This window comes from Hyperolius riggenbachi, chromosome 2, assembly GCF_040937935.1.
Source record: "Hyperolius riggenbachi isolate aHypRig1 chromosome 2, aHypRig1.pri, whole genome shotgun sequence".
In the NCBI taxonomy this organism is placed as follows: Eukaryota; Metazoa; Chordata; class Amphibia; order Anura; family Hyperoliidae; genus Hyperolius; species Hyperolius riggenbachi.
The window spans coordinates 184,597,203-184,741,381 of NC_090647.1; the positions used below are offsets into that span (position 1 = coordinate 184,597,203).

General features: G+C 42.6%; 1 protein-coding gene across 2 annotated transcripts; it reads right to left on the reverse strand.

The window, feature by feature from the left end:
* Window positions 1-37,153: 37,153 nt before the first annotated feature.
* EDNRB (endothelin receptor type B) lies at window positions 37,154-83,600 on the reverse strand. 2 transcript variants are annotated; one of them, XM_068267901.1, is made up of 9 exons: window positions 83,455-83,600; window positions 82,410-82,947; window positions 67,084-67,196; window positions 61,174-61,375; window positions 55,475-55,624; window positions 50,585-50,718; window positions 47,840-47,948; window positions 47,683-47,736; window positions 39,994-40,081 (listed from the first exon to the last, which is right to left on the reverse strand). In XM_068267901.1, the coding sequence occupies exons 2-8, from the start codon at window positions 82,863-82,865 to the stop codon at window positions 47,725-47,727; spliced, it is 1,176 nt and encodes a 391-aa protein (XP_068124002.1). In that variant the 5' UTR covers window positions 82,866-82,947; window positions 83,455-83,600; the 3' UTR covers window positions 39,994-40,081; window positions 47,683-47,724. The 2 variants fall into 2 exon arrangements, with proteins under 2 accessions (XP_068124001.1, XP_068124002.1); XM_068267900.1 differs by lacking the exon at window positions 47,683-47,736 and having other exon boundaries at window positions 37,154-40,081.
* Between the last annotated feature and the right edge of the window lie 60,579 nt (window positions 83,601-144,179).

Sequence of the window (144,179 nt, forward strand, 5' to 3'; positions counted from 1 at the left end):
CTTTCTGCTGAGAGCCTGCAATGGCCCCGATCGAGTGATTACAAGGCTCGACTAACGGGGGAGGAGCTCACCATGATGAAGTGAGGGAGGAGGCACATCGGAACTCCCGGCCCAGCATCAGCACGCTGCTTACCCTGAGGTTTAGCGGGTAAAGCGGGTCCCCCCTGGAGGCTCCTAGAAGCGGCCTGGAGGAGAGCCTTGCGGGTTCCTGGACACACGAGCGGTGGTGGCCGATAGCGGAGGGAGGCGCTGCTGCCTGAAGGCGGAAAGTGCAGCGGAGAGATCCGCCGGACCGGAAGTGTGGAGCCGAGCATCCCCAGAGACCATACAGCGGTGAAGCCAGGAAACGAGGGCGCTCGGAGGACCGAGACGCTGCCCCGGGATCAAGCTGCAGACTGGGTTCTCTGGTAGAAGAAGCCGGAGTGGAGGGCGAGAGCCGCTGTGAGGAGTCCGGTAGGGGGAAGCAGGGAAGACGGATGGAGGTGTGAGAGGAAAGGCGAGAGCCGGCACCTAGCAAGTCTGACCCATACATAGTGAACACCCAGTGGAAAGGGTGAAAAGTGCAGCAAAGGATCCAGCAACACTCTGATTATGCGAAGGCCCAAAGAAGCAGCAGGGGTATTGTATATAAGAGAGGCTGAGGAAAAAAGTGAAAAAGAGCACCCAGACTGGTAAGCAATTTTCAACTATCTTTCTTGAACTGTAATGCCTGAATATCAGAGAAGATAAAGATTTATTCCCGAACTGATATTAGATTGGTGTGGTAACCAGAGACAATAAGTATGGTTAGAGATAAGGATAAGGAAAAGAAAGGAAAGAACTTTATTGCAAAAGATAAAGAGTCAGCTCAGAGGTCAGTTAATAAACTCTTTGCCCGGCCGGAAAAAATTAACACTAATAGGCTCTCAATAGAGAGTGAGGGGCTAATTGATAGCTCACTTCCAATATCTAACCCAAGCTCACCGGGTGCTGAATCTAGTCAAAGTAGCAGTATGGAAGAAATATAGAGGTGTTTGCGGAGTTTGCCAACTAGACAAGATTTAGAAGCACAAACAGAGCACATAGTGACATCTGTAAAGAAGGAAATTGCTGAGATTAAGGAAGAAGTAATTGAGTTGCAGGGAAAGACCAAAGAAATGGGAGAAGCAGTAACGAAATTACAGATGGAAGTGGAGGCCCTTAAAAAGGACAGAGAGAAACAGAGAGACTTAAACATTAATCTGAAGTATGAGATTGAGGATTTACAGAATCGAGAGAGACGGAATAACCTGAGGATAAAAGGGGTTGCGGAGTCAGTTCAGGCTGAAAATATTGCTGCTTATTTACAGTCTCTGTTTAAAGAACTATTGGGCGTCCAGGAGGAACGTGAAATAAAATTGGACAGAGTGCACAGAACATTAAGGGCACCACCAAGAGAGGGGGAACCCCCTAGAGACATAATATGTAAATTCCACAACTTTAAGGAAAAAGAGGCCGTAACAAACGCCGCGAGACAGAGGGGCCAGATCTCATGGAAGGGAGATCCGATAAATATTTTTCAGGACCTGGCTCCCTCAACTTTAATGCAAAGAAGGGCAATGAAACCATTGCTCACGGTTTTACAACAAAAGGAAATATCGTATAAATGGGGGTATCCCTTTGCATTATTAGTGAAAAAAGGACAACGTTTGCTCTCTCTGAGATATCCGGGAGAGATATCTATGTTCTACAAGGACTTGTCTATCCCAGAAATGGAACTGCCCGATTGGAAACCAGAGACTATGGGGAGCTTTCAGGGGAGATTTAGGAAAAATAAAGAATAGATAATGGATGTAATTCAGGGGAGCTAAAAAATAAGAAAAATAAAGGTTAAGTTGTGGGGGGGAGGGAAGACAGAGAGAGGTAGGGTGGGGGGATACTTTTTTTTTTTTCTCCCTTGTTATGAGACACGAAAATAAAAATGTATGTATATCACAACATGGTAACCAGATCTGCTATTGATCACGAGTATAAAAAGGGGGGAGAGGGATGAATTACGGGGGGAAGGGGCTGGGGGAGGGGCACTTGGGGGATGGAACCTGATGCATACGTGGGGGACAATTGGCGGCTGCCCATGTGTGGATCAGGACCCTAAATTTAGGATATGGAGGCTAATAGGATAAAGGGATCACTGTGTATTTTATAAGCACAAAATAGCAAATCTGGTTTACACACAAAAAAAGGTATGAATTTATATTGGGAATATGAGCAAGAATGGGGGAAGGATTTGATTTTGGTATGAGACACGGAAATGAAAATGCATGTATATTGGAACACAATAAATCAGATCTGTAGTTGAGCATGAGCACAATAAGGGGAGAAGGGGATGAATTAGAGCAGGAGGAGGTGTGGGGGGGGGGGGGGCACTTGAGGGATGGAACCTGATGCATACGTGGGTGACAAATGGCGGTCGCCCATGGGTGGATCGGGACCCTAAATTTAGGATAGGATAGTAGGATCACTGAGGATAATTACACAAGCACAATATAGCAAATTGGGTTTAAACACAGGATAAGATATGAACTTATATATCGGTAACGCGAGGAAGAGGGGGGAAAGTATAGGGTAAGGAAGGGTTTGAGAGGCAGACGGGAGATGGGGAGTGGGGATTGACACTTCCCTCCGCCTCAGAAATATAGAAGGAGGGGAGGAATGGAGGGGAGGGCCCCCCGATAGGTTTTCGGGTCGGTCAGGGGTTTCCCCCCCCCCCATTAAATTTTTTTCCCCTCTCTGTCAGCCTCCCATAACTCCCGCTTAAAGAAGCGTTGAGGCTGGGAGGGCCGAGGGGTGTTCTTCACTCCAAAGGGATGGTAGTTTAATACCCAATAAGGTGTTGCAATGCACCAGAGGGACTAAAATGGAGTCCCTAATGGATAAAATCCTTTTTAAAAAAGTCGGAGGAAGGGCCGGGGGGAGGGTTAAGGGGAGGGCCTGGATTCCGAGAAAAGGGAGTTGCAGGGGAAATAGGAAAAAATGGGTGAGTGTAGGGGGAGAGAAGGTGAGAAAGAAGAATGAATGGAAGGTCAATCTGGATAATATAAAGACAATCGCAAAAAAGAGATTATGAACCTTAAGGTACTGTCGCTGAATGTCAGGGGGCTCAATGTCCCGGAAAAAAGATCGGCTATCTTGAGACTCTGCCATAGGGAGGGAGCAGGCATTGTATGCCTGCAGGAGACTCACTTTAAGGCCCCTAAGGTGCCAAGAATGTACGATCGATATTATAATACAATGTATGTGAGTGGCCTGCAGGCAACCAAGAAAAGGGGTACAGCGATCTTAGTGGCTAAAAATGTCCCATTTATAATAAGCGAGGAGTATGCCGATACACAGGGGCAGTTTAACCTAATAAAAGGCCACCTGTACAATAGAGCAATAACGGTGGGGTCATATTACGCTCCAAACACGGGCCAAGTAAAAGCACTCCAGAGATTTCTGAAAAGGTTAGAAACTTTTGCAGAAGGCGGGATCATTATTGGATCAGATATGAATATAGCGATAGACCCACAGATATATACATCGATGGGTAAGTCAGCAACATCGAGTGGGGTACAGAAGAAGATTAAAAAAACTGTTATATAATATGCAACTGGTAGATGTTTGGCGTGTGAATAACCCCACCTCCCAGAAATACACGTATTACTCTCAGGTACATAGGAGATACTCCCGAATAGATTATGTCCTGGTGTCCCACGACTTGCTCTCCATAGTGGGATCAACAAATATAGGATTGATGACATTATTCGACCATGCTCAGATTGTGGCGAATTTGAGATGGGGAGAAGGAGGGAAGGGACCAATGGTGTGGCGATTGAATGACGCCTTACTGAAAAACGATGAGGTGGCTCTGAGAATAAAGGGGGAACTTGAAAACTATTTCCAGTCCAATGATGATGGTGAGACTTCGAATATAACAGTCTGGGAAGCACATAAATGCTATATTAGAGGGATCCTAATACAGGAGGGATCTAGAAGGAAGAAGGAAAGAGATAGGGAAATAAAAATAGCCTTGGAGAATATAGCTAAATTAGAACAACAACATAAACAGGATGCTGAGGAAAGTATTAGAGCAAAACTAATAGAGGAGAGGGACCGACTGAGAAATATCCTCTTTAATAAGGTTAAATATATGGCCCTGAGATGCAGACGCACATTCTACGAGTATGGGAATAGGTGTGGATCAATGCTGGCAAGGGCAATTAGAAAGCAACAAAAAGGTAATTATATCTCCAACATTAGAAATGTAAAGGGGGAGGTCTGTCATAAGTTAGAGGAAATAGCTAAAGAATTTAGAGAGTACTATGATAGGCTATATAACTTAAAACCTGATGCCTTGGGAATAGGAATGTAGGAAAGAAGGAGGGAGATAGATATATCTAGAACAGAGTAGACTCCCCAGATTAGCAGAGGAAGAGGCCGCAGCTCTGGAGTCTCCCATCTCATTGGAGGAAGTAAAATTGGCAATTAAACAGATGCCAGGGGGGGAAGGTGCCCGGACCCGATGGGTTTACTAGTGAGTATTATAAAAAATTTGGAGAACAGGTCGTGGCACATCTGGTGAAGGCTTTCAATGGTGTGGTGAAGGAGGGAGCAAAGGAGGGGTTTTCCCCCCGTATGTTGGAGTCCTATATATCAGTTCTGCATAAGGAGGGTAAGGACCCCAGTCAATGTCAAAGCTATAGACCAATTGCATTACTGAACGTGGATATCAAGCTTTTTGCCAAAGTGTTGGCAAATAGATTATCCCCATTATTAAATAAAATTATCCATATAGACCAGGTCGGGTTTATTAGGGGTAGGGAAGCCCGGGATAACACTATAAGGACCATTAATCTGGCTAGGTGGGTAGTAGTTAGATCAGAAGCAGCTCTGTTTCTATCCACAGACGCTGAAAAAGCGTTTGATAGGGTAGATTGGTCTTTTATTGAGGAAGTATTAAAAGTTATAGGTATAAAGGAAAAAATGGGGAATATGATGATGACATTGTATTCTACACCAAATGGAAGGGTAAGAGTTAATGGGGTTCTTTCAGAACCCTTTATGATAAGAAACGGAACTAGGCAAGTTTGCCCTCTGTCCCCATTGATCTTTGCTTTATCGGTGGAGCCCTTCTTGTGTAGGGTGAGGCAGGACTCCAACATGCGGGGTATAAAGGTGAAGGGATCGGAACACAAGGTGGCGGCATACGCAGATGACTTTCTATTCTACCTGGAGAGGCCACTCATCTCTCTCCCAAACCTGATGAAGGAATTCCAGATTTTTAATAGGATGTCAAATTTGAAGATTAATTTTGATAAAAGTGAAGCAATAAGTTGGGGCATGAATAAAGAACAAAAGGAGTTGCTTAAAGAGAATTTCTCCTTTAGATGGCCAGGGGGAACGTTGAGGTACCTGGGGGTAAAAATAATGTTTAGCCTGAAGGAGATGGTGATACATAATTATGCCCCGATCCTGGAACGGGTGAAACAGGATTTGGGAGCTTGGAATCAGCCAAGTTTTTCATGGTTTGGGCGAATTGCCATAATAAAAATGAATATCCTTCCCCGGCTATTGTACTTATTCCAGGCCCTGCCCATACCGGTCCCATCGGCATTTTTTAGGGATCTTACAAGCTCCATAAATAAATTTGTGGGAAAGGGCCAGAAGATGAGAATAAGGGGTAAATTGCAGACAGCAGAAAGAGAAAAGGGTGGGTTAGCGGTCCCAAATATGAAATATTATTATTAAGCAGCTAATTTAACTAGAATAATAGACTGGCAAAGGCACAGAGTGGAGAAGAGATGGGTGGCCCTGGAGGAGGATATAATAGGATACCCCTTAAGGAATTTACCCTGGTCAGCACAAAAAAGTAGGAAGATTATATCCAGTAAGGGAGCAGAAATGATAGAATCGACGATAAAGATTTTTGACAAAAATAGGGAAAAAGCAGAAATGTCCCCGTGGCCAACACCTCTCATCCCAATCCTAGGAAACATAAATTTCCCTATGGGGAGGAACCCAGTAAGTCATTTAGGTTGGAGGAGAAGGGGGAAAGAGTTAAGGGCGCTTGATCTGGTGAAGGATGGGAGGTGGGTACCCATACCAGAGATAAGTACAGAGGAGGGGGGAGGGGAAATAGATGAATGGAGCCATGTACAATTTAAATTCTTCTTACAGAGTTATGGTACTAAGGAAATGCTGAGTAGGAATCTTACCCCATTTGAGAAGCTGTGTATGGGAAGGGGGCAGCATAGAGGGACACTTTCAAAAATATATACATTACTAAATGAAATAGGGGACCCTACAGTAGAGATTCGGAGTAAGTGGGAAAGGGACTTGGGAAAAACATTTTCAGAAGACCAGTGGAGGGACATAATAAAATAGGCAAGTAGATCATCTATATCCACTAGGGGACAGGAAGCGGGGTATAAGATCTTTGCTAGATGGTACTACACCCCGGACAGGATCAGTAGGATGTACCCAGGTGCCTCGGCGCTCTGCTGGAGATGTGGGAGTGAGAGAGGGGACTTATTACATGTATTTTGGGGGTGTAAAGAAATACAGAAATTCTGGGTAGAAATAAGGAAACAAATTAGATTAATCACGGGGTCGGAACCCCCAGATGAAGCTGCCTTTTTCTTGCTTCACAGCAATGATTGGTCCACCAAGAAGTATGAGAGATCATTGATGAGATTCCTGGTGAATGCAGCCAGGATTCTCATACCTAAACACTGGAAGACAACTCAAAGGCCTACAGTATGGGAATGGTTTGTGGAAGTAGATGGGGTTTGGAGAATGGAAGATTTAACCAGTTATATACATGGAAACAGGGGAAGACATGAGGAAAGATGGAAACAGTGGCAGGAATATAAATTGACATCGGAATATGAGAAGGTAAGAAAAGGAACCAGGACGAGAGGGGCCAGCTGACTAAGCGATATAATGAATCTAGCATAAGAGGAGGGAACAGAAAACCAGATTGACCCGAGAAATGAATGAGACAGAGAGAGAGTGAAGAATGAATGTATTGTGATAGGATTTATTGGATGGAAAGTAAGGATGGTATAATTTTGAAGAGAAAAGGGGAATTGACTAAAATATGATGGAGAAGAAATTAAAATGTTTATGTTTCTTTCCCTAAGAGGGTAAATGTACATGATTTTTAAAGTCCATCCAGTGGGTATTGTTTAGAAGTGCTGTTGTCTTTTTTGTAATATGATATATTTAAAAAGGAAAATAAAGATAATGTAAAAAAAAAAAAAAAAAAAGAGATTCAAGTAAGAAGTCGATTTCCGCCGCCATCGTCTCTAAAAGAACTGGAGGGTGTTTTAACTGAAGAATGGGCTAAAATTCCTTTGGGAACAATTCACAATTTGTATGAATCAATACCTCGGAGAATTGAGCCTGTAATTGCCGCAAAAGAGGTGGACCTACACCATATTAAAATATATTTTGTTTATTTTCAAGGTGGTTCCATTATTTTGTCCAACCCCTATATATATATATATATATATATATATATATATATATATATATATGTATATATATATATATATATATATATATATATATATATATATGTGTATATATATATATATATATATATATATGTGTATATATATATATATATATATATATATATATATATATGTGTATATATATATATATATATATATATATATATGTGTATATATATATATATATATATATATATATATATATATATATATATATATATATTAGAATCCTTAACCCCTAAACTCTCCTGGTGGTTCTAGGTCATCACGCTCTATCTGGGTATTTCGTAGTACGTGTCCAAGCCCTATCCCATAGAGCCATATCAATCCATGCCATGCACTGATGAGGACCAAAAAGTTTGACACAACTGAATGCATGATGGATTGGTGTGGCTCTGTAAAATTTATAAGCTATAAGGTAACTATACACCAGCGGTTCTGGATATGTACCTGGCTTTTACAGGCGCAAAGAGATGATTTACATATTCAACAGTGATGCATTATGGAAAACTTTACTTTCTTACTTAACCACTTCAGCCTACAGGTCATTTTACCCTTATCACCAAAAGCCATTTTCACCTGTCTGCACTCCTCCCGTTCATTTGGCCATAACTTTCTCACTGCTTCTCACATGTGAATGATCTATATCAGTTTATTTTGCCCCAAATTAAGCTTTTTGTGGGCGATACTTGTTTTCAGTAATTTCTATGCATTTTACAGGCAAAAACAAGAAAAAAAAAAGAAAAAATACACTATTTCTCCAATTCCATCCCCTATAGTTTTCAAATAAGCAGTGGTACTATAAATAAAACCCATACATTTTATTTTCCCATTAGTAACAGTAACTATTAAATTCTGCTCCTAGTACAATGTATGGCGGCAATATAATATTTTGAAGTAAAGGTGCATTTTGTCTGTTGTTTTTTTTTTTGTGTCCGGTCAATTTCAAGCCCTTATGTACTGAAATAACAGTAATTTACACTCATGACATACGTATTAAAAAAAGCTATGCGCCTAAGGCAACTATTTATGGATTTTTTTAACCTTTATTTTCTTTTACATGTGATTGTTTGGTAATTGGGGTGGGGGCTTTGGAGGGATTCATTGTATTATTTATTTTATTAAATTTGTGTGGTGTTTAATTTAGTAGAAACACTACCCCTGTTTACCAGGACGTGTTTAATTTTTTTTTACTTTACTTTTGTTACGTAATTATGAATGGACATAATTTCTTTGGGGTCATGTCCATTCACTCCAGGCACTGAAATTGGTTTGGGGAACCCTTGGTTCCCTTCCCTAATTGCGCTATGGAAAAGCCATTGGGTACAAGTGGCGGCCGCGCACGCCTGCGTGCACACCATCCGCTATAACTCTGGATGTGTATACATCGCTCAAGTTACACTTGAGCGATGTCTAGCTGGACAACTATAGTTGTCCAGATAGACGGAAGTGGTTAAAGCTGAATTATAGCAGATACCTTCTGTTTTAAAGGGAACCGAGGTGGTCATCGAGTTAAAAAATACACACTTACTAAAGAAGAGGGAAGCCTCTAGATGCTGTTGAGCAGTACAGATCTGCTCACGGATGAGCAGCTCCAGCCTACTGCACAAGGGCAGCCATACTCCTGCAGTGCAGTATGGCTAGGCTGATGCTTGAAGAGCAGTGCAGCTCGATCTTCATTTTGACAAGCCCTTGTCGGAATTCTTCAGAGGGTCAGCACTCGATGACAGGCATCATGGGAAGCCCCTATAGGATACAGAGGCTTCCATCTTCTTAAGTAAGTATGCTTTGTTAACCTGAGGTTCATCTCGGGTACACTAAGAGGGGTGAATTAATGATCCACCATATTGGATGCAGAGCCTAAAATATCTTCTGGCAAGGTCCACTTCCCTGGTTGAGAAATAGATGCAACAAAATGACTTACACAAGCACTGAACCCAAAGTTAAGATGAAACATGACTTTTTGTTCTTGCTGTTAATCTTGTAATAAACAGCTACATATGCACATACCATGTCGTTAAAATAAGGTGAGGTAAGGAAGAGTACTTGTCTTGCCATGGTTAACAAGTCAATCTAAAATAATAGTGAAACTTATCTCACTGTAAAACATTCAACAGGAACCACTTTAGTCATAAACTTAAAGAGCGCAAGTGGAAGAAATTGTGTGCAGGTGATACCAGGTGGTGGGCAGTGTAGATCTAATGAAATCCCTGCCATCAGCTGGAATCTATTGCTATTCTCAAAGGAAATATTCCTCCCATTAAAGTGATTAATAGTTAGAAAATAGAGGCAAAGAGAAAGCTGTAGACTGCTAGAGGCCCCTGTAATAGGCACTCTGTCCTTTCCAAAGACAGGTAAACACAAGCACTGACGCTACTAAGGGTTTGTCTCAATTGCGTTAATGACAGATACACAGTAGGATACTGTCTTCAGATACCCACTTGGCTGATTTATTCTCATTCAACTAAACACAAGATATAGTTTTTTCTAAAGCGATCTATTTGATGCAAGTTTTCATTTTCTAGTAGACTCGGACAAATCAGTGGTCAAATCTGATTGTTTTGCTAACAGCTGCATACACTTTTCTCCTGTGAAACATGTTTTTTTTGAGTGAGTAAAATAAATGCAGATACCCATACAACCACAAATACAAAATAGTAACACCCATACTGGACTGCATACTACATACTATAGACTGGATATCTATCATCCAATCTTTAGTTTCAGACCATTAGTATTAAATATAGTGAATAATTTATTTAGGGTTTTAAAATTGACTAACAGACCATATGACCACTCCAGAAACGTCATAATTGTTCTCCTGTTTTTTTCCCACAGTGCTGTAATAAACACGTTACCACAGTCCATTGCTCATATTGTATTATTATACATGGTTTACTGTGTGGTACGTTGTGGTGAGTTGTGACCTGTTTTCTCTAATTATTTCCTGCCCATTGCGCAACTAGATGTTAATACCTACCATAGTTTTTTAATTATGGCCGTATGTCTATAGCCAACACAATAAACTCCTAAAGCACAAAGAAATGTGTATCATCATAAAAATACCAGAAAACACAAGTATTATGCTAAATATTTTAGATATTCTAGATATCACAGCTCATATATTCTATACTGCAGCAATATAAATCCTCCCTGAAAAAATACAGAAGCTGCAAGATTATCTCACATCACATAGGAATAATTTATTTCCACATCTCTTTCATTAGCTTGAAAGCATATGGCATACATTAGACCGATATATTTTTGGATAGAATAAAATGATTGACTATAAAGCCTTTTACATATAACTATTGCATTTACTGTTTTATGACATACCAAACAACAATTATATGTTACATAGAAAAGCATGTAATTAGGATGACAAAGCCCACTAACGCAGTTGTGTCCGCTTCTGTCCGCTTGTTAGCATCTGCAACATTGATGTGTAACTGAAAAATGGACACAGCTGTGTTAGTGGGCTCAGGCCCTTACTGGTATTTCACTGTATTGAAGAAAAGTTTTTGCTCTGTCCAGGCACAAGGCTGAGAACTCTTTCTCCATCAGTGGAGTAGGTAGAGATCATGGGGCCCCATAGCAAAACTTTCAAGGGGCCCTCACATGTAGGCACTCTTAATCACTGCCATCTACCCCTACCCTATGGATATGAGTTAATTGGTCAATTTACATTCTCATCCAATCAACACTGCAAATAGTTCATTTCGCACTGAGACAAAGTCAGAGGGTGGAGGAACACAAGAAAGTTAAGAGTAAATACATTAAAGGACCACTATCGTGAAACTTGAAAAATGTAACATAAATGTAACCACATACAAATAAGTGCATTTCTCCCAAAGTAAAATTAGCCTTAAATTATTTTTCTCCTTTGTTGCTGTCACGTACAGTAGAAATCTGACAGAACTGACAGGTTTTGGACTAGCCCATCTGCTCATAGAGGATTCTCAGGGTATTGTTTAGTTTCAAAAGCGCTTAGTGAATGGCAGTTGCTCTGTCCAACTGCCAAAAAAGTGTACGGTGAGTAGGGAGTCTGGCCGGCATTATTGTATAAATCCTTTTCAGGGTATGTCTTTATAAAGAATAAAGGCCTTGCTGCGAATCCCCCATGAAGAGATGGACTAGTTCAACACCTGTCGGTTCTGTCAGATTTCTACTGCCTACTGCAAGTGACAGCAACATAGGAGAAAAGTAATTTATAGCTCATTTTACTCTGGAAGAAACATACTTTTTATCTGTATTTGTTTACATGTATTTAACATTTTTCAAATTTCACGATAGTGGTCCTTGAAGTACCATCTAGGGTTCCCTATAATCCATGGCCATATAGCAGCTGCTATGGAAGCTATGGCTATTGCTACGCCCCTGGTCTCCATACAGTTTATGTGGGCTTGCTGATATCTCCCTAAATGCTAGATTAAAATAAAAAATAGTTAAAATGTCCTATTTCTTGGGCATCACAGTATCATTATCTGCATTGTTTTGGTCAGTAAAATGAAAAGGGCATGGACATTATATACAGTAATAGAAATCCTCAGAGCAAACAGAAGAACCTTGGAGCATTCTTCCTAAAAGTAAGACAGACACCTAGTAAATGCAGAAGTCTCTTGAAGTGGTTGTACTAGCAAAAGGCTTAGGCTAGGTTCACAGTGAGACGTTGCCTTCCCTTTGACAGCACCCGCTGCACTGTGAACATTGCATAGGTGGTGCATTGTATTGAGGTAAGCCGCATTGCGAAGCGGCCGTCACACCGCGCTGCAGCTTCCTACTGTGAGCCTAGCCTAAGTGTAAGGCTAGCAAAAGCTGTACAACCATGCCTATGTAGTAAGAGCTGCTCATCCACAAGTGGCTCCTTGCCACTGTATAGGCAAGGCTGTACTCGTGCCGGTGCAGCACAGCTACGATCATGCATGAAGAAGAGCACTGTCACTATTTACAAAAGGATCCTGGGAGAAGAGGGCGGTCCAGAGGCTTTCCTTTTCTTAGGTAAATATGTTTGTTTTTTCCCTCGGGTTTGCTTTAACCTCCTTGCCGGTTATCCCGAGCTCAGCTCGGGGTAACCTGCGCAGGAGGATTTCTCAGGCCCTGCTGGGCCGATTTCTATGAAATAAAAAGGAGCACACGCAGCCGGCACTTTGCCAGCCGCGTGTGCTACCTGATCGCCGCCGCAGCGCGGCGATCCGCCGCATGCAGTGGCGAAAGAGGGTCCCCCCAGCCGCCCGACCCAGCGCAGCCGGAACAAACAGTTCTGGCCAGCGCTAAGGGCTGGATCGGAGGCGGCAGACGTCAGGACGTCCGCTGACGTCCATGACGTCACTCCGCTCGTCGCCATGGCGAAACTTTCAGTTGGCTGCATGAAATAGTTTTTTTTTTATTTAAAAAAAACCCTCCCGCAGCCTCCCTGGCGATTTTAATAGAATGCCAGGGAGGTTAATTCCACTTGACTGCATTTTATTATTGCTTTCCTCCCTAGACACAAGTATCACAGCATTACAGGATGTTTTCATTCTAGACCTTAGTGCTGTAGGACATGGCACACACCACAACTGGCGATAAGCAAGGAATTTTATGTCCAGAAGTAAAGATAAAAGAAAATATTTACAAAAATATTTTTATTGGCTTTACATGAAACATTACCAGAAATTTGTAATCTTTGTATTTTTATGATTAAAACACATACACAAGAATCTTTAATCTGTGGAATGTTCTGTGAACTCTCCTGATTTTGTGTACAGCTCCACTACTATCATTTCATAGGAAATATTTAAATATTTCCATTATCGGTATGGCTGTTGCTCAAAACAGATATCACCTTATCGACTTTCATATAGTTTTACCCCAATAAAAAAGCTATTTTTAAATAACACTATTTGATGACAGGAGATTGAAATGTATTAGTATTTTTTTAATTGCATTATTTTCAGCCACTAAACTAGAGATGGCCAATGCAAATAATTCCAGTACCTGTATCAACCTCCCTTCAGTTACTGTACATTTTGGTATTTCATTTAGAACCTGATCAATACAGAAAATTGTGCAAAATGAGGTAAACAAACTGTCATGTAATGGGAGTTTAAATGCATATTTCACAAATAGTGTTTTAATCAAACTTTCAGTTCACAAACTCGAATCTATTTCTAATGTTCTCGAACAGGCGAACCGCCATAGACTTTAATGGGCAGGAGAACTTCAAAACTTTCAGGACATCTCTGCAGTCTGCAGCCTCAATTTCTTTAAAACACATGAAAACAGTGTAGCAAAGCCAGGACAGTGGCATGGCAGAGGAGTATCAACCTTGAAATAGTTACCAAAAAATACGTATTTTGCGCAACCGCTTTTTTAATGGTTATTTTTTACCTTTATTGACCTCTGACTTTAGTGGTTAATAGTAAAGCCCCCTGTATGTGCTAGAAACACCAAACAGGGTATGTTAAGGAGGACAATGGGAACAAGAGGATTTTTTTTTCAAAAAGACCTTATAGTTTTTGAAAAAAATCCATGTTAAAGTTAGAGGAAAAAAGGCTATTTTTAAATGTGGTAAAATGACAGATATCAATATGTATATAAATGTATTTATTTATTTTTATTTTTTAATATGTTCCGAGTGTGTAAAATAGAAAAAAAAATGACATGCCCCCCCCCCTCCCGAGCCTTTTTAACCCCTTGTCCCCATGCAGGCTGGGATAGCCAGAATGCGGAGCAACGGCCACGTGGGCTTCACACCCTCAGTTATACAAGCCCGCATGGTCCATGGTATGGGGGGTCTCTGGAGGAGAGGGATGAGCTAGAGCTGCGACGAGGAGCGGCATGTGTGGCGGCAGTGCGTGGAGATCTTCAATCTAGGTCACAAGTTTAGAGGATATTGGCGGGGGGGGGGGGGGGTTATTTCTGAGGATATTGGCGTGGGAACTTTTTTTCTAAGGTAAAGATGGTAAGTTAAGAACATCGAAGGACTTTTTTGTGGTTGTGTTGTTATTTCAAATTAACCCTTTGTGGTAGTGGTACTCATTTTTCCTGGGGAGGGTACTGGCATCTGGGGGTCCCCTTTTGATGGGGATTCCCAGATGCCACAATAAACCCCCTCAGGGAATCGTTGGCTCTGGAGGTGGGAAAGAGCCCCTTGTCTATGGATTGGACAAGGTCTCTGGAGGAGAGTGGTGGCTCCCCTACCATGGACCATGCGGGCTGGTATAGCTCAGGGTGCGAAGCCCCACGTGGGCAGGTCCACATTCTGGCTATCCCAGCCTGCATGAGGGGCAAGGGATTAAAGAGGCTCGGGAGTGGGGACCCAACATCATTTTTTTAATATTTCCCACACTCTGAACAAAAAAGAAAAGGTCCAAAAAATAGATAAAGTTGCCAGGGATCTTTATATAGTCATATTGCGGCTGTATAGCGATCCCTGGCCAAACTGCGTACGGACCCCCTGGAAACCCTGTCATGAAATTCATTGCTCTTTCTTTTGATAAATGTTAATTTATTTCAACATATACTTTTCCCCTATCGTAACTTTAACCACTTAACATCTCAGTCGTTTTCAGCTTATGCATCCGAGCAATGTTCACCTCCTATTCATTAGCCTATAACTTTATCACTACTTATCACAATGAACTGATCTATATCTTGTTTTTTCCGCCACCAATTAGGCTTTCTTTGGGGGGTACATTTTGCTAAGAGCCACTTTACTGTAAATGCATTTTAACAGGAAGAATAAGAAAAAAAATGAAAAAATTCATTATTTGTCAGTTTTCGGCCATTATAGTTTTAAAATAATACATGCCTCCATAATTAAAACCCACGTATTGTTATTGCCCATTTGTCACGGTTATTTCACCATTTAAATTATGTCCCTATCACAATTTATCGCAAAAATATTTTATTTGGAAATAAAAGAGTATTTTTTCCGTTTTGCATACATCACTATTTACAAGCTTATAAAAAAAAATAGAGAGAAATATTTCATCTTTACATAGATATTTAAAAAAGTTTAGACCCTTAGGTAAATATTTATGTGTTTTTTTTTATAGTAATGTTTTTTTTGTTTTTTTTTATTAAACATTTTATGTGGGCATTTTTGGGAGGGTGGGTTTTAAAAGTGTTTTATTTGGGGAAATATTGGTGTATTGTAATGTTTTTGGGCATTTACTTGTAGTTTTACTTTTTGGCCACAAGATGGCAATCTCGATTTTTTTTTACATGACGTCACTCTAAGCGTACAATGTACGCTTAGAGGGACACAGCTTCAGAAAGAGCGAAGCTTCCAAGAGAAGCTGTCGCTTTTTCAGCGGGGGAGAGGAATCAATGATCGGGCTCCCTAGCCCGATACATTGATTCCGTGGCTACCGACTCCACGTCCGGGAGTGCGCATGCACGCGCGCGATCGGGCGTGCCTGTCCTCCTTGACGTTTTTATACGTCAAGGAGGACAAAGTGGTTAAAATCGATTTTCTCCAAAACTATAAGGTCTTCTTGAATTTTTTTTCTTGTTGTTCCCACTGTCCTTTTTAACATACCCTGAAAATTTGGTGATTCTAGATGTACGGGGGCTTTTCTATTAACCGCTAACGTCGGCGCCCCTTGGCTTTAATGTAAAAAGTGCAAACACATTTTTTTTTAAATTCACATTAAATTTAAATGTTGAACAGCCCAAGTTTGCCGGGAACGGTCCGCTGGTGAACTGCTCCGGCCATCTATTTCACAAAGGCACGATTATATAACATCAAACATTCCTTTTAAAAGCCTTTCTCAGTTTGTGCATCCAGAATTGCTGGTTTAGCAAAGTAACACCATGGACAGCTGTTTCTGGCTCATTTGGTCTTCTTCAGAGTAAGGTATAGATTAATATGGAGCGTGAAGTAAGTGGTAGAGATGCTATAGAGTTCCCTGTTGTGTTATGGGGTTCCAGAATAATGAGGATTCTGTAAAAAGCCAAAAGAAGTCAAAAAGGCCCACTACTGATAAAGCAATTATGTAAAATGTTGCCTTCCTAAAATAGAAGATATTTAAGATTATAAGTTTGACATGAGCACCACATTACTTCCATAATGCAACACTTCAGCACAGTAATTGAATCATTCTTTTGAGTCCTTCAAAACTCTACTTTATAAAGCATAGTCTTATATTTAAAATACTGACTCTTTCATTTGAATTATGGGGTGATGCTCGGTTGCATAGCAACTGCCTCAGGCAAAATGTAGCTGGACAAAAGTATTTTCAAGAATAAAGACAACTATAAATAGCTAAACATGATCAAAGAGTGTGAAAGCAAAACTCATTTCACGTAATGTATATCATATGCTGGAAAGATTCTTTTTGCAGTGTGTAGGCTCTGCTTAGCTTGATCTGTAATTTTGCTGCAGTTACCTGAAGAATCTAGAAACAGGAAAGGTCAAGAAAACATACATCTTCTGACATGTATTGTAAACTTAGACATATGCCTTACTGGGTAGGAAAAAAAATCAAACGTGTAACTTAGTTCTGTAGTTAAAGAGTGTTATGCTTTGGTACTGACTCTCCCACTATTGTTTGCCGAAGTATTCTCCAAGGCATGGAGTCCAAGCGGCCACCCAGTCTTCACCACAGTGTTCCACAAGGGATGATAAACTGCCACCCCTAGTTGCCAATGGATTTTTTTTGCTGCTTGTGACCACTGGCCCACAGTACTGAGGTTGGTAGGGTGAATAGGTGGCACCACAATTTAGAGGTCGTTTGCAAATGAGAAGTGTAGTCTAAGTACTGGGTAGAGGTAGGCAGGTGTCAGAATCACGACACAAGCAAAGGTACAGTAGATACAGGCAGTGGGCAGATAAGGTTCTTGAGCAAGGGCACAACAATAAGTTAGGTTAGGCAGCGAGCAGGCAAGTTGAGGTATCAGGCCATGGTCGGTCAAGCCAAAGGAGAAGATCAGTAGTAGTCAAACAAGCCAGGTTTGAAGCCAAACCTTTTTTTTCAGAATGCAGAGCATAAACTGATAGGAATAACAGAAAGGATAAGAGTGATTCTACTTTTGCAGTCAATATTTGTGCTTCACACATACACAAATGGGTTAGCAAACCACTATTCATACACACAAAGAGTCAGAGGCTGCACCTCTTATTCATACAAATGCCCCAAATGAAGGGATTAACCTATAGCCAGTGATGGGCATGTGCATTTCAACATAGGAGCAGCCAAGCAGCCATGTAGGCTTTTGGAAAGGTGAGTATTACAAAGGGAAATCTTCTTGTAAGTAAAGATTCATTATTTCATTTGGAACCAAACTGTTAGACCTGTACAATAATATGGTATAAAACATAACTTATTATAATACCTTTCTCGGTCAATATTTGATAAATATTTTACCAAAGTCAGTCAGGAAAGACCAGGTTTAAAATAAAAGCACAGCTTGGCTGTGTGTAATCAGTTTAGACCAGCTTGCTTTAAGAACTACCACATCAGCATGGGTGCCCCCCTCAAGTTTATTTACCAGCATTGCTGTGCCTGTCAGCAATGAGGTACCTTGCAGATCCTCCTCACTACATAAAGCATGTATAAGTAGAGACATGTATACTAACAACCTTGGGCCTGGAGGTTGCTCAGTAATGCCAGTAAATGTAGTTCTGATTATGTGCCCCAGTAACAGATCAAGAAACCCCACCCTACCTAATGTGTGCAGGGGTCTTTTTAAGACCTCTTCCTAATTTTTCAGTAGTATAAAAGTAATAGTATTTTTTTTCCTCTGTAAGTAGATAGATATTTTTGAGGTTCTTTTGCATGATTCTCATCAGAGAGGAGACAGTGGAGGGGAAAGAAGAGGGAGAGTGTGATAGGAGAAGAAAGTGAAAAGAGAGGATAGAGAAAGAGAAGGAAAAATCGAGAGAGGAAGAGGAGAAGGAAAGAAGACATTTACCCCACCAGGACTGCAGTCTTTTGTAGCTGTTCTGTTTGGCATGTGAATGAAGGCACAGACACCCTGTATTGGGGAGGGGGAGACAGTTTATTGAGGGAGAGGGGACAACAATGGAGATACAGAGAATAAGGCAATCAAGCAGGCAGGCTGAGACGGAGGCATTCAGCAGTCTCCATCCCTGCAACCTCCATATCTGGGAAGTGACCTTATCTTAATTGCAGTCTTCTGCTATCTGACAGCAGTAATCATCATCATTTAGTTCCAGGTCCCTTTAGTTTATGTGTCAGAGACATTGCATGAATGTGGCATTTTTTCCTCTATGTCTTTGACTAGAGGTGCATACACACATTCAATTTTGATTGACTAATGATTGTCTGATTTTATAACTTCCATGCAGTGTAAGGGCCAGATTTTAAACACTGTGGCTTCAATTTACTAAGGGCTGTTCAGGAAAAAAAGGAGCAGCGGGAACAGAGGGAGTAGAGGAGGATGCAGAGCGATTGACTTACCCTCCTGACTGAGAAAAGGCACAAGCAATACTTCCGTCTTCATCTTCGGCACCCTGGTCTCCAGGATGCCAGTTATCACGTAACCCCTATGTGATGACTGGTGTCCTGCAGCTATGGAGACCAGGGTGCCGAAGATGAATACGGAAGTATCACTTGTGCCTCTGCCAGGCCAGGAGGGTGAGTTAATCGCTCTACTGCAGACTGCACTCTGCATTGGGAGCTCTGGCTGCCTATAATGTGTGGGGGGTGGGGAGGCGGGGGAGGACCTATACCTGGCTAGCTATACTGGGGGCACTTATACCTTCTTACCTATACTGGGAACACCTATACCTGGCTACTTATACTTATAATGGGGGCACCTACACCTGGCTACCTATACTGGAGGCACCTTTACCTGGCTTATACTAACGGGACACCTGCCTACCTATACTTGGGGGCTAAATACTGCATCGCAAATAGCGTTTGAGCCAATGGTGGCAGAGCAATTTTTACACCCTTGCCTTGGGAGAAATTTAGCCTAGAAACTGCCCTGTGAGTGAGCAATGAATCAGACAAATAAAATGGTAGTCAGGGCTGGAGTTGTACTTTTCATCACCCAAGGCCCACTGTCACCAACTGCTCCCTGTCAACCACCCCTAGTTTGTATTTTTATGGTGAGCTTCTGTATCTGCCAGTGTTAAGGACTAAAGGTTAGTTGGTGAAAAATAGGCTTCTCACACCATGACCTGGTGGCCCACATGTGCCGGGATCATCGTGTGAGAGGGTGCCAGCGAGGATACAAGTCAGGAAGGGACACAAGTGGATGACTCAAAGTGTGCCATCTGGAGAGGTGAGACTTCTGCACTCTGCACTTGCCGCTGGGATTGTGTGTGTGTGGAGGGGAGGGGGGAGGAGGGGAGGGCACCTAACCGCACGTTCAAATGATTATAAGCAGAGGCTCCCTACCCCACACTTTTGGGAGAGAAATAGTGTACGATGGTCCATAAAATATGGTAACTCCTGTATGGCTTTTGTGTAGAATTGTAGGAAAATGTATTAGGATTATTTACTTTGGGAAGCTTTAATTTTAGCATGTGTCTCAAGCAGCACAAATGCACAAATCCCATGATTTGATATTTTTTGCTGTAGACTCTGTTGATAGGCAGGAATTGCTTGAGAAAGACAACATATTCACAGTTAAATATGATTTGCGTGCTTTCTGTGCATTTGGTGTAATTGTTTCTGAATTGTAGTTATGTGCATGGTGCCAGCTATAAAGTGCTTTGGCCGGATGACAGGACTATAGCTATGAAGAGGAGGACTGATGATAGATATGCAGTTTCTCGTGATGATGGACATTTTTTGTGTACATAGCTCCTGTGAATGTATGACAGGCAAATTACAGCGCAAACTAATTTTACTCCATGTGACATCAAAAGGTTATGCTTTTCCTAATGTTTGTATGAATAGCTAAAGTCAAGACCTGTTAACAGAATTTTCCTACATTATTTTTTTACAAGTCAAGATGATTGAATGGATTTGCCTGGACCGGGGTTCAACTCAGGTTGGGCAGAACGGCTGGAAACCAATGAACTAAAAACACTGCTCTAGTAAGAGTGATAGTAGCATTTTTTCCTCTGTTTGCAGCCTATAACTGTGCCAATATTACAGATGGCTGGGGTTGGCTAGTCCTATTCTTCCTAACTGTGAGGTTAAAGAGCACCTGTAATAGCTCATAGCAGAGCATAAAATATGATTATACCCATTTTTAAATTAATTATTCTGGTTTCAGCATCATACATTCTTTATAACCCCACCCTCCCAGTGATGTTTAGCCTAGGCAATGATATCATGCAGCCTTCTGACCCTGAGCACTCTGGGAGATTAACTGACGTCCCTGCTTCCTACACAGTGGGAAAAAAAAATCTCACTGATATTTCTTGCCAGCAGTAAAGATGCCACCATCTCCGATACATTTAAGAATGCACATTAGAGCGAAGTCATATTTTACAATATGCTTATTATGCTTACTGATCAAACATTTTATAAATGAATATTGTAAGAAATATGCAATTAATTAAATTATACACAGTCATGTTCCATTTTGGGCGAAAGCTGAGCACTGTGTCTGTAGAGCAGTTATTCAAAAAATGATCTGATTTTTTTTTGAGCTTCAACGTGCCAGTTAATTAAAGCCACAGTTTGTATAGCAGGTGTCCCCGATGCATGCTATTTTATTGGAGACCCTCAACTCAAATAACCTGCAATAGCCACTAACAGTGTTACTTGAAAATGTATGCAGCGAAAATGCCATTTTCGATTTCGAGATTTTTTTCCCCGAAAAATAAGCTTGTATTTTCACTTTTTTAAAGCAAAAAAAAAAAAAATCAATATTTTTACCACAAAAAAATATGAAAAGCGCAACAACACAGAAAAACAATATTTTTACCATTTTACTTTTTATTGCAAAAATGCGAAAAATCGATATTTTACAGCAAAAAATAACAATACAAATTTACGATGGAATTTTTGCTCGAAAACCGAATTTAACATTGTTTTTGCAAAAATGAATGTAAAAAATTGGCATTTTCGCTCATAACTGGCTAGTAATCATGGCGATTAATAAAGGAAAAAGGGTTAGGAATCAACACAGGGGTCCTTACCGTAAAGCAGGTACTTACGTATTATACAGTCTGAAGAGTTTTGCAGTTCCTTGCAGTTCCTTAAGTTCTGTTTGCTCCACTACCAAGATTTAACCCTTTTCGAAAAGCTGAAAGTCCTGACTTTCCATTACACCAGGTCCCGTGTCAGTGTAATGCTCTGTTGCCAAGTTAAGGGATTTTGAAGAAGGGGTGTCCCCTGCATCTTGAGAGGTAAAGAGGGTGTATAGTTGGGCTGCTCCTGTGTCTTAATAGAGTCTGCAGCCTCGGCCAGTAACAAACAGAGAGAGGTCAGGAGGGTGTATAGCTTGTCTGCTCATTCATCTTCTGTAATGAGACCACTATGTCAGAAGACGACCTCTCGAGGGTGCTGCTGATCATTAATGTCGGGATTGTCCAGTACTTCTGCAATCACGCTCAGGGCTGGTCCACCCATAAGGCGGGGTGAGGGGTGGGGGGGGGGACCACCGAGCTGGAGGAGGTAGCGGGCAGGAAGGGAGTATTGGACACAGTGGTGGGGAGGGGGTCGGACCATAACCTGAGCTTCCAAATCTGTGCTCCTCCTCTGGCTATTAAGTGCAGCAGCGTATATTGTCAGGCAGCGGGCGGGGATGACTCACCTCTTCCGCATTCCAGCGTGCGCTCCACTCTTGTCACTTCCTGCAATGCCGCCCACTCTACTGTAATTGGATGGCATTGCAGGAAGTGATGAAAGTGGAACGCGGAAAAGGTGAGTCATCCCCATCTGCTGCCTGATATTACTAGCTGCTGTGCTTAATAGCTGGAGGTGGAGCACAGATCAAGGAACCCAGTTGAGGGAGGGGAGTCCGACCCCCCCCCCCCGGCACTGTGCCCAATACCCCCTTCCTGCCAGCTACCCCCTCCAGGGTACCTATTCTGGGTGGAGGGGTTTTTATATGGGGGGGGGGGCAGCGTTTTCTCACAAGTTTGCCTCAGGCGGCAAAAAGTCTAGAACCGGCCCTGATCACGCTTTGTGCAGACAAGATGCAGGGGACACCCGTCCTTCAAAACTTGACAACGGAGCATTACACTGACACGGGACCTGGTATAATGGAAAGCCAGAAGTTTCAGCTTTTCAAAAAGGATTAAATCTTGGTAATGGAGAAACAGAACTGAAACAAGGAATTGCCAAACTCTTCAGACCATATAATACGTAAGTACCGTTAGGCATTACTCACTGATTCATAGCAGAATATCAGGAATGCACCAATATTCTACTTACAGATTTCTCTTGTGCCCAGATACCTGGTGCATCCATTTTAAATGGCGCCCCCAGTGCAGCTTACATGCAGACTCTGTATCAGTGAATCGCAACTGATTTTGTCATATTCCACGTACCACACACTGGTAGAAATTTGGGAGGATAAAAAAAATGCTAAAAGGGCAGTGAATAGGTTAGGTGCAGACTGTGTCCTGTTTTACCCTGGGCCCCATGTTTTATTCCTGTGACTGCTGTTATGACCTTGATTTCTATGCAGTTTTGCTCTTGCATGAACTTATGATGCTCTACCTCTGGCAAATGACGCAGAAGGTGAGCTCAAATATTCAGAAAATTCTATATATGACTTGTTATCTTCACATTCATAAATTAGAAGATTTTAAAGCATCCAAATAGTAGGTTTCCTGGCTCTGTAATACAGATGGAGATAGTTTTGACGGTGAATATCATGAGTCATTTCTATTTATTGGCATGAAAAAGCTGATGTTCTATACTGCTGACATGCTCACATCTCTGATCTCCTTCTTTGTTTTCTGTTACTGATTGTAAATTTATTTTAATAGGCTAGTCTACATGCCGGGTCATTCCTAGGCTAGAGGAATAGAATAGATTTAGTAGCAAATAAAAGTACATCAAGCTGTGGTAAGTCATACTTCTCTGTATACTTTAACAGCACACTCATGTTAAATACAAATGTACCCAGTTCTTTGTTATGTAACTGTAAACTCACAGCATCAGGCTTGGTTCACACTGTGTTTGCCACCCTGCATTTTACAACAGTGGACCACAGTGGACAAACAAATGGAGAAGAAACTGTTTTTTATGGGCTAGTTCACATGTATCCATTTTTTGTGTCTGCTTTTGACCATAGTGGCCAGCTGTCTAATATTCTGATTGAGAAAAAAGATGGAGACTGGCACCAGCAATAAGTATTTAAGCTCTTTTTATTGATATCTTGCTAATGCAATAAAAAGAGCATACATACTTATTGGTGGTGCCAGCCTCCATCTTTTTTCTGGATCATGGACCCTGGAGTACAAGTGTCTTTTGGGCTTAAGCACACCATTCCCCACTTTTTGTGAGTGCCACTCCACTCTACTGTACCATTTGTCCTGATAGTGGATTCATTTGACACACCTTGGTGAATGGCATGTATGTGCTGGTACAGTGGCTCAATCTGTCATGCTGCCCCTACACTTTGGAGAACCCTGCCACACCCAATCAGGACAGCTCCATCCCTGGAAGCATTTAAGTCCAAACTGAAAAGCCACCTCTTTAGTCTGGCATTTATGAACACATGACTATTTCTTCTGTAACACAGTCCAGCCTACAACCCTGTATTGATCTGAGACATACATATGCACTTTGAGTCCTATGGGAGAAAAGTACTTTACAAAAGTTAGAGTATTAATGCTATTGTACAATACAGATGTGATGCTACTCCAGCATAGTATTAACTGAGCCTCAGACAATGCCTGCTTGACTGTCACCTTCAGACACCTCCACACAAAGCTTAAAAGGGACCTGGGGATCCTCAAAACCAGAGACTTTCATTTTTTTTAATTTTGGAAATGTTTTTCCTTTATTGCAGCAAAAACGTAAGTTAAAAAAAACAAAAAAACATATTGTTTGTGCAAAATATTTTATATCAATAAATATGCTAACAAACTTCTGTACTAGGTACCATATTTTTCACACCATAACATGCTTCTTACCATAAGTCACACCTAGGTTTAGAGGACAAAAACCAGGGGAAAAATATTATTCTAAACCTGGTGTGTCCATGGTGCAGGGGAGACTTGTGGAGTTTCTCCTCCCAACTCCCCAAGTTGTCTCTATCTTCTAAGCTACACTGCTCCCCAGGGCCCTAGCACAGAGCTGCAGCCGATGTGATAACACTGGTGCAAGATGTTACCTCTTTCTGGCAACCCCCAGCAAATGGAGATCCCTGACGACCCCCCCCCCCCCCCCCACCGCTAAAGTAACCCATACTGCCCTCGCCAGCTAAAGCACTCCCCACTGCCCCTCCAGGTACACTAATCCCCGTGCCCCCCCCCCAGTTAAGGTAACCCAGATGCCCCTCCAGCTACAGTGATCCCATGGCCACCCCAGCTAAAGTAACCCCTGATGCACTTCGAGCTACAGGGATCCCTTCTTTCCCTCCAGACAAAGTAATCCCTTCATCCTCCCCAGCTAAAGTAAACCCTGTGCCCCCCCAGCTAAAGTAAACCCTATGCCCCCTCCAGCTAAAGCAACTTCTGCTGCCCCTCTAGCAACAGTGATCCCAGCGGCCATCCCAGCTAAAGTAACCCCAATACGCCTCTACATTGATCCCCATTGCTCCTCCAGCTACAGTGATTTCTGCAGCCATGGTGTGAGATGCCTATTTTTCGCCACCTAACCTTTGGGCCCTAACATTGGCAGATGCAGAAGCTCACTAATAAGTCAGGGTGTGGTTGATTGGGGGGGGGGGGGGGGCACTTGGTGGCATTCGGCCTTGGGTGGTGCCAAGTACAAATCTGGCCCTGGCTCTAATTTTATTTGTCTGATTTGTTGCTTGCTCATCTGCTGTTGCAAAACCAGCTTTTAGAAACTGTACTGTACAGTTAGAAACTGTACTTTTCGAAGACACTTTCAATCCACAAAGTATTTTCATCTTTTTATCTCATCTGTACTTTTTTTTTTTTGAAATGTAAACAATGAGAAATGTAAGCAATGAAGACATATGAAACAAATTATCACTTTATAAGGATACCCATTGCAAACTTAATTTTAGCTAGATTACTCTTTGCGTTTGTGTAAAAGTTTCCCATAATTTTACGGATTAATCCAGGTATTTAAAATTTGTAAGAAAGGCTTCTGCTCTATACAGTCAATTACTCTTGCATTAAGGTGGGATTTTCTGTATGGTCTTAAAGCACACAAGACCTGAGGCAAAGCTACCTGAGGTAAGAACAGATGTGTGTTCATGCTGGATCCACATACCTTTATGCTTTGTCTGTTCTTCTCCTTGTTCCTCCAGGTTCCTGTAATCACTCTTTGAAAATCTTGAGTTTTGGGTAAAGTCAAATTTTCAAACAGGAAGAGGTAGGCTTGCTTGCAGTGATGCTCCCTCCTATCATCCTCCCATTCCCTCCTCTTCCCAGCCCCATCCACTCCACTTAAGAGGAAGGAATGGGGGGGGGGGGTGATAGGATGAAACATCACAGCAAGCCTGCCTCTTCCTGATGATAAAAGTCACACACAGGGATTGCGGGAAATGAGTAGAGGAATGGACAATGCTGGAAGCTATGTAGCTCTTGCATCAACATACCTCTGTGCTTTCCCTAGGTAACTTGGCTGCACATCAGGTATCCTTCACGGCAAGGGTATGCCAAACAGAGCACACAGAGTTCCCTTGGCATGGTTAACTGCCTACAGACTGAAATGTGAAAATCATATTTTCATAAACTGCAAAAACACTTGTGCAGCACCCATTTTTTGTTTCTAGACATTTCACAGTCAAAGTGGAATCTCCTTTCACAATCTATTACTACTTAAATGGTTATTAAACTAATTTGTCAAAATCAAGAAAAACAGTTGTATTGAGTGATGGCACATCAGCAAGGCACACATTTATACCCCACAATGGCCTCAATTCACTAAGCTTTATCAAACACTTAATCGAACGTTTGATAATTTACCTCATGGGTAAAATCTAATTTTGAATTCACTAAGGTGTTATAGATTTATTGAACGTTTTATCTATAAAACATTCGATATATATACAACACCTTAGTGAAATAAAAATTAGATTTTACCCATGAGGTAAATTATCAAATGTTCAATAAAGTGTTTGATAAAGCTTAGTGAATTGAGGCCAATCTTTTCCAGATGAGATGACATATTGTAATTTTTTCACTCCAGCAAGCCAAAACATGAACTCCTCATGACATGTAATAGCCGATAGCAAAATAATAGCAAAGCACATATGATCTCCACACATTCTCATATGGACCCTTTTACTTGCAGATGTCCAGCAGGGGTGCAAGGTGCAAGGTGATGCATGCAGAGGATTAGGGAGGATTGTTCACTGACTAATGTTCTTGGGATAGAAAATGGTGAAAGACTGAAAAAGGAATTAAGCCAATTGCAGCTTTATTTTCTGATGTACTATTTGCCCACAAATTCATTAGAAAGTTTAGTTTAATAGACTCTGGTTGCCAGAATTGTAATGCCTGTATTTATCTTTAGGCCTTTCTAGAGATGTAAGCTCTGCTAACAATTCTCATATGTGCTTACAGCATTCATCACCAGTAATGAAAATTACTTGTCGCACACATTAACAGATAAAAGAAGAAACTGGAAGAAACTGAGCCTATATGGAAGTTATTACACTACAATAATGGCTGGGTTAGCTTACCATGCCAGACATTAAAACGAGTCCAACAGAGTATCATTTGGTTTTCCCTATGTTTAGGAAAATGCCTGAAAATATGTATAATCCTGAGGATAAACTACCCTTTCTAATCTATTTATTGGATTCAAACTGGGCATTCTGTCTTCTGTAAGGGCAAATGAAAAATTCTAAATTATGCAACAGAAAAGACATAATACATTCCCAGCAATTCTAAATTGTGCTGCAGAGACAGAGAGGATGATTGAGAATGACAGCTTTAACAAGGGCTGTAGAGAGGTATCAGCTGGGGAAACAACAAGAGATCATAGTTAATAAGTGAGTTTTACTTGCTGAATTTTCAGTGAAAACTTACTGAGCCATCCCACCAAAGAGAAGCATGGAGAGAGATTCAATATTGTTTAGAAAGGTTTCAGTAACTTAAAGAGACTCTGTAACAAAATGTTCAGCCTTATTTCTTCTATCCTATAAGTTCCTATACATGTTCTAATGTGGTGTGTCTTACTGCAGCCTTTCCTAGTTGCACAGTGGCTGTATTATCTCTGTTATATAATCTAATCTTCTTTCCGCTGACGGCTTTGTCGGGCTCAGGCACTCAGGCAGGAATGTTCTGTTCTGCTTGTGATAGGATAGAAGCTATACACACTCTCTCCACACCAACTGCAAGCTCTGTATGAGTCACAGACTGAGCTTCTCTCAGCCTATCACATGCTGGTTAAAAGCCATGTCTTTTGTTTGTAAACACTGCCTAAAACTGGCAATTACAAGCCAGGATTGCAGCAGGGAGTGGCAGAAACAGCACAGAGGGGCCCAGGAGAACATAATGAATAGAATGGTATGCTTTTTTTATTGTAAGAATAGAATTTTAGAGTACAGATTCTCTTTAAAGCAAACCTGAACTGAAAATAAAAAGTCAAAATAAACATACACAGGTCATACTGTAGTCTACTCATCAATCTCCTTCTCCTCTTCTGTGTCCTGTTTGTCCACTGTGATCAGTGGAATTCTCCTTCCTCCATTTTGAAAATGACCATTACCTTATAACAGTTTCCTGGTCAGCACACTGTGAAACTGTAATATCACCCACTTCAGCCATAGTGAAACATGGACATTGCCTTGCACATTCAGTTGTACTTTCAGCTATAACCGACAGCACCTGATATATTTCATTCTGACAAAATCTTGTCAGAAATGGAAGGAATCATTGTTAGAAGAAAATGGTTAGCTTCTGAAAGGACTTGACGACGAGGTAAGTATGAAATATTCATTTGCAGGTGTATCGTGTGTTTACTTTAAATTATTTTACTCAGTTCAGATTCACTTTAAAGGGAAACTGAAGTGAACAGTAAATGGAGGCTGCCATGTTTATTTCCTTTTAAACAATGCAAGTTGCCTTGCTGTCCCCTTGATACTGTGTCTCTATTATTTTTGGCCATAGACCCATAACAAGCATGCAGATCAGGTGCTCTCTGACTCAAGTCTGACTGCATCAGCCACATGTTTGTTTCATGGTTTTGACTAAAACACCACTGATACCAGAAGATCGAAAAGACTGCCAGGCAACCGGTATTGTTTAAAAGGAAATACATATGGCAGCTCCCATATCTCTCTCACCTATTATTATTATTATTATTATTTATTGTATTTATAAAGCGCCAACATATTACGCAGCGCTGCACAATAGATAAATGGGTTAACATACAGGTAGAACATACGGAAACTCACAACAAAACAAGATCATGCAAATGATTTGATAACAATACAGTGTCATAGGTCAAGATAGAGACTGTTCGAGTCTACAAGAAGGGTGGTTGTGAGTAAGATTGCATAATCAAGATGGATACATTAGGGAGGAGGGCCCTGCCAGAGGCTTACAATCTAAAGGGTGGGGTGGAGACAATAGGTGCGTCTTTTGAGAGGGGGTCTAACAGAACATATTATGATACTGGTGTAGGGGGGTATGCGAGCGTGAAGAGGTGAGTCTTGAGAGCTTGTTTGAAGGTATTAAAGGTGGGGGCGAGTCTGACGGCTGGTGGGAGAGAGTTCCAGAGAGTAGGGGCAGCCCTGGTGAAGTCCTGCAATCGTGCGTGTGACTGAGTTATGCGTGGTGCGACTAGGCGCAGGTCATTGGAGGATCGGAGGGGGCGGGCTGGTATGTGCCTGTGGACCAGATCAGAGATGTAGGTCGGGCAGGTCTTGTGCACTGATTTGTAGGCCAAGCACAGGATTTTGAAATTGATCCTAAAGCTGATGGGGAGCCAGTGTAGTGCTTTACAGAGCGGAGTTGTAGAGGCACTGCGGTGAGAAGAATGTATCAGTCTGGCTGCCGCATTCATTACCAATTTAAGTGGGTCAGTACGGTTAGAGGGGAGGCCAGATAAAAGAGAATTGCAGTAGTCTAGGCGGGAGATGACAAGGGCATGGATAAGGAGTTTAGTGGTGTCAAGTGACAGGTAGGAGCGGATCTTGGAGATGTTGCGGAGGTGGAAGTTGCAGGATCTGACAATACCTTGGATGTGGGCTGTAAAGGAAAGTTCAGAGTCCAGAGTAACGCCTAGACAGCGGGCTTGGGAGCTAGGCTATAGTTCACTTTCACCTGTGCCTATAATTACTGCATGCTGCTGCACTTTATTGGAGGTCTCATATTTGTATTACTAACATGAGACTTCTGTCACATGTAAGCCAGTTGTAGCAGTAAAGTATTGTTCTGGTTTAGCCATCAGTAAAAACAAATGCAAAACCTCATGTGCGCCAGTGTAATAACATTAACGTCTAATGTGGACGTCTCAGCATATTATTTTCATGGCTCGTTTTGGGGCAATTTTGATGCACATTTTGATATCTTACTCTGGATAAAGGTCTGGTTCAGTAATGCATCAATCACTGAACAAATGGAAGTTAATTGAGTAGTACTGCTAGCTGTACTGTTAGAATGTGCAACAATTTTCATACTTAAACTGTGTGAGCGCTTAAAGGTCACACGGTGGCACTGTAACTTCTATGTATATGCTTGTTCAGTAGTATGGCTGTTATGCCATAGTACTGTATAGCATATAGAAGTCATTCACTTGAATTGTTCATTGGTTGTTTTGAACTTGTTTTTTTACTCCCTGTATGAAATGTAACTACTTGCCGACCGGCAAGCCACAGGACCGGCCTTCAATGGGGCTAGCAGGAGATCACGCGCGCCGATGCGTGTGCATCTCCGCTTGGGCTTCAGTCTCCCAGCGCGATCGCTGCTCGGAGACTGTTAGACGGTGAAACAGCTGTCTATAAACATAGTACAGCGCTGCGATCTAAGGCATGTGACATCATGTGACACGGCTGTCCCCTCTGTAGTGCAGGAAGTGATCGGCTGTCATAGCTGAAGCCTATGGCAGCCGATCAAGCTATAAAATAAATTAGAAAATAGTCAAATTTAATAGAAAAATAAACAAATATTTACAAAAAAAATAAACATTGGGGGAGCAATCAGACCCCACCAACAGAAAGCTCTGTTGGTGGTGAGAAAAATGGGGGGGGTGGTTGGTTGGGGAGGGAGGCGGGGATCACTTGTGTGCTGAGTTGTGCAGCGAGCTCTTAAAGCTGCAGTGGCCCAGTTTAAGAAAAATGGCCTGGTCTTTAGGGGGGTTTAACACAGCGGTCCTCAAGTAGATAGGCTGGTTTTTTGGCTTTGAATTCAGGTTTGTTTTAAAATCCACTTGAAATCGGTGGCTTCACTGCAAGTAAAATGCATTTCTAAAATGCCCTCATGAAATGCTTACACTCCTTTTACTTGCACAGAAGCAGTTCTGTTCATGAGAAATGCCACTCTTTCACTTTCCAGTGTTTTGGAAGTCTGTGTGTACGACCATGCTGCACCCTTCACCAAGACAAACTTATAGCAGACAAGCACACAGAGTTAGAGATAACCCTTCAGAGTTTAAAGCCGCTTTCAGATAGAAGATAAAGATCAATAAAACTTAATTTCCAGAAACTATAAAAAAGTAAGATGGCAGCATTCCTTAACCAGTTAAGGACCGCAGTGATTGAGATCTATGCCCTGTATTGGTGGGCTCCTGGCTGGCAGGACGTAGATCTCAATCACTGTCCGCAGCGCGCATCCGCCGTTTCCGCCGCTACCCGCTGATCGCGCCCGACGATTCTCGCCGCATCTCACAGGCTCTGCCTGTCTGTATGACGGCAGAGTCATGTGAGCCGGTCAGGAGGCGATTTCAATGGCTCCTGGCCCTGTCTTTCAATGTAAGCCATTGCCATTGGCTTACATTGAAAAACAGGGTCAGGAGCCATTGAAATCGCCTCCTGACCGGCTCACATGACTCTGCCGTCATACAGACGGTAGAGTCTATATCCTGAGGGTCTCGGCGAGCGGCGATGACGGCGGTTGCGGCGGGTATATGTGGCGATTCGTCGGGATTCCGTCGGGATTCCGTCAGGATTGGACCAGCGGTCTCTGGTCTTTAAGTGCCCAGAGACCGCTGGTCCTTAAATGGTTAAAGGGAACCTGAAGCAAGAGGTATATGGAGGCTGCCATATTTATATTCTTTTAGGCAATACCAGATGCCTGGCAGTCCTGCTAAGGGCTGTTCCACTAATGTGAATCTGCATGCATTTTGCATGACAATACAAGTCAATGGGCCTGTTTCTACTGCAAACAAAATCTGTGCGCAGGTCTATGCAAAGAAATTCTGCACAGCAGAGGCATCACAATTCGCACACTGCACACATAGTGTGTGATTCACATGTAATGTCATTAATAGGAAAATCGCCTGCGTTTTTACCATGTGAATTTTCCATGCAAACTTGCGTACGTTTTCACATACATTTTATTAAAAATAAGAAGTTATTAAAAATCACACAGGCACTGACGTGGTTAAAAAATGCATATTCAGAAAAATCTGCTAAACCGTGTGCATTTACATGTTAAAATACGCATACACACGCACTAGTGGAAACATAGCCTAATCCTCTGCCTTTAATACTTTCATCCATAGACCCTGAACAAGCATGACATGTAGATCAGGTGTTTCTGACATTATTGTCAGATCTGACAAGATTAGCTGCATGCTTGTTTCTGATGTGATTCACTCATTACTGCAGCCAAATAGATCAGCAGGGCTGCCAGGCAACTGGTATTGTTTAAAAGGAAATAAATATGGCAGCCTTCATATACTTCTTGCTTCAGGTTCCCTTTAAATATAGTGAGACAATCGTAAAGCTCAGGCCAGAAAGGTGAGTTGAAGCCCTGCAATAGTAGGACAGTGAGAGATTAGGAAGTATAGAAAGTCTAGGTCAGGTTTGGCTCAAAGTTGCAACACACGCCTTCTATCCAGTTAATTGTGGTTACTTTCGTGCTTGCTGTGAGTACTTTGGCAAGTTGAGTGCACCTTGTGTTTCATTTCCAGTTTCTTCTTGCTTTTAAGTTTGCGTAGATTTTTTCTTTGATCACTGTGCCTATTTGGACGACTTTTGCTATGGAAATAAACATTTTGCTTCCTTGCTTGAACCAATTAGTAGTGTTGAAAATTGCACCACAATAGCATTAGGATGTACAAATCGGTAATGTAATTTGTTTAATGTAGTGTCAATGATGAAACCTCAGCAGGCGAGAAATATAAACAGTCTAACATTCTCACCCTTCCTTGAGTGTTTGATGGGTGTGGAACTTATAAGCACAGATTGGTGAACTGCTCTGGGAATTGGGTAAACCTGCCAACGCTTTTCTAGTGCCAAATGTTCTGATTCACCTGAGCGTGCATGCAAATAAGTCACCCAGAAAACCCATTTTTCACATATTCACATGAAAATAAAAAATACATAACTTGCTGGAAACTATCATATTTCCTTAAGCTGCAGGCAATTTACTAATATGTATCTACACTATGCTATGTAAATACTGCAGTTAATTTGAATGTGTAGTTAATTTGAATGTGTTACATGTGAATGAGGTTTTTTCAAATGTTTCCTAAGGTTTTTTCACACGTGCTTGCTGTGCACTTCAGACTTAAAGGGGCACTACAGTGAAAAACTGTATATGTTTGCACATATTTTAAATTTTACAAATAAGAAGTACATTTTTTCCAGAGTAAAATGAGATATAAATTACTATTCTCCTATAATGCTGTCACTTACATTAGGCAGTAGAAATCTGACAGAAGTGACAGGTTTTGGACTAGTCCATCTCTTCATAGGGGATTCTCAGTAAGGCTTTTATTGTTTATAAAGATATTCCCTAAAAAGGATTTTTTAGCAGTTGGACAGAGCAACTGCCATTCACTTAAGTGCTTTTGAAAATAAATATATCCCTGAGAATCCCCTATAAAGAAATGGACTAGTCCAAAACCTGTCACTTCTGTCATATTTCTACTACCTACTGTAAGTGACAGCAACATAGGAGAAAAGTAATTTATGGCTCATTTTACTCTGGAAAAAAATGTATTTCTTATTTGTATATGTTTGCACATATTTTAAATTTTTAGTTTTTCGCTGTAGTGCCCCTTTAAGCCTGCCGGCCAGCGATCCCCTTCTGGGTGCAATTTAATGTGACTGAATGAATGGCAGCGTTTGTAACCAGAGGCGTAACTAGGGGGAAGATGCCGGTGCAACTGCAGGGAGGCCCAGAGGTGTGTGTGTGCGTGCGTGTGTGTGCGCGTGTGTGCGCGTGTGTGCGCGTGTGCGTGTGTGTGCGTGTGTGTGTGGGGGGGGGGGGCAACTAATAACCTTCCCTTCCTCTGATACTCCAGATCAGGTGTTTTTGTGGCTAAACATGGTATTGGTGTGAAGATCCTGATGGCCACACTTGTTTCATCACCCTTGCAAGATGGACGCCCAGGCTGTGAGGGTCACCAAGAAGAGGCAAAGGAAAGGCTGTGATCATTAACAGGCCCTATCAAAGTTTTTCCTGGGAAGCCCCATGATTTGTAGTTACACCCCTGTTTGTAACCCTCGGCATGTCAGCAGGAAACCGTCTCATGTGATGTCTGAATGTGGCTTCTGCCATGCTCACCCGTGCCTCCATGGGACGGCGGCGCATGCAAGTACCTGGAAAATGCAGCAAAGCAGTTGACAGATGGTGGTTGGTGGATGCATTGCCTGCAGCTGCTCGTGTGAAATACGCCTAAGAAAGTTAATAAAAACACATGTTTTATGTGTTTTCTTCTCTTCCAAAGAGGTGCAGGCAGGAGAGCTACCAAAGTGAAGAACTCTCATCAGTATTTATATATGAGTTCCTTCAACTGAACATTTGTTTTCTATTCTAGAAGGCATTGATTTGAGCCCTTTAATAATTCAAAGTGTGATTGGACATGTTGGAAAATCATCCTGCTAGCAGCCAAGGGAAGACTGGTGATGGATTGATGGTCTGATAGCAATGTACAGCATCAAGTAGAACACCGCTTGAGATCTGACCAATGCTTGATAGATTTCCACTGTAATCTTTTAGGATTAGGTGTACAATGTGGTGTAAGAATCAATCACTATCCAGTCAATTTCTGGATTCATCAACTAGACATATCTGGTTGTAATCATCCCATGTACTGTATTTTCTGTGACTGTTTTCGTTCACTGTGTACACCTTTCAGGTCATACACGCCTGAGGGATGGCCCCATCTGACATATGTAGTCACCGACCAGAGACACAGAGCTTGACTGAGCTTTTAAAACGTACTCTAGATGTACAATTGGGAGGGTCAAGGTTTTTTTTTCTTATTTATTTAGTTTCTACTAAGTTTAATTTCTATTGATGTTTTGTTCAAATTAACAATACATTTTTTAAGCAAATCATGATTTGTAGTTAACTTTCTTTCATAAACTGGCTCATAATGACAAAAACAAGAGAATAACAAAATGTAACTAAAATAGCTTTATTGCCATTTATTTTGCATACAGAGCATTACAAAAGTACTACAGAAGGACAAATACATGATTTACTTCTCTAAATGGATCATCTCTCATATAATAAAATATAAAATCAACATTGCTGGTTATGTTATGAATAATAACGTCACTTAAATAGTTTTGCTTTTACCCGTTTTACTATTGGATTCACCTGTACAGATTCAAATCCATCAAATATGTGTGGCCAATATGTTCACACTAAACAACTCAAATCAAGTCTGACACTTTGGTTGCAGAATGCTGAAAGCACCAAGTGTCAACTGATGAAATGCAGAACATTTTCATAGCTAGGTTTAAACAGGAAATATTTCAATAAACCTCATGTGTCAAACTTAGTTAAACCACAAAGTAACTGAACTGTGATTTATATGTAAATTGTCTCCTTCAGGCTAAAATAGTTTACAACTGTTCCATTCATTATAACACTATTAGCTCCGACCGTAGACCAGCCTTTATGTAGAACACACTAGATTTATGTGGCAGATCAGCTCACCCTAATAGAGCATTTATTTTATGGATATGTATCTGTACTTCTGAAATAACATAGAAAATAAACAGAAGCTACAAAATCAATGTGCTTAAAGGACATCTGAGTTGAAGGGAGAAAGATAAGATTTACTTACTTGGGCCTTCTTCCAGGCCCTAGAAGTCTATCTAGTCCCTTGCTGTAGGTCCCCTGCCCTCCAGGGTGCTGATTACCCCTCGGAAAGATCACCCACCATAACTGCGCATGTACCTCTCTTTAGCGCTTTTAAGTCTTTGTGAACTACACAAGCACAGCACACTCCCGGCCATGGGAATGCAATCATGAGAGGTATGTGGACACGCTTGCGTGGTAACCCACAAACGCAGCTGTTGTCAGTGATCTTTCAGAGGGGCTAGCAGCACACTGGAGTGGAACTACACTGAGGGACCAGACATACTGCTAGGGGCTGGAAGAAGCCCCAGGTAAGTCTAATCTTTATTCTTTCAGCTTGGATGTCCTTTAAATGGCCACTCTATCTCGAAAAATGGTAAAATTGAAAGTACCTGTAAACACATACAAATAAGAAGTACATTTCTTCCAGAGTAAAATAAGCTATACATTACTTTTCTCCTATGTTCCTGTTATTTACAGTATGTGGTAACATTCTGACAAATCTGACAAGTTTTGGACTAGCTCTTCTTATGGGGATTTTTCAGGATTTTCTTTATTTTCAAAAGCACTTACTGAATACCATTTGCTCCGTCCAACTGACAAAACAGTGTGCAAGCGAGCAGGGAGGCTGACATCTTTATATAGATCCTTTCCAGGGAGGGCTTTTGTACAGAATAAAAGTCATACTGAAAATTCCCCCATGAGGAGATGGATTAATCCAAAACCTGTCAGATCTCTCATATTTCTACTACCCACTGTAAATGACAGCAACATAGGAGAAAGATAATATATAGCTCATTTACTCTGGAAGAAACATATGGTACTTCTTATTTGTATGTGTTTAAATGTATTTAAAATTGTACAACTTTTCACAATAGTGGTCCTTTAAAAAGCATGAGCATGATGTTCCTTCTTGATGGAGACATTGTATGGTGCTAAACCAAGTATGGAAGTAACACAAATATAGTGACTGGTGATGAGCTAGTGGTTCACTCTGATTTGTTTTTATTGAAGAAAAATGACAGTAAAAATGGGTGTTTTGATTGAAACCATGTGTAAACTATGTCTGATAGTTTTGCTCCAAGGCAGTCAGAGCTTATGGTGTGTATACATTCCAATTTAGCAGTTTGGCCCCTTACTTAAAAATGAAGACCTTTTTCTAAACTATTATTTTAAATAGTTTGGTTAGTATGCATGCTTTTGGCATTAGGCCTATTAGAGGGCTCTTGATAGGTACATATATGGATTCAGTGGAACCTGTGCCAACCCCAACCCTGCCACTGTCATCTCCCTTATGCTGGATACACACGCTGCGTTTTCCCATGCGATTCGCGGGATCGATTTAATCGATTCGATTATTTCCAACATGCTGGATTGTGTTTCTATGAATACAGCCGTCGATTTTGCATATTAAGTATGCAAAATCGACGGCTGTATCCATCGAAACACGATAGAACATGTTGGAAATAATCGAATCAACGGAATCGATCCCGCAAATCGCACGGGAAAACGCAACGTGTGTATCCAGCATTAAAGGTGGCCACACACCATACAATTTTCATGCAATATGGCTGTACAATCAATCACCAAGTGCTGTTATACTACATGGATGTTGGTAAGATTGTATAAAAATTGTACAGTCGGGCTGCATGAAAATTGTATGGTGTGTGGCCACCTTTACAGTCTAAATTTGTTACATTGGCTTTAAAAAATACTTTATAGGTAGTATTCTCTTGGCAGAAGATTGGTTTGTCTCCATTTTAGGTTTATTAGTAGGTTTAGAGTGGAGAGTGAGATCTGTTAACAATGCTGCCGCCATTACTGACAATTAAAGATGTCATCAATTTTAGTCATATACTTGTTTATACAGTAAAATACATATTTTATAAATACTAGGCACTTACAAACTTGTGCCATTAAATAATATTTTATATTTAATGAGCCTGATATTATCCAGGCCACTCCCTCCTTGTCCTAGATTTCTCTGTGGAACAGGCCACCACCCCCGCTATGTCACTCAGCTTATTATGTAATCTCTTCAGCAGGACTAGCAGCAGCTACCCTTCCTTCACATCTGTGAAAAATGTTAAAACCTCTTATTTTATGTTAGGTTCAAAGCAAATCAAATTTTCCTTTGATATTATCTTTCACTTAATGCTTTACATGGGCACCTTGTCAATAGAGAAGTACATTTACATGACTAATTTCACCTTATTTATTAGATACCAGTGAAGCTGAACAAGGTAGACCAGCACTGTCTCTTTAGTTGCTCTTTAACATTATTTTGGCATCGGTCACAGTAACTGTGACCGATGCCAAAATAAAGTTAAAGAGCAACTAAAGAGACGGTTGTTCAACTTATGCTGCAAATCTGGGGTGCTTCTAGACGATCCTAGACTTGTCCACTCTCCACAGTGGTGAGCTCCTCCACAACCTGACAAGTAATAGATACCAGTGCAGCAGAAGTTCTGCGTTTACAAGGCCACCATTTAACCAAGTCCCTGTAAACCTGCTGCTGCCTACGCAGAGTACTGTGTGAGCAGGATGTCGTCTACTTTTCAGATCCGTATTTGAAAACCTAAACTGCCCAAAAAGTTTTTAAATATAGTACTTGCGTATGTAAATTCTTGGGGCTAGAGGATGTTCTCAATGTCACATCAATATACCAGCACACATACATCTTCATAGCTCTAGTTGTCCATGGTGTATGATTTCCTGTGCTGGTACTTCCTTGTGGAGAAGGTCAGCAATCTTTGTTGCAGGATGTCCAGCAAAGGAGTCCTTTACTTGGGATTGAAAAAGATTTAGGCAACATACCTGTGCTAGAAGGATCAGGAATGGTTAGCATTAGTATATGGGGATGGGCTGACCTGATTCCAAGCTTGTCATGTCTATGCAGTGTTGCTATCTTTTTATCCGCTGAGACTCAACATTAGTCATTTTAACTTCATGATTGACCAGGGCATAATTTATGAAACATAATGTAAAAGCAAATGTATCTCAAATAGGAAGGAGGTTAGACTAATACCCATATGCAATTCACTTTTTCTCCTATTTTTCATCTTCTCTTTTGAAAAACTTTTCAACATTTTGCAATTAAAAAAGTAGCTTAAAAAAATACTATGAAAATTATGTTTAGTATTTTCTTGCTTGCTGGTGGCATTTTATTCACAAGTGTGAAAATATCAACTAGAAGAAAACGTTTATTGCATATGGGCCTTAAAGGGAACCTAAACTGGGAAGGATATAGATTTTTCATTTTAAAATAATACCAGCTACCTGACTCTCCTGCTGATCCTGTGTCTCTAAGGCCCCGTTCAGACTGCAGAACGCAGACCGCAACGCATGCGGACCGCAACGCGTACGAACGCACGCCATCCGCGTTCGTATGCGTTGCGTGGCTGATCCCATCACTGAAAAGTGAATGGGACAGCCATGCGTTTTTACAAAAAATGCGTGCAGCATGCGTTTCCGGACCGCACAGGTCCGGAACGCATGCAGTGTGAACATCAGACATTGCACTCTATGCAATGTCTGATGTCGTGCGTGTCGGCCACCTGCACGCGTTTCCAAAACGCGGCTGGAAACGCGTGCAGTGTGAACGGGGCCTAATGCTTTCAGCCATAGCCCCTCAACAAGCATGCAGATCAGGTACTCTGACTGAAGTCAGACTGGATTAGCAGCATGCTTGTTTCAGGTCTGTGATTCAGCCACTACTGCAGCCAAATAGATCAATAGGACTGACAAGCAACTGGTATTGTTTAAAAGGAAACATCTATGTCCCTCTCAGTTTTGGTTCCCTTTAACATTATATGGACACCCGTATCAAATATTTCTGTGATGCAAACCACTATTCTGAGCTATTTTATTCACTAAAAGCAGGCCATCATACTAATACCCAGTAGGCCATTATTAGAATATCTATTATGCAGTTCAAAATGCTGTTATGTTTATTTTTTACTTTAACGCAGCACATTGTTGGCAATTTCTTTCATACTTAATATCTCTTCTGTATTTGATAGTAAGGCACCATTGTAACTGTTTTTTCCAAACCTGAAGGTAACTTGAAATAATTTAAGTGCTTGCACAATACCTATGGAGTGTTTTCTGCCTGTTCCCATGCAGCCAGACTTCTCAGTTCTTATTATATTTTCTGTTGATCAGTTTAGTCTTTTAGACTTTGTTTTAGGAGAAATAATTAAATTGACACGTTTTCTGTTTCAGTAGGAATAGCCTTAGCAGTTGGAGGAAAAGTCTCATATGCGTGGTCATGACCTTTGTATTTTATAAAAGACTGCGTATCTTCCATGTTGGTTAGATTTCTAGGCTGACACCAGCAGAATAAGCAAGACTGAAAAGAAAAACAGCGGTTTTAAGATATTATCTATATTTTAGTCATTGAAACCACAATTTCAAATGTAAAGAAATATGCTTTTGCTTACTTTAATCGAGCATGATGTGCATTAACATACAGGGAGGGGTGGGGAAACCCTTTTGTAGTTCAGAAATTAAATAAAATAATAGCTAAATACACTGGGTCCACCAAGGCAGACACACATGCAGAAAATTCTTAAAGGCTACCTGAAGTGAGAATAATATGGAGGCTGACATATTTAATTTTAAACAATACCAGTTTCCTGGCAGTCCTGCTTATCTACTGCCTCTACTACTTCTAGCAATAGACCCTGAACAAGCATGTAGATCAGATGTTCCTGACAAAAGTCTCAAAACATTAGTTGCATGCTTGTTTCAGATCTGTGATTCAGATACTACTGATGCCAGGATGATCAGCAGGACTGCCGGGCAACTTGTGTTGTTTAAATAAATATGGCAACTTCCATATACCTCTCACTTCAGGTTCCCTTTAAAAGCCACCTGAACTGAGAGGGCTATGCCATATATACATATATTAAAGAGAACCTGAGGTGGGGTTCTAAGAATGATATCCGCACACAGAGGCTGGGTCTGCCTATACAGCCCAGCCTCTGTTGCTATGTATGTGTCCCCCCAGGCCCCCTCTGCGTTCTGCCCCCATAAATCACAGCCGCGCTGTCGACACGCAGCGGGCTGTGTTTACCTATGTAGTGTCACTCTTGCCGCTCCCCCCACCTCCTGCATAGCCATGTCCCTTCCCTCCCCGCTGATTCACTGAGAGGATGTTCAATCCAAAGGCTACCAGAAGCAAACACTTTTAAGAGGAAACAAAAAACTTCATAGGGTAATACTGTAGGTTTCAAATGATCCGGTCACCACGTTCACCTGTGAGATCAATAACCTTCTCCCACAGAATAAAACACCTCATGAGTGACATGGCACCCCCCCCCCCCCCCCACTTAGCCCGCACTCACCCAGGAGACCTCTAGGATAAGAGGTATATGAATCGCTTTTGGGGGTTATATATTCACTGGCAGTACAAGTTTCCCAGCCTTTTCTGAGCAGCATGTATGTCTGAGAGTCCCTCTCAGACCTCCGATCAGCCACACACTAAAACTCAAAAGGGGGCGACCATAGTGTAATACTATTTATTAAAAAAAGATTAAAAACAAATATTGCAGAGGTTACAAGCGTGTAGCATATGGTGTTCCCGGGACACCGCTCCCACTGCATCAGCCTCTGTAAACATAGAAGATGCCAATCCGCGCCACCATTCAACCCAACGTCCCTTGCACCGCCGTAGGCTCCCCCCTACACGTTTTGTCTCAAAAGACTTAGCAGGGGCTTCTGATTGTCTTGAAACCCTCCCGCTCCTTCCCTATTGGTTAAAAATCAAAGGCTGCATTACCAGCTCCCGCCTGTCTGCGCCACCCTCAACTAAATCTTATACAAATAGCCTGCAGTACTCAGAAGAGAACTGTCTGCGCCCCCAGTCCTCATAAACCAATTGAAAGGCCTGCAGTACCAAAACCTAACTGTCTGCGCCACCCTTAGTTCAAACCTTATACGAGTATCCTGCAATACTCAAAAGAAACTGTCTGCGCCCCCCTTTCCATAGAACAAAACACAGACTTGCAGTACCAGAAACTGATTGTCTGTGCCCCTCCAACCACCTATTAGCATTGCTTCTTATAGCTTCTCTGCTCCATCAGTCAAAAACCCGCACACCGGCTGAGTACAGAATGACCAGAATAGCCAGATTCTCATACATCTGCTGCCACCACTGCTCCAATGTCCACGTATCCCCCCAATGGGAGACGGTTGGGCCCTACAGCCAGGCGCACATATAAATCATGGAACCGGCTATCCGGCTATCCTGAAACCTAAAAAATCTGAAAAGGTGTGTGTGTGTGTGGGGGGGTGGCAGTACGTAAAAACAGAAAAATTAAAAAAGGAAACATTTTAAAATATCCTTGAGGTAGATTAAAATGGGAGCAGTTTCCCTTACAATTTTATATGTTTTAATCATTACTAATGAAACAATTTACATCGATGTCAACATTCACACATTGGTAAATAACAGGGATCTTGGGTACAGAGGGTACCAAGAATTCAAATTCATTCTTGGTCAAAAGTCCTCTGGCCCAACCCCTGTCCAAGATTTGAACCAACTTCTTTCGATATCCCAATGTCGGATCCCCACACAGTTTTTCATAAGTTGTAACATTACCCACAAGTTTATCCAATTCCCCAAAATATTGATCCCTATTCATCACCACCACTCCCCCTCCCTTGTCCGCAGGGCGAACGACAAGTTCCTTCTCTTTAAGGATGCTTTCTATTGATTCTTCCTTTCTGCTTTTACTTAAAACATTCAGTTTATTCAGATCTTCAATCACCTTCATTTTAAAAATATCAACAGTATTAAGATTAGAACCATCCTTAGGATTAAAAGTCGAAGCATTTTGTAAACTCGTGTGACTATAAGTATCTCCCGAATTAGCTCTCATGGAGGCATGGAGGTACCTTTTACAGACAAATAAGGGGATGTGCAATGGGGGCGTCGTTTGCCCCAAGTCTGGCCAATATATACATGTCGGACTGGGAGGAGGAGGCGATCAGCAGGTTCCCTGAGCACATCCTCTTAGGGAAAAGGTACATAGATGACCTTTTAATTTTTTGGAAGGGGACGGGCCCAGAGGTTGATGTCTTTATAGAAGAAATTAACAGTATCCAACCCAATATTACCCTGACAGCTGAATGGGATTTAGACAGTATCCACTTTTAGGACTTAGAGATTATGAAAAAGGAGGAGGGGATTAAGACTAGGTGTTTCTTTAAACCAACTGATAGAAATGGGTATATTAATGTCAAAAGCTGTCACCATTCCAATTGGTTTAAAGGGGTCCCTAGGAGTCAATATGTAAGGGTCAGAACGAATTGCTCTGATGTGGGGGATTATAACATGCAGGCTGAAGTGCTTATGAGGAGGTTTGTGGAGAAAGGATACGATGCAGAATGGTTGAAACAGGTTCAAAATGATGAAGCCAATATAGACAGAGAGAAGCTGCTGGAGAATCGGGAAGTAAGGAAAAATGAGAACAAACTTTTGCTTTCTTAAGTGATTTCTCCAGACGATATAAATCTGTAGAAAATATTTTTAGAAAGAATTGGCCAATACTTAAAGTGACCATGTGCTTAAAACTATTTTACCCCCGAAACCGTCTTTTATATATAGAAAAGCCCCTAATTTAAGGAATGCCCTGGTTCCGAGCTGCGTGGCACCTCCTGTAACAACTGGATTTAGTGGTTGGCAGAGACCAGGCTTTTATCCCTGCCAGGGATGTGGGGGATGTGAAAGGGGATTGGGTGTCAGAACTTAAAAAATATAACCTCCTTTGTTAATGGAAGGAGTTTTAAATTAAGGCCATTCATGACATGTAACACGAGTCATGTGGTATACATGATATGGTGTGAATGCGGCCTACAATATGTGGGTCGCACTACAAGAGTCTTAAAGAAATGCATAGGTGAACATATACACAACATAACACAGGGATATGAGAAACATAGCCTATCCCTACATTTTAAACGTATGATTGTAATCCGGCAGGTATGAGGTTCTGTTCTATAGATAAGTTAAAACCCTCATGGAGGGATGCAATAGGGTCAGGGAATTATCTAAGATGGAAACAAAATGGATCTTTGATTTAGGATGCTTGACCCCGGGGGGGGGGGGGGGGGGGATGAATGTCGATATTGATGTAAATTGTTTCATTAGTAATGATTAAAACATATAAAATTGTAAGGGAAATCGCTCCCATTTGAATCTACCTCATGGATGTTTTTAAATTTTAATTTTAATTTTTCCTTTTTTTTATTTTCTATGATTTTACGTACCCCCCCCCCCCCCTTTTTTTAAGGTTTCAGGATAGCCGGTTCTATGATTTATATGTGCGCCTGGCTGTAGGGCCCAATGGTCTCCCATTGTGGGTGATATGTGGGCATTGGAGCAGTGGTGGCAGCAGATGTATGAGACTCTGGCTATTCTGGTCCTTCTGTACCCAGCCGGTGTGCAGGTTTCTGACTGATGGAACAGAGTAGCTATAAGAAGCAATGCTAATAGGTGGTTGGAGGGGCACAGACAATCAGTTTCTGGTACTGCAAGTCTGTGTTTTGTTCTATGTAAAGGGCCCCGCAGACAGTTTCTTTTGAGTATTGCAGGATACTCGTATAGTGTTTGAACTAAGGGTGGCGCAGACAGTTAGGTTTTGGTACTGCAGGCCTTTCAATTGGTTTATGAGGACTGGGGGCGCAGACAGTTCTCTTCTGAGTACTGCAGGCTATTTGTATAAGATTTAGTTGAGGGTGGCGCAGACAGGCGGGAGCTGGTAATGCAGCCTTTGATTTTTAACCAATGGGGAAGGAGTGGAAGGGTTTTAAGACAATTTTCTTGCAGCCAATCGGAAGCCCCTGATGAGTCTTTTGAGACGAAACGCGTAGGGCGGAACCTACAGCGGTGCAAGGAATGTTGGGTTTAATGGTGGCGCGTATTGGCATCTTCTATGTTTACAGAGGCTGATGCAGTGGGAGCGGTGTCCCGGGAACACCATATATTGCTCTGAATAAAGAGCTGGTGTGCTGCAAACCCTTGTGTTTATTGCTGAAACTCTATGGAGGTGGGGACCTCCGCTGTTTGCCTGAACCCATATATTGAGGACCTGTGTGCTGCTGACCCTTGATTACATTCTGAAACATTGTGAGTGCAATATTTGTTTTCAATCATTTTTTTAAAATAGTATCACACTATGGTCGCCCCCTTTTGAGTTTTAGTGTGTGGCTGATCGGAGGTCTGAGAGAGACTATGCTGACATACATGCTGCTCAAGAAAGGCTGGGAAAGTTGTACTGCCATTGAATATATAACCCCCCCCCCCCCCAAAAGCGATTCATGTGTACTGCCAGTGAATATATAACCCCCCAAAAGCGATTCATATACCTCTTATCCTAGAGGTCTCCTGGGTGAGTGCGGGCTAAGTGGGGGGGGTGCCTGTCACTCATGAGGTGTTGTATTCTGTGGGAGAAGGTTATTGATCTCACAGGTGAACGTGGTGACGGGATCATTTGAAACCTACAGTATTACCCTATGAAGTTTTTTGTTTCCTCTTTAAAGTGTTTGCTTCTGGTGGCCTTTGGATTGAACATCCTCTCAGTGAACTGTGTTGCATCCATTTGGGACTATGAGCCTGCAGCGCGATAACCTTATGCATATAATACTACAACAGTAGTATAGTAGGAATACATATAGTAAACATCTTGGTTAAGGGATGTGTAGAGTACGTTTAAAAAAAAAAAAGTAAAGCATATGTGCTGGCACTTTCAGGTTTTGCTGTGAGGTTAGAAACTTGACTCTACAGCCCTTAGTCACAGGGGCAGGTGGCCCATGACGCCAAGTGAAGCAGCTTCCTCAGGCGGCATGGGCCCTGGATCGGCATATTGCCCACTCCCTCTCTCCAGCTCGCCTCACCTCCTGAGCTGGTGGCCGCTTCCTTTGGGAGTGTCCCGGACTCCTTCACCTCTGTCCCTGATAGACTTCCATTTAGTGCGGCTGCTGATGATGCAAGTACAGCAGAGGACAGCGGCTCCCTGTAGTGGCGAATCAGGAAGTACTTACTTCCTGTATATCGTCGTTACCAGGGAAACCGCTCTTCTGTGTTGCATCAGCCACATACGGGCTAAACAGAAGTCTTTCAGGGACCGAGGTGAGGGGCATGGGGACACTCCTAAAGGAAGTGGCTGCCAGCTCAGGAGGTGAGACGAGCGGGTGGCCATGGGGAGGGAGGGGGGAGCAGGCTGGCTACCTACCTGGCTAATCTATATACTGGGGGCAACTATACTATACTACCTATTCTGGGGCAAATATGCTACCTATTCTGGGGCAACTATGCTACCTATACTGGGGCAACTATACTGCCTATTCTGGGGCAAATATACTACCTATACTGGGGCAACTATATTACCTATACCGGGGGCAACTATACTACCTATTCTGGAGCAACTATACTACCAACACTGTGTCAAATATACTACTTATACTGAGGCAACTATACTATATTGGGGCAACTAAACTACCTATACTGGGGCAACTTATACTACCTATCCTTGGGAAACTATACTACCTATGCTAGGGCAACATTACTAGCTACCTAAACTGAGGAAATTATACTACCTATACTGGGGCAACTATACTAGCTGCCTATACTGGGGCAACTATACTGGCTACCTATACAGGGGGCAACAATATTGGCTACATATACTGGGGGCAACTATACTAGCCACATATACTGGGGCAACTATACTGGTTACCTATACTGGGGGCAACTATACCCGGCTACCCTATACAGGGGGCAGCTATACCTGGCTTCCTACCTACCTATACTGAGGGTGAAATTTTGCAGGCGCCATGTGATCATTCGAAATCGGGGGAGGAGGGTGCATGCTCACAAGCTTGCCTCAGGCAGCAAAAACTCTACAACAGGCCCTGCTTATTCAATTCACTTTTATTCTCCTACGTTTTCTCCAAGGAGATAATATTTTCTCTGTCGAAATTATTCAGAGTATTTTCTTGCTTGCTGGTGGCTGAAAAGGCATTTTATTGATAACCGATAGAGGCCCATACACAATTAATGTTTTCCCCCGAGTTTTCTTCTAGGTGATATTTTACCCATTGTAAATAAAATGCTTCTTAAACCACCAGCAAGTGAGAAAATACTCAAAATAATTTTGATAGTACATTGTAATTTACTTTTATGCATGTTTTATATTGCAAAAAGCGAAAAGTTTTTTTTAAAAAAGAAGTTGAAAAACTATTTCCTAGAAGAAAACTCAGGAGAAAAAGGCCCTTGCAATTCAGTACTTTTTCAAATACTTTTTTGTACTTTTTCAATTACAAAGGGCATGATTCACAAAGCTTTTTCACCTGTTTTCCTCTGTTTTCAACTTCGGTTATTTTTTATCAATTAGGTGATAAATAAGACATTTATGAGAAGTTTTGTGAATAGAGCCCAAAGTGCTGAAAAGTTATTTTACATAGAAGATGAAAAATTATCTCCTAGGAGAATACCCAGGAGAAATTGAATTGAATAAGGATTAAGGGCCCATATACAATTTACTTTTTCACCTGAGTTTTCTCCTAAGAAAGTACTAATTCATCTTCGATTTAAAATAACTTTTTAGTGCTTTGTAATGGAAAAAGTACCAAAACGTAGGTGAAAAAGTACTGTCAAAATGTTTTTGAATATGTGTTTGCTTGCTGGTGAAAATATCACCTAGGCAGAAATTGAGGGGGAAAAGTTAATTGCACATGGACACTTTTTCTCCTGTGTTTTTTCCCAGGAGATCATTTTTCATTTTCTCTTTAAAATACGTTTTCAGCACTTTGCAATTCAAAAACCACCCAAAACAAGGTGAAAAGGTACTACTAAAATTATTGTATATTTTTGCTTGCTGATGATTTAAAGAGGAGCTGTAAGCCATACTATCTCAGAAATAAAACACATATATATAAGTAGATACATACTTGCTTACATAGCATATGTATTGTACTGTCCACATTTTGATTTTAGCGATTTATCTATAGTAAAAAAAGAGAAAATCCTTCTTAGTTTTTTTTAATATAACTTGCAGTTGGGAAAATAAAACATAGTACGGTAAATAATGATTTGGGTAGGGCTTACCTTAAAGCCATTGTTAAACTTCTTGCTCACTAAGTAAAGTACAATGGGATTTGTGCAGGAATTTAGGTTAGCCATATTAATACCAATGTAGTCCAACAAGAGCAAAGAGCTGCAATTAAACAAAAAGTGTGCAATTTATTTATAATATACAAGTTTTGGAAACAGATGTAGATCAGATAAATCACTGTAAATGCATTTATGAAATATGTGAGAAGGAAAATAAAATATGCTGTAATGTAAACGTTGTTGTATATTTCTAGAGACACTGGGCCATATGCAATACACTTTTCCTCCTGAGTTTTCTCCTAGGAGATTTAGAATAACTTTTTAGCACTTGGCAATGGAAAAAAGTACCAAAAATTGGGTGAAAAAGTACTATCAAAATTATGTTGAGTATTTTTTTGCCTTCCGGTGGATTAAAAATGCATTTTGTTGACAAGTTTGTGAAAAACACCTAGGAAAAAACACAGGAGAAAAAGTTAGTTACATATGGGCCACTGTTGGTAAGTGGTGCTGACTTGCAATCAGTGGCATAGCTTAGGAGCTGTGGGCCTCGATGCAAGTTTTACAATGGGGCCCCCCAAGCACTCAATACATAACAATTGACATGGCGCACCAAAACCTGCCAAGGACAACCACAGTGTCAGAGGTGCAAGAAGGGGATGGGGAACAGTATATTAATGATCACTACTATTCAAAGCATTTATAGAAGTGATTTATTACAAGCACAGGACCAATAGAGTACTAATACTGTAGTTGAGGGAGGGCCCTCCTGGGTCCCTCTGGCCCAAGGGCCCCGATGCGGTCGCTACCTCTGCACCCCCTATTGCTACGCCCCTGTTTGCAATGTGTTTTCAATAGGTCTATACATTTACTTAAATATCTTTAATACAAATGTAGGACAGAATGCAAGGAACATCTCTTAATTTATTTTCAATGCAGTATTACTTTCCATTTGACATTTGTTTTATCGGCTGACAGAATTGCAAAGCTCTGATTTGCTGTGATCACAACCTGCCCATGATCATGACTGGCAAATCAGAGACTTACATAACTATCACCTGACCAAACTGATCACATGCTTCTCTATGAGTTCTCCTAGACATGACCATCACTATAGTGTAATGCAATTAATTGCTTGTTCATTTTGCTGCTGGCACTGCCAGCCTGGGTGCAAACTTTATGTAAATCACTTTCCTTCCTGAAAATGTTTACTTTGTAGTTGATTGTAAACAGTAATTACCATTTTTTGTACTATAAGATGCAACTGATCATTAAACGCACTTATGTTTAGAGGACGAAAAACTGAAAAAATATATTCTGATCCACATCATATCTTACGTGGTGGCCTAGTCCCCCTTCCTTTCCCATGTAGCTTCCATGGGGGTCTAGTGGTCCCCCCTCCTCCATATAGCTTCCCTGGTGGTCTAGTGGTCGCCCTCCCCCATACAACGCCCCTGGTGTCTAGTGGCCCCCACCTTCCCCAATAAAGCTTCCCTGGTGTCTAGTGCTCCCCCTCCCCTTAATAGCATTTCCTGGTGGTCTAGTGGCCTCACTCCCTCCCCAAATCCCTACCAGTAGATTAATGGCAGCAGAGCGGCTTCAAAAACACTCCCACTTTATCCAGGGATTGATGACACTGCATTGGGTTCCCAGGACTCCTATTTGATCCATCCTCTAGCAGCAGCAAATCACTCTTATTGTGCTTTAATCTGCTGCACATCATGTGTATGTGATGTGCAGGAGAACAAGGGAGTAGAGATTGAGTTGTGGCCACTAGAAGACAGATTTGATTGAAGACCTGGAGACTTGGTGCAGTGTCTTTAAGCCCTGGTTCAGGTGAGAGTGTCCTTGAAGCTCCCCTGCTGCCACTACTCTGCTATTTAGGGATGCAGGAAGGGAGGGGAGTTCTAGGGGAGGAAGGGAAGGAGGAAGGAGTCGGGGCTCCCCTTCCTGTATCCCCTGTATCCACTCCATAAGATGCACAGATATTTCCTCCCACTTTTGGGTGAACAAAGCTGTGTTTAATCGAGCAAAAAATATGGTACATCATTATTTAAGAGAACAAAACACTAGAACTTTTAACCCTTTATCACCCTTTGTTTGGAGGCTTGCAGGTGCTCCAGGCCAATTCATTTTAGCACATTTTCTATTTCTTCTTTCTTATATTTCCTTCCTTCTAATCAATACAGCTGTGATGTGTATTTATGGCCACTTGTCACTAGGGGGCAGCATTAGACAATAACAGAGGGATTCTGCTTTCATTTTCTATATTTTCAAGATTAAAGCATTCCAAGAATTTACAGCACAAAGAGTTCTGTCGACTGAGGTCAAAAGCAGTGATTGAATGTTGAAGCACTTCCAGATCAAAGAATGAATATAACCAAAGCTCTCACAATACCTTAGATTTCCCTTTGTGGTTCTATAAAAGCAGATTATATAATGGCAGGTGCATTTCCTTGCAATTATTTGCCTTTCATTGATCATCCCTAATAATTAATATTTGCAGCTGGGATACTATTATAAAGGTAATACATTTTAGGTAAGAGTTGCACTATCTTGTAGTTTTTAACTACAGGAGGTACCATAACTTTTTATGACCTGGCAACTGGATATGTTCCTTGAAAACAGATGGGTTAATAATTCTCATCTTGTTCAGTAGTGGCACCCACTGAAGTACTGTATATTGTCATGTCTCTGTTAATAGATCTGCAGAAGCAGCAAGGATATGAGACTGTACTGTACCTGAGGAGATCACATCTCTTCTTATGTTGAATGTCGTAAAATATAAACTTGACCATACGGCTGAGGTGCAGGGGTAGCCAGCAAATAGCAAATACAAGAACTAGGCAAAATACTGTTTTAGCCACATTTCGTTTCTAAAAATGAATGAAAAGTGCAAAAAGTTTATTGGACTGGTTACTGATTTCTGCTTTGTAATCATTTTAATAAAAAATGCAGCATTTAAAGTCAATGGGAACCAATATTAAAAACACATTAAACCAGATACTTACCTATGGAGAGGGAAGGCTTTGGGTCCTATAGAGCCTTACCACTCCTCTCTCGATCCCCGTTCCAGCACTGGCTCCCCGGTAACGGTACTAGACCAGTTTGGCCAAATACTGCTCTCTCTACAATGAAGGAGGCTTCGGAAGTCTTCAGGAGTCCGAGTGCTCCTGAAGACGGCCCGCTCCATACCCCACAAGCACCCTTTCTCGCGCACTTGCACATGGGCAGTGTGGAGCCGCCTCTCTTTAGAAAGATTCGCCTGCCAAAGACTTCCAAAGTCCCCCGTGGTGGAGGATTTAAACGGGAAAGCCAGCACTTAACGGAGGGGAACAGGAAAGGAACGGGAAGGTTTTATAGGACCTAGAGCCTTCCCTCTCCTTAGGTAAGTACTGTATCTGCCTTTTTTATTGATTCCCATTGACTTCAAGAAATACATTCTCACAAAATGCAAAGATCAGAATCAGAATCAGAATCAGAATCATTTTTATTCGCCAGGCACGACAGGGTCGTGCTCGGAATTGGATTTGGCACGTACAATTTCACGGATAAAGGATAGGACTATAGATAGCAGAGGGCATACAGTAAACAGAGAGTCATAGATAAAACAAAAGAAGAGCACATAAGTCAAAAACGGCTAAAGCAGAAGTCCAGATTCATAATTAGTTCATGAACAGAGTGCAGTTCTGGAACACAATGTTGCTCCAGTGCTGGGCTCAGAGCGAGTTAATGAGTTCAGGAGGGTGACAGCTGAGGGGAAGAAAGAGTTCCTGTGCCTAGAGGTTTTGGTGGCGATGGCCCGAAACCTACGGCCTAACGGAAGTCTGCTGAAGAACCGCTGGCCAGGGTGAGAGGGGTCGCCAGCAATCCTCCGTGCTCTTGAGCGTAGCCTGGAGTTGTGGAGTAGATCAAGCGAAGGTAGAGGTCTGCCGATGATTCTCTCCGCCGATCTAATGACCCTCTGAAGTTTGTATCTGTCTCTGGTGGAGGAGCCAGCGTACCAGACTAGGATGGAGGAGCAGAGGACGGACTCGATGGTGGCGGTGTAAAAGCACGTCAGTAGCTCTTGAGCCATGCCGAACTTCTTCAGTTGGCGAAGGAAGAAAAGCCTCTGCTGTGCTTTCTTCTGGGTCAAGGCTGTGTTTTCCTTCCAGCTCAGGTCTTTGGAGATGGTGGAGCCCAGAAGGCGAACGCTGGCTACTCTCTCGACCTCAGTGCCATCGATAGAGATTGGTGTGGGGGGGGAGGGGCATACTTCCTGAAATCCACAATCAGCTCCACAGTTTTGGATGCGTTGAGGACCAGCCTGTTCTCCCTGCACCACTGGCAAACTCTGTCAACCTCCTGGCGGTAGGCCTGCTCATCATTGTTTGTCACTAGCCCAACGATGGTGGTGTCATCTGCAAATTTGATAACCTTGACAGAGTTTTCCTTGGATCTGCAGTTGCTCGTGTAGAGAGAGAACAGGATCGGTGACAGGACGCAGCCTTGTGGGGCCCCCGTGTTCGTTGTCCGTGGCTGAGAGGTGACCTCCCCAAGCTTAATGACTTGAGTTCTGTTAGTCAGGAAGTCTGTGATCCACCCACGGAGTATGGGAGGGACATTTAGCTCTGAAAGATTGTCCTGCAGTATGCGGGGGCAGATGGTGTTGAAGGCAGAGCTGAAGTCCAGTAGTAGAATCCTGGCGTATGTGTTAGGTTTGTCCAGGTGGTCGTATGTGAGCTCAAGGCAGATGTTGACAGCATCATCAGTGGATCTGTTCGCCCTGTATGCAAACTGGTACGGATCCATTTGGGGGGAGGTGATAAGCTTGATGTGTGACAAAACGACTCTCTCAAGGGCTTTCATGATGTTGGATGTCAGGGCCACTGGTCTGTAGTTATTGAGGTCGGAGTTACCATGCTTTTTGGGGACAGGGATAATGGTAGACTTTTTGAAGCATGCAGGGACTTTGCCGACCTGGAGGGATTTGGAGAATATGGAAGTGAGGATGGGTGCCAGCTGGTGTGAGCAGGTTTTCAGACAGGCTGGTGACACGTCGTCTGGGCCAGAGGCTTTCCTGGGGTTTAGCGAGGACAGGTGGAAGAGGACATCGGCCTCGCTCACGGCTGGAGGTGGGAGGCTTGAGACTGAGAGATAATCTGCGCTAGGAGAGGGGTGAGCCGGTGCTGTTACTGGCTCCCCCAGTGCCTCCAGGTCCTCAAACCTGCAGTAAAAGTTGCTGAGGTCCTTGGCTAGCTCAGTACTGGGTGTTGCGTGTTGTGGGGGAGGCTTATAGTTTGTGGTGGCTTTAAGCCCCTTCCAGACAGCTCGTATATAATTTGATCGCAGGTTGCATCTTATCCTTTCTGCGTACTCCCTCTTTGCGGCTCCCAGTTCTCGCTTCAAGTTGTTCCTTGCTGTCTTTCCAAGGCAGTGTGAGCAATCCAGCCTGAGACTTGGCACTGGGCAATTGTCAGGTTACATACACCCCAGGTGGTACTGTTGTCCCTGCATTACATTGTGTGGAACAGTCTTTCATACAATCTGACACAGTTCAGAGTCACAAACTAGGAACTATCAACACTTTTTAAAATGTAATCCCTACTCTCAGAAGCTGTTCTGTGCCAAGAAAGAGTTTTATGACTGTAATTAGTTACGTCTTATGCCATAGTCCAACTAAATCCCATTTAGAGAGAAACTGTCTCTTGCAAACCTGAATGTTTGATTTTTTCAGGGAAAAAAAGAAAAAAAAAGAACACAACATAGTTACATGCAGATATCACAGTGTATCTACGCATGTTCATCTCATCATGTCACATGTCAGTTCTGATACCCTTTAAAGAAGATGCATTATTGTGCAATATATATTTCACCAGAGAGTTCTCGATATCCCTTAGTGGTGTATAATGCTGCTGAAATTGTGATTGCTGTGATCACAAAAATCGGCTACTGTCCCCTCCTTCAGCTGCCTTGTTTAGCAGTGGCCATATTTGAGGAGAGTTTGTGGTTTTGTCAACTCTAATACAACTCTAATACTAGAGGCAGGCCTTCAAAGTAAAAAGAGCCACTGATTGGACAGGGCATCATGGCCACTCCTTGGCTTTTCTGGCAATCAGGCAACCATTTGAAGGCTTAAGGTGGCCATTAATGTTCCAATCTTTTGCATCCAATCCTACCAAATCTATGTAGTAGAAGGGTAAATTGAATGACTATATTGAATAGATAATTCAGGCAGTCCATTATATTATGCAGGGAATACACCATGAGATTTTTTTGGCAGATAGATGGTTCGATAGATAATTTCCGACAAGTCCGATCTGATTTTTGTTAGTTTTTCTGACGATTTCTCATAGAAGTGAATGGAAATCGATTAGAAAACTGTTTGGAAAAATGGAAATTGCCAGGAAAATCGCATTGTATATTCCCAGGATTACATACAAATGGTAGGACTGAATGAAAAAGATTGGATCATTAGTGGATTTCCTCTGAACGACCACTGATATATTATACAAAACACCCCCTATTGCCAAAATGGTATGACTGAACATTGCGGCCAGGCAGGGGAAGTTGATTTACTTCTAAAAAATGCACCTGAATACCATCATAGTATAATAGCCACTACAATAATGGCTGGATAGTGTACTGGTTAAGGGCTCTGCCTTTGACATGGGACACCAGGTTCAAATCCTGACTAGGGTCAGTACCTATTCAGTAAGAAGTCCTTGGGCAATATTTCCTAACACTGCAAGGTGGCCCCTTGAGCATGCACTTAGTGGCTGCAGCTCTTGAGTGCTTTGAGTCCAACAGGATTATTATTTCGGATTATCATCACTGATGTCAAAGATGTTCAAGTTTCCGGACTTTCTGAACACTATTTGGCTCAGTTTGGCTGAAATGCCTCTGGATCAAACAAAGAGCTATGCAAGCAGCACTACTAGCAATTATAAATAGTTTAACCACTTGCCGACCGCACGCTTATACCGTGCGTCGGCAAAGTGGCAGCTGCAGGACCAGCGACGCAGTACTGCGTCGCCAGCTGCAGGCTGATTAATCAGGAAGCAGCCGATGGCGGCTCGCAGGCTAAATGTAAACACAAGCGGAAATAATCCGCTTTGTTTACATTGTACGGCGCTGCTGCGCAGCAGCGCCGTAATGCAGATCGGCGATCCCCGGCCAATCAGCGGCCGGGGATCGCCGCCATGTGACAGGGGACGTCCTGTCACTGGCTGCACAGGACGGATAGCGTCCTGTGCAGCCCGGATCACCGGGGAGGGGACAGGTAGGAGAGGGTGGGGGGAATTTCGCCGCGGAGGGGGGCTTTGAGGTGCCCCCCCCGCTAAATGCCTGCAGGCAGGAGCGATCAGACCCCCCCTGCACATCATCCCCATAGGGGGGAAAAAAGGGGGGCGATCTGATCGCTCTGCGTGCCCTCTGATCTGTGCTGGGGGCTGCAGAGCCCACCCAGCACAGATCCCATTAAACAGCGCTGGTCCTTAAGGGGGGGTAAAGGGGGGGTCCTCAAGTGGTTAAAGTATGCAATTCTGTAAAATAATTGATATAATATTACATTGTGTATCTGTTTAATTTAGATTACAACTAATAAATCACCGAAAAATTAAACAGTTCATGATTTGTTTTAAATCTTACCTGTTTTAGGTGGTTATTCAGAGAAATGTCTATTCCACTTTTGTTTCGTAATAAAAAGCAAGTCATCAGAGTATAAAAGATGGCCGTAACAATTAAAGGCAGGCAAAAATAGAAGCTAAATAGCCATAAGTCCTTGTAAGTGGTGTAGAACTAAAAAAAGAAAAGATGAAACAGTAACTATAAACTGAGATGTAAAATATATGTAAACGTGGGTAAGCGTATCTAAATCTGTAAGCATAGCACATAAACATTTATATATTGAGTTAACACTGGTGGAGGTTTATTGAACTATTTAAAGAAAGGGGAAAAAAACATATACCGTAGTTTTCAGAATATAAGACACACTTTTTACAGGGCCGCACGACCTCGAACAGACCTGCCGGGTGGCCTGTCTCTGGGTCTACCTCTGGCTTTGCCTCTGCCTGTTGTTTTGTCCATATGGGGGGGGGGGGGTGAAAGGTATGCACTGACTTGACTAATACAATGTGCAGTCATGCAGGTGCAGTGAAAGATATGCAGTGACTGGTATTACAATATAATGCGCAGCTGCCACACAGGTGCAGTTAACAGGTATGCACGGACTGGTATATTACACAGCGTGTGGTCACACAGGTGCTGTGAACAATTATGCAATGACTAGTATTACAAATGTGCAGCTGTCTCACACACACAGGTACCGTGAACAGGTGCAGTGACTGGTATATAATATAACACTGCTTGCGGTCACGTAGGTAGGTGCACTACTGAACAGATATGCAGTGATTAGTATTACAAATGCGCAGCTGTCACACACACACACAGGTACCATGAACAGGTGCAGTGACTGGTATATAATATAACACTGCGTGTGCTCACGTAGGTAGGTTGGTGCACTGAACAGGTAGTTATGCAGTGATTGGTAATACAAATGTGCAGCTGTCTCAGAATCAGTTGTACCCGGAATTGTTTTTGGCTCATACAGGGTCGGTGATGGTACAAACACATACATGCGAACTACAACACATACAATCATATACAGTATAGTTCAAAGTAAACGTATACCTATGTGTACATACGGCACATAACTATAGTGAAGGACACGTGGGGAAGTCTGGAGTGCTATGTGAGGGGAGCAGCCTGCCGACTACCGACGGCGCTCGCACAGCTCTGCAGCAGTTCCAGATGCCCCGCAGTGTGTCCTGGAAAAGAGTGGATAGAGAAAGAGAGAGCAAGAAGGGATAGCTAAGAGAGAATGAGGAAAGAAAGAGAGAACCAAAGCAAGAGGTGAGAGACAGAGGCAGAGAGTCCCTTAGGGCTGCCGATCGAGATCACGCCTGGGTACAGTTCAACAAACAGTCCCAATCAGTCCGATGATGGTTGCAGGCAGAGGGGACCCAGTGCTTCAGGGAGCAAAAAAGAGCCCGTGGCCGCAGAGGCCGATGGAGCTGGTGGCTGAGCTGGTGAAGGAGGGACTGGCAGCCGAGTGGCCTGGCCACTAGGAGCCCAGAAGTGGATGGCTAATCCCTCCAGGAGACAGAGATGGGGGCACAGCGAGGATATCAGGCTCCCCTGGGTAGGGCAGTGGTGATGTGCCACCAGGGATTGATGAGATATCCCCAGCGGCCTGGACAGATGTGGAGGCTTCCTGCATGTGCCTGAGTGGCTTCCTGGCAGCTGCAGTGGTGGATCCGGGGCAGGGCGAAGTAGAGCAGTGCTTGGGCCTATGGTCCCTCCACGTGGGTGGCGGCGGCCGCTCAGCTCCTGGTGCAATCACGCCTTGCAAGTCAGGCATGTGCACGATCCCCAGTGCTTTCCTTCCCCACCACTGACCGCCTCATCTCAAAAACAGTCCATCAGAGGGGCACCAATCCCCTCTGGGCCGCGGCGGTGGAGCGGTCCGCATGTCCCTGCGATGGTGCCTGGCAGCGTCAGTGTAGCGTCCTCTCGATAAGGAGCTCCAAGTCCTCAGATGGTGGCAGGTTAGCCGCATGTCTCCGGCGGCGTCTGGTTGCTCCGGAGCCGTAGTGTGGGTCAGGCAGCCTACGAGTCCCTCGATCATGGCAGAGCATCCGCATGTCTCTGGCTGGCTGGCTGGCTTGCTGCTCCAGCAGCAGAGTTGTGGCTGCACCTCTGTGGGTCTCCGTTCCTCCCAGACAGAGCGGCAGCGTGAGGAGCAGCCAGCTGATGGGAGAGCACAAGGGCCTGAACAGCTGATCGCATGATCAGCTGGAGGCTCGCAGCTCAGACCCAGGAGCTCTGTGCCTGGATCAGCATGTCTCCGATTGTCTCCCACGGCTTCCCCGCATCCCCCGGATTAGGGAGTAAACATCTTAGTAAAGTGATAGTAAAGAGAAGAAGAGGCCGGAGCCCTGTGGCCGTGGCTGCCTATGCAGCGCCATCTTGTACACACACACACAGGTACCGTAAACAGGTGCAGCGACTGACTGGTATATAACACTGCGTGCGCTCACGTAGGTAGGTAGGTGTACTGAACAGGTAGGTATGCAGTGATTGGTATTACAAATGTGCAGCTGTCACACACACAGGTAACACTGCGTGTGCTCACGTACGTAGGTGCACTACTGAACAGGTATGCAGGGATTGGTATTACAAATGTGCAGCTGTCACACACACAGGTAATCAGTAAATATGCTGGGCCTGGCAGGGGCACAGTAGGAATTACCAAGGGGCCAAGGTCCAGCGGCTGCGACTGACTGACAGGGCTGTATATGCAACACAAGTGTCTGTGGGACACACACACACACACACACAAATAAATAGATCACAAGAACAACATTAGCTCTCAAAAGAGCTGTTGAGGAGGAGGAGTGCTTTTTAACAGTAAGTATCAGCAAGGAGCAAACTAACAAGCCTAACACAAGAGCCTAACTAAGCTTTCCCTATGTCAGCAGGTTCGCTCCCTTCTCCAATTACTGCAGCCACACGAGTGAGTGAAAAGGCTGACGCTGCCTGTGTTTTATAAAGGGGGTCTCCAGGAGGGAGTATAGCTTGATTGGCTACCCTGTGTCTGCTGACTGTGATGTAGAGGGTCAAAGTTGACCCTAATGATGTAGTATAGGTGGCGGGTCAAACTCGCAAATAGTTCGCGATTTACCGCGAACGCGAACCACCGAAGTTCGCGCGAAAACGTTCACATGCAAACCGTTCGGGCCATTTCTGTCTCATATATATATATATATATATATATATATATATATATATATATATATATATATATATATACATATATATATATACATATATATATATATATACATGCATATATGCATACATATATATATATATATATATATATATATATATATATATATATATATATATATATATATATATATATACAAATATATACATATGTACAGTGTGTGTGTACCAGTTGCCTGGGAGTCCTGCTGTTTTCTTCAGCTGCAGTAGTATCTGAATCACACACCTGAAACAAGCATGCGGCTAATCTTGTAATCTTGTCAGATTTTTGTCAGAAACAGCTGATCTGCATGCTTGTTCAGGGTGTATGGCTAAAAGTATTAGAGACAGGGGATTATCAGGACTGCCAGGCAATTTGCATTGTTTAAAAGAAACTAAATATGACCACCTCCATATAACTCTCACTTCAGGTTTCCTTTTAATAAAACTTGGGATGACACACAAAGCGGAGATAGAGTAGGTGGCTACTAATGATCCAATTCACTGAACAATCATTTGTTTCAGATCATTCAATATGGACCACTAATGGACAAAAATCTCCAACCAATCTGATCAGAATGATGGGATCAATCCCATCAGTTTATGTTCAGTTCCCATTCATTGAGTCCCTGTGTGAATGATCGCCGGCATCAATGATATGCCTCATCATTCACAAAAGCTGATACTTACACTAATAGTACACACAGGAAAGTTATGCGCAAAGACATCTTGAGGTCAAATAGTAAAATTACTCCTACACACTTTTTTTTTAATAAACAGACCTACATTTACATTTAAAATGTAACCCTTTACCTCCCACACTCCCCAATAGTTACCCAAATAACATTTTTGTAAAATAAATAAATAAAAAAAATATACAATTGAAAAAAATACATAAACCGTTATCTTAGTGACTGAACTTTTTTGAGTGTGTATGACAAGAGGGTATATTACTGTTACTTTTTAAATTATGGGCTTGTAATTAGTGATGGACGCAAAAATGCCCCTTTATTTCCAAATAAAATATTGGCGCCATACATTGTACTAGGGAAATATTTTAAATGTTGCAATAACCGGGACAAATGGGCAAATAAAATGTGTGGCTTTTATCCACAGTAGAACGTTTCATTTTAAAACTATAATGGCCGAAACTGAGAAATAATATTTTTTTTTTCATTTTTTCTTATTATTCCCATTAAAATGCATTTAGAATAAAATAATTTTTAGCAAAAAGTACCACCCAAAGAAAGCCCAATTGGTGGTGAAAAAAAATATGTATAAGTCATTTCAGAGTGATAAGTGCTGATAAAGTTATTGAATAGACGCAGATGAATGGACGCAGCACCGAGAGGTGAAAATTGCTTAGTTTTTAAGAAGAAAAACCCTTGGAGGTGAAATGGTTAAATCACCATGCTATATAAACACCCTTTGCATTAGACACCTCATCTATAAGTTACATAAACCAAAAGTTTTACATGGCTCTCCCATATGAGCCTATAACTGCTCCCTAATCCCTCCCCTTTTGGGGAAGGGTGGCTAGATTCTGGATCCTAGTGCCCAATGGGATCAATCACCCATGCTCCCCAGATATATGGTATAAAAAATTGTAGGGATTGGTGGAATCTACAAGATGCAAATCAACTGGGTATATTCAATCCCCAAGTAACAGAATTAACACACAGACATAAAGAAATAGGGAAAAGGACATGCTGAGAAAAACATATAGAAAATAAAGAAGAGAAAAGAGAGAAAGCCTGCTCACTCTAGCTGAAGAGCAATTGAGTCCAGGATGTCTGCCACCCAAACACAGCCATAGGGTCATCGCAAGATACAAAGAAAAAATGATTTGGACGCAAATTCAATGTCCGCTCGGGAAAGCACCATCTATAAGATCAGGAGCCCATTATCCGCTTATATTACTCAGATTCCTCAAACTAATGCCAACAGGCCCAGATGCGACTGAACTTTTTGTTTTCTGTTGTGTATGGTCTGAGTTTGGTCTTCCATCTGTTGTATGATTAATCTCCTGCAGCCACTCCACAATAGTAGGAGACTGAGAGGACTTCCAGTAATGCGCTATGATCAGTTTGGCTGCATCTATCAGGTGTTTAAAAAGGGATTTTTTTGTATTTGCCCAGTCAGGAGTATTGTGCAGGAGATAGTATTAAGGGTACATGGAAGCACCCACCCCATTAATTTTAGTCATAGTAGACATCCCAGCATCCCAATAGTTACACAAGTGCAGACAGCTCCAGAAGATATGTAGAAGGGACCATGTGTAGTGTTAGGAAACATCCTGTGGAGCTTATCCAGAGTATGATACCAATGGGTAAGTAGTTTATACCCCTATTCCTGAATATGGGCTGAGAATGAAGCCTTATGTGATAGGATTACCATCTTCTGCTACTAAGAACCAGTAAATGTTTGACCCAGAGCCGATTCCCACCTAGATCGACCACCGTGTATTTCATATTAAAAGACAAATAGATTAATTTCAGATGTAATGTAACACAGCTTACCCCCATAAAAGATGTTGCTTGTGCTGGAAGGAGCATACAAATGTTAATAATCTGTCCTTTGTAGTTTAAAATGATTGTATCAAAGCCTATGGCCTCAGGGACTGCCAGCAGAATCGATAAGGCCCAGATAAAACCAATTTCCAGCTTAGTCCATTTGGAAATTCCTTTCCCTCCAATATGAGGGAAGGCCACAGTCCTGTACCTAGGGGAACAGTAAATGTTAGAGCTAAAGAAATTATAATCACGCTGCTCATAATTAGTGTTATACATACGATACGTATGAGATCCCACCATCACCACCCCCCAATCACACTGCTCTTTCCCTGAAATCTGCAGATTACTTTCAGTTCATCTGACACACAGAAGCTAAAGGTGGCCATACACTGGTCGATTTGCCATCAGATCGACCAACAGATAGATCCCTCTCTGATCGAATCTGATCAGAGAGGGATCGTATGGCTGCCTTTACTGCAAACAGATTGTGAATTGATTTCAGCATGAAATAAATGTATCGGCCCCTTAACAAAATGTCCTTATCTCCTGCAGTTATAAAACAATTTTGTTGACAGGGTGAAGAGCTTATTAGATTAGTGCTGCACTATGATAAAGATTCCAGCAGAGAATGAGAGAAAACTCATTAAACTCTTTCACACACTTTTTTTTAAAGAGTTTTTTCTGAGAACTTATAATAGTGTAGTTACAGTAATCTATTGGAGCAGAAATTTTGACTGTAGTTTGTAGAGGTTTTCATCATAAAGGAAACAATTGAGTATTATTATTCCACTTCTAACAGTAAGGGCCCGTTTCCACTATCACGGAAATCACCGCAGTTTCCCCGCACATGAATCACACGGGGAAACTCTGCCACATTTTAGAAAGAAGACACCCAAAGGTATTCCGTTAGGAGTATGGTGAGTTAATAGAAGATTTTATTTTTTGTCACAAATTAGCGGAAAATTACACTTTGTGAAAAAAACTATTAAAATCCATTTCCGCTTACTTGTGACAATTAAAATAAAATCCTCTATGAACTCACCATACTCCTAACAGAATACCTTGGGGTGTCTTCTTTCTAAAATGGGGTCATTTGTGGGGTTCTTATACTGCCCTGGCATTTTAGGGGCCCTAAGCCGTGAGGAGTAGTCTTGAAACCAAATGTCGCAAAATGACCTGTGAAATCCTAAAGGTACTCATTGGACTTTGGACCCCTTAGCGCAGTTAGGGTGCAAAAAAGTGCCACACATGTGGTATCGCTGTACTCAGGAGAAGTAGTATAATGTGTTTTGGGGTGTATTTTTACACATACCCATGCTGAGTGGGAGAAATATCTCTGTAAATGGACAATTGTTTGTAAAAAAAAAAAAAAAAATTGTCATTTACAGAGATATTTCTTCCACCCAGCATTGGTATGTGTTAAAAATACACCCAAAAACACATTATACTACTTCTCCTGAGTGCGGCAATACCACATGTGTGGCACTTTTTTGCAGCCTAACTGCGCTAAGGGGCCCAAAGTCCAATGAGCACCTTTAGGCTTTACAGGGTGCTTACAATTTAGCACCCCCCAGAATGCCAGGACAGTAAACACACCCCACAAATGACCCCATTTTGGAAAGTAGACCCTTCAAGGTATTCAGAGAGGAGCATAGTGAGTCCATGGCAGATTTAATTTTTTTTTGTCGCAAGTTAGAAGAAATGGAAACTTTTTTCCATTTTTTTTTTGTCACAAAGTGTCATTTTCCGCTAACTTGTGACAAAAAATTAAATCTTCTATGAACTCACCATGCCTCTCAGTGAATACTTTGGTATGTCTTCTTTCCAAAATGGGGTCATTTGGGGGGTATTTATACTATCCTGGAATTTTAGCACCTCATGAAACATGACAGGTGGTCACAAAAGTCAGTGATGCTTCAAAATGGGAAAATTCACTTTTGGCACCATAGTTTGTAAATGCTATAACTTTTACCCAATCCAATAAATATACACTGAATGTTTTTTTTTATCAAAAACATGTAGCAGAATAACTTTCGTGCTCAAATGTATAGGAAATTTTACTTTATTTGAAAAATGTCAGCACAGAAAGTTAAAAAAGTCATTTTTTTTGACAAAATTCATGTCTTTTTTGATGAATATAATAACAACTAAAACTCGCAGCAGCAATCAAATAGCACCAAAAGAAAGCTGTATTAGTGACAAGAAAAGGAGGTAAAATTCATTTAGGTGGTAGGTTGTATGACTGAGCAATAAACCGTGAAAGCTGCAGTGGTCTGAATGGAGAAAAAGGCTCTGATCCTTAAGGGGTAGAAAGACTGTGGTCCTCAAGTGGTTAAAGGACTTCCAAGGCGACAAATAAAATCTGTGTTTCCTCACCTGGGGCTTCTTCCAGCCCCTAGCAGCCGTTTCAGTCCCTCGCCGCATCCCCAGTTCTCCTTGGTGTCCCGCTGGCTGTCCGTAATGATTGGTGATTCGCTGGCAGGTTGGCTCTTCTGCACCTGCGTGGGCACTCGTGCCCACACGTCCATGTCATCTGGTGCGTCCTGTGCCGGCACACAACTACTGCACTGGCACAGTACGTGCCAGATGAGGTGGATGAGTGCCTGCGCAGGCACAGAAGAGCTGACCCGCCGGCGTTTGACGAACATTACGGGCAGCCAGCGGGATACCGAGGAGGACGGGGGCAGGAGTGAGGGGCTGAAACTGCTGCTAGGGGCTAGAAGAAGCCCCAGGTGAGTAAACATAGATTTTATTTATCACCTCGGAAGTCCTTTAAAGAACAAGTGACACCCATGCTAACCTAGAAATAAAAAACACATATATAAGTAGATAAATACTACTACTACTTACATAACAGATGTATTGTGCTATCCACGTACTGATTCCTGTGAATTTTATAAAGGAAAAGCAGAAAATCCTTTTCTAGGCAGTGGCCATCTTGCCAAGCTAATGCTGACATCATATCCTCCCTGACTCTTGTTTTCCCCCCTCCTTTCTCTTTCTGATTGTGTATTCATTTGCTGCCCTCCTCCCAGGGTCTTTTTTTTTATTTACACATCCAATCACTGAGTCACCTCAGCCTAGCTTGTAAACACAAGTGTTTAGATAAACACTCTGTTATGTAGCTGGCCCGCTATATGTTGCTGCTTTAGGACAGCAATCCATCCAATATCTACTGCATTTGCTAAAACTGGTTCTGATGGAAAACAATTCCACATTTGCACAGCTCTCACAGAAAAGATACCTTTTTACATTTACAGATTTAGCCTCTTTTTTTTCAACCTTAACCTGCCTGGCGTTCTGATTCCCGCGGCCCTTGGCACATATACCCCTTGACTACATATACTGGGCCTAGCGCTAGCTACGTGATTCCCCCCTCCCTGCGGCGTCACTCCCTACCCTCCGGCCCGTCCGGAAATCCCGCATTTTCTTGAGAGATTCCCCTGTTGCCATGGCGACGAATGTCGTGACATCATCAACGTCGGCGACGTCATGACGTCACAGGGAGACCCGATCCACCCCTCAGCACTGATTGGCCAGGCAGCGCACGGGGTCTCGGCTAGAGGGGCCCTGTATCGCAGCGGGTAGCGGCGGATCGGCAGCGAGCGGCGGCGATCAGGTAAGGCACGCAGCAAGCAAAGTGCTTGCTGCGTGTTTTTAAAAAAATTTGTTCAAATCGGCCCAGCGGGGCCTGAGCGGTGACCTCCGGCGTCTCTGGACGAGCCTAGCTCGTCCAGAACGTCAGGGAGGTTAATAGGTGTCCTAAGGTTGATTTTTTTGTTGTTGTTTTATTTGCAATAACAACTGCTGATCAAATTGATGGAGCTTGGTTCTGCGAAAACGCAACATTCTCAAATTTAACAAACCCAGCAGGATGGTCAAGGTTCCCACTTTAGGATTGATCCACTCATACCAACATTCAAGCAAAAAGGCAGACAATGCATGCCTACTACTTAAAGGGAACCTTAACTGAGAGGTATATGGATGTTTCCTTTTAAACAATACCAGTTGCCTGGCAGTCCTGCTGATCGCTTTGGCTGCAGTTGTGGCTGAATCACACAATGGAAACAAGCATGCAGCTAATCCAGTCTGACTTCAGTCAGAGTACCTGATCTGCATGGTTGTTGAGGGGCTGTGGCTAAAAGTATTAGAGACACCGTATCAGCAGAAGAGGCAGGCAACTGCTATTATTTTAAAAGGAAAAATCCATATCCTTCTCAGTTTAGGAACTGGAGTTCTTAGCCTTTCAATAAGGGAACATACACATACAGTATATTCATCCATTCAGGGAATCTCTCTCTTACACCATAATAATAATGGTCTGTAGTGCCATAAGGATAAGTGAGCTACAGCTGGGGGGGGGGGGGGGGTTATTGCTGTGTGTTACTCATCTCTGCAAGTTTAAGCTTTAAATGCAAGTATTAGTGCTGATTTATATTTGATTTCGTCCGAATCTCGGCTCTTCCTGTTCAGGAAGCCAGAACTCAATCAGAAAAGAGTCCTTGGGCTAGACTCCCCAAGACTTCTGAACATGCCCTAGTAGATACAGCTCAAGAGGTTTGAGCCCACAGGAGAAAAGCACAATATACGTGCTACTTGTCTTGTCTTTCCCCTATTTCAGGTCTTTGTAGGATGTGCACAGCTTACCTTGTTTGTCTAAATGTCTTTGCAGGCCATATTGCAATGGTGTAAGAGAGTGTTTTTAGCTCCTTGATTAGTTGGTTGGATGCATATTTCCCTTTATTAAAAGGTTACGAACTCCAGTTGCTCCCAGTCTAAACTTCAAAGTTGTATGCAAGAACTGTCTGCTTGCATGCTTGTATGCTGGTATGAGTGGGCCAGTCTTAAAGAGGGAGCCTTGATGATTGTGGGTTGCCTTAACTACTTGATGACCCAGCCTTTACCTCCCCTTAAGGACCAACGCTATTTTTGGTGATCTGTGCTCTGCAGCCCCCAGCACAGATCAGGTTGCACGCAGAGCGATCAGATCGCCCCCCCTTTTTCCCCCCTATGGGGATGATGTGCAGGGGAGGTCTGATCGCTCCTGCTGACTGGCATGTTGCGGGGGGGGGGGGGGGGGGGGGGCACCTCAAAGCCCCCCTCCGCTGCGAAATTCCCCCCTCCCTCTCCTCCCTCTCCCCCCTGGCGATCCGGGCTGCACAGGACGCTATCCGTCCTGTGCAGCCAGTGACAGGCTGTCCCCTGTCACATGGCGGCGATCCCCGGCCGCTGATTGGCCGGGGATCGCCGATCTGCCTTACGGCGCTGCTGCGCAGCAGCGCCGTACAATGTAAACAAAGGAGACATATGTCTCCTACGTTTACATTTAGTCTGCGAGCCGCAATCAGCGGCTCGCAGGCTATTCACGGAGACCCTCTCCGTGATGTAACAGGAAACGGCCGCTCGCGCGAGCGGCCTTTCCTGATTAATTAGGGAGGCACCTGGCGACGCAGATCTGCGTCGATGGTCCTCCAGCTACCACTTTGCCGCCGCACGGTATGAGTGTGCGGTCGGCAAGTGGTTAATTTGAGGAAGCTTCAGAATTTTTTGAGAACTTAGATCCTTCGTTTTATTTGGAAGTTTTTGTTGCTGTGTGTTATGCATTGCTGCAAGTGTAAACTTTGAGTGCAAGGGTTAATATTTATTTACCGTAGATAGCAACACTCATGCTAACCTTGAACTGCAGGTCACGCTAATAGAATAAACTGCATTACTCTGCTGGTGTAAGTACCAGAAGCATTGCACTGCGCTTTCTACGCATGGCTATATTAATGGCTGTTAGTTAACCTCAGTTTGGGAATGCTGAAGATTCACTGACCTGGGCAAGCAGCTGGTACATTCAATTTCAAATTATACATTCCACTCAGCACAGAAATAAACTAATCCACAGTAACCGATAATGGAAAGAAATGATACCTGTCAATACTGAGTGCACATAAACTCAATACTGTAATCCCCACTGAAGACTTCTGTAGGAAAGGCACAAGTTTGCAAAGTTCAGCACCAAATGGCCAAGTCTGGGTTAGAAGCTTTATGTAAAAGAGAGATAAATAACAGTAAGTAACAAGATATACGATACAGATCACAGAGTAATCATCAGCAAGCATCACCAAGTTACAGAAACCATCAACTTCTAAATGTCCATAAAAGAAAATGTGCATCATCATATAAAGATCAAAAAATGTCAAAAGTAGAAAGACTGGTTAAAACCTAATAAAAATTGTGAATGTAGTTTAGATGAGGAAAAAGAAATGTAAGCTTTACATAAAATAAGGATGGATTGGAAAGGCTATCAGGTTTTGTTTGATTTTATTCCGATCTGTAATACAGATGGTGAGATCTTTCCTCTGGAGCCATTAGGACAGGAAATGATTAGATGTTTTTCCAGCTGTGGAACAGACAGCAATGAAATCACTTTCAGTGCAGTGGGAATGAGTTAAATCATCTTCACTGCCCAATGTTGCCATAAAGAGGATGCAATAACTTCTCATCTCAGTGCCAATGCACTTCCCATGTAAATAGCACTGGCTGGGTGTAAGAGAAACATTTCATTTATCTCTGAATTAATGTTTAGGCTAGAGGATGATTTATTTAACAACTTCCATAAAGGTAAGAATAGACACTTTGAGTTGCCTTAGCAGTGTATAAATGCTACCAGCTATCTGGATCCCAAAGCTCGTAGTGTTTCAGTGTATGTATGCAACTCCCCCTCTCCCCCCCTGCGGCACCCACGTGTGTATTCCGATTGTCTGCTCTGCAAAATGGATACTTTAAAAATGTCAATTTTGCACTGAAAAGGTGCAAAACAGGCCGTTTTGCATGTACATGTATCAAATATAAATATATATCAAATAATACAAATATTGCCAGTTTTAAATGTATCAAGAATACCATCCACTCCTTGTTTTATATTGACGTTATGCAACAAGGTGCTCTAGACAAATTCAAAGTTATTTTTACTCTTTGGCAGCAATAAAAGGAATTTATTTAACAAGAACCTGAACTGAAAATCAAAATTAAAAATAACCATACACAGGTCATACTTACCTCCTTTGTAGTCTACTCCTCAATCTCTTTCCCTTCTCCTGCGTCCCATTTGTTTACTGTGATCAATGGAATTCTCCATCCTCCATTTTAAAAATGGCCATTACCTCATAACAGCTTCCTGGTCAGCCCACTGTTAAACTGTAATATCACCCACTTGAGTCATAGGGAAACATGGACATCACCTTGCACATTCAGTTATAACTGACAGCTGCTGATATATATCTTTCAGCAATGGTATATTTTATTTCTGACAAAATATTGTCAGAACTGGAAGGAAATGGTGAGCTTCTGAGAGGAACAGACGGTGAGGTTAGTATGTAATATTAATTTGCAGCTACATCATGTGTTTATTTTAAATAATTTTCCTCGCTTCAATTTCTCTTTAAGTTCATACAATTTCCTTCATAGTCTCAAGGGTACTATTTACATCTGATCAGAGAGAGATCTGTCTCTTGGTCGATCTTCCCATACATCGTCTGTTGTGCTTTCAGGTATGAGCAGCCAGGGGCAGCTTTTGGCACTTATGGTGAGATTGCCCTAAAGTGAAACAATGATTGAATAATACATACCAGCTTGTGAGTACAGAATTTGGAAAAGGTACTGTATATTGAAACGTCCTGTTACACTGAAACTCCCCTGAGTGCGCAAATAGCAATTCATGAAACTCATATTCACTGCAGCTAAACAGACCATATTGGAAGTAGGGAAAAACATTTAAAAATATAGAACAACAGGTCAAAGTTTGTTATTATTTGTATTTATAAACTGCATGTAATATTATAAGATAAGTGGATAAAAAGGGTAAAATGCTGGTCTGATGTGACGATATCTGAGCCCCCCCCCCCCGCCCCGCCACACTTGCCTACATCCCAGGAAATGGGATACGGAAAATCCTAAATCCTCTTGTCTTAATGTCCTGTTTTCTCTCTCTCTCCCCTCACCCCCCTTTCATTTTTAGTCTCTCTTTTACACTGTTTTTTTGAACTTACTCTTAGGGCACCTGACTCCAAGCACTTTAAGTGGATCCGAGACAAACTTTTGCTGCCTTAATTTTTCTGCCCCTTACATATAGTTTATTGGGCATTCTTCCCCCAAATGCTTTTTTAAAATTTTATTTATTACCTAATTGCATGTAAATGAATGTCTCCACGCCCCCAACTCCTCCAGCGCCTAGACATTCTGAGTCCCATGCTGCAAGTGCTCATGGGAGCTAAGCCAAGAGGAGGCTTTTGCTGAATCACGCATGAGATTTCAGAGGCAAAGGGGAGGAGAGAGGAGGAGAAGGGAGTGGAGTTTTCACAGGCCTAGGGGAGGAGATGCAGAGCAGCTTGCCTGTATAATGATGACAAGCAGAATATGGCTGCTCTCATTGTATCACAGGAAGAAATAATCCTATACTGTTGAAGCTGTTAGCAGCTAGATTTACTGTGTAAACCATGTTAACTTTAGATAAGATATATAAACAAGTTACTCTACTTGTTATAGTTGGTTTTTCATCTTAGGTCCGCTTTAAGCACGACATTGGAATTGCTTGAGCTTCATAGAGTGTAAAAAGCTGTTTGAACTTTTTCTGTTGAAGTTGTATTATTACTGTTAAGTAATTAATATCTTATTTGGGAAGAACATAACTTGACCTCCTTTTGATGCTTTTGGAATACATGTTTGGACATTCAGTAACATTTCTTTGAAAACTGAAAAAATTAAAGCAGCAGTAGATTACTTAGAGCCTTACTCACCATTGCACACAGATAACCCCACTGAGATCTCTGTATTCTCATAAAGAGAGCAAGTTAAACGTTTCAAGAACCTTTGTGGTTTCTCTCTACTCATGTCACTATGTTTTAAAGAGAGTCTGAAGCCTTATAAATGACCTGTTTTTATTTCAGAATGCTTTTTAGCCTTAAGAGCAAAGATGATTTGCTGCATCCCTGCGGCTGTACGTGGGCTTTATCCGCCCTGAATACTGATGCAAAATTCTACGGCTTTCTAAGTTGCAGATTTTGCTGCCCGGAGGAGGCAGAGCTTTCTGCTGTAGCTCTACCTTCAGTCCATTCAATCACCGCCGATCGCCGCCTCTCCCCACCCCTCTCAGTCTTTTTTCAAAGAGAGTACCGGAAGATTTAGTAACGGGGATTTTGGGGGAGATAAAGCCCTTGTATGGCTGTGGGGATGCAGCGATTCATCTTTGCTCTTATGGCTAAAGAGCATTCTGAATGAAAAATAGGTAATTTATAATGCTTCTCTTTAACTGTGCTATGGGACAGGAACTAGAGGCATAACAATAGCCCCCGCAAAACTTTGCAACTGCAGGGGGAATGGGAACTGTGGTAGCACAGTAAAGCATTATTTTAATCTGCTCCATTGCTGTTTCTGTTCTATTCTACTCTGCATAAAAAGCACAGGTATTTTGTCCATGATTGCAAAGCATGTTTAAGCAGTGGGGACACTTACAAACAAGAATGATGACCTTGCAGCCCCGGGACTCTACTATTTTACAGTGGTATTTTTCATTAGTAAAATATCGTTAAAATTTACCGTTATTTACTACAGCAAACCATAACCCTATTCTCTTACAGAACCCTCCATCTACAATACCTGACCTTAACCACCCCCTTGATGCCTAACCTTAACCCCTCAGCTCACTTTAACCAATCCCTACCTATGCCTAACTGTTACCCCTTTCCCCATGGCTAGCCTTAACTGCCTCTCCCCCACAGCTTACCTTAACTTTCTCCCCCACACCTACCTTTAACCTTCCCCTCCCTTTCCTAACCTTAACCACCCCCCACGTTTAACCTTAACTAACACCCCCCCCTCCTTCACCGCCAGTACACCGCAAAAACAAAAATGTTCAGGTGCTGCCATAGGCACCTTTAAAAATGCTGGCAATAGCGTGAAATTTGGATGCCGCGTGTTATCTAAATCCCATACTAGAGCCATTATTTATAAAGATGCCTATGGCCACTAGCAAGCTGTTTCCCTTGTAAGTGCCGGCATGGCTTAAAGTGGATCTGAGATGAACTTTTACTCATTGCATAATTGTGTTCCTTTCCTATTGTTTATAGGGCATTTCTCAAGCCAACTACTTTTTTGCTTTTGTTTTAATGCTCTAATTGCCTATAAACTAAATAAGCCACTCCCACGGGTTTTCAGAGAGCCAAGGCACTTTCAGACGGTAGCAAGGGCTCATGGGAGCTCAGTCTGGGCAGGAGGAGGGGGAGGTATTACTAGCCAGAGATTTCAGAGGCAGAGGGAAGGAAGGAGGAGGAGGGGGGATTAGGTTTTTTTGCTCAAGATGCAGATAAGCCTGCCTCTGTGTAATGTTTACAAACAACATGGCTGCTGTCATTGTATCACAGGAAGAAATATTCTTATTCTATTGAAGCTGTTTGCAGCTAGATTTGCTGTGTAAACTATCTAAACTTTAGATAAGATATATAGACAAGTTACTTGTTATAGTTAGTTTTTCATCTCGGATCCGCTTTAAATATGCTTTGCAATCATGTAACACATTCCTGTGCTTTTCAATGATGATTATATACAGGAAATGTTGCAGCAGGCTGTCTTTGTATGGTTGCAATCTATAGAATTTCTGTCCATTTTATAGAAAGCATAGGAAAAGTGCAAAATATTTTTAAATGAAAGAAATAATTTTGTGTTCTGCCTGAATGACTGGGGCATTCCATAGAATGCCTACATTTTGCATCTTGTAAATGGGAAATATTTTGTGTTCCAGAGGACATTTTGTCTTCCAGAGCAACTTTTTTCAGTCAGGTAAAATATAATTCCTAGACATTAGTTATTCTTCACAACAAAACTTCTAGCTACATTACACTCTGGAGCAGTGTTTCTCAAACCTGTCCTCATGACCACCCAACGGTGCATGTTTTGCAGGCAAGTAATCCACCTATGTCTCAGCATCATGGAATCAACCTAGCTAAGACACTAACGACCCCAACTGTGCATAGGGGAGGTTGCCTGCAAAACATACACTGTTGAGGTGTCACAAGGACAGGTTTGAGAAACACTGCTCTAGAATGTCAGTATGGTAGACTGTTTACTGTCAGGAGGAATACGTGGATTACCTAAACACATATGTGCCGGGTATTTCCCTCACCTCACCAGAGCTGAAGAAGTGATTCAGTAAAGCTATGTACACACGTCCAAGAAAGTGCACGACCAACACCATGACATGCAAGAATTGGCAACACTTCTAAACCAGGTTACAACACCATGACATGTAAAACACCAAGACAAACTGTGTACACGACTTGTATTGTCTGCACACCAACCAACTGAACAACCAACTCATTTACAATTTACATACTGCATGCACAATTGAAACGACGGACTATACGACATGGCTGCATTCAAAAAAAGTATGTAGTTCAAATGACATTGTACACACGTGGCCAACTGCACGATATCAGCCCAACTGCCTGTTATTAGTTGCTCGTCTAGTTGTTTGCCACGCGTACATATGCCCATTTATCGTCCAACGGACCAAAATCAGACGACAATCAGGTTTGGTTAAAGAGAACCCGAGGTGGGTTTTAAGAATGCTATTAGGACAAAGAGGCTTCCGCTATAGAGAGGCCTTGCCTCCTCTATAGCGCCACTCCCCGCCTACGTCCCTTCCCTTCCCACCTCTGTAAGCTGATTGGAGGGAAGGGACGCAGGTTGGGAGCAGCGCTATAGAGGAGGCGGAGGAGCGGCAGAGAGTGACATCCTGGATGTAAACAGCCTGCTAGCGATATGCTGCATGTCGCTAGCACAGCAGGTTTTTTTGGGGGGGGGGGGGGGGGGACAGCAGAGCGCAGGGGGGCCTGGGGCAGGGCACGGTATAGTAACGGAGGCTGGTGATAGTATGCAAAACCAGCTTCTGTGTCCTAATAGCTTTCTTAAAACCCACCTCGGGTTCTCATTAACTACTCAAAGACCGGGTAACGCCCATGGGCGTGACCGCAGCGACAGCCCCAGGACCGCTGAACGCCAATTGGCATCAAGTCCTTTGGGCTGCAGTTTGCAGGAGATCGCGCGCAGGCTGCATGCGCATCTCCTGCTTGGGGGGCAGAGCTCCACCCCTCCTTCAGTCTCCAAGCGGCAATCGACGCTCGGAAGACTGTTAGACGGCGAAACCGCTGTCTTTTCTGTTAGTACAGCTCTGTTGGTGGGGAGAAAAGGGGGGAGGGGGGAGATCACTTGTCTGCTGAGTAGCCTGCAGCTATGCCTTAAAGCTGCAGTGGCCCATTTTGTTAAAATTGCCCTGGTCTTTAGGGGGGTTTACCACTGCAGTCCTCAAGTGGTTAAGTGTGTGAACGGGCCTTAAAGGGAAGGTCCAAGCAAAATAAAAAAATGAGTTTCACTTACCTGGGGCTTCTACCAGCCCCATGCAGCCATCCTGTGCCCTCGTAGTTACTCACTGCTGCTCCAGTCCCCTGCTGGCAGCTTGCCAACCTCGGAGGTCGGCGGGCCGCATTGCGTACATTTTTACACATTCCAGCTAGTGCAGGAACATTAACACATACATTTTTACGCATTGCTGGTTCAATGCGTAAAAATTTACGCATTCAACCAGTCACGCGTAAAAATGTATGTGTTAATGTTCCTGCACTAGCGGGAATGCGTAAAAATGTACGCAATGCGGCCCGCCGACCTCCGAGGTCGGCAAGCTGCCAGCGGGGGACTGGAGCAACAGTGAGTGACTACAAGGGCACAGGATGTCTGCAGGGGGCTGGTAGAAGCCCCAGGTAAGTGAAACTCATTTTTTTATTTTGCTTGAACCTTCCCTTTAAGACTTTTAGAATACTAAAAGTGCTCAGTCAGAACTAGCTTATTTTTATTTTTGATATACCATGACGCGTAGCAGTAAAGCTTTCACAGATCAGTTGTATACATTGTTACATAAGTAAGGAAGTAATATACATTTAAAGAGGTGTGAGACTTTTTAGTCTGTGGTTGGCTGATTGGCATTACATTGCTCAGTGGGCCCATGCTGTCACATTAACAACACTGAATGGCTGACATGGGTCACTTGGTTTTTAGAAGTACTTTGTCTGACAAGACCATACATTCCTTTTAAATTCAATTAGGTGAGAAGCAACAAGAGTACAACATGTGTTCTAATTTGTTTTGCCAGGAAATATGTTTTAGATGTCTACAGTATATATTCATAAATGCATTTCAGTCTATTCATATTTCTAGATGAAAATGGCCATTCCTACATTATCCACATTACAGATGTAGCAGCGTATATCTTTAGTTATTCATTATTGCACTGGCACAAGCTGTAATCATTTAATACCCACAGAAAGTCAACATTCCTCATGTGGAAATGCCATACATCGTTGAATGCCAATATATATATATATATATATACAGCTAGTCAAATTAACATTTCAAGCAATGCATTCATGATATGCTTTTTCCTTCCTATGTTTAAATGTATGGTTTGTTCTTCCTGTACTCATTTAATTACAATGAAGCTTTCAATGTCAATATAGGATCCTGTCATATTAACAATACAGATTAAATATAGTCACTAATGTAAGCCTCATAAAATGCTTATAGAAATATTATGTAGACATCTAGAATTGTCTATGCATATTAAGTTGCTATTGAGAAGAGATCTCTTGGATATCCCAGAGCTAATGCTGCACTAATATGGTAATACAACGTTTCTTTACCAGATTTAGATTATCCACAAGCCAACATAGGTGGATGCTTAGGGTCTGCCTTGATACCATCTCCTCTTAGCTCCTCCCCCCACCGCACCTAACCAAAAAGCTAGGGGGCAATCAAGGTGAACATAAACTGTTACATTGGCTAGGGCTTCATCTGTGTTCATGTAAAAATGGCAACCGGTAAAAAGGGCACAGGATATTCTAGTAAATGCTATAGAATATCAGTAATGATACCAATATTCTACTATCCCTAACTATAACCTAATTCATACACTAACTACTCCTAATCCTAACAGTTCCCCTATGTATGCCTAACACTACCCTCCCCCCACATACTCCTAACCTTCCCCCTATATGTGCCTAACACCAACCTCTTCCACCTACTCCTAACCTTCTTCCTATATATGCCTAAATGAAAGATGAGAGGCGAATGCTAGCACAAAGACAAAGTTGCAGAGGTTACCTAATCTTGTTGGTACATGGAACATAACATAGTTTTAGAGAAAAGCTTTATAATTTAACTGGCATGTTCTTAACAAACTTGGTATGTGTACAAAGTCAGGTATTAATAAAGGGGAGGGGGGGAGGGGATAGTATGCACTGCCAATGTTCAGTGTTGATGTTGGGACAGTCCCAAAAATGAGCATGGTCATTCTTTAACAGTGTAAATTGAAAGACTGGCATTTCACTCCCAATGGCTGCTCCAAACAAATACAAAGATTTTCTTCACTTTTTTGTATTGCATAGTTCTGCACGGATGTGGGATTTTCCCATGCCTCTTTCACTGCATTCAGCTACTTAACAAGCTCTCCACAGGTAAGAACACAAACCAGAATGTTTCCCCCATTTACTTCAATAGAAATGTAATTGGTTCCTAAATGAATCAGAACACAAAACATTAAGGTGCCAATGAAGGTGAACTGAGTAAAATTCACCCAACACTAGCCTGGAATGAAACGTTTGAAAATGACTAAAAATATTGGTCATACCTGAAAAAGCTTACACTATACTCTAACTGTAAGTGCTTAAATGAAAGGAAAACGTAATTACCTTCTCCAGTATTGTTTTACCCTCTGTTGCTTCTGTTGTTGAGGTGTTTTTATACTTGGCACCTTCTGCAGCACCTTCAGCAGCAAAGTAAGTCATCACATTATCTCAGAAGGTTTTCCCTGCTTTAGGGGCAGTTTCCTTTAGGATCCGCAAAGGGCTGGATTTACCATAAGGCACGGTAGGCAGTGCACGTGCCTACAGGCGCCTGATGAGGAAAAAGTGGCTCCCTCCCCTCCCCTTGTGCCTTCCTCCCTCCTTTCCTATGCAGAGTCCTAACTGGAGTTTAAAGGGGCACTATGGCTAAATTATGTTTATATTATCATTTAATATAAAATATGTGCAATTATAGCAATGTGTAAGACTTGTATTATGGCTGAATAAAACTCTGTTTCAATATTGCTTTACCCTAAATCAGTGCTGGAGTCCCGTCGCCAGAGAAAGCTAAGCGACGCTGAACCAGCACATTCCATTCTGCAGGAGGAGGCTGCCTTATCAGTCGTTTCATCTGAAGTTGTAATCTCCCCCTTTGATGTATGGGAGAGGTTTCACCCAACGTCTAACTGCACATTAGTGCTGTTACAGCTCCTCTGATCTGCCCTACGTCTCAGGACAATGACGTATGGCTCTAATGAAAAAAATGCTTCCCGCTGAGGCCCCCCTTCAGAGAAGCTGGCACAGGCAGGGTCACCACTTGTTGTCAGTTGCCATGGAGACCAGCTTCTCTTCTTATGCACAGGATTCAGCACATGCAAGTGCTGTGTAGCCAGTGTCCTGCGTGTCTCTGAAGGGGGGCCTCAGCGGGGAACATGTTTTTCATTAGAGCCATACGTCATTGTCCTGAGACGTACGGCAGATCAGAGGAGCTGTAACAGCACTAATGTGCAGTTAGACGTTGGGTGAAACCTCTCCCATACATCAAAGGGGGAGATTACAACTTCAGATGAAACGACTGATAAGGCAGCCTCCTCCAGCAGAATGGAATGTGCTGGTTCAGCGTCGCTTAGCTTTCTCTGGCGACGGGACTCCAGGACTGATTTAGGGTAAAGCAATATTGAAACCGAGTTTTATTCAGCCACAATACAAGTCTTACACATTGCTATAATTGCACATATTTTATATTAAATGATAATATAAACATAATTTAGCCATAGTGCCCCTTTAAATAAGAGGTTACTCAACCAACTCACCATTCCACAGATGAGATCTCCCTTCAGCTGAGGGGACCACTAGCTACTTAATACTGAGGGTACCTTTGGATACCTAATGCTAAGGGACACCTGTAGCTACCTAAGATGGGCAAGGGAAGTAAGGGAGAAGTGACAGCTGGGCCAGCCAGCACACTTTCGATGTGGTTCAGTGGGTGTATCTGTGCCTATAGGCTCCAGTGATGTAAATCCGAGCCTGGTATTGTATCAGTTTCTGAATCGGACTCAGCACCCGTGCTGTTGTGAAGATGCAACCGAATTGATATAGCTGTGCCATGCACAGTTACAGGTATTCGGATGCGTTCTGCAGAAAACTGCAGCTGGCACTATTTTTTTGGGGTCTGCATGCAATTTGGATGCAGACTATTGATTTGGATGCAGCATATTGATTTCAATAGGCTGCAATTCCGCATCCAAAATCATGTGCAGAAAGCGATGGTGGCTAGTGGAAATAGGCCCTCACTACTAGATGTTCATTTCTTACCAACAACTTCAGTAGGCAGGCCAGCAACCACAATATCTCAGAAGGGTATACCTTTTTCCTACTAGATGTTCTTTTATTATCAACACCTCTAGGAGGTTTGGTTTAGCAGGTGTGGTTTATTTTCTGTGATAAAATCTTCTTCATGCATGACAATGTTCCATTTTAATGTACCATCACATGCTGAAAACACACATTTTCTCCCCCAAAAGTGTGTGTGTGTGTGTGTGTGTGTGTGTGTGTGTGTGTGTGGGTGTGTGTGTGTGTGGGGGGGGGGGGGTCAATGCACAGTATTGTCCCCCAGTTTAATTTCCTCCTGTGTCCTCTGTCCCCTTGTTTCCTCTTGTGGCCACCTGTCTCCTCCTCTGCCACATGGAACGATGCGCATCCAGTATGGTGCATATTACTCTCAATTAGCTGGTGCGGCAGTAGACACACATAGGGAGCCTCAAATAGCATTTACGAAGCCTGTTTAAGGCTCTCTATGTGTGGCTACTTCCACACCAGCTAATACGGAGCAGCATGCACCGTACTGGCTGTGCAGAGTTCTATGTGGCAGGGGACAGAGAAGGACAACAATGAATTAGAAAGGTCTGCACACCTAGTGCATTGTCTGCACAAAAAAGTAAGAACACACATGAGCTGAGCAACGTGGGTGCTGGGTTAATAAACCGTACCTCAGTCCTACAAAAACCTCAAAATGACAAAAAAATACCCGCACACCAAGCTTTTGAATAAGCAATTATATATATTGTGAAAAAGAAGGATATCACAAATGACATCAAAAACATACAGAGCACATAATAGCAGTCAACAAGCATCATAGGCTAAAAATGTACATTGGACAATACAAAAATAGTGAATAACATTGACAGGTTCACATAGAGAAATTTGGCTGGATCAGTCCATACACTCTGCCAAAGCACAAGTGTTTTGTGCAAATTGAGCAACTCAGCATAGCCAAAAAATAACTTGTGAAGACCAAATGAACCTTTAAGCAGATAGTTCCAGAGTCCCTGACAGCGCTGTTTCGGAATACCTTTTTCAAAGGGCACTGGAGGATCCTTTCAAGCTGCTTCACAAGTTATTTTTTGGCTATGCTGAGTTGCTCAATTTGCACAAAACACTCGTGCTTTGGCAGAGTGTATGGACTGATCCAGCCAAATTTCTCTATGTGAACCTGTCAATGTTATTCACTATTTTTGTATTGTCCAATGTACATTTTTAGCCTATGATGCTTGTTGACTGCTATTATGTGCTCTGTATGTTTTTGATGTCATTTGTGATATCCTTCTTTTTCACAATATATATAATTGCTTATTCAAAAGCTTGGTGTGCGGGTATTTTTTTGTAATTTTGAGGGGACAGAGAAGGAAACAGGAGAACAGAGGAGGAAACAGGGAGACACAGGAGGAAACAGGGGGATGGAGGAGGACAGAGGGGAACAGAGGAGGATACAGGGGGGTCAGTGGAGAACACGGGGACATAGGATTAAACACGGGGGCAGAGGAGGACTCAGGGGGATGGAGGAGGACACAGGGGGACAGAGAAGGCGACATGGTGGCAGAGGACACAGGGACACAGGAGGACACAGGGAGACACAGGAGAACGCAGGGGGACAGAGAAGGAGACAGTGGGATGGAGGAGAATACAGGGGGATGGAGGAGGATCGAAAGAGGACACAGGGGACAAAGGACGGCACAAAAGGACACAAGAGGTACACAGAAGGCACAAGGGGGACACAATAATTGGGGGTGGGTCCATAAGATGCCCCTGCACCATGGACGCACCAGTTATAGTACTTTTTTTTCCTTTGGATTTTGTCCTCTAAACCTTGGTGCGTCTTATTGTCGAGAGCATCTAGTAAGGTAATTGCTAACGCCTGAATCTGATTTGCCTATTCAAATTCTGTTTCAACCTCCACAAATTTTAGTTCCAGAGGAAGGAACTTTTTCTGTGTGTTCGGTCATCTTTAGAGTATATTTTGAGTTCAACATTGGTTCAGTGCTTCACCTGACATTGCTCTATGGTAGTCCGCGTATTAAGTCATTCCAGCTGTGACCAATTTGGGCAGATTGATGGCTTGCTAAAACCGTGATAAAGTAAAAATCACTATTTTAAATAACAGAAAGTTATTTTTATGTTAAATAAACTTCCTAGCAAAACGAGCCCTGAGATCTATAGCCTGCATGTAATTGCATATAATGTAAAAGGCTTTGATATCTAAGAAATAAACATTTGTCTACAATTACCTTTTGTTTGCACTACTTCTATCTTAAAGGAGGCTGTCCAAACACTCTTATTTCACAATATTATAAATAGGTCCCTATGGCATTGCATGCCACGACCATCATACATAGCTTGCAGTGCTAATCCTGTTATGTAATATTTGATCCATGGTCAGCAAACTACACGACTTGTCTAGGATTATAAATTGCTTCCTCTCTGCTGTAACCTCTATGTCAAGATTTGTATATTTTACAGTACTTGCCCTTAGTCTTTCTCTTAGATCATAATGCAGCACTGCAAAGCATTAGTTCAGTATGCTAATGTTACTTCAAGAGAGTGAATAGACTGCCCTGTCACAAGTATAATAAATCAGAATCCTTCTTTGTCCTCCCTTCCCCCATTAATACATTTCAGAAAAATGCACTTTACACTGACATTACAAGCCATACAGCTCCTCAATATAATACACTAACTAACTGTGGCATCCTGATTCCAAGCTCTGTAGTTAGGTTTCTTGTGTGTGTGTTGATCAGTGATGAGCGAAAATGCCGATATTCTTTTCGCATTCATTCTCGTGAAAATAATGTAAAGTTATACTTTCGATTGAAAATGCCATCTAAAATCATTTTGTAATAATGTGATTTTTCACATTTTTTTGGCAAATATTTGCACTAAAATAAATGATTTTTGTGCTTTTCATGAAACTTTGTGGTAAAAATAATGATTTTTCGCAATTTTTCGCATAATAAAAATTAGTTTCCTATGACCATATTCCAAAAATACAATGTATTTTCGGAAATATTTTATTGAAATTAAAAATAGCATTTTCGAAGAGAAAATGAGTTCTGCGAAAATTTGCAAGCAACACTGGTGTTGATCACAGTTAAAAATGGGCAGTGAACAGTATCCTTATCTAACTGTAAAGTTATACAGTCTTTTTGTTAGGACTTGCTTACTTTTAGATTGTACACATTTATGAATATTGTATACAATAATTGAATACATTATTTAATATGTGAGGGCATTCGGTAGAGCTGTCATTCCTCTGTTACGAGTACAAATGCTGTGAGGTAGTATAATTCAAAATGCTCCTGTCAACTTCTCCCCAAGTCCTATTGTAAGGCAATCACAATGCAATGGAGGGGAAAAGTCTTATTGTGGGGTAAGTGTGCAAAGCATACTGTGTATAAAAAGTTTGCCTCACTGCATCTGTCAACACATTGTCCAGTAATGCACAACATGCTTCACACTATTCCAATGGATTTTGTCACATTGCTCTGTGATATGAATGAATGAATGTAAAAATTCCATTGTAATATAATTGCATTGTGTTTGCTTTGTGATTTTATTGTCCGATGCAATGCAGTGCAATGTGTCAGTCTGAAAGTATCCTAAACATCATATATTGAAGGTAGATATCTAAACATAAACATGACAACTTATATATTTTATATAATGGTTGAACCCTTGAAGGTTATAATTAAAAGAAGGTGACAGGATAGTGTCCAGGGTTCGAATCTTTGCTAGGTTTAGTAAGAAGTCCTTGGGCAAGACTCCCTAACACTGCAGGGTGGTCCCTTGAGCGCGCCGTTATTGGCTGCAGCTCTTGAGCGTTTTGAGTCCAATGCTATACATTATCTATACATATGTGCCCCAAAAGTGGCCAGTTAATAATGATTTTTAATTCACTATGTTATTAAGAATAAGAAGGGAATTGTTCCAGGTTTTTTTTTAGTTTGCAATAAAGGCCTATAGGTGAAGAAAATGATATACATTTAGATTCATTTTTATGGCTATTCCAGCTCAGTATTTGTTTCCAAACAGAAAGAAAGTTTGAAGTCAGGGTGAAAAAGCAAGCTGTTTTCATAAATCTATAGCATACTCAACTATCATGCAACAACTGTAATACATACACTACTTCATATGCTAACATGTTACAAGTTACACTCGTCAACAACAATGCTTTTCACTAATTGTCCAAAAGCAAAAGTCTGGTATACACATCCAATTATGATTGGCTAATTTTAACACTTTAATGTAATATGAGAGCTTACCTATACAATTCATAGTATCAAAGTCTGTTGGCCGTCATACTACATGAAGGTGGTAAAATTGGTCAATGATGGGCCAATCAAAATTGTATGTGTGTATGTACCTTTAAGCTTGGTACACACTTTAAATTATGATTGGCCACTGACCAATAATACTACCTCCATGCAGTATGACGGTTTACCTACACAATCTACTCATAATATCCTGCTGACCCACATACTACAAGGAGGTAATAAAATTGGTCAGTGATTGGCGAATCATAATTGAAAGTGTTTACCAGACTTAAGCCTGGCACACACTTTCAATTTTGATTGGCCATTTACTGATTAATTTTACGGCTTCCAGATAGTTTACCTACACAATCTGCTCATTGTATTCAATATCTGTTGACCCTCATTCTACATGGAGTTGGTAAAATTGGTCAGTGACTGGCCAATCAAAGTTGAAGGTGTGTAGCAGTCTTTAGGTCATAGAGATAAATGAATATGTTCTTACCTTATATGTATTAATTGGCATGTCAATCACGATGTGCAGAAGATCTCCCAGAGCTATGCTGGCAATCAGTAAGTTGGTACCAGTTCTCATACTTTTGTCTTTGAAGATTATCCTTAAAAGGGTTGCATTGCCAATAGTGCCAACTAGGAATATCAGGCAGGATATTGCGGAGTTTACATATCTGAATGTGTCTGCAATCCTAATTTGAGTATCACATTTTACGGGCATTCCATTTTTACCAGACTGGAACCCTTTGCTGTCAGGTGTACTGTTGCTGAATGCATTAGTATTCAAAGTTCTGGTATCAGCTGACTGTGCGGTTGTGGGCACGTTTCCAAAAAATGCATGTCCTTCATCAGGTACTGGTTGGAGGGAGGGGGTACTTTCTTGTCCAAAAACTACAGCTGCAGAGAGCAGCATTGCCAGGAAACCTGCATACTGCCATGGGATTTGCATGGTGCTTCTGGTTAAATATTAATGCTTGAGTTAATATGTGAGAGCTAAGAGTACATTTATCAATGAATCCAGCAGGAGAGACCTACAGAAAAAAGATGAAATAGAGGAAATGCCTTAGCTTAGCTATCAATATTAACTTTATTTTAGCATTTACATTAAGATTTAGATGTTCTATTTATAGCACTAAAACTAAAACAAAAGCCAAACTTGACTTGAACAGACTTGACAAGATCACAAAAATCACAGAAACATGCTATACATAAACAAAGATTATATATCTACTTGTTTAAAAACTTACTAATGAAAAATGTAATCTTGGCACAATCATGACATAAAAGTGCAATACACCATTATTTTCAACCTGTATAAAAAGAACACATATTCCATCTCATGCAAAAATGTGTTATCGCTTATACAATTATTTACAGGCAGCCACTGAATCAACTTAATGTATTATATGTCAATTTCTTAAAATAAGGCATCTCAAGATCAGAATCAAAAAGTTATACTGTAAATTGTCAAGACACGTAAAAATGTATTCCAAAGATAAATACATAAATAATAACGTATAAAGTAAAATATTAGTTACCTGATTTCTTCAATTGCTGTATATAGTGAAAGTGAAAGAAATATGCAGAATTAAATAAAGTTTCTGAGGATTCCAGTTGTGCTTGGCAGTTACAACAGTCACCTACTCTTCATCTCAGTGGACATCAGTGTAATGAACATGTCAGACCTTTCCCCTGGTATGTGTGTGAGTCTGAAATCCACTAGTCAAATACTTGTACGTCAGTCACCCCGCCTGCTTCTTCCTACCAAACAGCAACCTTTCTCTCCTCTACTTTTATCCCTGCTAACTGTCTGGACAGCATCACAGCTACAGATCAGAATCTGGGCTATCCCTGCAGAGAAACCTGGCTCCTAAAATCTCAGTTCACAGATCTTAGCTACTGATTTGTAAATATTAAGTAGTAAGCATGCCTTATCTTGCAGACAGAATATGCCTTTACTCACATTGCTATTACATTTAATAAAACACTGTGCAGGGTTACATTTATACAAATTGTGAACTGAACATTTTAAAGAGTTAGTTAGCTGAGCAAGACATTTCTCTGTTGTCACATGAGGACATGTATTAATGCACAAGAGAAGGTAACACGTCTTCCAACAGAAACCTTTGAGATCTACAGTTGGATTTAAAAATGTGGATTTAAAACTGTGTTATTCATTGCTGTGCATCGTCATTTGTGTTGTCATACTTATATAATACATTTGAAATGATGGATTTCCAGTGACAAAAAAGGAGGTGTGTTTTTATTTTCTATTGCCTTGCATTGATGACACCACCCTTATGGCGTAAAAATCTAATGGGAGGCATGGAGGCAGGGGTCACACTTGTCAGTTTTCATGCGTGTTTTGTGCACAGAAAAGCTGATTTCGACTGAGAACTCATGTTACTCAATGGGCTAGGCTACACTTCAATGCAGATTTTGCGCTCAGAAAAAAAACTGACATCCTGCTGGATAATTTTGCACATTTTGTCAGTTTTCTCTATCGGTTACATTAGCTGCTGAGCGAAAAAACAACAACTTTTTTTCTGTATAGAATCGCATATGAGTGTGCAGGCAATAAACATGCACAGAAAACACAAAGACAAGTGTGACCCCTGCCTTAAAGTGGATCTGAGATGAAAAACTAACTATAACAAGTAACTTGTCTATATATCTTATCTAAAGTTTAGATAGATTACACAGCAAATCTAGCTGCAAACAGTTTCAATATAATATGATAATTTCTTCCTGTGATACAATGACAGCAGCCATGTTGTTTGTAAACATTGCACACAGGCAAGCTTATCTGCATCTTCAGCACTCAAACTGTGAAAAAACCTAAACCCCCTCTCCTCCCCTCCGCCTCTGAAATCTCTGGCTAGTAATACCTCCCCCTCCTCCTGCCCAGACTGAGCTCCCATGAGCCCTTGCTACTGACTGAAAATGACAAGGCTTTCTGAAAAGCTGTGGGCGAGGCTTGTTTAGTTTATAGGGAATTAGAGTATTAAAACAAAAGCAAAAAAGTATTTGGCTTGAGGAATGCCTTATAAACAATAGGAAAGGAACACAATTATGCTATGAGTAAAAGTTCATCTCGGATCCACTTTAAAGTGAACCTAAACTGACAAAAAAAGAGTTTCACTTACCTGGGGCTTCTACCAGCCCCCTGTGCCTGCGCCGTCACTGAACGATCCTCCGGTTTCTATCTCCCTAGTTTGGTTTTGATGCGTGGCCCCGATCGCGCTCCCATGCAGTACAAAAAATCTCTACTGCGCATGCACTGAATGCTCCTGGCGACAGGAGCATGATTGAGGTCAGCATGGCCATGGCTGCACATGCGTAATGGCCTGTCAACTGTTTGTCGGTCGGAAGAGCATGGGGTGACTGTACGGTTACAGGGTGGCTGCGGGGGACTAGTAGAAGCCCCAGGTAAGTCGAACTCTTTTTTTGTCAGTCTAGGTTCACATCAAGGCAAATATTATACGTTTTTTAACTTTATAATTAGATGGAAAAAGTATCTTTTTATTTTTATTTATCGTCACTATATTCACGAGAGAAAAAAACAGAAAAAAACACATGGAAAAATAGAAATGTCTCTCTCCTATTTTCTCACTATTTTAACTAGTAGCTCATTTAAAATGAGCTACTAGTTAAAATAGTGAGAAAATAGGAGAGAGACATTTCTATTTTTCCATTTTATAGAAAATTTTCACCGTGATGTTGCGCTCAGTCCTCACTCTCTTGTTAGGCTGCTGACTATACACAGAGACAAGTCCCAGTCACGATACAGTGTTCACACAATAGCCGGTGATAGCTATTCCCGGTGATAGCCATTTATTCCCTTACGCAGTGTGTGTTTATGCACAAGGGTGTCACTGATGAGGCAATACTCACTATGAGAAGGATTGGGCCGTTGTGTTCTTATTTTTAAGGGCTTTGGATTGCAAGAGAAAACACGGATAACTGGCGCGGCTATTGTGTGAACACAGCTCATTTTATAGCAATGTTGTTTCTAGTTTTCGTACACATAACACGTGCATTTGTATGTGGGAAAAGGCACATGTCCTCGTGAAATATTTTAAATACAAAAACACCCATGGTGTCCACAAAATAAAAGCAGAAAGCTATCACTTTTTAAAAGAAACAAATGTGAAAATGCATCAGATGTGAACAAACCTTAGATTAACATGAGCTGTCAGTGCTAATGCATTTCTACATTATGGAAGGAGCATACATTGTAAAAGCATTTCTTGAAATTCATTTGATCTGATTGAAAGATACTTTGCAAGTTTCTGACACAAGCAAACTCCATGGCTTTAAAAATATGCTCTGCGGGGGTTATTACAAAAATGTGGACAACTTCAGCATCTGCTGTGCACTGGAGTCTGCCACTGTCAGTAAGGATATCAGCCTTCACAGCTGGGTGTTTTGTTTGCTGATTACAAAAGTGCGGACAAAAAGTCTGCCGGCGGACAATGGTGGTGGGCTGCTGTTGGCCAAAATGTTTAAATTTAAATTTACTTTTATAATGGTCTTTTATTTAACCGGTGCAGGTTCCTGGCGATTTTGACATTTCAGCTGTGTTACTATTGATAGAGCAATACATTTTTAATCACTAATGTCATCTAATGGCTGGTACTCGCCAAGAGCACTTCTGAGCGCTTTACAAATCGCCAGCACTTTGAAAAGCCCTTGGCTAATTTAACTCTGTGAGGGTGTCTCCACAGTAGTGTTGTGATCTATTTTAAATCGCAAATGTGCTTCATGTAGCATTTTTTGGGTCGATTTAGCTTGAATGAATGAGCAAAAATGCGCATTCATTCAAAAATCATTCTGAAAATCGATTTACAAAATCAGAATCGCTAACGATTTTAAATTGTGTACACTAGCCCTTTAAGTGATATTTATATTGTTTTCTTCAAGACAATCTTGGCTTTCTTTGTTTTATATTTTTCTTACTAAAATGATTCTATTTCTTAGGGGAACATAGACAAAAATGTAGAAAATAACATTTTTTTCATGTTTACCTCCTCCTAATTTTTACTTAACAAGTGCCACTGCCATAAACACCTCAAAATATATTCCTCCTAGCGTTTCCCAGTTTAAATGACACCATATACTGTATGCCTTATTTCATTACTTACTAGTTGGACATGTAGTGGATCACTATCCCTAGCCTGTGCGCCTGAAGCAATTAGATCTGATTAGTAGGATGACAGTTCAGAGGTCCCGATGCTGTGCTGGTGCATCGCTAAGCAATAGCAGAGCAATCCATCTGTACAACATTGGTGCCCCGAATTGTCTCCCTAGCGATCGCCTCTGATAGCTACAGGCAGCAGTCATTAGAGCTGTGCATGCATCTCAAGGTCAAGAAAAGGTGACAGAAGAGGTTTGTAGGCTAGGTAGGGGTTAACGCTTCATCACAGAATAAAACTCCTTTTTATCTGTTATTGTGATCCTTTGTGAGTCCAATTCAGGGTATGCAGTGGATTGGAAAATCTACACGGGCAAAACAGAACCTCACCAAGCGCATGGTAATATACATACAGGGTTGTGATGGATTTTCTCAGTGATCTACTGCAAGGATGTGGTTATAGAGTGTATGTTGACAGATACTACAGTAGCACTAAGCTTTTTTATAATGTGCATGACTTGAACATTGATGAAATTGGGATTGTGATAGCTAATCGGCGTGATTTGCCTAAGCAGTAAGCAGGCAACACCTAGAAAGCTGAAACGCGGTGAGCACGTAGTATACAGTAAAGGGATTCTTCAGTGCCTGAAATGGGAAGACAAACAAGATATCTATGTATTTACTACAATTCATTTCTGCTCAATGATTGACATCAGATGTATTAACCAAAAAAGCTGGCAACAATATCGTCACACCTGAGTGTGTGGTCAGATATAATGAGAAGATCGATGGTGTTGACCACAATGATCAACTGGGAAAATAATATTTGTTTGCGCATAAAGGGGTAAAGGTTTGAAAGAAGCCATTTTTCTACTTGCTAAATTTGATGGTGCTGCAGGGTTACATTATGTACCTTATTTTAGTATCTTATTTAGTATCTTTTTTACTTAGTATCCTTTAGTAACTTTTTTATTTAGTATCTTATTTACTTTAGTACCTGTAAGGCTTGGTGGTGTATTCTTCACAGTCAGCATGCAACGCATGAGCTGACGTGGAGGAGGTACACACACTAGCACAAGGAAACAGGCTATCCCTAGTATAGTGGAGGGGAGGACTGACTCCAAAAGGAGATTGTGGCGCACAGAGCCGGTGCAGATCCGACAGCCACAAACAATGCTTTCGCTATAACGTCTCAGCGCAAAGTAGCGCTGAGCGCATAAACCAGAACTAAGGAGATCAGGACAGGTAGACAGAATGAACGCTTGCTAGCTAGCCGCTACTTAGTGACAGCAAGCGTCCACAACAAGACAGACTGGAATGAGGCAGCCAATGCGATTGCAGCGATGGCGTGCCTCACAAAGACAGGACAGGATAGTCAGGAAATAGCAGGATCAAGATAGATGAACGTAACACAGATAAATATACAAATAGTATGATTTCCTAGCGTATTACAATTACAGCTATCAATGAAACTACTTGTAACGTCTGACTAACATATGTATATATCGGCAATGAACCGATATATGACATAAGCAGGAACACTGACTTAGGACTGGAACGATACAGGGAACAGGACTCAGAAGGATTCGCTATCTCTTCGCAGAGATGAACGCAATCCACAAACGGTAACAGGACAGGATTCAGAAGGATTCGTTATCTCCTCGCAGAGATGAACGCAATCCACAAACAGGACCAGGAACAGGATAACTAGCTCAGCACGGGTGATCAACGTGCTAGAACTGACTAGCTGAACACAGGATATAAACAGTTCGTGTACGTATATATCAGCGTCACTGATGTATCAACGTAACACGAATACAAGGAAAATAATAAACGTGCTGGTATGCATATATATGGGCAATGAACCAATATATGATGCAAAACCAGCAAAGTATCTTTAGAACAAGAAACACGATCGGGGGCTGAAGCGACAGCAAGACAAGCTTAAACTGAAGCTATGAAAACCCGAGGAGTCCTGCAGGAAGCAGATCTTTATACTGAGGTCATCCAATGGGAGCAGACATGCAGATTCCCTCACAGGTGAATGATAATCAGTCACAAGCTGACAGCAGGGAAAGGCAGACAAAGCTATGCAGCTTGCATGGAAAGAGATCAGAACTACCTGAGCTGCAGCACTACTACTTCCAGCAATACCTGCTGCAGCACCGATCATGACAGTACCCCCGCCCTTAAAAGCGGATTCCAGACACTTTTCAAAACTGAAATTCCCAACAAAACAGTCTGACTGATAATTCATGATGACCGGGACAGCCCGGCAAGACCGAATTCCAGAATCAGTCCCCACAAGACTGGACCCATCAGAACCAGAACCTACAGAACCATGCCCATCAGTACTACAAGCCCCAGTGTGACACCCATCAGAACCATGATTTCCAGAAGAAAGCCCCCCGAAACTCCCCGAGCGACACCCACCGCCCTCCAGGAACCGTTCAAAAACGCCAAAGCCTCCGCAATGCCCACCGGGACTGTCTTTACCAACACAAAACCCACTGTTGAACCAGTCCAAGGCACCAGGACAAGTTTTCTCAGAGACCTCCCAGAACACCTTGAAGCTCCAAAGAGATCCCCACAGGTCAGAACGCCCCTTAGGCTCACATGGAGAACCACCAAGAACCCCCATGGAACCCAGGGCAATTCCCGAGCCAGGGCCACAAGGACAAACATCAAGACCAGGGCCCCCAGGGACCAGAACCATCTCCGGGCATGCAGGCAGACCGGCAACATCAGAACACGTTCCCACCAAGGAAGCATCAGAGCACGCCAACACCTTAGACACACTTGGGCATTCTGGCACACAAAGAACATCCGGGCACACTGGCACAAGAGAAACCTCTGGGCATGTCAAGGAACTGTGAGCCTCAGGGTCAGCCAAGACAGGACCAAAACCAGGACTGGCCAAAAAAAAATCATCATGACTAGACTTCGCAACTACTGGACTTTTACACGAGAATGCAGGATCAGACTTAGATGTCGCTGATTCCAGCAAAGTCAGTAACAAATCAGATTCAGGGGCACTAACAAGACAGGACAAATCTTCTGATGTATGCACTGAACCAGATAGGGACTCCACAACTACCTCTGGACTGGACAGAGACTCATCCAATACACTGGATTGGAGCTCATGAGGCGCTGCAGAACAAGTCAGTATTGCAGCAGCCCCCACTGGACTAGGCAAAACTGAGCAATTCCCTGGACAGGAAGGGGACTCTGGAACCTCTGCCACAGCGGCCAGAGAACCAGAATCTTTCAGGATACAGGGTTGGGTTTCAGAAACACTCATCAGACCGGACTGAAATTCTGAGATTTCTATTATTTTGATCAGAGAATCAGAATTATCCATGTTACAGGGCAAGACTTCTGAAACATTCAAAGGACAGGGCTGGAGTTCCTCGGCTGTTACAACACTGGAGAGGGACTCAACAACATTGGTTAAATCAGACTGTGTACAGGGCAAGGTATCTAACACACTTGCTGACGAGGACAATATTTCAATGGCTTCTGCTTTGCTGGGCAGAAATTCATCAAGTTTTATTAGAGCAGACTGTAATTCCAAAACAGCTGCTAGACAAGTGAATATTACTGCAACACCAACTGAGGTAAGCAGTGCCTCAGACTCCTCTGCTAGAGGGTTTGAAGTATCCAAAGTACTGGGTGAAGCATAAGACTCTGCGACCACAGCTTCACTGGACAGGATCATTGAACAGTCCATATTGCAGGGCAAAACCATGGAAGCACCTGCTGGACAGCATAATGATTCTGTGACCTGAGTTTCATTGTAGAGATCTACTGCACAATTCATGGTACAGGGCAAATTTACTGGAACATTTTCTGAACAAGGTAATAATTCTGCGATTTCAGGTTCACATAGCAGATGCTCTGAGCTATTCACGATACAGGGCAAATTTACTGGAACATTTTCTGAACAAGGTAATAATTCTGCGATTTCAAGTTCACATAGCAGATGCTCTGAGCTATTCATGATACAGGGCAAATTTACTGGAACATTTTCTGAACAAGGTAATAATTCTGCAATTTCAGGTTCACATAGCAGATGCTCTGAGCTATTCACGAAACTAGAGCGAGGTGTAGAAACAGGAAGATCAAGACACAATGTTTGCGCATCTGAATCACCATTCATTTGTAAAATTGGAAAATTCAGATGCTGGGGTTCTGAGGTTTCTAGACAGGATTGCTGGGACTCGGAAACTGATGTAGTGCATCTATTGGCATCTGCTGGATTAGACAGGAGTTGAACTTTATTAACACAGGTAATTTCTGCAGAAGTGTTTGCAGAGGCAGGCAAGATTTTTCTGGTGTCTGTTTCACTGAACAAAGACTCATGAGTACTGGCTAGACTGGACTCGGAAGTCAGCAGGACCTCTGGATTCTCTGCTGAGAAATTTGTGCAGGGCAAGGTTAAGAAAGTATCAGTGGCTTCTGTTTTACTGGGAAGTAACACTGAGTTATCCATGGTACAGGGTGGAATTGCAGGAACTTCAATTTCACACAAAAAGAGCTCCGAATCACCTGCTGAATCAGCGAAAGGTGCTGAAGCAGGCGGGTCAGAACGCCATATTTGCGAATTCGGAGTCACATAAAAATCATCCAAAATCAGTTCCCACACATCAATCAAAGGAGCCACACAGTCATACCTACACACACCAGTCTCTATTAGGTTATAGGCTGACTTTATGCATGCATTCAATACCATTTCACTTTTTGCACTGTAAAATTGACAAAATGAACTTGAATCATTCTTCCATTCATTGACCAGAGCTTCCATCTCTTCTTTCTCAAATGGTAAAGTTCAACTTTCTCAAATGGAGGATTCCAAGCATACTTAACAGGCAGATCACAGTTTGCAGATATGATTGTGGCAGGGACATATATTGGGTTAATTAGCAGGTGATTGGCAGATTCCTTATTCTTAAGAATCTCCAATACCTGTAGCAAGTGTTGAACTGTAGTGTATGCAAACTTTCGTTGCTTCACAAATAAGTTGATTTGTTCAATACTCTGTAATATCTCCTCATAATCATACTCAGATAATTCTTTTAAACAAAAATCTTTATTTTCCCTTGCCAGTGATGAAAGTTCATTAGTAGTTTCATAAGTCCATTTAACTCCCCTGAAAGACAATTGCATTTCATTATCTGTTAATGGCAGAATCTCATTATAGGTCTCAGTCGCTAAGAATAACGACTCTGCAGATCGGACACGTTTCTTAGAACGTTTGCGTTTTGCCTTAGACCCTGCTGTTTTTGGTGATTTATTCAAGGCTGCAGGAAAATTATCAGTAACACTTTCTGCTTGCTGATCATTTTTGCAAGCAATTGAAGGAGCAGCTGATTGGCCTGCTGCCAGGAGTTCATTAAGAGGAAAAGGCAATGGATCTATGCGCAACCAATTGTGAATTACAAAAGCTATAAATTGCAAAGGACTTTGTCTAAACTGAGTGTGATCTAAGACATCGATTGCCCAATCAAAAAGTTTGCCCTTAAAAAGAGCACAAACGATCCAATCAGACCAGGTAGAAATTGCAGAAGCCCGAAAGTCGGGATTGGCCAGAACTTTAACCAAGTCTGATATAAATTTGTCTGTAACTTCAGGACCAAGCTTTTCAAATTTTTTAAAAGAGCAGGACCCCTGACAAACAGTGTCATAATTTCTGGAAATCCCCCCCACAATAGGGACGGTAATGGGGTTTTCATAATGTAAGGCTTGGTGGTGTATTCTCCACAGTCAGCATGCAACGCATGAGCTGACGTGGAGGAGGTACACACACTAGCACAAGGAAACAGGCTATCCCTAGTATAGTGGAGGGGAGGACTGACTCCAAAAGGAGATTGTGGCGCACAGAGCCGGTGCAGATCCGACAGCCACAAACAATGCTTTCGCTATAACGTCTCAGCGCAAAGTAGCGCTGAGCGCATAAACCAGAACTGAGGAGATCAGGACAGGTAGACAGAATGAACGCTTGCTAGCTAGCCGCTACTTAGTGACAGCAAGCGTCCACAACAAGACAGACTGGAATGAGGCAGCCAAAGCGTAGCGGCGATGGCGTGCCTCACAAAGACAGGACAGGATAGTCAGGAATTAGCAGGATCAAGATAGATGAACGTAACACAGATAAATATACAAATAGTATGATTTCCTAGCGTATTACAATTACAGCTATCAATGAAACTACTTGTAACGTCTGACTAACATATGTATATATCGGCAATGAACCGATATATGACATAAGCAGGAACACTGACTTAGGACTGGAACGATACAGGGAACAGGACTCAGAAGGATTCGCTATCTCTTCGCAGAGATGAACGCAATCCACAAACGGTAACAGGACAGGATTCAGAAGGATTCGTTATCTCCTCGCAGAGATGAACGCAATCCACAAACAGGACCAGGAACAGGATAACTAGCTCAGCACGGGTGATCAACGTGCTAGAACTGACTAGCTGAACACAGGATATAAACAGTTCGTGTACGTATATATCAGCGTCACTGATGTATCAACGTAACACGAATACAAGGGAAATAATAAACGTGCTGGTATGCATATATATGGGCAATGAACCAATATATGATGCAAAACCAGCAAAGTATCTTTAGAACAAGAAACACGATTGGGGGCTGAAGCGACAGCAAGACAGGCTTAAACTGAAGCTATGAAAACCCGAGGAGTCCTGCAGGAAGCAGATCTTTATACTGAGGTCATCCAATGGGAGCAGACATGCAGATTCCCACACAGGTGAATGATAATCAGTCACAAGCTGACAGCAGGGAAAGGCAGACAAAGCTATGCAGCTTGCATGGAAAGAGATCAGAACTACCTGAGCTGCAGCACTACTACTTCCAGCAATACCTGCTGCAGCAGCGATCATGACAGTACCTTATTTAAGTATTTTACAGTCAGCCCCAAGTTGTCTCATTAGGACTTCCGAAGGGTTGTTGTCCTCTCACTGATCACATCTTCTCAAGCAATCAAGCCTCAGCCTCACCACTCTCAACCTTATTCACAATCCCTACTGACTAATGTGGGCTTTGAAACACGTAGAACTTGTGAAAACATTCAATCACCAGTATGCAAAAATAGCTGGCACAGAATAAATGGGAAGAGAATTTAGTGGGGTCTGAGTAGAGGCGGTCTTAAAGTATGTTAGGCCTGAGGCGAGGGTCATATGTGGGGCCTTGAGCCATAAGTGTAGGACATATACCGTACCACCATGCTCACGGGCTTGTCCACCTTTAATGCAGTACACCTTATTATTGTTTAAAAACAATTAAGTTTGTTAAAGTCCACTAAGCCATCCAATAAACTGGAGATGGGTACAAAGCTGGCTGGGGAGCTAAGGATAGGTATAGGCTGGCTGGGGAGCTAAGGATAGGTAGAGTCTGGCTGGGGAGCTTGGGATAGATGCAGGCTGGCTGGGGAGCTAGGGGTGTGTATCAGACTGGCTGGGAATGGGTGCTAGGCTGAATGGGGAGCTCCCCATGCCTTTTCTGCACCACCACCAGGGAACAGGGTGAAAAGTATTGTGTCTGTTGGCCTGACTTTGCTCGCTGACTCTGATTCTGTTGGTGGTATTGTAGAGTCTTTACCTGCTTATCTGCTTAATTCCAAAATAAGATGCTCCTGAGTCCTGTGAGAGGTTGATTGTTGCAGACTTGCAGCGGTCGGCCCTGGGTCAGCGGTATTATGTGCCCATGGCCGGCAGTGCTATGCACATGACATAAATCAGCGAGTCAGCACCTGAGCATAAGCTGACCAGGAGGAACGGGGCTCTCAGTGCGAGCGCAGTGGGCATGACTGCGGGGCCCCCTTCAGGTGCGGGGCCTGGGGCAATCGCCCCACTCGCCCCCCCCCCCCCCCCCCAAGGCCGCCTCTGGGACTGAGACAGAGGTTGATTGAGAGAATATTTTCATACTTGTGTGTAAAGACTCTATTCACACTTCTATCCAAGAGGTTTATTATAAAATCTTGACAAGATGTCATAAAACACCTGAGGCACTTAAAGCGGAATATAACCCTGCATTTCAACCTTGCTCTAAAATATTATTTACAGCATATTATATGCAAAAAGCATTTTTTTTTACTAGACCAGCATTGGAAGGGTTAAACACAGAGGTTTAAAGTTCCGTGGAGAGATATGCAGAAGTTCAGATTGTTACATTCTATTTAGTTGTATGTATCTATTGATAAATGTTACACACTCTTTGGCAGTCCTTCAAGCTCCTTCTCAGTCAGAGAGATGAGTCACATTCAACACTTATGTAAACAAAATGTATCTATTTCAGCTTCGGATGCGTCTGCAGAAATCTCCAGGAACTTTAAAGCCCTGTGTAACCCTTCCAATACTGGTCTAGTAAAAAAAAAAATGCTGGTTGCATATAATATACTGTAAATAATGTTTTAGAGCAAAGTTGAAATGCAGGGTTATATTCTGCTTTAACAGATTTAGTCCAGATGGCCCGAACAGTTCACCAGGAATCGGCGAACTTCCAGTGGTTCGCGATCGTGGAGAATCGCAAACTTTTCCGGAAGTTCGGTTCGCCCCCATAATGCACCATTAGGGTCAACTTTGACCCTCTACATCACAGTCAGTCAGCAGGCACATTGTAGCCAATCAGGCTACACTCCCTCCTGGAGCCACTCCCCCCTTATAAAAGGCAGGCACCACCGGTCATTATACCCACTCGTGTGCCTGCAGTAAATAGAGAAGAGACAACTGCTGCAGACTCTCTCATAGGGAAAGATTAGTTAGGCTCTTGTAGGTTTGTTAGCTAGCTCCTTGCTGATTCTTATTGCTAAAACAGCACCCCACAACAGCTCTTTTGAGAGCTTATCTTGTTCTTGTGATCTATTTTTTTTCTGTGTGTCCCACTGACACTTGTGCTGCATAGACAGCCTTGATAATTCATACTGTGTGTGCCACTGCCAGGCCCAGCACATTCAGTGACTACCTGTGTGTGTGACAGGCAGCTGCACATTGTAATACCCAGTACTGCATACTGTATACCTACCTACCTACCTACGTGAGCTGAGCGCATGCAGTGTCACTGTGCCTGTCCACTACCTGTCTGTGTGTGATAGGTGCACATTGTAATACCCATTACTGCATATACCTACCTACCTGTTGTTCACAGTGCACGCACCTACCTACGTCAGTTGAGTGCACGCAGTGTCACTGTGCCTGTCCGCTACCTGTCTGTGTGTGACAGGTGCAACATTGTAATACCTATCACTGCATATACCTACCTGTTGTGTTCAGTGCACCCACCTACCTACGTGAGTGCACACAGTGTGATATACCACTCCGTGCATACCTGTTAACTGCACCTGTGTGACTGCACATTGTATTAGTCAAGTCAGTGCATACCTTTCACTTCATCCCTCCCGATATGGACACAACGGACAAAACAAGGCAGAGGTAGAGGCAGACCCAAAGGAAGGCCACGCGACAGGTCTGTGCGAGGTCGTGTTGATGTGATTTTGTGTGGCCCTCGACCAAAGTACAGTGCTCAGAAGAAGGCACGTCCCATCAACTCCCAGGATTGTCAGGACGTGGTTGACTATTTAACACAGAACACCTCATCTTCCACAGCCACCAGCGCTACTACAAGCACCACATCCGTTGCATTTGATACTTCACAGGAGTTAATTGGTGGGGAATTAACTGATTCACAGCCATTATTGTTACAACCAGATGAAGGCGCTAAGCAAGTTACACCACCTCATATGTCTGAGTTAGGCGGCTACACAATGGACGTAACATGTGAAGATGATGAAGTACCTGCTGTTGGTGCAGTTTTGGAGGTGTCTGAGGCAAGCAAAGCTGCACAGGATGATTATGATGATGACAATGATACGGATCCCATGTATGTTCCTAATAGAGGAGATGAACAGGGGGACAGTTCAGAGGGGGAGTCAGAGAGGAGTAGGAGGAGACGAGTTGCTGAAAGAAGCAGGGGGAGCTCATTGTCAGAAACAGCTGGTGGCAGTGTCCGGCACCATGTATCGCCACGACGCCACCTATGTACAGGCAGCCAACATGCCCTTCAACGTCAGCTGCTGATGCCACCATAGTGCCATCACCCCAGGGGGGCTCAGCTGTTTGGAAATTTTTTAATGTGTCTGCCTCAGATCGGAGCAATGCCATCTGTTATCTCTGCCTCCAAAAATTGAGCCGTGGAAAGGCCAACACTCACGTAGGGACAAGTGCCTAACGAAGGCACATGGAGAAAAGGTACAAACCGCAATGGGAAAAGCCACCCTCCTTCTACTCTTCCTCCTTCAGGTGCAGCATCTTCAGCCGCTTTCTCCCTTGCACCTTCACAGCCACCCTCCTCCACTCCGCCTCTGCCCTTGAGCGGTTCCTGCTCCTCTGCCCACAGCAGCCAGGTGTCCGTGAAGGAAATCTTTGAGTGGAACAAGCCAATTTCTGCCAGTCACCCCCTTGCCCAGCGTCTGACAGCTGGTGTGGTGGAACTGTTAGCTCGCCAGCTGTTACCATACAAGCTGGTGGACTCTGAGGTCTTCCGTAAGTTTTTGGCCATTGGGACACCGCAGTGGAAGATACCAGGCTGCAATTATTTCTCTAAAAAGTTGATACCCAAACTGTACCGTGAAGTTGAGAGGCAAGTGGTGTCATCTCTTGCACACAGCGTTTGGGTCAAGGGTCCACCTGACCACGGATGCCTGGTCTGCCATGCACGGTCAGGGCCACTACATTACTTACACAGCCCATTGGGTCAACCTGGTGACCGATGGCAAGCAGGGAGTATGTGGCTGTGCATCAGACCAACTTGTGACACCTCCACGGCTTGCAGGCAGGCCTCCTGTCACCTCCTCTCCTCCTGCTACATCCTCTTCGCTGTCGTCCACCTCCTTGGCTGAGTGGCAGTTCAACTCCACTGGTGCTGCGATCTCCTCTCCAGCTACACAGCCCCATCTCCCCAGGGCCTATGCTGCATGCCAGGTACGACGGTGTCACGCCATCTTAGACATGTCTTGCCTCAAAGTGGAGACTCACACTGGACCAGCTCTCCTGGCTGCTCTTAACAAACAGGTGGATCAGTGGCTGACCCCGCACCAGCTGGAGATTGGCAACGTGGTGAGTGACAACGGCAGCAATCTCCTTTCCGCTTTGAATTTGGGAAAGCTGACACATGTACCCTGCATGGCACATGTGCTGAATCTAGTCATTCAAAGATTTGTGTCAAAGTACCCAGGCTTAGAGGACATCCTGAAGCAGGCCAGGAAGTTGTGTGGGCATTTCAGGCGATCTTACATGGCCATGGCACACTTTGCAGACAATAAGCGGAGAAACAACTTGCCGGTGAGACGCTTGATATGTGATAGCCCGACTCGCTGGAATTCGACCCTGGTCATGTTCTCTCGCCTGCTAGAACAGGAGTAAGCCGTCACAGAGTACCTCTACAATTTTAGTAGAAGGACACAATCTGGGGAGATGGGGATGTTCTGGCCCCCAAACTGGACCCTGATGCAAAATGCATGCAGCCTCATGCGGCCGTTTGAGAAGGTGACCAATCTAACCCGTACGCTTACTTCCTGGAGCATGCCGTGCGTAGAGTATTGGATCAAGCTGTGGAGGAGCGTGAAGAGGAACAGTTACGGCAGGAACAGTTGTAGGAGCAATTTACATCAGAATCAGATGTTTCCTCAACACCTGCAACAGCACACAGGGTTGGAGTAGGAGGAAGAGTCATATGGGGAAGAGGAGTCAGACTCGGATGATGAGGAAGGTGTTTCTTTGGAGGAGGAGGAGGAGGCGGCGGCAGAAGAACAACCGCAGCAGGCGTCGCAGGGAGCTTGTGCTGCTCGACGTTCCCGTGGTATTGTTCGTGGCTTGGGGAGGAGGAGGACTTATCTGACGTCACTAAGGAAGAGCAATAGGAGATGGCTAGTACGTCTGGATCCAACTTTGTGCAGATTGCATCTTTCATGCTGTCCAGCCAGTTGAGGGACCCCCATATAAAAAAACTCAAGGGGAATGAGCTGTACTGGGTGGTCACGCTACTAGACCCTCGGTATAGGCACAAAGTGGCGGACATGTTGCCAACTCACCAGAAGGCAGAAAGGATGCAGCACATGCAGAACAAGCTGGCAACTATGCTTTACAATGCGTTTAAGGGTGATGTCACAGCACAACGCAATAAAGGTACCACTGCCAGTAATCCTCCTCCCATGTCCACGCAGGCAAGGACAGGATGCTCCAGCGATCTCATGGTGATGTCAGACATACAGACATTCTTTAGGCCAATGCCTCGCCTTAGCACTTCCGGATCCACCCTCCACCAACGCCTGGACCGGCAGGTAGCCGACTACCTGGCCTTAAGTGTGGATGTAGACACTGTGAGCAGCGATGAACCCTTGGACTACTGGGTGCGCAGGCTTGACCTGTGGCCAGAGCTGTCCCAATTTGCCATCCAACTTCTGTCTTGCCCTGCCTCAAGTGTCCTGTCAAAAAGGATCTTCAGCGCAGCTGGAGGCATTGTCACTGAGAAGAGAAGTCGCCTAAGCCACAAAAGTGTTCAGTACCTCACCTTTATCAAAATGAATGAGGCATGGATCCTGGAGGGCTACTGCCTGCCCGAAGACTAAGTCAGTCCCCACACACAACATCTCTGCCTGCACGCCGTGTGACTGGCTGCCTGCCCCAAGACTAAGTCGCTGCCCACACAGCACCTCTGCCCGCAGGCCGCTTGACTGCCTTCTCCGCCACCACCAATAGGGTCCAGAACTCCAGGCGGTTTCCTGAATTTTTTAGGCCGCTGCTAGCAGCGGCCGCTATAATAATTTTTTTTGTGCGTGTACATGCCTGCCTAATTTTTCTGGCTGCACTGCAGCTGCAACAAGAAAACAAAAGGCATGTACATGTGCCCATTCCCCTTCGTGATCATTACCTTGCCGCGGTGAGGGGCTTGCGTATCACAATGAAGCAATGACCGCTGACTATATGAGTGTCTCGGGGTTGGCACACCAAAGATAATAAGGTCGTTGCTTCATTGTGGACGGACCAAATTTGATCATCTGGACAGTCACTGTTGTTATATCATTGAGCTACCACAGCCCGGCGACCATATGGGCTTGAAAACCGCCATGGCCTGCACTCTGGCCATGGTGCGCAGTTCTGCGCACCAGTCCAGCGCGGCCATCACTACGCAAGCAGCTGTTTGCGGTGCTTTACACATTGAGTTAGGTGTGGCAGTGTGAAGCAGTACTCTAATTACACTCCCTGATTGATGTATACACATGCAAGATGTTTTAAAGCACTTTAGGCCTGCAATTTAGCATTCAATGTAATTTCTGCCCTTAAAACGCTGCTTTGCGTCCAATCCAGATTTTTCCTCGGGACTTTTGGCGTGTATCCCACTCCGCCATGCCCCCCACCAGGTGTTAGACCCCTTGAAACATCTTTTCCATCACTTTTGTGGCCAGCATACATTTTTCTAGTTTTCAAAGTTCGCCTCCCCATTGAAGTCTATTGAGGTTCGCGAAAGTTCTTGTGAACCTAAAATCGGAGGTTCGGCCCATCTCTAGTCCAGATTGCCTGAATAGTTGCTGGCTTTTCCCCTGCTACCTGTGAGCTTATCTGGTGGGACTGTCTGCAAATTTCTGCATATTGGCCAGAGATCCATAGGTGGGAGATTAAAATCTCCTCGACTAGTATTTTCAGAAACTTTTCATACTATTGTACCATAATATTTATTATTTTTATTTATAGGAGCTGGCACAATGGGTAGACTTTAAGGACTGATGAGTTTGCTGCCCTAAAATTGCGATTTTATTTACGGGTAGATTACTCTAATTATAGCCTTCTTTTTTTGGGTATATAGATTATTATTGCTTGATGAGAATTTAGCCTTATTTACATTGTTTTCTCACTTAAAGCTCAGCTGGTGACATGTACGGTAGGTGCTGACCATGCTGTGTTCTTTGCTGGAAATATTAAATGTTAATTCATTAATATTTCTTAGTTTATTAACTTAATAGCAATCTAAGAGTTCATTTATGCTGTTATTTAAAGCAACAGCATTTTTCACTTGTTTTGGCCAAAGTCAAATTGGAAAGTTGTGGCTGTCAAGACTCTGCAGGGGTCTTAAAGGAAACATGAAATCCAATTAGTAAGAGGACAAATTACTGATTTGTTTGAATCCAGTTGTCTGAGCCATTTGCCAAGAACAAGGATGCAATCAGTGGAGTATACTTGTTACTTCTTCTGGGTCAGTGGCTATGAAAGAGAAAGAGGCAAAAAATTCCCATGAAAGCAAGGCAAACATTATTCTTGCTCCTTCCACATTTGTGCTCACTTCAGATTTTCCTTGATACCCGTGTAAGCGCCAGGGCTGAATTTACACTAGGCACACTAAGTACAAGCCTAGAGGTGCCAGTGTGTTCAGAAGCAGCTTTCATAAATTTGCTTTCCCATGCTCACCATCCTGTTACCACCACCCCTCATTAGATACGGATCTGGATGTTTGGACTTGTAGGGATTGCCCGTTCAGCCTGCCAATCCAGCTCTTTGTGCTGCCTTGGTGGATACCAGCCCAACTCTGTGCAAAAAGCATAACGAACTGAATGAAATTTTCTGTTCTCTGGGTTGTTGACTTCTGTGTATCTAGCACTGTGTATGAACATGATTTTTTCCACGCCCCGTGATTTTTTTGACTGACGAGAGATCATTTCCATGATCTCGCAATGTTCGCACAGGCATTACACTAATGACGTTTGGTGATGCACGGCAATAACAACCGTCACAGTGTATCTTTAAGATCTCTGACGATTCCTGTGCAAAGTACTGCAACTGCTTGAACTCTCCTTTGCATCCGTCGTGTACCCTCATGTATCCCCGCTGACAGGAAGATGGCTTGGTGAATGCTGGCCGTCGGGGGATGTTGCTGTCATCCATCTTTCAGTGTTGTTAGGTGAGTATTCAGCGTTAGTCTTATTTTAGTTACGGCTCTCCAAACAGCCATATGGTAGAGGGTAAAATGCCATAATCCTTAATAATAAACTTCCTGTCACTGCATTTTCCTGTGTCCGTGCATTGTGCCTAGTGTGCATGCGCGGCACGCAATCAGACTTCAGAGAGCCGAGGAGGACGGGCGAAGGGAGAGCAGCATGAGCACGTGTGTTTGTGTGCGCAGGAGCGCAGCCGTGCGCACGCAGGGGAAAGCGACCAAGGCCTAGCGCCCACTTTTTAATGGGTGGGCCTTTTAACTAGTTAATAATATTACAATAACAAGACATTATTGTGTATATATAGTGTGCTATAGACATCTGGTCACTATAGATGCACTCAGGTCATTATAGTCACATTCTACATGTATGTTGCTATAAACTCAATTGCTGGACTAATGAGATTCGTTCTCACCCACAATTATTTTACTTTTGGGGAGGACCTCTATTTACAGCAAATGGGAGTGGCAATGGGCTCACGGTTTGCACCGCAGTACGCAAATCTCTTCATGGCAAAGATTGAAGAAGACTACCTGAATACTTGTCATATAAAACCCATGGCCTACTTCCGTTTTATCGACGACATCTTGATCATCTGGTCTGCAAGTGAGGAGGATCTTATCCAATTTCACAGGAACTTCAATGCCTTCCATCCTACAATCAAACTGAAATTGACCTACTCTCACAGGGAGATTAACTTTCTTGACACCACCATATACATCAGAGAGAACAGCTTACAGACGTCCATGTACCACAAACCAACGGATCGTCCCACATACCTCAGGTATGACAGTTTCCACCCCAAACATATAAAGAATTCCATAATTTACAGCCAGGCAATAAGATGCAATCGGATCTGTTCTGACAAGGATGACAAAGACAAACACCTGGATTACCTGAAGAAGAATTTCATAAAACAGGGATACAATCCTCTAATGGCTGAGACCCAAATCAAGAAAGCTAACGACATCCCTAGGACTCAGCTCCTGGAGTACAAGCAGAACCAGGAAGAGAGCCGTGTCCCACTGGTAGTAACCTACAACCCACGCCTGGAAATCTTAAGAAATATTGCAAAAGAACTTCACCCTGTTCTACACAAGGATCAGAGACTGAAAAAGATATTCCCTGAACCTCCCCTTCTAGCGTATCAAAAGCCACCCAATCTTAAGCAGATGATAGTGAGGAGTGCCTTAAATAGGCAAGAACAGAATGGAACATTCCCCTGCCGAGGGAAAACGTGTGGGACCTGTAAACACATCCATTCCACTGACAGGATACTAATACCAGGTACACAACAGGAATACAAAGTACAAGGCACCTTTTCCTGCGACTCATCTAATGTGGTATACGTGATCATGTGTGCAAAATGCCCCAAAGGAATTTATGTGGGAGAAACAAGTCAACCACTGCGTGATCGCATGACACACCACAGATCCACTATTAACAGCAGGAAAAAGGATATTACAAAATATACTGATCTCCCAATACCAACACACTTTTGTTTACCTGGACACAGTTTAAGAGATTTTCGCGTCACTGTATTAATGGGTGGCTTCAAATCGGGAAACATGAGACTAACACAAGAAACTAAGTTTATACATTGGTTCAAAACTGTAGAAGATGGTTTGAACAAGGACTCTAACTTTTTGTGCTGGTACGATGGGTTTTAAATGCCACAACTCTTTTAATTTAAATTTTTTCTATCTTTTCATTCATTTTTGTGCCATATGCTGTGTAAGATGGAATTCACTGTCACTATTCATTTTATTTGCTTTCAGGTGCTGGCTTTAAATGCCACAATTCTCTTTAGCTTAGAATTAATGGTGCATGTAACCAGGCCAGTTACCATTTGAATTCGGAATTTCTGATGTCTCCCCATCACCAGAGTCTGCTTTATGTCATGTTGAGGATTCTATTGATCTTATCAATTTAGATAGGATGCCTGGGAAAGCCTCCTCAGTAGCAGTTAAGGCATCTAATTACATTTATGTTTGCTAAAGAATGTTTCTCCTCTGTATGTCAGTGTATATAAGCTGTGTTTTTCAGTTTTGGTCAGAAACCAGTCCGACTAAGGCTTTTTATAAGTCGAAAGCTCACTGTTTATCCATCTCTAAGTTAGCCAATAAATGGTATCATCCTGATTCAAAACTTCTTGCTTTTACTCATGGCTAACACGGTACAACACTTTACTGCTTCTACTATGTTGCTCATTGTAGTAGTTTTTCTTGAAATAATATTAACAAAATAATCTGTTAGTATACCATTTGTTTCAGCTGACTTAGCATTTCCATCATTAAAACTCATTTTACAATTCATTTTCCTGTCTTCCTGATAAGTATTGCTGACATTGTGTTTTGCAGTGTGGCTGGGAACTGGCTAGTGAATGAAGCTGAATAAGGCTATTGTAGTGCACTGCTGTTGTGTCCTGTGAAGACACAGAAAGGAATTTTAGTGAGGATATGAAGCAGAATGCAGCCCCAGGCATAGATTGACATCTGCATGTGTCTGTTTTAAGCATCTAGATAAATGGAGTGATTTTGCATTACAGTTATGCATTTGTTTTCAGCTTCCCTTTTTACATGAATAAATAATTTACAGCCAAAGAACCACACATACTGAGCAATGAGTGTCTTTTATTTTTGTTTTCAAGATGGTCTAATGGAAAAGGTAGGTGCATACTGATTTAAATTAGTTAGTGAAATACTATAAATACTCTATGAAAACATCCCTCTGCTTTCGTCGTGGAGAAAAAAAAGTTGTGATACCGTCTGCAATGTCTCTTCCTAAACATGTGTTTTATACAACCACGCCTTCGATGACATCACACTTAGCAACCTATATAAGCTGAGGCTTTTTTCTCTAATTCTGACAGTTCTGAAATGCTGTGGAAGAATTCTACATAAGAACAAAAGGTGACCACACACTATGCAATCTGACTGTACAATGTTTATACAATCTTACCAATATCCATGTAGTATAAAAGCAATAGATTGCATGGTATGTGGCCACCTAAAAAGAGTGACTCTGGTCCTTACTATCCTTACTGTATCTCTTCCCAATCATGGGCGCTGAGGGCTGCCGGAAATGCTAATTGGGGCATTCATAGTGGGCACAAAGTTCCTGCTATGCAATTAGCATTTCTGCAAGCCCCTGGGCGCCTTTGATGCTGTCACTGCCAATAATCCGGAGGCACCTCCCGGCACCGAAATTCACTTTCCTTGCCACATACCGAGGCTTTGCATGAGAGGGGGGGGGGGGGGTTAAGGTTTGGAGGTAGGTTTAGGCACGCCTTGAAGATAAGGGTTAGGCACTGGGGGGTGGTCTTAGTTTTAGGCATTACCAGGGGTGATCTTAGGGTTAGGCATGGGGGATGGGTTTAGATTTAGACAACACCAGGGGGGAGGGGTCTTAGGGTTTGGCACCACAGGGACATTACTGATATTTTACTATCGAAATCCAGCAGTAGAATATCATTAATTATAGCGATATTCTACTAGCGGCAATCCCGTTTCCTTTTTCCAGTGTCCGTCACTGTCCTTACTCACAGGTCACTCTCACACTGAATCTGTCCTGTTTTTATGTAATATCACGCTCAAGCTGAATACTATATGCATCAGATAGCGGTTGTATAAAAATATGGTCTGAAAAAAATTAGTTCAAGAGATGGTTGATAAGACTATTTGATAGTCTTTCTTGTTTAGAATGGAAACTTTATCCTTACCAGGAGCTAACTAATGTGATTCCTGGAATGCAGAGCAGTGTAATATGTTCTCTGTGTACATGGAGTGAAAGGAAGTGACAGAGAACAATCTTACATCCATATTGCAAGCTTTTTGCTATGATAACCTGAACGAAAACAGATATATGCACCAATGAAATGATGTAGTAGTGAGTGACTGAACATAAAAAGTGCTGAGACAGAGATTTATTTCATGGAGCAAAGGGGAAAAGTTCATCATTTACCATTGCTGTCAAGGCCTATCACTTACTGCATATGTTTCAAAGTAAGTAGTACGTTATGAGGATTGTTAGAGGAATTTATTGGTTCTTTTTGCTATGTATCAGAGCAGTTTCACAGGTGTATTAATTAATCAATTACAAAGCACTCTAATAAGTTGATAAGTTATACCGTGACTATGTAAGACCTCATAAGTACAATTCATTAGTGGTCTCTAATGACAGGTTTGGGAAAAAATTATTTTGAGTAACAATGTGTTAACTCCTTTTACAATCTTCTACACATAATTTTATTTATTTGTATAGTGTACAAAGGTTAATGAAAGCTGATTTTTTTTTTTTTTTGGGGGTGGGGGACCTTCACTGAGTTGGTCTGCAAATATTGAAAAAGCTCTATATGTAAAATGATTTGCTTGCAATAAAATCTTTTACTATGGCAGCATCTTATTGTATTACTTACTAAAACATTTGATGCTGTTAGGGGAATTGAGAGAACTTTGAGCCATTACATACACCAACTTGTATACAACGTATGTTAACCTGAAGTGCGGAAAATCACTTCAGTTTTCATACATACCTATATAGAGGGAAGGCTCTGAATACCATAGACCCTTCCCAGTCCTTGGTACGTCTCGTTGTTCATGCTAGGTCAAATAGCTCTTTGGCACTCCTTGGGTTGCCTCCAGAACTACCTGGGGATGCTAGAGCATCCATACTGCCCATGTGGGAGTTCAGGCTAGCGCATTTTCAGGACAGATGCACTTGTCTTCGGAACTACTTGGGGACACATGTAGCTCCAAGAAGTACCAAAGACCAAAGAGGGTGAGTCATTTTAACCCGGAGTGGTGCAGGAAGGATAGGATGGGCCAAAGATCGGGAAGGCTCTATGGTATCCAGAGACTTCCCTCTACAAAGGTATGTGTGAAACCTGAAGTGAATTTCTCACATCAGATTTGCTATGAAGTATATATATGGGCCCTAGGTGTGGTTGTGTGACTCTGATTTTCTGTGGGAGACTGTTACAATTGAGTTAAGATCAAAAACAGTTTGACTTTTGTATATTTTTTTAAATAGTCCACATTATCCACAAACGGTATTGCTACATACGTGCATTGACATCTTAATCCCACTTTATAAGGGATATTTCGTTATTTTTCCTGGCACTCACACAGCACGCCAGCTGCCCAGCTGCCCAATGGAAGAGAATGACTAACATTCATGAAAATGTATTTTGAAGGTACGGCACAAAAGGTGTAACTAGGGGGGGAACAGCCCCTGCAACTGCAGGAGGGACCAGAGGTGTGGAAGGACCCCAACTACTAACCTTCCCTTTCTCTGATAGTCCAGATCAGGTGTATTTGTGGCTACACATGTTATGGGTGTAAAGATCCTGATGGACACACTTGTTTTATGAGCCTTGTGGGATGGGTCCCCAGGCTGTGAGGACCACCGAGAAGAGGCAAAGGAAAGGTTGTGAACTTTAAGGGATACAATCAAAGTTTTGCTGGGGGCCCCATGACTTGTAGTTATGCTGCACCTCTGTACTTCCCCAAACAATGTGTGCATGCAGTTTTCAGCTGCAGCTGGCATTGCCCCTCACTAGCCCACCCATTGTTTTCCTAACATCCACCCTGCCAGGACACCACACATGGCAGATTCATCCACTGCTTCTATGAATGGGCCCTTACAAAGGCACAACTTGGAGCAGAAAGTTGACGAGTCAGTTTGGCATGTAATTATGTTACTTTGTAAACACATCTTAGGTAGCAAGAAATCAACCCTTAAATTTGAGGTCAAGTAAAGAAAATATTAGGTTTAAGTGTATCATTTACTTTATTTATCTTATACAGTAATTATTATACAGGCATTAAGCTATCATCAAACCACCCATGCTAGGAAGTCTAAGCTTTCCATCCACACTCGTGTAATGTGTGATGCGACAGAGGAATAAACAGTATCAGAGATTGACTTTCCTTGGAAAGCGTAGAGGAAATAAGCAGTTTGGATAATTCAAGAGAGTGAATAGTGATAAAAATGTAAGCACAGGCCACCGTGCCAGAAATGTTCCTCTGGGACTTCCCATCACCTGTTGCCTCCTATTTCTGAAACCGCCAGAGCAACATTTTGCTTTACTTTAATGGATGCTGTAACAACATGAAGTCACAAAATATCCAAAGTTTCAGCAGCATGAGAGCTCAGATAATAACATCTTAATTCACTGAGCGCTGCTGGTAGATACTTTGAAAGTAAAGTGGTGACAGTTATTATGTACATTTTAACATAAATATGCAGGGCTGCTCTAGCAAGAGGAGAAGCATATTGAGCATGCAGCATGAATATTTCTGTTATTTCCCAAACGGGGCTGCTGCTATTTTGTCGGAGCAGTCTGAAGGCACATATGGAACATAACTTTTTCTTATACATTTTTTATGAGCAACCAACATTTGATATTCGCTACTGTGCTTTTAATATGGAATTTCCTCTAGCATGCCAAGGCCAGATAGAGCATGCGTCTGACTGATCTGTTTACAGCCCCACCTGAAGTGAGAGAAAGATGGAAGCTGACATATTTATTTCCTTTTAACCAATGCAAATTGCCTAGCAGTCCTGATGTTCCTCTGCCTCTAATACTTTTAGCCATCGACCCAGAACAAGCATGCAGATCAGATATCTGACAAAAATCTGACAAGATGACCCGCGTGCTTGCTTCAGGTGTGTGATTCAAACACTGCTGAAGCCAGAAAGATCAGCAGGACTGCCAGGTAACTGGTATTGTTTAAAAGAAAATGCATCTCTTCCGTTGGGCATCTGAGACACAGCTTAGGCCCTTCTCCCCCTCCCTTAACATCTACCTACCCTACTTGCTACTATGCTATTTAAAAGTCTTCACCACTGTGCCTGACCCTACCCCCTTGACCCCCCCAGCCTTAGTCCCAGTTAACTGTTTTTTTCCTGTTTTTCTCATCTTTTTTTTGTACGATATTGTAGTCCACCGATCCATAGTCATCAATACAGGCAGAGTTGAAACTGCTATACCTCTTCTGTTTGTTCATAAATGGACATTTGCAGTGTGATACTCCTTCTACCCTTCTCTCTCGACCTACAAGATAAAGACTGACAGCTCAGACTGAAGATGCTGTATCCCTTGATCACACTGTATTCCTGTCCTCCACCTGTTACTTAACTGGACACCTATACTGTATTTGTGCATCCTTCCTTTTGTGATGTTCTTTTCAACTTTCAATAAAAACAGTGTTACCAAAAAAAAAGAAAACACATCTCATTTTAGTCTCCCTTTAAAGAGTACCTGAGATAAATAAAGCAAGGATTTATACTTACCTGCGGTTTCCTTAAAGAGAACCCGAGGTGGTTTTGACAAATCATATTAGGACACAGAGGCAAGTTGTGTATACAATGACCAGCCCCTGTGTCCTTTCATTGCTCCACCAGCCCCCCCCCCCTCCCGCCCGGGCTCTGCTGTCCCCCAATAACAAAAGTGCCAGGCTAGCGACACGCAGATTGTCGCTAGCCTGTTATTTACCTCATGCCTCTAAGCTTCCTCCAATCGGCTTACAGAGGCGAGGAGGAAAGGGACACAGGCGGCGAGCCGCGCTATACAGGAGGCGGGTAAGCGGCGTGGAGTGGCAGAATGGGGTAAATAGCAGCCTAGCGACAATCTGCATGTCACTAGCCTGGCGCGTTTGTTATTGTGGGACAGCAGAGCCCAGGGGGAGGGGGGAGGGGGCTGGAGGAGCAATGGAAGGACACAGAGGGTGGTCATTGTATACACAACTTGCCTCTGTGTCCTAATTGTCAAACCCACCTCAGGTTCTTTTTAAGCCAACTGTAGTCCGCGGACTTCCTCAGTGTCTATCCAGCCCCATCTGTTCTGTTGCAGTCAACCCCTGTAAAGTCCCTGTCTGAGCCAGTTAGGGACTACTGTGCATGAACAGCCCTGCCAGCACACCCCCTGGATTGCACTCTCAGTGAGTGGGAGTATTCTGCACCTGCACAGTGAGTAGGCACATAATGCTCCTGGCCACGGGAATGCAGCCAAGGAGGCGTGCCACCAGGGCCGCACATACACAGTAGTCAGTGGCTACTGGGGATGACAGCGGGAGGACAGATGGGACCAGGCGGAAACCAAGGGAGCCTGCAGACTACAGGGGGCAGGAGGGAGCCCCAGGTAAGTATAAATCCTTTAGTTTGTAATATCCCAGGTTTACTTTAAATATATTACAGGTAAAAACAATGTTCTATATATTCAATTGTTGTTAAAGAAGAAACTCAGATTTTTTTTTTGCTACAGCAAGCAAAGATATTGGTTTTATTCTTGTTTGTGTTGCTTTTAGTACAGTTTTAGCCTTGAGAAAACAGAAAGAAATGAAAATCTGCCCTGGATGGCTCCCTTCATCATTATAATAAAGCTCATTTAAATACCGCTTGTAAAGGTACTTCCCCTGGCTCCCTGTCTTGGTGACCACTTGGCATGAGGAGAGGAGCTGATGGAAATCTCCACAATTGGGACACGTGCTGACGAGGCAAAAAGTGATGACCACTTACCTTTAAATTGCTTTGTTATAGAAAAAACAATATTACATCTGGGATTGCTGAAGATTTTTCTGAAAGTGTGTATCTTGATGAAGCATGGTTTCTGGCAGCATGTAGACTTTCTGCAGGGTTGTGAACTACCACAAGTCAAGTCACAGTTCACCACATCTATGAAGAAGTACATTTTGGGTGTTCAACCACTTAGGGTGTTCATTCACTTAGGGTGTTCATTCACTTAGGGTGTTCATTCACTTAGATGTATGATAATTGTATTATTGGCTGTCCACTGTCTACATGTAAATTGCTCCAGTCTTCAGGACTAGGAAGATTTCAGCACATTAGAATTAGGTGAGGTTAGTGTTAGGAAGTAGGACCTTTGAATAAGAATCATATTTGGGTTAGGTGGAAGTATTTGCTTAGGTAAGGTTAAAGAGGACCTCCAGTGAAAATAATGTAATAAAAAAGTGCTTAATTTTTACAATAATTATGTTACATGATTTAGTCAGTGTTTGCCCATTGTAAAAGCTTTTAAATCCCTGATGTATATTCTGACATTTATCACATGGTGCCATTTATTACTGCTGGCAAGTGATGTAGCTGCTGTATGCTGTTTTGGCAGTTGGAAACAGCTGTAAACAGCTATTTCCCACAAGGCAACAAGGTTTACAGACAGGAAACTGCCAGAAGTAACCCGGCTGTCGCGCGAACCAGTGTTTGTGATTCAGAAGTAACACGGTCCTCAGAGCTTCTTGTGGGAGGGGTTTCATTACAATATCAGTCATACGGCGCCCCCTGATGGTCTGTTTGTGAAAAGGAATAGATTTCTCATGTAAAAGGGGGTATCAGCTACTGACTGGGATTAAGTTCAATTCTTGGTCGGAGTTTCTCTTCAAGCGTTAGCTAAAAGGTGAAGAGTGAGCAAAGATAGATCAAAGTTAGATATTGTTTACAGGATTAAAGAAAGGGTTAGGTTTAGGAGAAATAAGCTAAAATCAGTTTATGAAATAACAACAAGCATTTTCCCATATACAAGGGTCAGCAGGCTGCCATATGCTTTGCAACTGTACCAGATTTTCATTGAAAGAATAAATGTTATCTAATTTTTCATTACAAATTTTGTTAGCAGAAACTATAGAGGGGTATTTACAAAGGGAGTATGAATAGTGGTATTTCTGATCAACAATGTCAGCAAAGGCCATAACTCAAGAATGACAGATGAGGAGTACAGCCACACTAAACTGAACTCTCCTGAAAAGTAAAACAGGCTTTGACCCACTGTGTGTCAAAAGTGAAAGCAAACTATTGCGGTTAGTGCCAGGTCAAGGTTTAGGTTAGGGTTGGTTTAGGGTTAGGGTAGCAGTAAAGGAGAGGTTACAGTTTGTGTTATGCATAAGAAAAGGCTGAAGCCAATGTTTAGGCTAAATCAATTCCCAACCCTCTCAAAATGATTTTCCTGCACTTTAACGGAGACCTACATGGCAAGCACACAGAATGACCTCACTACTATATCACTGATACTCCCATTACATTATATCACTCACATCATGATGTCCCTGCTGCACTGACACCCCCAGAGAACTTTGCCCCCACAGAGTTTTGCGTCATTGCTTTCAATTGTAAAAAAAAATAAAAAAATCAACTTCACATTTCAGCACTTTGATGCAGCGTATTTGTTTAATTCTACAAGAGAAGCACTACTTGCAGTTTCAGCTGTCACATATTTAATAGGCACGTATGATAATGCATAATCATATGATACATCTACACCTGGTGAATGCAGTGGAAATGCATAAGTATTAAATGCAAACCCAAACGAAATCTCACTTGCTCTCATCTTTCATCCCTACCGTGCTCATCATAATTGAATGAAATTGTTTCACTAATACACATTGCCACCTAACCTTGCTGGCCTGGGCTGCAGAATAGGCTGTCTCTGATAAATGATATCTCCATCTTGCTTTTTGAAAAGTTTGAAAAAAATATTACTTGCTTCTTAAACTTTTATTTCTAACTCAGATCAGTTAATTTCTGCCTAATCCTAGAGTGTTTTCATTAGAAGGCGACAGGAGGGAGAGGCTAAGTTAGAGAGTTTAGGTAGGTAGGTAGGTTTAGAAAGGTATAGGAAAACACAAAACACTCACAAAACCGCTTTGTTGAGCGGTTTGCGTTGGCGTTTTTAAGAATACATACATTGCATTTATTCTTTTCCGGATCAAAGAGTTCACTTCCTCACTTGCGTCAGGGAGTGAATTACCAAAATGCTTGGGAAAAACGCGTCGGAAACCGCTAACCACAAAAAAGAATAGCCCACCCAAGCGCCGGGAATCAGAAAAAAAATACCTCAAAATAAGCCCACCGTGGACAGACATGCGAGCCGTACGCATTGTGAACAAGGCCTCACTGTTTCTTTGATGTATAAGTGCTTCGGAAAATATCACTGCTCTCTGACTAAGGGCCTGTTTCCACTACACGCAGATTGGATACAGAATGGATGCAGAAAAACTGACTCCAATGAATGCCTATGGGAAAATTTGCATCAGAAAAATTGCGTTTAATGGAATCAGGCCCATAGGCATTCATTGGAGTCAGTTTTTCTGCATCCATTCTGCTTCCAATCTCTGTGTAGTAGAAACAGGCCCTAAATTAGTAGGAGACCTGGGAGATCTTTTGCATAGATAACAAGTGATAGTTTCTTAACTCATCTTGTACTGGAAACAATATGAGACTCATATCTTTGCTACTAATGTTCTATTTCTTATCTGTACTACTCACACAATTCATTATATCATAATTTTATTTCCATCCCCAGGATAGAAGATGACCCTCCACCTTTTTTTAAATAAACTCAATTTTTGAAGCTTGTGAATACCTAGAGGAGTTAGCACCACAATCTGCAACAATTCCCATGCCACTATACATTATTTGGCTCACCAGACTGAATCATACATTTATGATTAATGCTGCTAAATGTCTCCCTAGGCTGGTGTCAGACTACTATTTTCATAGGTATAATGGGGCCATTCACCTTTCCTAAAACTCTAGAAATGTAACCCTTACTTCCTTTCCCTGATGCCCTCAATGTAATTCGTTTCACAGACTTTGAAATCTCCAACCATACTTCAGAATTTATATGCTATCTGAGTGTTACTGGATTATAGTATTTATTTAACCACTCCAAAAGTTGTACTTCAAGTATACTAGATCTTGTTTCTTGTGCTTGTTTTTTCTTTTCGTTTTGGCACCTCTATAGATCTGCCCAATAGAATCCTTACAAGTGATATAAAACTGTCTCTGAAATAGCCAGGAGTGTGTTGGCACACTGCTGATATCTTTCATTTGTTACATATGGTTGAAAGGAAGTCTTTTATAAACAAAATGGTGCCTGGCTGTAGTTTCATATTATTATTAAGCTGTAAAATATAAATAATTCTTTCCAGATCTTATTTCCGAGTTTCGTTTTCACGTAAACATTGGAAGGACAGAGAGAAAGGAGTAAAAATGATTTTGCACACCTGTGACTAAATGTGAATGTGGTGCATCCTGGGGAATTAAAATGTCTTTCTTCCTTTTCAAAAGAATAGAAAAAAGGGGCAGCAGTCAACTTTGAAAATAACACCACAGCAGATTAAGCAGTGGCCTCTGTGTCAATGTCCTCAATCATTTATGGTCATGGAGTTCTAAGAATTCCAATTAAGACAACACATTCTCTGCTCAAGTTCAACATTTCTTTGTACAACATCATGATTACGATTGCCACATGCTACTTTTACCCAAAGCAAATGCACAAAACAGTCCGAAAACTAGATGATTATTATAGTTCAACATGAGAGGAAGTTATAGTTAAATACAGGCACATTGGTTCAAACCTGTTTCCAGGGCTGACCAGAATCGAATAACATTAGTATTCAATAAAAAATCTTGAAGCTCTGCATGCTATCCCATAATGCAATGGTCCACCATTCAATAATCCAGGAGGAGCAGAGAAGTCTTACAGCCCCTGGCAACCATATTGTAGTAACAGGTGTCCTATGGGAGGCCTTGGTCACCTGGTATATACCATACTCAGGCTCTATAAACAAACTTCAGTGTGGTTTTGAAACAAGCTACTGATTGAGGTGATAGTTACCTATGCTAGGATTGGTTTTAGAGGTACGGTCCAATATATACGGGCAGAGTGTAAAAAGCAGTCAAAAACAGCATACACTAAATTCCATAACCAGGCAGCTGGCAGTGTGTGCCGGAACATCTGCACAGCATAAGGGCTAAATCTTCCCAAAGTCCAGAAGTGAGATTCCATAGAAATTCACTGAGAATAGCAGGGCTAAGATCTGATGAGACTTACAGATACAGACAGAGAGAGAGATAGGAACTGACCAAACTACTGGACATGTGGTAGGAGACAAGGACCAGGAGACAGCCATGTTGATATCTGTAGCAGTGCCAAGTGAGAGCAACATCACAAAGAAGGATTATAAGAAGCTGGATATGTATTATGGCTTGAAAGAAGAACAAGGGAGGATTTGAAAAGTGGAAGCAAATTAGCACGAACAGTGATAAGTGATAGTGCAGACAGTGATAGGCTGTAACTCCTACGCTGGGAGAGAGGCTTCCATGAAGGCAACAACAAGACCAATGTCAGAGCTCCCTGTCCAGAAGAGCACTGTGCTAGGAACAGCTAAGATACAGCACAAGATCCACAAACTCTGAATTTGATTGGTTCGTCATTTTCTGCAATTACATGACAGACAAGGGATATACAATTATACTCTCGGTAGTGCAGACCTTTATTTATGACTAGCAGACCCAACCCTGTTTAAAAACGGGCTCTAGGGTCTGTGTTTTTCGCCGCAGCATGTACTGCGCACGTGCGCGCACCTGACACTCACACGTGCGCGCGCGTGCACCGGCCGCACACCCGGCCGCCCGCTCACACCCCAGCCTGGCTCCCTGGCCCGTCCCTGTCCTCCTGTCTGTGTGAGGCTGGGTCCATGCTGCGCACAAGCGCAGTAGCAAAAAGCACGGACCCAGCTACACAGAGACAACTGTTCCTGCTGTACGCAGGGACAGTTGCCTATTATTATATAGGATTGTAAATTAATTGACAGGTTTACTACACATAATATTCAGCATAAATGTTTACTAAAGAATTTCAATAAAATCATGTGCAGTATCTAAAATGACAATAATTTATGGTAAAGCCCAACTAAACCCTCTTACAACATTTTAGTGGTTTATTCTGCAAGCATATTACTGTTGGCACTATGTTACTAGTACTAAATTTCAAATGTTGTTTTATAACTGTATTTGCTTGCAGCTGTACACCTACCAATAGGGATGCAATACCTCTGAACTGACTGGCTTTCCAGTTCAAGAAGTGATTTACTCACATACCACTGTCTACAAATCTGCAGCTTGTGCCGGCATAATGACTGACACAGTTTACTGCCCATCTCTTGTACATACAGGTCCTTCTCAAAAAATTAGCATATTGTGATAAAGTTCATTCTTTTCTGTAATGTACTGATAAACATTAGACTTTCATATATTTTAGATTCATTACACACATCTGAAGTAGTTCAAGCCTTTTATTGTTTTAATTAGAGATGGGACGACGAATCCGGCGAATCCACGAATCCCTCGAATATTGGAAAATATTCGAGATTCGTGGATTCAAATCCCGACGCCATTTCCCCCTTAACGAATCCGCCGAATCCCCGCGCGCAACCGCCGATCCCCCGCTCGTCCTCTTCCGACCCCTCCGCGCCTCCTCCGCTTGCCCCTTGCATAGATGTGAGCATTGGCTCACCTAACACCTGGCCGGGATTCCCTACCTGCCGCCAGCGCAGAGCCGCAGACCCGCAGACCTCTTGCTTCCTCCTCTGTTCCCTCTAGTAACCGCCCGGCGCTTCAGTGATGACGCGTATGCAAATGCCGATCACTAGAGGGAACAGAGGAGGAAGCAAGAGGTCTGCGGGTCTGCGGCTCTGCGCTGGCGGCAGGTAGGGAATCCCGGCCAGGTGTTAGGTGAGCCAATGCTCACTTCTATGCAAGGGGGAGGCACGGGGGACGGAGGAGGCCGTGGGGGTGAGCGGAGGAGGCACGGGGGGAGCGACACCTACCTACCTACCACTATACCTACCTACTTACAGGCCCCTATACCTACCGAAAGGCCCCCTATACGTACCTACCTACCGGCCACTATACCTACCTACCTACAGGCCCCTATACCTACCTAAAGGCCCCCTATACGTACCTACCTACCGGCCACTATACCTACCTACCTACAGGCCCCTATACCTACCTAAAGGCCCCCTATACCTACCTACCGGCCACTATACCTACCTACCTACAGGCAGGGCTGCCATCAGAAATGTTGGGACCCCTCACACATCATCAGGCCTGGGCCCCCCCCTCCCTGGGCCCACCCACTGGTTGCTATGCCCGCCCACTAGCCACTCCACCCCTGTGTCCATGCGCAAGGTGCGCTGTGATGAAAAATGTGCATGACTTCAACACAGGTGGTGCCCTGGTATAGGTAGCCTGGTATAGTTGCCCCCAGTATAGGTAGCCTGGTATGGGTGGTGCACCAGTATAGGTTGGCCAGGTACAGGTGCCCCCAGTATAGGTAGCAAGCTATAGGTGCCCCTGTGTAAGTAGCCAAGTATAGGTGGTGCCCCAGTATAGGTAGTCAGGTACAGGTGGTGCCCTCAGTAAAGGTAGCCAAGTATAGGTGGTGCCCCAGTATAGGTAGCCAGGTATAGATGGTGCACCAGTATAGGTTTCCAGGTATAGGCGGTGCCCCAGTATAGGTATCTAGGTATAGGTGGTTCCAGCCCCAGCATAGGTAGCTAGGTATAGGTGGTGGCACAGTATAGGTAGCCTGTAGCCAGATATAGGTGGTGCCCCAGTATAAAAAGTCCGCTGTAGCGAGCTCACTCATCTGCTCCTCACGTTCAAGCACTGATATCGCTCTTCTCTCAATGCTGGAACACGGTGTGCTGCTTAGCGAGCCTCCGGCCCGCAGTCAGACATTCAGCCCTTCCATCGCTTTGGAGGGGCCCAGGGCCCCCAGAAGCCTTGGGCCCCTCACTGCAGTGTCAGTTGTCCCCCCCTGATGGCTGCCCTGCCTACAGGCCCCTATACCTACCTAAAGGCCCCCTATATGTACCTACCTACCTACCGGCCACTATACCTACCTACCTACAGGCCCCTATACCTACCTAAAGGCCCCCTATACGTACCTACCGGCCACTATACCTACCTACCTACAGGCTCCTATACCTACCTAAAGGCCCCCTATACGTACCTACCTACCGGCCACTATACCTACCTACCTACAGGCCCCTATACCTACCTAAAGGCCCCCTATATGTACCTACCTACCTACCTACCTAAAGGCCCCTATACCTACCTACAGGCATCTATACCTACCTACCTACCTAAAGGCCCCCTATACATGCCTACCTACCTAAAGGCCCCTATACCTACCTACCTAAAGGCCCCTATACCTACCTACCTACATACCTACCTATACTTAAGGCCCTATACCCTGCTACCTATACTGAAGGTCCCTTTAACTACCTACCTACCTACAGGACACTATACCTACCTACCTACCGGCCACTATACCTACCTACCTACCTTCAGGCCACTATACCTACCTAAAGGCCCCCTATACGTACCTACCTACCTACCTACCTAAAGGCCCCTATACCTACCTACCTAAAGGCCCCTATACCTACCTACCTACATACCTACCTATACTTAAGGCCCTATACCCTGCTACCTATACTGAAGGTCCCGTTAACTACCTACCTACCTACAGGACACTATACCTACCTACCGGCCACTATACCTACCTACCTACCTTCAGGCCACTATACCTACCTAAAGGCCCCCTATACGTACCTACCTACCTACCTACCTACCTACCTAAAGGCCCCTATACCTACCTACATACCTACCTATACTTAAGGCCCTATACCCTGCTACCTATACTGAAGGTCCCTTTACCTACCTAAAGGCCCCTATACCTACCTACATACCTACCTATACTTAAGGCCTCTATATACCCTGTTACCTATACTGAAGGCCCATATACCCTGCTACCTATACTGAAGGCCCATATACCCTGCTACCTATACTGAAGGCCCATATACCCTGCTACCTATACTGAAGGCCCATATACCTTGCTACCTATACTGAAAGCTACCAATATTGAAGGCACCCATACCTAGCTAGCTATACTGAAGGCACCTTTACCTCGCTACCTATGCCTGGCTACCTATACTGCGGGCAACTATACCACGGATCGCACAATTCGTATGTGCAGGATTCGTTAGATTCGGGATTCGAAAGGTTCGAGATATTCGAGAACCTTTTTAGATTCGGATCCGGATTCGGATTCGAAGAAATTGTGGATTCGTCCCATCCCTAGTTTTAATATTGATGATTTTGGCATACAGCTCATGAAAACCCAAAATTCCTATCTCAAAAAATTAGCATATTTCATCCGACCAATAAAAGAAAAGTGTTTTTAAAACAAAAAAAGTCAACCTTCAAATAATTATGTTAAGTTATGCACTCAATACTTGGTCGGGAATCCTTTTCCAGAAATGACTGCTTCAATGCGGCGTGGCATGGAGGCAATCAGCCTGTGGCACTGCTCAGGCGTTATGGAGGCCGAGGATGCTTCGATAGCGGCCTTAAGCTCATCCAGAGTGTTGGGTCTTGCGTCTCTCAACTTTCTCTTCACAATATCCCACAGATTCTCTATGGGGTTCATGTCAGGAGCAGGCCAATTGAGCACAGTAATACCATGGTCAGTAAACTATTTACCAGTGGTTTTGGCACTGTGAGCAGGTGCCAGGTCGTGCTGAAAAATGAAATCTTCATCTCCATAAAGCTTTTCAGCAGATGGAAGCATGAAGTTCTCCAAAATCTCCTGATAGCTAGCTGCGTTGACCCTGCCCTTGATAAAACACAGTGGACCAACACCAGCAGCTGACATGGCACCCCAGACCATCACTGACTGTGGGTACTTGACACTGGACTTCAGGCATTTTGGCATTTCCCTCTCCCTAGTCTTCCTCCAGACTCTGGCACCTTGATTTTTGAATGACATGCAAAAGTTGCTTTCATCCGAAAAAAGTACTTTGGACCACTGAGCAACAGTCCAGTGCTGATTCTCTGTAGCCCAGGTCAGGTGCTTCTGCCGCTGTTTCTGGTTCAAAAGTGGCTTGACCTGGGGAATGCGGCACCTGTAGCCCATTTCCTGCACACGTCTGTACACAGTGGCTCTGGATGTTTCTACTCCAGACTCAGTCCACTGCTTCCGCAGGTCCCCCAAGGTCTGGAATCGGTCCTTCTCCACAATCTTCCTCAGGGTCCGGTCACCTCTTTTCGTTGTGCAGCGTTTTCTGCCACACTTTTTCCTTCCCACAGACTTTCCACTGAGGTGCCTTGATACAGCACACTGGGAACAGCCTATTTGTTCAGAATTTTTTTTCTGTGTCTTACCCTCTTGCTTGAGGGTGTCAATGATGGCCTTCTGGACAGCAGTCAGGTCGGCAGTCTTACCCATGATTGCGGTTTTGAGTAATGAACCAGGCTGGGAGTTTTTAAAAGCCTCAGGAATCTTTTGCAGGTGTTTAGAGTTAATTAGTTGATTCGGATGATTAGGTTAATAGCTCGTTTAGAGAACCTTTTTATGATATGCTAATTTTTTGAGATAGGAATTTGGGGTTTTTATGAGCTGTATGCCAAAATTATCAATATTAAAACAATAAAAGGCTTGAACTACTTCAGTTGTGTGTAATGAATCTAAAATATATGAAAGTCTAATGTTTATCAGTACATTACAGAAAATAATGAACTTTATCACAATATGCTAATTTTTTTAGAAGGACCTGTAAAACTGAATATAGATTAAGGTGCAGTTAACCCTCTGGGCGATACAATTGCATCGCCCAGGAGGGGGCGCAGCACTTTTTAAAAAAAAAATTCTGCGTAATTTTTTCTGCGCAGCGGCAACCCCCCACCCACTCCGATCGCCTTCGGCGATCAGAGTAAGCAGGAAATCCGGTTCAGAACAGGATTTCCTGGTGGGCTTACCCGGTCGCCATGGCGATGGGGCGGGATGACGTCACCGACGTCATGGACGTCGTGACGTCAGAGGGAGTCACGATCCACCCCTCAGTGCTGCCTGGCACTGATTGGCCAGGCTGCGCAAGGGGTCTGGGGGGGGGGGCTGCTCGGCACGGCGGGTAGTGGCGGATTGGCGGCGAGCGGCGGCGATCGGAAGTTACACGCAGCTAGCAAAGTGCTAGCTGCGTGTAACAAAAAAAAAAATATGCAAATCGGCCCACTAGGGCCTGAGAAATCCTCCTGCGCGATATACCCCGAGCTCAGCTCGGGATTATCGCTCAGGAGGTTAAATGATACCCGAAGTGACACGTGACATGATGAGATAGACATGTGTATGTACAGTGCCCAGCACACAAATAACTATGCTGTGTTCCTTGTTTTCTTTCACTGCCTGAAAGAGTTAAATATTAGGTATGTAAGTGGCTGACTCAGTCCTGACTCAGACAGGAAGTGACTACAGTGTGACCCTCACTGATAAGAAATCCCAACTAAAAAACACTGTCCTAGCAGAAAATGGCTTCTGAGAGCAAGAAAGAGGTAAAAAAGGGAATTTCTCATCAGTGAGGGTCACACTGTAGTCGCTTCCTGTCTAAGTCAGGACTGAGTCAGCTATTTACATACCTGATATTTAACTCTTTCAGGCAGAAAAAGAAAAAAAGGAACACAGCATAGTTATTTGTGTGCTAGGCACTGTACATACACATGTCTATCTCATCATGTCACATGTCACTTCGGGTATCCTTTAATGAAAAAAATGTGCAGTGTTATCTCTATGCTCCACTCTTAGTAATGCTTCTGGTCACTCTTTTTGCCACCACGTTTGGCCACATGTTTTCTACTGTAATGCAGAGAAATTTAGTCTGGCCCCTGTTGTTATTCCTACTGTGGCAGTCACATGATCATTCCTGATTGACCCACCCACCAACTAAATTTACAAAAGGCAGGGTGCAAACTGTAATGCAGCTGTAAATCCTATTGTTCCATGGAAAAGTTATTTTGTCCATCACTTTGCTTTTATATTCTTGTGTCAACCAAATTACTCATAGAATTTGCAATTTTCATTTTTGGGCTTAGTTGGGCATAAATGTACAATACATCATCATCAAAATACAGGAAGATCAAGCTTGGCAGTCTTGTGTAAACAGACTATGTTGTGAGCCACCTCAGCTGGCAATTAACTAAATTTACTTTGATATTTATCATTTTGATACTTTAAAAAACAAAAAGTGCAAAAATACTTGTCAATTTAGAGTGTGGGTGTTATTTTTCCAGCCCATGGGCTTATACACTTCTCTCAGAATCTCTGAGTCTCTTTTGAAATAGAAATTGTTGAGAGAGGTGGGTGCAGATTATGCAGAGATTATGTTTGTAATGTTTATAATTATACTATGCAGACTGTACTATCAGTTGGGCTATTTTATCAAGAACAATAAGAAGGAGCAAAAGTGAAACAGTAATCCAACCAAAATAACCACCAAAAAATAAATTATATACTTAACCAGCAATGCTTGACTGATTGTTTAGTGTACCCATTTCACCTTTGCTCCAGTTTTTTTTTTCCACAGTCCATGATAAATCAACCCAAGTGTTTCATTTATGATATTAGAATGTCTGGTTAACAGTCATAACATTTTTGAGAAATGTCACTTTTGTTAAGAAAAAAAGCCCACGTTTGGGTTTACACATTACAAGAATTTGACAGCTTTCTTACCTTAATTTATGAGCAGATGTAAAACCAGCCATTCTTCAGTCCTAGTTGCAAAATAATTTATGAGTGGGTCGGAGTTCACAGATTATTCAAGGTGTGTAGGAAGATTTTCAATGCTTCCTGCTTTGTGCGGCAAAGTAATCATACAGAAAGAAAGGAGTCAGTGCACAGTCTGTATTGTAAAGTAGAACAGAAAGATGAACATGTTTACCAAAACAATGGCATCTTTACAAAAAAAAAATCAGTTTAAGACATTAAACTAAACTTAGTTGGCAGCAAATGGTAATGGAAAGAAATAGTTAAAATACCATTAGATTAGAAAAAAAATCAGCATAACACAGACTCTTTGTCATAGCAATGTTTTGAACAACAGAGCATGTTTATTGATGCAGATATAGGCTGTTAGTCATCAATACCTATAATTCACAGAGAAACCTGGATCTTGGAAAAAAACCTCAGGTTCAGAAACATATACTTACCTAAGAAGCTGGAAGCCTCTGTATCCTATAGAGGCTTCCCGAGTCTTCCTTACTTCTGCCGGCGCTCACCCTCCTTAAGCTCTTCTTCTAGCATGAGTGCAGTGTGCCAGCCCAGCAGCACTAAGCCGCTGGTACATGAGTGGCTCCAGCTTACAGCACAGGCACAGCAGTACTCGAGCAGGCGCAGTAGGTTGCACTTGTGTCTGAAGAGGAGCGCAGTCCTGATGTTCCTACTGACAGTGACAAGCCCTTGTTGGTAATCTTTGGAGGGTTCTTGTTCCCGGGAAAGGGGCTGGAGGATGGCGTGGAAAGCCTCTATAGGATCCGGAGATTTCCCTCTTCCCAGATAAGCATGCATTTTTGAACCTTAGATTTGCCTCTTGTACACTTTAACTCCTCTTACAGATTACCATACTTTTATTACTACTTTTACATGATTGCCAATATTGGGCCCCATTCTTATGGCATTTAGAGCACATGCTTAACATTAATGTGTGAATAATGCCCTGTTCCTGACAGACTGTAAATAGAGTGTAACCTCTGTAGCGCATATGTTTCACAACCAGGAAAAGGATCATTCAGCTTTAAGAATGTAATGTTGATAAAAAATAGACAAGCAGAACAAAAAATATTATTGAATAATCTCTCAGGGATTTCATATGTGGTTTCCTCTATTTTCTCTATTCACTCCACCCTACTTTTCCTTTCCTATGACTGACGTATTGAATGTCGAACTCGTGTTTGTCAGTCAGTGCTGAGCACACTGATATTAATGTAGCATAAGTAATCCTGAAATGTCTTCTACTCTGAGGCATTCATGTATTGACAGCATATTAATACAAAATGACGCAGTTAATATTAAAGCCATAACACAATATTTCTGGCATGTATGTCATTTAAACATCAGGTTTAGTTATATATTAAGCTTCTGTTGTTATTGCAGGTGCAAGAACATGCTGAAAAAATCTGCAAAGATTATTAATTTTGACTTATGACTATTATGACTATTATGATTGATTTAGGTTGTACCCACACAGGTCTCATAACTTAAAATAAAAAGATGACCTGCAGTTTCAACATCAGTGCATTCCAACAATTATTCGATATAAGGGATTGGTGCAATAGCTTGGCGAAGGGGAGGATTTTTGTATTGTGTGACAAATTGATTTTATCAATACAGCAGTCATTAATCAAATATACCCATACTCCAGGTGTCATAATTTATTATAAGTAATATTGTGTGCAGCACAAAAAAATATGAACATTAATATAAGTATTTAATAACTACCATGTCTGGAGATATTTGAACATTGGCAGATTTATCGTAGTTTGGCTGTTTTTTTAAGATGTGACACATTTACTTAAAGAGGAGCTGTTAGGTATAAGGTCTCAGAGAAAATAAACACATATATCAGTAGCTAAAGATTGGCTGTACTTACATTACATATGCATTTCACTGTCCACGTTTGGATTTCACAGAATTTTTATATAGTATATGCAGAGATAGATGCTCCTGACAGCCCATGGCAGGTTCCATGTTTGTGAAGCCAAATGTGTCGTCATGTCCTGCCTGCTTCCTGATCACAGAGGAGCTCGTACAGAATAACACAGTGTGCAGTGAATATTAATGAGCCATGTGGCTAGGAACAATAGCGGACTCCTGCAGTGTACTCTGCCCGGAGATTTATCTGTGCTGTGGCTGGACTGAGTTAGAAGCTGCTGAAACTTGATCCCGTCTTCTCCTTAGCAGCCGAGGGGAGGGCCCCAGAATGCTTTGCAGTATGGAATGCGGCTTGCGTCCTCCTTAGGAGCTTAGCTTTGCTGATAAGCACACATCAAATGTAAGAGAGATTTTTATCTTTAGTAATGCCTTTTTGGCTTCTGTCTAAACTGTTTAACACAGGAGAATAGAGGTTTAAATTAGCTTCTGCAGCCTGACAGTTACTCTTTAAGTAGCACTGACAATGTTAGGTGTGGTGATTTTTGTTTTTTTTATTTGTAATTTTTGTTCAGTGCAAAAGATACAGCAGGTATTTAAAAAAAAAAAAAAGCAATTAAGAAAGAATGAAACACTATGTGCAATATATGTACTTTTAAAAAAAAAATCAGTTTTATTAGCCATTTTTATAAAAATACAGAAAACATTAACTTGCAAATAGCAGTGTGCCCAATATGGGTCATAATACAGTAGTTCCACAAGCATACAACCATTGCAATGTAAATCATCGAACAGTTGTGCATACATTTTTTTAGGATATCCTACAGTCTCTATAATCTTCAATAACACCATAGCAAGGGGTAAGAAACACAATTAATACAACCTCCCGTTTCAGGCTTCCTGCTTCTGTACTTGGCCTTGTCATTTTAAGCAATGCCAAATATCCTGTCCTTTACTAATTTGAAATCTGCCAGGCCAGGAACATCCAACCAGCTTCCCCATATTTTTTCATATTTATGTGGGGCTCCTCTATGAGCATAAGTAACAGTGCAATATCAGTTTTTCTAATTTCCAGTAAGCATTGATTTGAGTTAACTACATTTCAACAGTAGGGGGTACACATGGCCGGTTCTAGACTTTTTGCTGCCTGAGGCAAACTTGTGAGGATGCCTCCCCCTTCCCAATTTAGAATGATTGCAAAGCACCCAACAATTTACTCAGCTTTATTTAAAGAGAACCCGAGGCGGGGTTCTAACAATGCAATTCACATACAGAGGCTGGGTGTGCCTATACAGCCCAGCCTCTGTTGCTATTTCAATCCCCCCTAACGTCCCTCTACACTCTGCAATCAGACATAAATCACAGCCGCACTGTGCGGACTGTGCTTACATCTGTCCTGTCAGTCTGCCGCTCCCCCCGCCTCCTGCAGAGCTCCGGTCCCCAGCCGCGTCCCTTCCCTCCAATCAGCGGCGAGGGAAGGGATATGGGCAGGGACCGGAGCTCTGCAGGAGGCGGGGGGAGCGGCAGACTGACAGGACAGATGTAAACACAGCCCGCTCTGACACGCTGTGTGTCAGCAGCGCGGCTGTTATTTATGGTTGATTACAGAGTGCAGGGGGAAGTTAGGGGGATTAATATAGCAACAGAGGTGGGGCTGTATAGGCAGACCCAGCCTCTGTATGTGGATTGCATTGTTAGAACCCCGCCTCTGGTTCTCTTTAATGTTCTCACATGACATGCTGCAGCTCAACACAATAGCACACTGGCTGACTGTGAATCTGTACAAAGATATACTTAGAAAAGGTGTCTTCTCCACAATTAACAGTTTATTTTATTTGTTATCAAAACAATCGCATAAAACCCCCTTTATCCCCCCCTTAAAAAGGTGATACACGGCCGTGTATTAAAGGGTCAGCTGACACAACTCGCTCACACTCATACACCTGACAACTTGCAATTGAACCTATGGAATGTGGGCTATGGTAGGTAGGTCAACTCCACTACAGGTCACAAAGTTCCAAATTCACAGGGTATGATCCCTGGTATGCTATGTTTGCCAGACGTAATATGTTCACACCAGTGCTTAGCCTGCACTTCACCATTCCTACTTGTATGCTTGAATTATTCCTGGTTCACATATCGGGGAATGATTTCATTGGAGCACCGAGCTAGGTGGACAAAAAAAACGTATGACTCAGTCCACAAGTAATAGTTAGCTCCCTCCGGTACAGATTATATCAGGTGAATCAATCATATACTGTTTCCAATTCTAAACAGATAACATGGGATTCACGCCTTACTCGCAGACACAGGAACCACTTTATCATCACATTCGCTGATGAATAGGGTTTAAAGAGACTCTGTAACAAAATGTTCAGCCTTTTTTCTACTATCCTACAAGTTCCTATATTTATTCTAAAGTGCTCTGGCTTACTGCAGCCTTTTTTAGTTGCTCCATTGCTGTAATAAATCAAATTTACTCTCTATAACATTCTGTGGAGATGCAGCTGCGGGCAGTCAGGATGCCCCCGCAGCTGCTTCGGTTTTCCTGTTGGGCGTTTCGCCTGTCTCCCCGGCGTCTAGCACGCCGAGGGGATTGTCAGTGGCTCATAGAGTGGCTTTGTCGCGCACGCGCACAGACAGGACCTTTATGCGGGGAGGAGGCGCGTCAGCTGACCTGCCGGTCGGCTGATGTCAGAGGAGACTCTCGGCAGCTCGGATTGGCTGATGGGCGTGGGCGTGGCCGAGGGGTCTCCTCCGCTTCGTAGGCCTCCGGGAATCACTTGCAGACTGTCTGCTGTTGCGAATGCTTCGTGTGAGCACTTAGACCTTAGATAGTTCCAGTGTGCATTGATCTGGGAGGAAACCAGGGATTTCACACATGAATAGGAATTGTTATTACCACTGTTATTATTGTTTGATTATCTGTGTATGACTCTGGCCTTCTTCTGACTACTCTTACGCTATAAGATTCTGTACTTTTGCCCATCTGATCCTGTTACAATACTGACTCTGTCTGAAATACCTCTATCCTTCTGCCTGCCAATTTTGTACTTTATCCTCCTGTCTGTTGCCGAACTGATCTGTCTGACCACTCTACTCACCAGTGTGCCCTTGTCACTGGTGAGGTTCCTTACTGATAGTACCCACCAGCTCCTCTGGTGAGGTTCTGACAAACTAATCAGTATTACTGTTGCACCAAGCACTGTACACTTGCTATTTCCTTGTTAGCTATACTTGCATTATTGGTGATTCTGCAGATCACCATATAATCAGGTATAGTGTCTGATTTATTGGTGATACTGCAGATCACACAATAACCAGACTTCTGTTTGCTACACCAATCGTTACACTCTCCTTTGTCAGGCTTGTCGGCCCAAAGAGGAAGCAGCTGTAATTGTGTACAGACAGGAGGAGGTTACACTGATAGCCCTGCTCTGAGTCTCTTTGAGTCTTTCACACACTGAAAACTGAAAAGCAGAGCTCACACATCCCCTGCTCTCAGTAACTCAGTATCATCTACTGATAAAAGCTGATAATTGTGAGAAGCATAGCTCATAGACTATTGCAGAATGCAGACAGGGACCTGCTATCAGTAATCACTACTAAAGATTGCAGCATTCTTTACAAGGTAAAACTTCTAAACTATGAAATAAACTTTATAGGCTGAATTTATTGTTTAATAATATAACCTTTTCATGGAAACTGTATTGAGGTTTACAGGAACATGCAGTATTATGATGAACTTCCTGTTTGGCAGCCATATTTTTTGTTTGCAAAAACAGTTTATAAAACTGCTTTTTTTGGGCCAGGATCCTGGTAGGGAGCAGCAAAAATGTGACAGAGGGGGAAAGGAGATGAAATCCCACAGGCTGGTATGTGTCAGTAATCCCGCACTTACCATGGCAGCGCATCTGGAACTTCTGGTGCGTCTGGCCGCATTGGCAGGGATGATGTCAGCAGCGTTCCTGTGGGGATCCGGCCGCGTGGTGCTCAGACAGTAAATGAGGGCGGATGCATGCACTGTCAGCGTCGCTCCTCTTATGCTCTAAGGAAACGTGTCAGCTGACCGGCTGTCAGCTGGCACGCATGGCTCCACCTCCGGATTGGCTGAGGAGGTGGGGTGCGTGTTTTTCTGCTTACCCGGGCTTCTTAAGCGCTGTTCTGACACTTACTCACTGTCTGCTCTAGCTAACACTTCTCAGTGAAGGCTTCAGACCCTAGTCAGTTCTGTGTGTGGCTTGATCCGGCAGGACCCTGGGGAATCCATACTAGCTCGGCATATATATATTGATTCTACTTGTGTTTGACAGTAATCCGCAGGTGCAGTAAAGATTTCCACAAACAGTGCAGGCAGCGCGCTGGCTGTGACGGCGTTTCTCAGCGTGGAGTCGTCAGCTGATCCACACGCCCGTGTCACGTGACATGTTTCGCTCGGCTATCCCAAGCTTTCTCAAACATGAACGGTGTTCGGTGCTTTTGGCGCCCTAATCAATTAACTTTTTCTCCTGAGTTTTTTCCTATATGATATTCCACATATTGTCAACCTACTTTATGATACTTTTTTTAAATGCAAAGTGCTAAAAATGTATTTTCAAGAAAAGATGCAAAAATTATCTCCTACAAGACTTTTTCTCTTGGGGATAATTGTTCATCTTCTGTTTAAAATAACTCTGAAGTTATAAAAGTACCCAAAACTTGGAGAAAAATACTGACTGTGACATGGTGTATAACCTACATTATTCCTTCTTAGGAGTCCCAATGGCACCCCTTATTTGAATGTAAACAAATCCAACAGTGACGTACAGTGACATAACAACACAGAGTCCCTTACATAAGGAATGCTCAGCTTCAGACAACGTAGTTATCATGGAAGTTAATGTCAAAAAGGGTAAGACAAAAGATTTAGGCTACTTACACACCAAGACGTTGCGTTTTAGGGGACGTTATGGTCGCATAACGTGCCCCTAACTAGAGATGAGCGTAATGACCTAATTACGATTTCGCGAAATTTCGCGTAATTAGTGTAATTACGATTATGACCGTAAGTACATAATCGTAATGAAGAAGGATTTCGCGAAATTTCGCGTAAGCGTAATTTTCGCGTAATTTTCGCATTACAGTCGTATCATGCCGTAATTTCGCATTAAACGCTACCGTAATTTCGCGTTAAACCATAACGCTCCGTATAATATAAAAAAGCCGCCGACTTTAAGGGTTAATAGCAAAGCCCCCTTAAATGCTAAGAGCCTCAAATTTGGAGAATATATTAAGGAGATCAGGAGGAATAAGAGGAATTTTTTTTTTCAAAAAGACCTTATAGTTTTTGAGAAAATCGATGTTAAAGTTTCAAAGGAAAAATATAAACATTTAAAAACCCGCCGACTTTAACGGTTAATAGCAAAGCCTGCTTAAAGTTTAGGAACACCAAATTCCCAGGGTATATTAAGGAGATCAGTGGGAATAAGAGGAAAATTTTTTTTTTCAAAAAGACCTTATAGTTTTTGAGAAAATCGATTTTTAAGTTTCAATGGCGAAAATGTCTTTTAAATGCGGAAAATGTAAGTTTTTTTTGCACAGGTAACAATAGTGTATTATTTTCATAGATTCCCCCAAGTGGGAAGAGTTTTACTTACTTCGTTCTGAGTGTGGGAAATATAAAAAAAAAACGACGTGGGGTCCCCCCTCCCAGACCTCTTTAACCCCTTGTCCCCCATGCAGGCTGGGATAGCCAGAATGCGGAGCACCGGCCGCGTGGGGCTCCGCACCCTGACTATACCAGCCCGCATGGTCCATGGATTGGGGGGTCTCGGAAGGGGAGGGGCAGCCAAGCTTTTAAAAACCTTTAAATCAGAAGGAACCCCATTGGTCTGCTAAGGACCAATGGGGCTCCTTGGAGCCCAAATACAAAGATGCTTAGAGAGCTCTGAGCTATAGCTCAGAGCTCTGTCGGGTCCTGCAGCACAGACGCGGCGGCGGCGGTGAGTGACGTCGGGTGCGGCGTAGTTACAATGTAACAAAGTTGTTACATTGTAATAACTTTGTTACATTGTAACTGATAGAACATTTCCGAGGATATTGCGAGGGATCATTTATTTAAAGGGACAGGTAAGTATTAATGGTTAATTAAGAATATTAAAGGACTTTTTTCGTGGTTATGTTTTTTGTTCAATTAAAATACTTTTTCTAAGTGTCTGTGTGTTTATTTACTTTAACTCTTAAAGGAAATGGGTAAGGGGTACAAGTACCTCTATACTCATTTCTCCTGGGAGGGGGGGTGGGCATCTGGGGGACCCCTTTTTAAAGGGGACTCCCAGATTCCACCATGAACCTCCCCCCCAGGAAATCGCGGCCTCCACCTCCACCGCCCATCGGAGGTGGAGAAGAGCCCCTTGTCCTTGGATTGGACAAGGGCTCGGAGGGGGAGGGGAAAGCTTGGCTGCCCCTCCCCTTCCGAGACCCCCCAATCCATGGACCATGCGGGCTGGTATAGTCAGGGTGCGGAGCCCCACGCGGCCGGTGCTCCGCATTCTGGCTATCCCAGCCTGCATGGGGGACAAGGGGTTAAAGAGGTCTGGGAGGGGGGACCCCACGTCGTTTTTTTTTATATTTCCCACACTCAGAACGAAGTAAGTAAAACTCTTCCCACTTGGGGGAATCTATGAAAATAATACACTATTGTTACCTGTGCAAAAAAACTGACATTTTCCGCATTTAAAATACATTTTCGCCCTTGAAACTTAAAAATCGATTTTCTCAAAAACTATAAGGTCTTTTTGAAAAAATTTTTTTTCCTCTTATTCCCACTGATCCCCTTAATATACCCTGGGAATTTGGTGTTCCTAAACTTTAAGCAGGCTTTGCTATTAACCGTTAAAGTCGGCGGGTTTTTAAATGTTTACATTTTTCCTTTGAAACTTTAACATCGATTTTCTCAAAAACTATAAGGTCTTTTTGAAAAAAAAAAAATTCCTCTTATTCCTCCTGATCTCCTTAATATATTCTCCAAATTTGAGGCTCTTAGCATTTAAGGGGGCTTTGCTATTAACCCTTAAAGTCGGCGGCTTTTTTATACTATACGGAGCGTTACGGTTTAACGCGAAATTACGGTAGCGTTTAATGCGAAATTACGGCATGAACGAAACGCGAAATTACGCGTTGAAAATTACGCTTACGGTATTTTCAATTACGATTTTAATGGCAATTACGCTACCGTAATTTCGCATCGTAATCGCAAATTTCGCATGCGTAATTTTAGTAATGCGAAATTACGAAAATTTCGGCTCAACTCTACCCCTAACGCAACGCATGGTGGTGCGGGAGAGGACGTTAGAGTGAGTCGCATTAGGCGGCTCTATCCGCATAAGGTCTCCCAGAGTGGCGCTGATTGGCCGCCGGGACCACGTGATGCGGAGCGAGACACTCCGCATCACGTGGTCCCGCCGGCCAATCAGCGGCCGCCAGTGCAGCCAGTGCATATTAAGTGGCCATGTGCGCGGCTACTGTAGCGGCATCTCCCGCCTCCTCTCCGCCACCCACTGAGCATGTGCAAACAGTCTAACGTAGAATGCACAGCATGCTGCACTTTCACTACAATGTGCAGTGTTACATGTAACGCAACGTGGGCACTGTGAACAGCCCACTTGTGTTACATTGCTGTACGTTGGACTTCACAGGTGCACAGGTGGATGTTGGATGTAACGTGCACCTGTAACGTCCCACTGTGAAAGCAGCCTTAAGTGACTTTGAATGAGGAATTATTGTCGACAAAAGAAAATTAGGGGCCCTTGCTACCGTGCTTGATCGGTTTCAAATTGGTTTGAGGAACATCAATCAGAGTTTAACCTGCTTATATGGCCAGCTCAGGTCCCTGAACTCAAACCAATGGAGCATTTCTGGGACAAGGTTGAAAGACCATTTTAAAGCTCGGAAACCCCACCAACCAATCTGACCCAAATTTTGTCAGCATGGGGCCACATGCCTCAGCAATGGTATCAGCATCTTGTTGAGTCCATGCCAAGAAGAATACTGGCTGTGATCAGAGCTAAAGGTGAACCACTTGTTATTAGAGGGTGTCTCTAGTTTTTTGGCCACTCATGGTCTGCCCTTAATGACACATTTTCATGTATAACTCCTCTTGATGGATTTTTGATTATTTTGTTGTTGTTGTTATTTATGTCAACTATCTTCCATGAAAGTGAATGGGAAATTGCAGAGACGCTACTAGCCAGTATAGACATTCACATGGTAGGGATACGTCAGCAGAGCAGGAGGCAATTGGGAACACTAGGGCAAATGTTTGTGGTACATCATCATGCAGATATATAGGTACCTTTCATTCATATTTATATATCCTCGGATGGATATTGTTATGCAGGTTGTCCCTGGTTAATGAATAAGATTGGGAAGGTAGATTAGTAGTTTTTTTTTCTTAACTTGAATTTGTAAAATCAGATTGCTGTGCCAACTCTGTCCTCTGCCTCCAATATTTCCTTCAACCACCTCTGTTACCTTGTGCCTCCTCTATGTCCCTGTGCTTCCAGTTTTCCCCCTTTCACCACCTCTACCCTTTGTGCTTTCTCAGTGTCCCTCTGTGCCACCTCTGTCCCCTTGTGCCTTCATTGTCCCCCTGAGCCTCCAGATTCCCCCTCTGTACCAACACTGTCACCATCAGTTCCACTTCTGTTGCCCTGTGCCATCTCAGTGCCTGCACTGTCCCCCTACTTTCCCCTTGTGCCCTTCTGTGCCTCCTCTTGCCTGTCTATCTGTGGCACCTCTGTGCCTTCTACTGTACCCCTGTGCACCTCTGTGCCTCCTCCTGTCCCCTTGTGCCTCTCTGTGCCTCCTTCCATCCCCCTATGCCCATCTGTGTCTCCTTCAGTCCCCCCTGTGCCTCCTTCCACCCCTATACCTCCTTCTGTGGCCCTCTGAACCTCCTTTCATCCCCTGTGTCCCTTGCTTACCTTCAAAGATGTCCCATGCTACTCTGGGAAACTCTCTGCAGTTTCCGACCCTTTGCATGCAATGTGGAAGTGATGTCATCAGGCCCGGCGCACCCTTCATAACGGCAGATAATTCGTATGTTGTGCGTTCATGTGATGGTGATCACCTGTATCTGTTTCATTTGTGCTGATTGTGCAGTTGATCCATTATTGCAGTACTGTTGTTCAAGGAGAACCACACGCCTGTGATTTTACCATTTTATTGTGATTTAGTGGTATAATTGTGGTGTCATTCTGCCTCTAACTTAACACAATTTGGTATAACTGGGAATGGGACGGACCAATTTGGATTATTGTGTAATTTTTTCAGTTTACAACTATTTGGCTGCTCTCCAGTTGAGTATACCCCCTACTGCAATTCTTTATTAGTTTTGGCAAATATGTAGTCTTTCCTTGTGTGGGAAGGAAAGAATCAGAAGTACAAATCATTTTTGTTTTAACTGTCCATATGTGTTAACAGTAGGCTAAAAGCTATACTGAATTTTACTGCAAACCAAACTGTTTATTCAAACAATGCTGAGATGTGCTGTAAATGGAAATAGTGGTACCGTTATATTACTTAAATTATTTCAATTTGTATATTTTACTACAATAGACGCAGTCTAGATAAGAAAATGTTTTGTCTGTAAGTCATTAAACACAAGTTCCTATTCATCTTTGTTGTTTTAAACATGATTAAAAATCTGAGACTTTTGTGGTGGTCTGAAACTAAGAAATCTTTTATCATGTACTTCCTGGTAAAGTATCCATCCAACAACATGTACATCTTTTTTAACGATCTGTAAAAAAACTAAATGAATAAAGATATCATGAACTAACCTTTATTTAATTACAATACTTGTGCATTTGGTTTGGAACAGAAATTCTTAATAGAAAAGTTACTTGTGTGATATATGAGGCGTTATTGGAGGTGCGTACAGCATAGGCAGAGGAGATAACACAGTCACCCTGTTCACCACAACCCAGGCAAAAAAAGAATAAAAGACGAAAAACGGCCATATGCTAAGTGCTGCCTGTGCCCTGTAGTGATGGGGCGAACCTCCGATTTTAGGTTCGCGAACCGGGTTCGCGAACTTCCGCGGAAGGTTCGGTTCGCGAAAAAGTTTGCGAACCGCAATAGACTTCAATGGGGAGGCGAACTTTGAAAAATAGAAAAAATTATGCTGGCCACAAAAGTGATGGAAAAGATGTTTCAAGGGGTCTAACACCTGGAGGGGGGCATGGCGGAGTGGGATACACGCCAAAACTCCTGGGGGAAAATCTGGATGTGACGCAAAACAGCGTTTTAAGGGCAGAAATCACATTGAATGCTAAATTGCAGGCCTAACGTGCTTTAAAACATCTTGCATGTGTATACATCAATCAAGGAGTGTAATTAGAGTACTGCTTCACACTGACACACCAAACTAACTGTGTAACGCACCGCAAGTTACCAGCTGTTTGTGTAGTGACGGCCATGCTGGACTACTGCGCAACATGGCGAGATTGCTCTTCTTCACTCAGTGATGTCAGGTAATGTGTGACTTCCTTCTCAACTTTCCATGGCATTGTTAAAAAGCTTACGTTTTGTTTTTAAATTAAATTTTCTACTTGCTGTGTACTTTCAATACTGCTACAATGAGAATCCTATGGAGGCGGGCAAGTCTGGCATTGTGCCCCCGGGTAATGGCTGGGGAGTGAGGGTTTCAATCCGGTGTGGAGCCTGAGCAACGGCTACCACTACACATCCAAGGAGAGCAGCAGGCAGGCATGCACGCCCGCCCGCCCCAAGGTAGTGACCAAAAATAACAATACAGGAGGAGGACTTTCGAGGCCCTGCTGTGTATTTGAAATGAATGTACTTAAAATCCTTTAACGAGAATCAGTTATGGTGGGCAAAGATGACACCACATTCCTTTCACGAGAATCATATGGAGGCGGGCAAGTCTGTCATTTGTGACCCCGGGTAATGGCCGGGGAATGAGCAATGGAATCCGGTGTGGAGCCTGAGCAACGGCTACCACTACACACCCAAGGAGGGCAGCAGGCAGGCATGCACGCCCGCCCTGAGGTAGTGACCAAAAATAACAATACAGGACTCAGGAGGACCTTTTGCGGCCCTAATTGTAATCAATCAACTTTAAATCCTTTAACGGGAATCCGCAAGTCTGCCATTGTCACCACGGGTAATGGGCGGGGAATGAAGGTTGGATTCCGGCCCGAAGTGGGAGCCTGCTGAGACCCATGCTGTAGCTGCCCTGACCGTGCTTTGCAGACCAGGCATCTGTGGTCAGATGGACTCTTGACCCAGCAGAAGACAAACCAAGTCGAAAGCATTTGCCAAGAATGTTTTACGGAGGGCAATTTTTTTTGCCATTTTTTTAAATTGTTTGAAAATGTAGACGGTTGTATTTTTAAATTGTTTGAAACTGTAGATGGTTGTATTTTTAAATTGTTTGAAACTGTAGATGGTTGTATTTTTAAATTGTTTGAAACTGTAGATAGTTGTATTGCATTCCGGAGTTGGAGTCTAACAAACAACTCCCACCACACATCCAGGCAAGGAGGGCAGCAGGCAGGCATGCCTGCTCGAGGTAGTGACCAAAAATAACAATACACTCAACCCAAAGGTAGTTATATATGCAGTGAGGTGAGTTCACTTAACACAAAAGGTAGCTTTATGTAGTGAGGTGAGTTCACTCAACCCAAAGGTAGTTATATATGCAGTGAGGTGAGTTCACTGAACACAACAGATAGTTAGATGCAGTCAGCTGAGTTCACTCAACACAAAGGTAGTTATATATGCAGTGAGGTGAGTTCACGGAACACAACAGGTAGTTAGATGCAGTCAGCTGAGTTCACTCAACCCAAAGGTAGTTATATATGCAGTGAGGTGAGTTCACTCAACCCAAAGGTAGTTATATATGCAGTGAGGTGAGTTCACTGAACACAAAAGGTAGCTATATGTAGTGAGGTGAGTTCACTCAACCCAAAGGTAGTTATATATGCAGTGAGGTGAGTTCACTGAACACAACAGATAGTTAGATGCAGTCAGCTGAGTTCACTCAACACAAAGGTAGTTATATATGCAGTGAGGTGAGTTCACGGAACACAACAGGTAGTTAGATGCAGTCAGCTGAGTTCACTCAACCCAAAGGTAGTTATATATGCAGTGAGGTGAGTTCACTGAACACAAAAGGTAGTTATATATACAGTGAGGTGAGTTCACTGAACACAAAAGGTAGCTAGATGCAGTGAGGTGAGTTCACTCAACCCAAACGTAGGTGTATGCAGTGATGAGGTGGGTTAACTAAACACAACAGGTACTAGTAGTAGGTAAATGCAGTACTGGGTGGGTAGTACAATGTGCAGCTCCCTGTCAAACACACAGGTAGTCACTGAATGTGCTGCTGATGCTGGTGGGCTGCTGGCAGTGGGACACACACAGTATGAATTAGCAATGCTGTCTAAGCAACACAAGTGTCTCACACACACAGGTAGTCACTGAATGTGCTGCTGCTGCTGCTGCTGCTGCTGCAGTGGGACACACAGTATAAATTAGCAATGCTGTCAGTTTCAAACACAGAAAAAAAAATTGATCACACGAGCAGGATGAGCTCTGAAAAGAGCTGTTCTGGGGCGCTATTATAGCAATAAGATTCAGCTAGGAGCAAGCTAAGAAGGCAAGAGCCTGACTAATCTGTCCCTAGGAGAACAAGTCTGCAGCAGCTGTCCCTAGTCTGTCTCTAGCAGGCACACGAGTGAGGCTAATGGCCGCCGGAGCCTGCCTTATATAAGGGGGGGTGGGGCTCCAGGGCTTAGTGTAGCCTGATTGGCTACAATGCGCCTGCTGACTGTGATGCAGAGGGTCAAAGTTAACCCTCATAGAGCATTATGGGGCATATCGAACTTCCGGGAAAGTTCGCCTTCGCCGGCGAAGGCGAACCACCCAATGTTCGCCTGGAACCGTTTGGCCCACCTCTAGTGCCCTGGCAGCCAGATAAGTGGTGAACTGCACATGTCTGAATTTAAAATTTTTTGCTACTCTATGCCTGCTGCTATGCCCCCTCAAGCAGCTGGCTCAAAAACACCACTTCACCCCTTAAAGAGGAACTGTAACCAATGATTGACCTTCATCCCAATCAGTAGCTGATACCCCTTTTGCATGAGAAATCTTTACCTTTTCTCAAATTGATCATCAAGGGAGTCTGTATGGCTGATATTTTTGGTGAAACTCCTCCCACAGTGTGATGTCAGGATCCCGGTCCTGGCAGTTTCCTGTCTGTGAACCATGTTGCATTGTGGGAAATAACAGCTGTTTCCAATTGCCATGCAATCAGTATTCCCTATGTACAATATGTATAGCTTTAAAAAAAAAAAAAAAAAAAACTTTTAGCCTACTGCATTATTATTGATATTATAGATGGCTATAGATAATGGCAGTTGGTGCTGTCTTTTTTCATGTCTGCCAGTAGTAAAGCCAATTATGTGCAGGGTGATTATGGATCAAACAATATGAACAGATTAACAAATTACATGGCAAATATCAATCATTTCTTGATCTCTCTCCTATTTCTTTTTAACTTCTTGCTTCACAATGTATTGATTTATTTTCCTCCCTCTTCGTTACAGTGACCAAACAAACAAATGCAAAACAAAAATTCCATCTGTTGGGATCTGCCTTTACCATAGTTATTAAGTACAGGGTTGCATATTGTGATTTTGCATTTCGTGTCTTGTTTGTTTCGCACCTATTACCTGGCGGCTGTTACATTAAACAGGGTCTGTTACCCTGATTGACTTGCATTTTTAGAGACCAGCAGCCCCTTCTGCTTAATGTCCTAATCCACTCTCAGCTGAGGAGGCCTTCCTGATTAGACATTTGCTCCGTCTGTCTATATAAGAAAGGCCATTAGCAAGCTTTGGTTGACTTGTCAGCTGAGTGCGCTTTTGAAACTGTAGCTTTTGCAAGGGTGGAGCAAATGAATGTACCAGAATTCACCAGCTTTTCAACACAATTCTGCAGTATGCCAAGGTAACTTCCTCTGCTTGATAATATCAGTTCGATTGTTGAACACCATCCCAGCCAAGACAGACCATCATAGAACCACTCAATGCAGCACCCCTCCTATTGTGTTACCACCCTTTCCCTTTTGACTGTATGCCTTTGGCAGGGCCCTCCCTCCTTGTGTGTACTACCTGATCATGCATCCAGCTCACAGAATAACATGAAGTTTATTACTTTTTCTACTATTACAGTGTATGATCTGGCATTGTGTGTCTTACTGCTTATTACCTGGATTGTATTGTTTGTCATCCCGATGATCATTGTCTGTAACATTATTTATTGAAGAGTAGAGATCAGCAGCACCACGGAGATGTATTTAAGCTCTTTATTGCATAAAAGAGATAAAGCCCAGGGACAGCGACAGATGCTGTTTCGGAGGTCAACTCCTTCCTCAAGCTGTACAGGATCTTCTCAAAAAATTAGCATATTGTGATAAAGTTCATTATTTTCTGTAATATACTGATAAACATTAGACTTTCATATATTTTAGATTCAATTACACACAACTGAAGTAGTTCAAGCCTTTTATTGTTTTAATATTGATGATTTTGGCATACAGCTCATGACAACCCAAATTTCCTATCTCAAAAAATTAGCATATTTCATCCGACCAATAAAAGAAAAGTGTTTTTAAAACAAAAAAAAGTCAACCTTCAAATAATTATGTTCAGTTATGCCCTGATTACTTGGTCGGGAATCCTTTTGCAGAAATGACTGCTTCAATGCGGCGTGGCATGGAGGCAATCAGCCTGTGGCACTGCTTAGGTGTTATGGAGGCCCAGGATGCTTCGATAGCGGCCTTAAGCTCATCCAGAGTGTTGGGTCTTGCGTCTCTCAACTTTCTCTTCACAATATCCCACAGATTCTCTATGGGGTTCAGGTCAGGAGAGTTGGCAGGCCAATTGAGCACAGTAATACCATGGTCAGTAAACCGTTTACCAGTGGTTTTTGGCACTGTGAGCAGGTGCCAGGTCAAGCTTAAAAATTAAATCTTCATCTCCATAAAGCTTTTCAGCAGATGGAAGCATAAAGTGCTCCAAAATCTCCTGATAGCTAGCTGCATTGACCCTGCCCATGATAAAACACAGTGGACTAACACCAGCAGCTGACATGGCACCCCAGACCATCACTTACTGTGGGTACTTGACACTGGGCTTCAGGCATTTTGGCATTTCCCTCTCCCCAGTCTTCCTCCAGACTTTGGTACCTTGATTTCAAAATGACATGTAAAAGTTGCTTTCATCCGAAAAAAGTACATTGGACCACTGAGCAACAGTCCAGTGCTGCTTCTCTGTAGCCCAGGTCAGGCGCTTCTGCCGCTGTTTCTGGTTCAAAAGTGGGTTCATGCTTCCATCTGCTGAAAAGCTTTATGGAGATGAACATTTCATTTTTCAGCACGACCTGGCACCTGCTCACAGTGCCAAAACCACTGGTAAATGGTTTACTGACCATAGTATTACTGTGCTCAATTGGCCTGCCAACTCTCCTGACCTGAACCCCATAGAGAATCTGTGGGATATTGTGAAGAGAAAGTTGAGAGACGAAAGACCCAACACTCTGGATGAGCTTAAGGCCGCTATCGAAGCATCCTGGGCCTCCATAACACCTGAACAGTGCCACAGGCTGATTGCCTCCATGCCACCCCGCATTGAAGCAGTCATTTCTGCAAAAGGATTCCCGACCAAGTATTGAGTGCATAACTGAACATAATTATTTGAAGGTTGACTTTTTTTTGTTTTAAAAACACTTTTCTTTTATTGGTCGGATGAAATATGCTAATTTTATGAGATAGGAAATTTGGGTTTTCATGAGATGTATGCCAAAATCATCAATATTAAAATAATAAAAGGCTTGAACTACTTCAGTTGTGTGTATTTGAATCTAAAATATATGAAAGTCTAATGTTTATGAGTACATTACAGAAAATAATGAACTTTATCACAATATGCTAATTTTTTGAGAAGATCCTGTATATTCTCACTCAAACAGTGAGTGAGCCTATGCAATAAAGAGCTTAAAGTGAACCAGAGACGAAGCACTCTCATGTATTTTACCATATATATCAATGGGAACCTTAGATAAAACACCTACTCTGCTCTGTGTTTCATTCTTCACTGCTCAGCCTGCTTGTTATCAGCCCTGATAAAATCCCAGATTGAGCATTCAGTGTGGCTTTGCTCAGGAATCATTATAGCTGAGTCTGTCTTCTTTGATGTCTTTTCAAGCCCAAGTCTACCCCTTTTTGGCTCTGCTATAATGACTCAGCTATAATGACTCCTGAGCAAAGCCATACTGAATGTTCAGTCGAGGATTTTATCAGAGCTGTAAACAAGCAGGCTGAGCAGTATAAAACAGAGAGCAGGGTAGGTGTTTTCTCTAATGTTCCCACTGATATATATATGGTAAAATACATGAGGGTGCTTTGTCACTGGTTCACTAAATACATCTCTGTGTTGCTGCTGATCTCTACTCCTCTTGCTTTGGGAGCTGCTGGACTACAGCGCCATATCAGCCTAGCACACATTTACCCTCACTTGGGTGCCTATCAACTACGGTTAAAGGAATACTATCGATACCCAAGTGTTCTAAATTGACAGTGTGCAAATAATGTCTAAGTAGCTGTGTAAACATTTTCCTACTTTTCATGTTAAATATCAGAGGCAAAAACTGTAATTTATTGAAGGTAGGATTTAGCTATATTGGGACAAATCAATTGCAGAAGGGGTGTCTGCTTCAATGCACAGCCAGAGTTGCATATCAGACTACAGAAAGCAAATATCAAACATATGAAACTCTGAAAGCAAAAACAGTATGAAAAGCTGTGACAATTAGTTACATTTCCTCTGCTCTCTTCAGACACTTCAGTCAGAAACACAGGACACATAAGCTGCAGCTGTTCTCTCTGTCACACACAGAGTTACACATAGAGTTAACTGATCAAGTGTAAGGGGAATCTCCCCTCTCCTCATGGCTCAGTCAGCCCTCAGTTTTGGCGTCAGTAAAGATTGAAAGTATTTTGCTAACAGTAAACAAAGAAGTTGCTACTAATATGTATACACCAGTACTTAGCAGCACTTCCCAAACAATTCCTGTGTCAATTGAAAAAAATATGTGAATCGATAGTATTCCTTTAACATTATTTATCATACTGTGCTGTGTAATTTGTTGGTGCTATATAAATCCAATAAATAATTATAATAATACGTAGGAATAAAAGGATTCAAATGTCTCATATCCATGTCGTCTCTGATGGGACACACAATAGTCCAAAGATCTCAAAAGTAATCAGACAACAAGTCCCCACAGTCTTTAGATTGTTGGGCAATAAGCCACAAACAACCAGACTACGTGAATTACACCTTATGTGTATGGGCTACAGACAAGATGCACCTCCAATGATTTCTTACTGATCTGTGAACGTTTGAGACCAGCAACATATCAAACATATAAACTGTGTAATCAGCTGAACACAATAACAAAATAACCGTGATCTGTGATCTGACAGACTCACACTGCTCACCTTCTACAATGGCTTCCATTCCCTACAGCCTAGTATACACCTTCAATTTTGAATATAATATATGTTCATCTAACTCTAGACGGTGCATGGATTACATATATGTATTGCCATTCATACCTTTTTTTGGCTGGAGGTGGCCTTTGAGCTGCAAAACCAGAGGCATATTTAGATTTACCTATCACCACATTCTTTTCTCAGTGGCAACCTGGATAATGTTGTTTTACACTTGTGTTTAGTCTATGCCTGGCATTTCCTGGGAAAAAATAACAAGAGTATTCTCCAACAATCACTTGTTATAACTTGCTAACTCAGAGTAGAACATTTGTGAGAATCTATTATGTTTGCAAGAAACAAATTCTAAATTTAAGTAGCAATCTGTACCCACTACCCTATAGTGAAATATTTGCAAAACTGATAATACATGAATACAGAAACAGAATAGCTTTGCTAGAAGAACTTTGTTACATAGATAGATAGATAGATAGATAGATAGATAGATAGATAGATAGATAGATAGATAGATAGATCTGTTTTATATATGTGTATATATATATATAGTACACCTCTCACATTTTTGTTAATATTGTTTTTATCTTCTCATAGGACAACACTGAAGATACAACACTTTGATACAGTGTAAAGTAGTCAGCGTGCAGCTTGTATAACAGTGTAAATGTGCTGCCCCATCAAAATAACTCAACACACAGCCATTAATCTCTAAAGTGCTGGCAATGTTACGAAGTGCGAGTTTTGGCGTAGCAGAACTTTGACTGTTGACCTGAAACTATAATTTGCAAAGTAAATTTGTGGGTTAAGGTGCCCAAATCTACATGGTAGAAAGGTAGACTGAGTTAATATACATTCAGGTAGTCCCTCATATTACATAAAAGTGATATAAATGTACAATCAATATTGTATAATTAATGGGAAACTTTTGGAACGGTCAAAAAGATACAAAAAAACAAAATTGTGTGCAAGTACCTCTCAAAGTCCAAAGCAGGTAGATTCTGCATCAGCACCCTCTTTATTATCAGGTGGTGAATAGATTTGGTGTTTAAACATCATGCTATTGGCAAAGTAACTGTCAGGAGGACTGGAAAAACACATTATCAGCTGGGAAAAGAAACACTGAGTGTCCAGCTTTAAAGAACTGAGGTCTGCCAGCCAAAGCCAGAATGGGCGACTCAAAAGTTGAGTAGTGGTTAGGGTTATCGAGTAGAATTAGGCATAGATTAGGAAGGTTAGAGTTAAGGAAGGATAGAGTGGGAAAACGTTAGCTTTAAGATGCCCATTAATGGTACAATTTTTATGAATGATTCTTTATTTTGATCTGAAAAATCTTCTCAAATTGTAAATAAAGAGTCAGCAGTTGCTCATGAGTCACGATAGATAAAAAAGATCATATAGTCGACTGAAAATATTTGGTTTATTGATCTGACCAACTGATCTGATTTAAAATACAATTGCACAGTTGTTGGATAACTAGGATAATTTCCAAACAACTAATTCCAGTTTACTAAATTGATTGAATAAAGAATTGTTGAAGAAAATTGTAGCATTACTGGGTCCCTAGTACCATTGTACCATTGTACCATTACTGGGTCCCTAGTCACTAGTGTTAGATGGTTAAATTCCACTCAATGGGCTTGATTCACAAAGCGGTGCAAAGTGTTTGCACGCCAATGAAAAGCCCCTTATCACGCCTAAACTCACTTTAGGCGTGATAAGAAGAAACTCGCGCGAAGTTACCGCGCGTACGCGCGTACGCGCGTAAGTGCGCGCGCAGCACCCGACGCTTCGCGCGAAGCTCCCATTAAACCCTATGGGACTTTGCGCGTGCGAAGAGCAGGAAAAAGCGGTGATAACTCAGTGGTGAAAAGGTCATCACGCCTAAAGTCTTTTAGGCGTGATAACTGGGTTATCACCGCTTTGTGAATCGAGGCCAATGTTTTATATAGCGCTCTATCTCTCTCTCTATAGGATTATATTATAAGGAGCAATAATTTACCCCTCCCTGTACCCCTTGTGACAAGTGAGGGGTGAGACACCACTTACGTTGTCTTGGGTTGTGGATGGCATATATGTTGCACCTGGGATCCAGCCCTTTCTGTGTTGAGCAGCTCCAGAAGCTAAATTTTGGATTTTGCTAATATGGGTCTGCATTTGCCAAGTACAGGCTTGGGTCTGGAGCTTGCCAAGAGTGGAGCAGGGGGGTTGCCTCTGGCCCAGGGACGGATTTACCATAAGGCACTGTAGGCACGTTCCTACAGGCGG

Bases quoted from the DNA above. Each gene is read 5' to 3' on its own strand.
- EDNRB (XM_068267900.1), bottom strand. From the start codon at position 82,865: ATGCAAATCCCATGGCAGTATGCAGGTTTCCTGGCAATGCTGCTCTCT. The intron at 67,197-82,409 runs GTAAGAACATAT...TTTTACATAAAG, and splicing joins TGCCAATTAATACATATAAG to CTTCTAACCCAGACTTGGCC. The intron at 50,719-55,474 runs GTAAGATTTAAA...ATTCATTTTTAG, and splicing joins TGAATAACCACCTAAAACAG to AAACGAAATGTGGCTAAAAC.